The sequence below is a fragment of the Dipodomys merriami genome, unplaced genomic scaffold, assembly GCF_024711535.1.
Source record: "Dipodomys merriami isolate MVZ:Mamm:240054 unplaced genomic scaffold, mDipMer1.0.p SCAF_41, whole genome shotgun sequence".
NCBI lineage: Eukaryota > Metazoa > Chordata > Mammalia > Rodentia > Heteromyidae > Dipodomys > Dipodomys merriami.
Window position 1 is genome coordinate 3,393,074 of NW_027205715.1, and position 137,403 is coordinate 3,530,476.

The 137,403-nt window shown below is 51.6% G+C and overlaps 9 protein-coding genes across 21 annotated transcripts in view; 6 read left to right on the forward strand and 3 right to left on the reverse strand.

Moving 5' to 3' along the window:
* Window positions 1-1,318: 1,318 nt before the first annotated feature.
* Window positions 1,319-5,370, forward strand: Ccl22 (C-C motif chemokine ligand 22). The gene is made up of 3 exons (XM_069992664.1): window positions 1,319-1,401; window positions 2,706-2,829; window positions 3,779-5,370. The coding sequence occupies exons 1-3, from the start codon at window positions 1,329-1,331 to the stop codon at window positions 3,858-3,860; spliced, it is 279 nt and encodes a 92-aa protein (XP_069848765.1). The 5' UTR covers window positions 1,319-1,328; the 3' UTR covers window positions 3,861-5,370.
* A 5,427-nt stretch (window positions 5,371-10,797) lies between these two features.
* Cx3cl1 (C-X3-C motif chemokine ligand 1) lies at window positions 10,798-22,909 on the forward strand. The gene is made up of 3 exons (XM_069992367.1): window positions 10,798-10,969; window positions 17,415-17,535; window positions 19,884-22,909. Exons 1-3 carry the CDS (start codon window positions 10,900-10,902, stop codon window positions 20,890-20,892), a joined length of 1,200 nt encoding a protein of 399 aa, XP_069848468.1. The 5' UTR covers window positions 10,798-10,899; the 3' UTR covers window positions 20,893-22,909.
* A 17,080-nt stretch (window positions 22,910-39,989) lies between these two features.
* Window positions 39,990-41,463, forward strand: Ccl17 (C-C motif chemokine ligand 17). Its single transcript, XM_069992283.1, has 3 exons — window positions 39,990-40,065; window positions 40,712-40,829; window positions 41,349-41,463. The coding sequence occupies exons 1-3, from the start codon at window positions 39,996-39,998 to the stop codon at window positions 41,461-41,463; spliced, it is 303 nt and encodes a 100-aa protein (XP_069848384.1). The 5' UTR covers window positions 39,990-39,995.
* A 7,377-nt stretch (window positions 41,464-48,840) lies between these two features.
* Ciapin1 (cytokine induced apoptosis inhibitor 1) lies at window positions 48,841-62,908 on the reverse strand. Of its 2 annotated transcripts, none has more exons than XM_069992368.1 (9): window positions 62,825-62,908; window positions 58,529-58,711; window positions 57,785-57,937; window positions 56,021-56,097; window positions 53,936-54,101; window positions 53,329-53,402; window positions 52,671-52,786; window positions 49,989-50,067; window positions 48,841-49,396 (listed from the first exon to the last, which is right to left on the reverse strand). In XM_069992368.1, the coding sequence occupies exons 2-9, from the start codon at window positions 58,683-58,685 to the stop codon at window positions 49,286-49,288; spliced, it is 933 nt and encodes a 310-aa protein (XP_069848469.1). In that variant the 5' UTR covers window positions 58,686-58,711; window positions 62,825-62,908; the 3' UTR covers window positions 48,841-49,285. The 2 variants fall into 2 exon arrangements, with proteins under 2 accessions (XP_069848469.1, XP_069848470.1); XM_069992369.1 differs by lacking the exon at window positions 62,825-62,908 and adding an exon at window positions 62,641-62,792.
* A 70-nt stretch (window positions 62,909-62,978) lies between these two features.
* On the forward strand, window positions 62,979-74,844 carry Coq9 (coenzyme Q9). Its single transcript, XM_069992370.1, has 9 exons — window positions 62,979-63,063; window positions 66,346-66,511; window positions 67,378-67,513; window positions 70,407-70,549; window positions 70,807-70,891; window positions 71,798-71,902; window positions 73,406-73,561; window positions 73,879-73,932; window positions 74,245-74,844. Exons 1-9 carry the CDS (start codon window positions 62,994-62,996, stop codon window positions 74,278-74,280), a joined length of 951 nt encoding a protein of 316 aa, XP_069848471.1. The 5' UTR covers window positions 62,979-62,993; the 3' UTR covers window positions 74,281-74,844.
* Window positions 74,845-76,832: 1,988 nt separating this feature from the next.
* Window positions 76,833-85,302, forward strand: Polr2c (RNA polymerase II subunit C). Of its 2 annotated transcripts, none has more exons than XM_069992379.1 (9): window positions 76,833-76,962; window positions 77,195-77,244; window positions 78,817-78,885; window positions 79,005-79,057; window positions 81,593-81,721; window positions 82,015-82,066; window positions 82,619-82,787; window positions 82,898-82,972; window positions 83,415-84,476. In XM_069992379.1, the coding sequence occupies exons 1-9, from the start codon at window positions 76,877-76,879 to the stop codon at window positions 83,557-83,559; spliced, it is 828 nt and encodes a 275-aa protein (XP_069848480.1). In that variant the 5' UTR covers window positions 76,833-76,876; the 3' UTR covers window positions 83,560-84,476. The 2 variants fall into 2 exon arrangements, with proteins under 2 accessions (XP_069848480.1, XP_069848479.1); XM_069992378.1 differs by lacking the exon at window positions 83,415-84,476 and adding an exon at window positions 85,095-85,302 and having other exon boundaries at window positions 76,843-76,962.
* Window positions 85,303-85,504: 202 nt separating this feature from the next.
* On the reverse strand, window positions 85,505-96,632 carry Dok4 (docking protein 4). 6 transcript variants are annotated; one of them, XM_069992371.1, is made up of 8 exons: window positions 96,457-96,632; window positions 90,207-90,454; window positions 87,365-87,472; window positions 87,137-87,251; window positions 86,759-86,878; window positions 86,459-86,648; window positions 86,201-86,339; window positions 85,505-86,083 (listed from the first exon to the last, which is right to left on the reverse strand). In XM_069992371.1, the coding sequence occupies exons 2-8, from the start codon at window positions 90,270-90,272 to the stop codon at window positions 85,745-85,747; spliced, it is 1,077 nt and encodes a 358-aa protein (XP_069848472.1). In that variant the 5' UTR covers window positions 90,273-90,454; window positions 96,457-96,632; the 3' UTR covers window positions 85,505-85,744. The 6 variants fall into 6 exon arrangements, with proteins under 6 accessions (XP_069848472.1, XP_069848474.1, XP_069848477.1 ...); XM_069992373.1 differs by having other exon boundaries at window positions 90,207-90,457; XM_069992376.1 differs by lacking the exon at window positions 96,457-96,632 and adding an exon at window positions 95,708-95,771.
* A 17,758-nt stretch (window positions 96,633-114,390) lies between these two features.
* Window positions 114,391-132,336, reverse strand: Ccdc102a (coiled-coil domain containing 102A). The gene is made up of 9 exons (XM_069992380.1): window positions 132,261-132,336; window positions 125,330-126,063; window positions 123,494-123,720; window positions 121,711-121,819; window positions 120,117-120,233; window positions 119,647-119,856; window positions 118,084-118,254; window positions 117,634-117,737; window positions 114,391-115,245 (listed from the first exon to the last, which is right to left on the reverse strand). Exons 2-9 carry the CDS (start codon window positions 125,924-125,926, stop codon window positions 115,116-115,118), a joined length of 1,665 nt encoding a protein of 554 aa, XP_069848481.1. The 5' UTR covers window positions 125,927-126,063; window positions 132,261-132,336; the 3' UTR covers window positions 114,391-115,115.
* Window positions 132,337-136,862: 4,526 nt separating this feature from the next.
* Adgrg5 (adhesion G protein-coupled receptor G5) overlaps window positions 136,863-137,403 on the forward strand; it is a 21,029-nt gene continuing 20,488 nt past the window's right edge. For 3 of the 6 annotated variants that reach the window (XM_069992384.1, XM_069992388.1, XM_069992383.1), the window contains exons 1-2: window positions 136,863-136,929; window positions 137,020-137,068. The gene's annotated coding sequence lies outside the window, so the exon portion shown is untranslated. Of the gene's footprint in view, window positions 136,930-136,962; window positions 137,069-137,403 lie in introns of those variants that run through there. The other 3 variants (XM_069992385.1, XM_069992389.1, XM_069992381.1) reach the window with 1 other exon arrangement.

Here is a 137,403-nt window from a genome sequence, read left to right on the forward strand (position 1 = left end):
CCACTGATCACAACAGTATGAAGCCCAAACAAGTGACATTTGAAATGGGTCTTGACGCATGAGTAGGAGTTTCTTTGGTACAGAAGTGGAAAATGTCATTCATGACCAGAGTCAGGCCACAGATTCTTTAAGGAACTGTGAGTGATGTGGTCCGATCTCTCTGGGAGGGGAAATGTCTTGAAAGGAGGACCTCTAGGTCATAGCCAGGGGCCTGGGCTCTGCCCTCAGGGAAGCCACAGCAGGTGGGAGAGGGGTGCGTGCAGCTTGGAGCCTGGACTGTTCACTCGGGCAGCCACGGGGACCAAGACTCAGGCAGAGCTGGCGGGACTGGACAGAGCAGTGGAAATGGAGAGAAGGAGATGGATCTGGGAAGTAGTCAGTAGGACAGATGGAGAAGGGAGAACACAGGACAGAGGAATGAGTACAAGTTCTTTAAGACTTCTGGCTGCTGAGGGGCCAAGAGGTCAGCCCATGACTCTCCAGAACCTTAGAGAGGAGGCCCTGGTGCCAGCCCCCAAGCTCCAAACTAGGCCTCCCTCCCTCCCTCCCTCCCCCTCCCTCCCTCCCCCTCCCTCCCTCTCTTTCTTCCTCCCTTCCTTCCTCCCTCCCTCCCTCTCTCCCTCCCTTCCTTCCTTCCTTCTTCCCTTCCTTCCTTCCTTCCTTCCTTCCTTCCTTCCTTCCTTCCTTCCTTCCTTCCTTCCTTCCTCTCTCCTCTTCCTCCCTCTCTCATCTCATTTCTTCCTTCCCTCCATTCTTTGCTCCCTCCCTCCTTTCCTCCCTCCCCTTTCCTTCCCTTCTGTTCCTCCCTCCATTCCTCCCTTCCTCCTTTCTTTTTTCCCTTCCTCCTTTCCTCCCTCCCTTCCTCTCCTCCTCCCGCCATTCCTGCCTCCTTCTCTCCCTCCCTCTTTTTTTGCTTCCTTCTTTTCTTCCTTCCCTCCCTCCCTCCTTTCCTTCCTTCTTGGCAGGCACTGGCTCCTGTTCTGAGATGCACGAGTTGGCCTGTAAACCCAACTCTCCAACTCCATCTGGAGAAGGAAGTCCCTGGGGCCGCCAGGACATGCCTGGGGCCACACCACAAACAGAACACGGGGCGCTCAGGCCAGGGGATTTTACAAGTCTCTAGAGATGCAGGGTTAGCACGGGGTTGGGGGGTCCCCTCTAAGTGGTTCCCCACCAGTGGAGGAACTGAGAACTTCTCTTGCCAATGTCTTCGTCTCCCAGTGTGATGTGACTAAGACAGGAATTCAAGGCGGGTGGGTGGGGGCTGTGCTTAAATACCAGTCCTCCGCATCCTCTGGCCAGTAGACACCTGGCCTGGGCCTGTGAGCATGGCCGGCCTACAAGCCCCACTCCTGGCAGCCCTGCTCCTGCTTTTCATGGTGTTTCAAGCAAGTGATTCAGGTGAGCTTGGGCATGGGACGGCTTTCTGTGGAGGCCAGGGCTGAAACGAAGCCATCTTTTTCCTTTCCAGGAACGAGCACTAGACTAGGAGCACAAGAGCCCAATCTGCCACTGGTTCTGTAGCTTCGGATTCATTACGGTGCTTCTCTGGGCCTCTATGTTACTCTCACTCTTTCTCTCTCTCTAATGGGCAGTCTTTTTTGTGCTGGTACTAGGGCTTGAACTCAGGTCCTGGGAACTATCCCTTGCTCAAGGCTGATTCTCTACCACTTGGACTACAGCTTTCTGCTAGCTAGTTGGAGATAAGAGTCTCATGTCCTTTCTTGCCCAGGCTGGCTTCGAACCAGGATCCTCAGATCTTGGCCTCCCAAGTGCTTGGATTACAGACATGAGCCACCAGTGCCCAGCTTAAATGGGCAATATTGGAGGCTTGCTTCTAGAACCTGTTTCAGCTGACTTGGGGGAATCTCCTGCCCTAGACCTCTGGAACATAGGGTCTTAGGATGTGAGGCAGAGGGCCCTTGGGGTCAGGATCCTGAGAAGCTGGCCCTGACTTCCCATCACCTGGCTTTGCTCTGAAGCCTCTTCTCCACCTCATTGGAGCACCAAGCCAGACAGAAAAGCAAACACTGGAGTGGGTGGGAGTCAGGCAGTCATGACAAATCAAGGCTCATAGGTCTGGGGTTTCCAGAGAGACATCCCAGCACCACCCCCAGAAAGTCAGGATTGTTATTACTCCTTTGGTGAGAGGAGGAAATGAAACTCAAGGATGTTCAATGACTTGACCAAGGTGATCTGGCAATTCAGGGCAGAGCAGGACTTGAACCCAAAGCTGTGTGCCTATCCCCTGTGCGAGTCTTGGTCCTGGCTCTACCCCAGTTTTGCCATGTGGCCTTGGTCCCGTGCTTCTCCTTCTCTGGACTGTAATCATCTCCTTGGAGCTCTGGGAAAGGGGATGGAGGAGACAGAGTTGAAGCAACCTCTCAGTGCTATTTGCACACAGGTGGGGTTGGCAGGGAGGGGAGGGGCAGAGAGCATCTCCCAGGCTCCCAGGTGAGCCATGCTGCTGGTCCTTAGATCTCATTCTGAATAGGAAGCCTCAAAGGCTCCTTCCAGAAGCCTGGGGGTTCTTGGAACCTAATTCCTAGAGCTGACCCTACCAGAGTATATGGAGGCTTTGAGCCCAGTTGGCATTTCAGAGCCCCAAAGTATGGTTTCTGAGGCTGCAGAATAAAATTGAATGACCAGTGTAAGGGCTTTGGGGCCACAGCTGACCTCCGTGTCCTCTGCCTATCCCTCTGCAGCCCCTTATGGCACCAACGTGGAGGACAGTGTCTGCTGCCGTGACTACATCCGCCGTGCCCTGCCCCTGTCTGTGATAAGGCGTGTCTACTGGACCTCGGACTCCTGCCACAGGCCCGGTGTCGTGTGAGTGGGGGAGACTGGGGCCACAGGGTTTTAGAGGTAGCCCAGGGGTGAAGGAGAAGCAGCTAGGCTCTGAAGGGAGGCCAGGAGGCTTGGCTGGGAGCAATGGCCCAGTCCAGGCTTGGGTGTGCCAAGAATAAAGACAAATACATGTATCAGTCAATATCATGGGACACCTAGAATATCCCGGATAGCAGGCCAGGGCTAGATGCATGGGGCATGCTTTTCTGAGCATGTCAGTGTGTATTCATTCATCAACTCTTCAATCCATGGTGTCGAAACTGAGGCTTTGAGGAGCTCCGTGGCTTGCTAAGAAATGGCAGAGCTAGAATTTAACCCAGATGGACAGGCACCCAAGTCCCCAACTCCTGGTTGCAAGGCAATGTCAGTGACATCATGAGACCCTTGGAAATTTTATTTTATTTTATTTTATTTTTTGGTCGGTCGTGGGGCTTGAACTCTGGGCTTGGGCGCTGTCCCTCAGCTCTTCAGCTCAAGGCGAGCGCTCTACCACTTGAGCTACAGCGCCACTTCCGGTTTTCTGGTGGTTTATTGGAGATAGGAGTCTCACGGTCTCTCCTGCCCGGGCTGGCTTTGAACCGCGATCCTCAGATCTCAGCCTCCTGAGTAGCTAGGATTACAGGCGTGAGCCACCAGCGCCCGGCTGGAAATTTTATTTTGTGGCCTGAAATTTTATTTCGTGACTTGAAATTTTATTTTGTGGCCCAGGACTAGGCTGATAGTCTCAGGAGCTGAGGGTCCAGAAAAGACTTGCAGGGCTCCCTGCCCTTCTTCCCTTAGAGAAATGTGGTCTGCATACCACATTTCATCAATGGCTCGTCAATGCTGAGCCCCACCTACAGTACATGTCTCATAAAAGCTAAGCTGTCAGGGATGTGTGGCATCCTCACACCCACACTGAGATGTGCCTCTTGGCATTTCCTCCCTCTAGCTTGGAAACCATCAGGGGCCTGGAAATCTGTGCCAATCCCAGAATGCCTTGGGTGAAGAAGCTACTCCGGAAGTTGGGCTAAGGACCTCGGGCTCTGATGACCTTAGCCTTGGCTGTTCCAGGAAGGCTCACCGTGCCCTGCCTCTCTGCCATTCCAGCATCTACCAAGCTTCTTTGCATTCCTCCACTTCCATCCTTGCATCTGGCACCTCCAGGCCTCCCACCCACAACCTCTCCTTTCCAACCTCCTCATCCCTCTTCTGCCCCAGTGTAGCCAGAGGGGGACAGAGACCAGCCCATTTCTTCCCTGGCAAGGTCACAGCTCTGCCTGGTCCCCTGCTCCCCCCCCCCATCTCCCTCCCCTAACCACCCGGTCCCACTCTCCAAGCCCATGCCATTTTCCAGTGTGGATCTCTCCCGGGAGGTTGCTGGTACCCAGAATGCATCTCCCACTGCCTGCTGTGTCCAGATGCCCCGCCCTCCACGGCTCTGCTGGGCCCAAACAGGCACCAGCAAGTTTCACTTCCCAGACTTGCCTGGCCAGCTGGCCCTCTGCTTGCTCTTGACAGACCTGACCGCAGTCTGCTCATGATTCCTGGGGTGCAGGGCTTGTCTTCCAGCCTCACTGGGTGAATGGAAAACTTCCTGCCTCCCTTGTCCTCACTGCTCCTTGACTTCTGGACTCCAGCACTGATCCCGGCTTAGAATCCCGGCTCAGAAGGGGTCTTCAGACTGAATAGGTGAAAGTAACTTCTCCCCACCCTCCACAAACACCAATTACCTGGAACACAGAGAGCTCATCCTTCTAATTAGCTGGGTCATCATCTTATTTCAACCTCACATTGGGTCTTTTTGCTTGTTCTTCTATTAGACTTCCAGGTCCCAACACTTAGACCTGTCAAGCTTGCCCCCTTCCAATTCCCTTGTTTCCTTCCTTCAATAGCTGAAAAGCAAATTCTTTTTTATTTTTTAATTTTATTTATTAATTTTTTTTGAGAATATTGTACAGAGGAGTTACAATTACATGGGCAAGATAACGAGTACATTTCTTATCAAGCATTGTTGCCTCCTCTTTGTTTCCTCTTCCTATCCCTTCCCATACTCCCCCCACCCCCCCATCAAAGTTGTAAGGTTCGTTTTTGGACATAACGACTTGTACATCTCATTGTTGCAATGGGCCCACTTGTATCCCTAAACGATTTGTTTTTTCCCTTCCCCTCCACAAATTATACCAACATCAAATACAGTGAAAGCAAGGGTTATACCGTGGGGGAGGGTGAAAAGCAAATTCTTGATATAGTGTCAACGACTACCTTGGCTCAGTATTATACACTATGGTTATCTTTATATAGGAAAGGAGGGTAACTATGGGACCAAGTGGCTGAATGGGAGAATTTTAGATAGTAAAGGGGATGGATACATGAGGTGGCACTTTCCTGGCCCCCAGAGGCAGCTGGCTGTGGTGGGGTACACACCACAGCATGTCGGGGAAGGGTGCTGGCCATGAACAGAGCTCTCCGAGTCCCAGAATCCCTCCTATGTCATGCTGTTGCTGCTTAGACCTTCTGGAAAATAAATAGTTTCCAACGGTATCGGCTTGGTTGTGGTCCTTGTGAGCTACGGCAGGCATCACAGTCCCTGTCTCCCACAGTGGGGGATCTGACACTGAAACACCACATGGCTTCCTACGGTGAGTGGACACGGGCCAGACAGGCAATCAATCACATGGGTGTCAACTGGGAAGTGAAGGTGTGTGTTCCGGAGCTCTCAGCCACCTGGCCAGGCGGCCCAGGGACCAGGATCAGGAGGCCTTACAGACCCAGCCATTCCATCTGGACTTCCAGGCAGCTGTTCAATGCCCGCCCGGGTGACACTTTTTTGTTTTTGTTTTTCGGTTGTGGGGCTTGAACTCTGGGCCGAGGCGCTGTCCCTGTGCTCTTCAGCTCAAGGCTGGCACTCTACCACTTGAGCCACAGCACCACTTCCAGTTTTCTGGTGGTTTGTTGGAGATCAGAGTCTCACAGACTTTCCTGCCTGGGCTGGCTTTGAACCACGATCCTCAGATCTCAGTCTCCTGAGTAGCTAGGATTACAGGCGTGAGCCACCAGCACCCAGCCTGCATGACACACTCTAGCAGGTGTCCTCCAGCCCCTTCCTCTGCTTCTCATGGCTCCACCCTGCTCCATGAGAGAGGGGAAGAGAAGGAGGATTGTGGTGCCAGGATGCCATGAGCCAGGCCAGAGGTAGTGCCCACCACGCTGCCATGTGCTGTTGGTGGAGTCCCTACAACCACTCTGACCACAGTAGATGCTGAGAAGCAGAGCCAGGCTGTGTGAGGGGGTCATCTGGTGCTGGAATCCACTAAAGATCCTGCTTTCCCACTGGCTTAGCCCCCTTCTTCCAGGCACCCGACACTGCTGGCCCTGCCAAGATGGCAGCCTCTTCATCTGTCACATGCTGTCCCCTCCACGTCAGGCTCCCTGTGGGATTTCCCTGCCAGTCAGGGGACAAGAGAAGGCAAGTCTGTGCCCCCCCCACCCCCAGGGGACCGGCTCGACTTCCCTCCCTCCCCCAAGTCCTGCAAGAAGCCTCAGGTCCCCCCACCCTTATCTCCTCATCTTTGTTCTGCTTCCAAAGTGGGGGACCCCTCATGTCCTTCAAGCACAGCACAGGTTCTCTGCCCCCTGGGGCACCCAGCCCAGATCCTGGTCATTTGAGGCAGTTGTGGGCAGGGATACTCCCTGGATGTATTGGGAAACACACCCAGTGACCACACAGGAAACCTGCTTTCCCCTGGTCTACTTTTCTTTTATGGGGTGCAGTACTAAGGTTCAAATTCAGGACCTTATATTCGCTAGGCAAACACTCTGCCACCTGAGTCATGTTTCAAGACCTTAGCTTTATTTTTTAAAATAAGGTCTTACATTTGCCTAGGCCAACTTTAGATCATGATCCTCCTACTTAAGACTCCTACTTAAGCTGGGATTAAATGTATACATCACTAAATCTGGCTTTGTTAACTTTTTTCCTCCCGTTTGGCCTTGCATCATAATCCTGATCTCTACCTCCTGTGCCGTGAGCCACTGCACCTGGCTCATATACCCACTTTCCTTTTCCTTTTTCCTTTTAAAATACATTTTTCTTATCCCATTTAACAAAGCAGTTTTTGAATAAAACACAACTTGATCAATATCACACTTTCATCATTCTCTCCATCCCTCCCAACCCACCCCTTCCCTCAATTTTCTTAATTTTGCAGGATATGCATTGCATCTGTGCCTTCTTTCTTGCCTGCTTGCTATTATTTTTTTTTTCCTGTCCTGGGGCTTGAACTTAGGGCCTGGACACTATCCCCCAGCTTCTTTTGCTCATTTAGTGCTCTATCACCTGAACTACAGTTCCACTTCAGGTTTTTTAGTGACAGTTTATTGGACATAAGAGTCTCATGAGGGGCTGGGAAGGTGGCTCAGTGGTAGAGCTCTTGCCTTGCAAGCCTGAGGCCCTGGGTTCGATTCCTCAGCACCATATAAGCAAAAAAGAAAAAAGCCGGAAGTGGCGCTGTGGCTCATAGTGGTAGAGTGCTAGCCTTGAGCTGAAGAGCTGAGGGACAGCGCCCAGGCCCAGAGTTCAGACCCCACAACCGGACCCAAAAGAAAAAAAAAAAAAAAGAGTCTCATGAACTTTCCTGCCTGGGCTGGCTTTGAACTATGATCCTCAGATCTCAGCTTCCTGAGTAGCTAGGATTACATGTGAGCCATCAGTTTTTATTTTTTGTTTTTTGTTTTTTTGGGGGGGTCCAGTCTTGGGGCCTGAACTCTGGGCCTGGGTGCTGTCCCTCAGCTCTTCAGCTCAAGGCTAGTGCTCTACCACTTGAGCCACAACACCACTTCTGGCTTTTTTCTTTTTGCTTATGTGGTGCTGAGGAATCGAACCCAGGGCCTCATGCATGCAAGGCAAGCGCTCTACCACTGAGCCACCTTCCCAGCTCATGTGAGCCACCAGTACCTGGCCTGTGTCCACTTTTTAATTTTTCCCAATCCTGGGGCTTGAACTCAGGCACTGTCCCTGAGCTTTTTTGCTCAAGGCTAGCACTCTACTATTTGAGCCCAATACCACTTCTGGCTTTTTCTGTTTATGTGGTACTGAGGAATTGAACCCAGGGCTTCATGCATGCTAGGCATATTCCCAGCCCTTGGGTCCACTTTTATAACTGTCATTTCTAGTTATCCCTTGTCTCAAAGCCTTCCCATCTTTCCTTTGCTTTTGTTCTTTACTTGGCTTCAGAATCTTTCATACTATGGTCCAATCATAGCCTCTCTCATGACCCCATCCTCAGAGCCAAAGGCCTGGAGCCATGTCCTGAAGGGGGCAACTGAACCTTTCATCTTGACTAGTCTCTTCCCTCTATCTGAGTAGGTGTCAAAATCCTGCCTGGAGCCAGCCTTCCTGAGTTACAAGGGAAAACACTGCAGTGGAGAAATGGCTCATCCATCATCAGTCCATAGACCAATAGCTGTGACCGTGTTTGCCTGCTGTCACTGAAGGGTGAAATACCCAGAATTATTCCAGTGGACCCTTGCCAAGAGCATGTAACCCTGGTCTAAATGGGCCTGCAGAGCTCAATTCTGGTTTATAGGAAATAATATGAGATAAAGGAATACATTACATGAGTCACAAGGAAATACGTTGGTGAGTAGAGAATGAGAACTTTTTTTCCAAGACAATGCAAAGTCAATTCCAAAGTCAGTGTTATTCAAAAACAAAACAAAACAAAAACAATGAACATTTATGTCATCTAAAAAAGAAACAAAAAGAGGGGCTGGGAAGGTGGCTCAGTGATAGAGTACTTGTCTTGCATGCATGAGGCCCTGGGTTCGATTTCTCAGCATCATAAGCAGAAAAAGCTGGAAGTGGTGCTGTGGCTCAAGTAGTAGAGCACCAGCCTTGAGCTGAAGAGCTGGGGGACAGTGCTCAGGCCCAGAGTTCAGGCACCATGACTGGCAAACAAACAAACAAACAAACAAAAAGCCAAAAAGAAAGTAACCCTCGACCATATATAGACCTAGACTGGATCCTGGTTCAAAATTAAAAGCAAGTTGAACACTGTAATCCTAATTATGCAGGAGGCTGAGATTTGAGAATCGAGATTTGAAGCTAGCCTGGACAGGAATGGCCATGAGACTTTTATCTCTAATTAACCACCAGAAAGGTTGGAAGTGGAGCTGTGGCTCAAGTGGGAGAGCACTAGCCTTGTGCATGATAGATCAGGGACAGCTCCCAGCCCCTGAGTTCAAGCCTCAGAACCAGCATATCCTTACCTTTCTTACCTCCTCCCCCATCTCCTTTTCCTTTATCTTTCTCCTCCTTTCTCCTCCTTCTCCTTCTTCTACTCCTTCTTTTTGTTGGTTGTGGATCCTGAACTCTGGGCCTGGGTGCTGTCCCTCAGCTCTTCAGCTCAAGGCTAGCGCTCTACCACTTGAGCCACAGCACCACTTCTGGCTTTTTCTGCTTATGTGGTGCTGAAGAATAGAACCCAGGACCTCATGCATGCAAGGCAAGCACTGTACCACTGAGCCACCTTCCCAGCCCTCCTCCTTTCTTCTTTTCCCTCTCCTTTCCCACTTTCCTGTGCCCTGACCTCCACTTTTGCAGCATTCTACAAATAGTTGAGGACTTTGATTTGATCACTCCCTGTCCCTCTCTGTATCTAAGTCTCTCCAGCTATCAAATAAGACTTTGGAAATTCCAGACAGTCTAGCTTATCTGCTATCTGCTGGCAAGGTTCTCTGAACGCCTGTCACACTGACCTCTGCCAATGTGGCTCCCACACACAATAAGCATCCAGCCTTCCCACCGTGCCCGCAGGTGACCCAACTGCCCAGGATGGGGTGGGCAGGAGAGAATGAGGGGGTCCCAGCAGAACCTGGGACACAGGTTCCCAGACAAACTGGTCTTCTCTCTGGCTAGGGGCTCACCTGGCCAGCACAGTTCATTCCAAGGCTGAGACTGGACAAGGCTTATGCTCCACAGTTCTGAACTGCTGGATGATCACTCCTGCCTTTGGGGAAGGAAGGTTCCAGAAGGCAGCTGTGCTGCGCTCACCTAACCACTGCTGACTGGTCCTGCCTGGTCTCATGGAAGAAGTACCTGGAAGGTCAAGGCTGCTTTCCCTGTGGGTGAGCGGGCTCCCCTCTTCTGTACACAGAATTGCACCCCACGAGAAGGTGGCATTATGGCTTGATGGTAAGAAGGCCCCAGGGCTGTGCTGTGTGGTTAACATGGAGCCAGGGCTTGAGACGGGCGGGAGCCATGCAAAAGCAGAAAAGGAGGCTGGGGAGCTGGAGGCTGGAAGCTAGAGGCCAGGGCTGCATTCTGTGTCCCAGCCTGTCCTTGAACTCTCTTCACTGGGGTGGTGGAAGGAGGCTTCTCCACCCCAAAGTTCTGTCTGACCGAGAACGGCTCTGCCCCCACCCTGGCCCACCGGGCCTCAGTCTCCCCACCCGTCTGTAAGAAGAGGGATTTCATCATTGTCCCAGCACACACGTCCCTGCCTGGCGCTGGCTCAGAGTGCAGCCATGAGCAAGGTGCCCGGCAAGCTCAGTTTGGAGCTTGGGGGTGAAAGTTGGGGCTCCCTCATGGAGTAAAGGGGGCGGGAAGCTTGTCAGGCCTGGCTTGGGGAGGCGTGGGGGGCGCACCGGCCGGTCCTCCACGTAGGATGGGGGCAGGGCCAGCCGCCGGGGGGGGGGGGTGCACCCGGGAGGAGACTCGGCCCTTTGAACCCGGGCGTCGCAGGCTGGCAGGGCGGGGGCCGGGCCGGGCCGGGGCGGGTGCGAGGCCTGGCCGGGGCGGGCGCGGGCGCGGGCGCGGGAGCCGGGCCGAGCGGGCGCCGCCTCTGCAGCGGGCGGCGGCGGCGGCGGCGGAGCGCGGCGAACCGCCGGTTCCTTGGCAACGTCCCCGGGAATCCAGCGCCGCTGCGCCCCGCGCTCCCTCCCCGCGGGGGCCGGAGGCGGAGGCAGCCGAGCCCCATTATAAAAAGCGACGGAGCTGGGCGGCGGAGGGACAGCCCTGCGCTCCGACCCGCGCCCGCTCGCCTGCCCCGGCGCCCGCGCCCACCCTCCGCCATGGCTCCCAGCCCGCTGCCCTGGCTGCTGCGCCTGGCCGCGCTGTGCCATCTGACCGCGCTGCTGGCTGGTGAGTGAGGCCTGGGGCAGGGGCCAGGAGGGGAGCGGGCCCGGGCCCCGCGCCGGGGACCCCGGCCCCCATCCAGGGACCCCGGCCCCGACACACCCCCTCCGCCCGCCACCGCCACTCCCCACGCCCGACACCAGGGACCCCCAGGCCCGACATCGGGGACCCCCCCAGCCCCGACACCGCCACCCCCCACGCCCGACACCAGGGACCTCCCCCAGGCCCGACATCGGGGACCCCCCAGGCCCGACACCAGGGACCCCCCAGGCCTGACACCAGGGACCCCCCAGGCCAGACTTCGGGGACCCCCCCAGGCCTGACACCAGGGACCCCCCCCAGGCCCGACATCGCCACCCCCCACGCCCGACACCAGGGGTCCCCCAGGCCTGACACCAGGGGCCCCCCAGCCCCGATACTGCCACCCCCCACGCCAGACACCAGGAACCCCCAGGCCTGACACCAGGGACCCCCAGGCCCGACCTGGGGACCCCAGACCTCACACGGGGCTGGGGGAGGGCGCTGCTGGGGAAGGGGAAGGACTGCGTGGGGTGCAGCACCGCACACCTTGGGGAGATTTCCCCTCCAGCCGCAGCCCTGCGGCGGCCTGAGAGCCGGGTGGCTGCAGGCGGCCCGGGCCGGGGGCGGGGGGCGCGGGGCGCGGGGCGCGGGGCGCGGGGCTGCGGATGTGGAGAGGCTGGGAGGCCTGGGAGGCGCTCCGTGGGGAGGAGGTGGGTCTTCCCGCCAGGGTCGCCTTGGCTCCAGCCCCCGGGCGCTGAGGACTCTCTCCTGTCCTCGATGTCAAGGCTCCCCAGGAGAAGGGGAGTCAGGACTCGTGAAGGTCAAGGTCACTGCAGTTTGGGATGGGGCTTGTCATGGCTGCGCTGGTCTGCACTGGTCGGGTCTCTGCCATCTCCTCCTCCTCCTCCCCTGCCAGTGTAGGGAAGGCTTTCATCTATAATCACTTGCTTTCTGTAGGTGAGGACCTGGTAGAGCAAGGTGTAGCCATCTCTGGAAACCCAGAGAGGTTTAGACACAGGCCTGAAAAGGCACAGCTAACCGGTAGACCAGGAGAGGTCTTGAAGCAGGGGGAGAGCAAGGCTTCTCTGTTGTCACCATTTCTGTGGGCCCTCCCTCCACCCCCTACCACCACTGGGGCAGCTCATCCAGGAGGTGGATGCTCAGAGAAGGTGGCACTTTGCCTGAGCATGCACAGCTAGTCTAGGAGAATGAGAACAAGTCCCAGACTCCAGGATATCTCCATGGGAGCAGAACCACCAGAGCAAAAGGGAGTGGGAGGAGGTGAGGAGTGAGGGGTAGGGGTTGGAAGCAAACTGCTGCTTGGGCCCCAATACCTGAGCTTGAGCCCTGAGGCTTGAGGTGTTTGGGGACAGTGAGCACTGGGAAATGGGTGTGGGTGTCAAATTAAGAGTGCTTTGCCAGTACCTTACTGTGGTGTCCCTGAGCAGCTGTGTGTCCCTCTCTGGTCCCACATACTGTGTGGGACATATGTACAGTTACTGCCTGTCTGGTGAGGAGGCTACTGTCTGTGAGGGTAATTGGGGGACAGAGGAGGATTCTAGTCTAGGGTGTCTTCAAACCTGAGCCCCTCATATTCGTCGTGGTTTTGCTGAGAGACAGAGCATCATGCCAACCTTCCTGAGCCTCAGTTTCTTCTCCAGCAAAACCAGACATCTTGCCAGGTCCTGTCTGAGCTCCTCCCCGTGGGGGGCCCCAGCTTCAAGGCCGCTGCTGCGTCAGCCCCAAATGTGGGTCTGCAGGGCTGTGTCAGGCAGCCGCTCCGCGCTTTATATAACAAACCTGCGGATGCAAGTCAAAGCAGGGAATTTTTCTCCCCAGCACTGACGCATTCACTCCCACTCAAGTCCCGGCAAGAAAAAGAAAAGAAAAAAATCTGTTCTCAGCTGTTAGAGCCTTCGCCACTGCTCACGGTGGGGGAGGAGGGGGTAGGAGAGGAAAATTTAGATGTCAGATGCAGGCCCCCATCCAATGTCAATAAGCTGTCCTCTGTTCCTCAGTTGCTTAAGGTTTCTGTGTCACAACGCATTTCCATAATGCATTCTGCCCATCCATTTGGTGATGATGTGTTAGATGCCTGCTTATTGACAAGCACACCTAGGGGGGGCCAGGGCCACCCCCCCAGGGAACGAAGGGGACAAAGGTCCTGGCTCTTGAGATGCTGAAATTCCAGAAGAGAAGAGGGACACTGCAGTCAGTGAAGCCTTGGGTCCTTAGAAAAGAAGATCATCAAAAGAGTGAAGGGGGAGAGTGGGGAGGGGAGAGGGGATAGGGGAGAGGAAGGTGGAGAAGGCTAGAGCGGGTCCTCAGTGGGTAACTTTGACCCTCCTATTTGACAGTTTTTGGAGACATTTTTGGTTCTTCCAAAGCTCTCACTGTTTGCAGTTCGGAGGTACTCCTGCTATGTAGTGGGTAGAGCCAGACACTGCTAAACACGATGCAGAACCTCCAAACCCAGTGGCTCTCAGCCTCCTAGCTGTCCTGGGGCCAGCCTACAGAGCACACCAGCAAGCCTTGCCTTATCTCTTACATTGCCTCCTCTCTGGTCTCTCCATGACTCCTACCCCTACCCCTGGATGATTGTAGTATATTCAAGAATGTGCTGTTTCTGCCAGGTATCTGTGGCAATGCTGGTATCTCTAGGTCCTGGGTGGAAACAGTTCTGCCACTAGTAGCTGTGTGGCCTAGAACAAGTGGCTTAACTTCTCTGATTCTTAGCTTATGCACCTCCTCCCACAAATAAAAGAGATAACAATACTCCTTTTGCAGAGCCATTGGGAATTTATAAGAGCAGATGTGCATGTGATGAACACAGGGCTTGATGCAAGTAGGTGTACCTCCGCCCCCAAGCTCTAAGCCTTGCTTGGTGTGTTTTACCTGCCTGTAGGGCTGGGAGCCTACAGAGCACAGAGACAGGCCTTGTTCATGTCCCTGGGCCTCACAGCACCCAGCACAGGGCCAGGCCAGAAGCAGGAAGCAGCGTGTGGCTGACTGGATGAAGGGCAGTCCTGGCATTTATGGGGACTGAGGTGCTTGCTATCAACCTAGCCCCAGCACCTGCTCAGGAAGAGATCAGCGTTTAAGACAAGAGTCTGTGTGGACTGGGAAGTATTTCAGCATGTGCTTATGAGCCATGATAGATGGATGGATGGATGGATGGATGGATGGATGGATGGATGGATGGATGGATAGATGGATGAATGGGTGGGTGGGTGGGTGGGTGGGTGGATGGATGGATGGGTGGGTGGATGGATGGATGGATGGATGGATGGATGGATGGATAGATGGATGAATGGGTGGGTGGGTGGATGGATGGATGGGTGGGTGGATGGATGGATGGATGGATGGATGGATGGATGGATAGATGGATGAATGGGTGGGTGGGTGGGTGGGTGGATGGGTGGGTGGATGGATGGATGGATGGGTGGGTGGGTGGGTGGATGGATGGGTGGGTGGGTGGATGGATGGATGGATGGGTGGGTGGGTGGATGGATGATTGGTGGATGAGCTTGTGGGAGATGAATGGTAGGAGAAGATGGACAGATGCCAGGTGGGTGACTGGAGTGGGTAGGTGGATGGATGAGAATGAGTAGGCAATGAGAGGAGATAGTTATGTACACAGGGTGAGCAGGAGATTGACAGGAGAGGACAAATGGGTAGGTAGATTGGTGGATGGGATGGAGTGAAGAAGGGAGGAGTAAAGGGAAAAGGGGAGAAATGGATGAATGAATGATATATGGCCGATGGATGGCTGAAGAATAATGGAGAGAGAGAGTGGATGGATAAATAGATGATGGAGACATGGTACAGGGATGGATGATGGAGAGATGGTGGATGAATGGATGAGTGGATAGGGTGAAGGGAGGGAGGAACAAATGGAAAGAGGGAGGGGTAGGTGGAGAAATGAATGGGTGGATGGAGAAGCAAATAGGTAGAGAGATGATGGATGGATGGATGGAAGATGGAGAGATAGTAGATGGATGGATGATGGAGATATGGCAGGTAGCTAGATGGATGAGCAGCTAGGTGCATGGATGGATAGATGGATGGATGGGTAAATGGGTCAGAGTATAAAGGAGAGATGAGTGGACTGAGACATGGCTTTATTTTCTGAACATTTATTGAGTACATACTTTGTGCTTGATGTTAGAAAAAACTGACACCGAGACAGACAAGGTCCCTGCTGTTCTTCGGATGCTCATTTGAGAGCAGATGACTGGCGGGCTGGAGCCTCATCTCCCTTTATAGAAAAACAAACCTTGGCCCCAGGAAGGCAAAGGCCTCCCTGGGTTTGTACAAAGCCTCCCTAGTAGGACCAAGCCCTGAGCTCAGCCAAGAGCACTGGGGTAGAAGGTGGGGGGACTCAGGGCCCCAAGTGCCTTTGTGGCTGGCTCTTTACAGCCCTGCAGGTGGGCAGTGGCCTTTCAACTCTGGGGGCCTCCTCTCACCCACTACATAGCCTCCCTTCTCCTGTGTTTCAGCTTGCTCAGGGCTATTTGTCCTGGGGCTTCCCCCAGGGAGACCCTTGCCAGACCAGCAGTGGTGGCCACCCACCTGGCTCCATCCCCAGGACCCAGGAAGGCTGCAGCTGGGCCATTCTGAGAACCCAGAGGAAACAGGATCTGTGACTTCATATCAGGCTCCTCAGAAACAACCTTCCTTCTCTCCCAGGAATGACAGTTACAGCCCCTTGAGGACCCAGCCCAGACCTATAGCCCTAAAAACCCTTCCCACAAGATGAGGCGGGCAGTAACAACAGGGAGTTATGGGGAGAGGAGGTGGCAGATTCCTGGGAGCGAGAAAGATTGGGGGTGGGGATTGGCTCTTTGCCTAGTTTTATTGTTTTGTGGGTATTTAACTATTTGATGGTACTGGATTTTGAACTCAGGGTTTTTACTCAGGCAGATGCTATACCACTTGAGCCACACCCCCAGCCTTGTTTTACTTTAAGCTATTTTTCAGGTAAGGTCTGAGGCTGCTTAAATCTTCCTATGTCTTCCTCACAGGCCTGGATTCTGGATGTTTGCAAACCCTTCTAGAAACCTGACCAAACTCAAGATCGCTCTCTCTCTCTCTCTCTCTCTCTCTCTCTCTCTCTCTCTCTCTCTCTCTCTCTCTCTCTCTCTCTCTCGCTCGCTCGCTCTCTCGCTCTCTCGCTCTCTCTCACTCTCTTTTTTTGGACCCATCTTCCCTGAGCCTCCAGCGCACACACAGTGTGTACACAGCACACATGCAGTGTGCTGTCGGCCTGCTGGAGGAGTTTGAGTAGCGGGAGAGACAGAAATGGGATAGAAATAGAATGCAAACTACATCACATGTTTATGTGAAATAATTGGGTCCCTTCACCTTCATCTCTGTTCTATTTTGTCCTGTCCTGTGTTTCCCATTGGTTCACTTGGTTCTCAGCCATCTGCATGCCCTGCTCATCCCATTCTGCCATTCTTCCTCAAGAATCTCACATTCCTCCTCCCAAGTAGCTAGGATTGTAGGCATGAGCCATTCACTGTTGCCTGGCTTCCCTGGTTATTTTTGAGATAAGATGTCACTTCCTGTCTGGGAAGTGCCTGGATCCTGATCCTCCTATTTTAGACCTCCGGGAGTTGCTGGGAGAAAAAGTCTGATAGACCTTCCTGTCTATGATCCTCCCATTTTCAGTCTGCCATGTGGCTAGAATAGCACTCGAGAGAACCACTGGTGTCTGGCTTACAAGTACCACTTCTCCATTAGGCATGTATCTGGCAGAAGCCCCGCCCTCACATGGTGGCTGTACTTAACCTATTTAATGAAGCATATTGCTCGGCTGTGTGTGCACTCGTGCACTCGTGCTAGGTTGGGTGCATATATGTGCCAGCGTGTTTGTTGGTGTGTGCTAGCATCACATAGGCTGGGCATGGGAAATGTGTTGGGATGGATAAAGGTCTGGGAGTCATGAACATGAAGATGCCCAAGAAGGAGAGGTATAGTTCACACATGGGAAGGAGAGGGGTAGTTCACACACGGGGCTAAGGCTAAGCCGGTAACTTTACCCAGCTAAAGGCAGAGCAAGGGGGATGGGCAGGGCCATGGAGCAGCCTCGTAGGAGAGCCTGTCCCTCACTTGCTAGTTGTATGGCCAGCAATCACAGCCTCATTAAAAAAAATTAGACACGTCCTGTACACCAGATAAAATAAGTTTTATAAATAAGACTCCTCTTCACCAGTCCCTCAGCCTCCATGAGAGTGTATAGAGTAATTGCATGTCACAGGAACTAGAGGTCCAGCCCGCTTGAGAGGAGGAGGAGGAGGAGGAGGAGAAGGAGGAGGAGGAGGAGGAGTTGAAGGTATGCGGCTCTGTCTTGGGTGGTAATGGTGGGGACAATGGAAACCAAATGCCCCTGGACAACCCTGCTGACCAGAGACCTCTGTGGACACAGGACAGCACCAGGGTGTAACGAAATGCAGCATCATGTGCCACAGGATGACCTCCAAGATCCCAGTGAAATTACTCAACCGGTACTGGTGGAACCAGGAGTCATGCGGCAAGCGTGCTATCATGTAGGTACCCCGGCCTCCCCGGCCCCCAGCAGTCTCTTCACCCCTGCCTGCCTCACCCTGGGCTCCCCACCAAAGGCCCTTGCTCCCGGCCCCACGGCCACATCACTGTCCCCAGTCCCTGTGCCACAGACGGAGGTGATAGATGGCTTCCTAAATGTCCCAGTTTATTGGCCTGGAGCAGCTACTGACAGTGGTAATTCCTACTGGGTTGAGCCCCACCCCCACCCCACTAGATCCCTGAGGGATGGGGAAGCAAAGCATGGGTCTTACAGCACAGGTCCTGGCCCCTGATTACACTGCCTGCCTTCTACAGTTGATTTCCTTCTCCAGAACATGGGGAGCTGGGATTGGCAGGGCCAAGTGGCTGAGATCACCAGTGCCATGTGACAAGCCAGGACACAGAGCCTTAGGAGGCTTTGGGGCCAGATCAAGCTGAGCCATTTTTGTAGCTTGATGCAGGTGGCTCATGCCTATAATCTTAGCTACTCAGGAGGCTCAGATCTGAGGATTGCAGTTCAAAGCCAGCCCCAGGCAGGAAAGTCTATGAGACTCTTAGCTCCAATTAAACCAGAAGTGGAACTGTGCTCAAGTGGTAGAAAGCCAGCTTTGAGCAAAACAGCTAAGGGAAAGCACAAGACACTGAGTTCAAGCCTCAGCGCATGCGCACACGCGCGTGCACACACGTACACACGCATGCACACACACACGTGCACAAATTGCTTAGCCATTTTCTTTTGGCTGCTAGAGAATCCTGATCATCTTGGCCCCTTGTTCCTCTTGAAGTATCTTGGGATCACTGATCCCATCCCCTAGTCCTGAGATCCTTCACCAGGACTGACTCTGAGCCCTAGAGCAATCTGGGCCAGCCAAGTCTGGCAGCAGGAAGTGGCCTTTGGCCCTTTGCATCTAGCCCAGCATGTCCTCTCCTTACTCATGTAGTTTCTAACAGGTATGGAGCCTGCTCCTGCCTGATTTCTCTGCTCACCCACCAAGGATTGATTCTACCAGATGCCCCCAAATACTGGCTGTCTTCCAGGTGGTGGAGACCTGGGAAGTGGGGAAGGGGCAACATGGTTTCCCCGTCCCCCTCCAAAGGGATCTGCAGGGCCATCCTGGCTTCCTGGACTTCTCTGGCTTCCTAGTATCCTGGGGCCAGGCACATTCCACCTTGATTTGCCCACCTGTAAAATGGGGCCCAACTACCTTTCAGGCTGTGGCATGGACAGCGGGGCTCATCCAGCTCTCCACTATAGCCTCAGGGGTGAGCCAGCCACACATTCAAGATCCCAATGGGGCCACCAGATATGGGGCTTTAGCTCAGGGCACACACTGGGAGGGGAGGCTTGGGGGTCCAGAGGATGGTTGTAGCCCTGAATCAGGGAGGAGAGCTGGGCACAGGACTTAGTGATGTAAACTTCCAGAGTGAGGAGTTCCCACTGCGGAGCCCACTTGTCTATACCTGATGTCAGAGAACATCTGTGTCATCTGCTCCCAATTGGAAACTCCTGGCACAATGGCAACAATAGGGCCATTAATACTGATTATGATTATGATTAATTTTGTGCTGGCACTGGGGCTCGAACTCAGGGGCTGGGCACTTTTCTTGAGGCTAGTGATCTACCACTTGAGCAATAGCTCTACTTCTGGCTTTTGTGTGGGTAAGTGGAGATAAAAATCTCACAGACTGTCCTGCCCTGGGTGGGCAGGATCCCAGCCTCCCATATAACTAGCATTACAGGTGTAAGCCACCAGCAACCAGCTTGTATTATTACTATTTTTAACAACACAGAAGTAGGGTGACTGGCAGTCTCTATTTGTCTGGAACTTTCTTGGCCTTCAACAGGGTCCTAGCCATGTGCTGGTGGCCCACACCTGTAATCCTAGCTACTCAGGAGGCTGAGATCTGAGGATCTTGGTTCAAAGCCAGCCTGGGCAGGGAAGTCCACGAGACTTGTCCATGAGACAAGTGGCTCAAAGTGGTAAAGCTCTTGCCTTGAGCACAAGAGCTGAGGGACAGTGCCTAGGTGTTGAGTTCAAGCTCCATGGCCAACAAAAAGAAGAAGAAGAAGGAGGAGGAGGAGGAGGAGGAAGAGGAGGAGGAGGTGGTGGTGTGGCAGAGAGTTCTTCCTCCTGAGAATATCCTTGTCCTAGTTCTTCTGGGGTGACAGGTCTCCCAAGGTAGACAAGCCTGACTCCATGTTTCAGGTGAGGCCTCAGGCCTCAGAAGCTGAGTGGTCCAAGCTTTATCTCTAGTAAGTGGGGTTGAGATTCCAGCTAGGTCTGCTTATGTGCAGACCTAGGCTTTCTGGTTTCTGGGCATCATTGATCCCTGTCCTCTTCCCTTGTAGCTTGGAGACAATAGAACACAGACGCTTCTGTGCTAACCCAGAGGAGCCGTGGGTCCAAAAAGTGATGAAGCAACTGGATGAGAGAGCGGCTACACTGAGTCAGAATGGTGGTACATTTGAGAAGCAAATCGGTGTGGTGAAGCTGGGGACCAACCCCACCTCCAGGGGACCTCCCCAGCCTGCCATGGTAGAGGCTGCCGCCACAGGGGAGAGCAAGAGTTCCGAGCTGACTGCTTCTTCCCAGGAGGCCTGGAGGCCCACAGGGACATCCCCAGAGCTGCTGGTAGAAGTGTCTACATCCTTGAGGACCGGGCAGCCCCCAACGTCCAAGGCTTATGATGGAGAGCCTATAGGCAGGCCTGAGGGCACTGAGATTTCCAATGCAGGTTCCATGTCTACTACCATGGAGTGGCAGGGCTCCGGCCTCCGGGTTGAAACCCCTTCCTTGCCTGCCCTCTCCACCCAGGCCCCCTCCACTCAGGCCTCCTCCATCCAGACCCCCACCATTTCACAGCTAGCCCCAGAGGAGAATGTTGGGTCTGTAGGCCAACCAATATGGGTCCAGGAACAGAGCCCCAGCCCAGAGAACTCTCTGGAACCTGAAGAGATGGGTCCTGCTCCAGCTTACACCAGTGTTTTCCAGGACTGGGTGCCTGGTAGTATGGCTCATCCTTCTGTGAACTCCCTCTCCTCTGAAGGGGCCCCCAGCAGGGAACCAGTGGCTTCTGGTAGCTGGTCCCCCAAGGCTGAGGAGCCCATCCATGCCACAGCAGACCCCCAGAGGCTCAGTGTCCTGATGACTCCTGTCCCCGACTCGCAGGCAGCCACCCGGAGGCAGGCGGTGGGGCTGCTGGCCTTCCTTGGTCTCCTCTTCTGTTTGGGGGTGGCCATGTTTGCTTACCAGAGCCTTCAGGGTTGCCCCCGCAAGATGGCGGGGGAGATGGTGGAAGGTCTTCGTTACGTCCCCCGCAGCTGTGGCAGCAACTCATACGTCCTGGTGCCAGTGTGAGCAACCTACCTGTTGGCATCCTGTTGTTTGATTCAGAAGGTGCCTGGGGCCCCCCCCCACCTTCATTCCCACCCTCACCCCTGGGCCTGGCCTGAGCTGGAATGATAGGAATGGAGAGCCGGGGTCCTCCAGCTGCTCCAAGACCCCAGGGGTGGCCCAGGAGGCCACCCTTGACCTTTCTCCACCTACCAGGGGCAGAGGAGGTGGCCTCCGATGCTCCCAGACCTGCACACTCCTCTGCTGCTGGCTGGTTAGAGGCTCCCTGACACCATCCCAGCCCCAGTGAACAATTATTTATTGACTGCCCAGCTCCTGATCCTCTTCACCCTATGAGCACGTGGTCCTCCCATCTCCCAAAGAAGCAGCTGGCCCGGCCCCTCCTCCCGGACCCCTTTCTTCCCCGAGCCCTCCTGCATCTCCTGGTCCTGCTGCAGTCGCCAGCCACCCCTGGGCAGCTGCGGTGCTATCTCTCTCTCTTCCTGACCCTTGTACAGAACCCACCTCCCAACCCAGGTCCTGTCTTGTCTTGCATGAGGCCAGTGCTGTGTGTCCTGGGACTGCTGCCTGCAAAGCTTCTGGTGTCACAGAGAGCCAGATGAGAGTGTTTGGTGGCTTTGAGGTGGTGTTTTGTTTTTTGTTTATTTTTCCTGGTAGTAAAAGTTTGCTTTGTCTGAAGACTGGGCTTCCAGCCCCAGCTCCACCCTCCACCCAACAGGACAGCCATCTGTAAAGGAGAAGAGGGATGGCCGGCAGGTGGCAATAACTTGCACCCACTGACACTACTCATCCCTTGGCTCCAGCCCCTGGATGCAGCTCCCAGCCCTCAGCAGCAGAGCACGAAGGACAGCTGCAGATGTCCATTGGACTGGCACTTCTTTGGACCTTGTGGGCTGGGCAGCTGTAGGAGTTAGAAGGCAGCTCTGAAGGCCCCTCTGTGCCCTGGCCAGACTCCCTGTTCCACCTCCACAGCCCTTCCAGAAGGATGAGGAGTGGGGTGGGGCAGGAGGCAGCACCCCCCCGCCCCACCTCTAGGCCATGATGCTGTGTAAAAGGAGCTGCTGGAGGGGGCTGCACTTGGGGCATCTGTTTGGGGACTCATGCAGCAATGGCTTGCTGTGGTCCCACATAGCCAGGGGTTTTTCTGTGGTCCCAGTCCCCTTCCCCTTCTACTTTTGTTTTTTCCCCTCAGTTGTGGGGGCTTGAACTCTGGGCCTGGGCCTTGTCCTTGAGCTCTTCAGCTTGAGGCAAGCTTGAGCCACGGTGCCACTTCCGGTTTTCTGGCTTTGAACCACGATCCTCAGATCTCAGCCTCCTGAGTAGCTAGGATTACAGGCGTGAGCCACCAGCACCTGGCCTCCTTCTACCTTTTGTCCCCTGATAGCACGTTTTGAATCCTCTCACCTTCGCACCCACGGAAGGTGGATGGGAAATCCCTTCTCCTCTCACCTTTGCCCCCATAGAAGGTGAATGAGAAGTCGTGTGTGTATTTGTGGAAGAGACTTTGCCTTGTGGGGAGGAGTGGGGAGCAGTGGGCACAAAGTCCAGGGTTTGTTTGGTGGTGGCCGAAGATGGCCACGCCTGGAGGTGTATGGTCTGGCCAGCACCCCACAGCCAGAGTTGGACCTGCAGATCTGGCTCCTCAGCGCCCCTGGTGGCAGCTTATCATGTTTGTCCCCAAGACTGACCTTTGTCCTCCACCTGCAGAGCCTCTCCTGGGCTGGGCCAGTGACTCACACCTTGGCAGGTGGATGAAAACAGCTGTGGGCTATGGAGGAGAGGATGGGGAAGGGAGCAAATCCTCCCGCCCACCTCTGCCCTCCTGGCTGGGGCAACCTTCTAGGGCTGCTGGAGGTAGGGAGTCCCCCTTCCCTGGCTTTGGTTCCTCCCAGCAGCCAAGGACAAGCTGGGGAGGACTTTAGAAGGAGTCGATGGGTCCTTTTGCTTTTTCAGCCCTCATTATCAATGTCTGTGCCATTTTGTATTTTACTAATAAAATTTAAAAGTCTTGTGAGTCAAACACAGGGGCTTTTTCTGGAGCAGACTTGGGAATGGGAGGGAACACGGGAAGGGCAGAGGTACCCTGTCTCCACCCGACCTGGTAGGGGAGCCAGAGATATTTTGCAGTTATCCCAGGGGCTCTGGGTCTGGGCTCTGTTCTGCCCAGCTGTGTGAGGTTGGGCCAGGGCCTTCACCTCTCTGGGGTTGTAGCACTGTAGTGTAATGTCTGTTCCTCATGAAGACCCATTCTGTCAGTGATGAGTCAGTGACTCAGGGGAGCAAATGGGACCACTGCCTTGACGCACTCCTAGATCAGCTGAAAGACCAAAGAGGGCTTTCCCAAGGGACCTGGGAGGGCATGGATGTGACTGGTATGAGCCTCCTGGTGGCTTCCATGTGCCAACTTTTAGGTTGGGAGCATCACAAGTGCCCACATCTTCCCACTGTTGATGGACAGCCCTTCCTGAATTCTAGGAGGCACAGTCTCTACACCATGACATTATGAAATTGCTCTGGCATCAATGACTTCTCATACTTGAAGCTTTACTAACAGCTGATTGCAACCCATGCTGGTGGCTCACACCTTTAATTCTAGCTACTCATGAGGCTAAGATCTGAGGATTGTAATTCAAAGCCAACTCAAACACGATAGTCCACAATACTCTTATCTCTAATTCACTACTTAAAAAAAAAGCCAGAAGTAGAGCTGTGGCTTAAGCGGTAGAGAGCTAGCCTTGAGCTGAAGAGCTGAGGGACAGAGCCTAGACCCAGAGTTCAAGCCCCACAAAAACAAAAACAAAAAAACTCAGGGACAGTGATCAAGTCTTGAATTCAAGCTCCAAGGCCAGCCAAAACTAAAAGTTTATTGCATATCAGAACACCTTATCATCTTAGAACCTCTTGGCTTCTATGTTTATATGGTATTTTTAAAAATTAGAGGATTACGTTAGTGTCAGGAAACTACATACAAAATTTCACCTTCCTATGTTCTGTCAGGTGACTCAAAAGATCTGACCCATGACCCATGTCCTCTATCCTAGCCTGGCAGTGGTGCCCAGGCCCAAGCAGGATATTAGTTTCCTACTATTCCCTCTCCCAGATGCCTGGCCACATGCCCTATCCAATGCCATTGTCTTGGTCATTCTTAAGGATATTGTTCTTGGGGCCTCGAGTCTCCATCAAAAGCAGTTCAAGGGCAGGGCCGGGTGCCAGTGGCTCACGCCTGTAATCCTAGCTACTCAGGAGATTGAGAACTGAGGATCACAGTTCAAAGCCAACCCCAGTAGCAAAGTTTATGAGACTCTTATCTCCAACAAACTACTCAGCAAACTGGAAGTGGCACAGTGGCTCAAAGTGGTAGAGGGCTAGCCTTGAGCAAAAGAGCTCAGAGACAGTGCCCAGGCCCTGAGTTCAAGTCCCAAGACTGACAAAAAAAAAAAAAAGCCATTCACTGGCAGACCCTAGTGGATTTTATACAGGATTTTGCTTCTGCTCCCTGCTGGTCCCTGAAATGAGGCTGCCTGCTGAGCCCCTCCCAGCCTCACCACCTCCCAGGTTTGGGTTTGTGGTTTCTAGGAGAATCTGTGATTGATACCAAGCTGTCCCCTGGCAGTGGGGATCTCATTCTGCTTTGCCCAGACTCCTAGTTCATGCACCCTTCACTGGAAGAAGCAGGCCGCAGCCACCGTCCCACCTCCTCACCCACTCCACCCTACAGGAAACATCAGCGGGGGAGAGGGGTGGTGTGTGTGTGTGTGTGTGTGTGTGTGTGTGTGTGTGTGTGTGTGTGTGTGTGTGTGTGTGTGTGTGTGTGTGTGTGTGTGTGTGTGTGTGTGTGTGTGTATTCTGGTTTCTTTTTCAGTTGCAGATGCATTGAACTAGTTGAAGCAATTCCCACCACTAAGGTGATAATCCAGTAACAGGAAGGACAATAGCCATCATTTTTTTTTTTTTTTGTGGGTCGTGGGGCTTGAACTCTGGGCCTGGGCGCTGTCCCTTAAGCGCTCTACCACTTGAGCTACAGTGCCACTTCCGGTTTTCTGGTGGTTATTGGAGATAGGAGTCTCACAGTCTTTCCTGCCCGGGCTGGCTTTGAACTGTGATCCTCAGATCTCAGCCTCCTGAGTAGCTAGGATTACAGGTGTGAGCCACCAGCGCCCGGCTAGCCATCATTTTTTAACATCTCCCAGTGCCCAGCAGTTCTATCTGTGTTGTGACCTGCACCTCTCCTCTCACTCTTTCTCCGGAATGTGAATCGTAAGTGCCATTTCTGGTCATGTGAGCTGCCAGTTCTGGAAACTCACTTCATACTGCTCATCTGGGAGGTGGGGGAGAGGGGGCGTTGGGAACTTGTACCCTCAAGCTGCAGAAACCCCATCCCTCCCCTGCCTCCAGCTCCACCATGTCCTGCCTTCCAGGGTAGGGTGTCACAGCACTCTACACAAGTCTCTGCCCTCCCACCCACCTATAACCAGTGACCAACCCTTTGGCAGAAGCTGGCCAGGTCCTTCTTTCTCCCCTGGGCCTTTGGCTGTAATCCCCACTCACTCCTCTCTGCCCTCTGGACATTCCCAGAAGGGTGAGGCCAGACAGAAAAACACAGAAATGAATGGCTGGGAATTTCCAGCTTCAAGTTGAATAATAGATGCCTGGGGAAAGGGGGGACTGTGTGAATGTGTGTGTTTATTATGTGTGTACTTCACACACATACTTAGCTGCCCCTGTGTGTGTGTGTGTGTGTGTGTGTGTGTGTGTGTGTGTGTGTGTGTGTGTGTGTGTGTGTGTGTGTGTGTGTGTGTGTGTGTGTGAGTGAATGCTGGGAGGCCACAGCCCAGGTACTTCTGTTCACTCAGTCACATGCTTCCTCCACAAATAGGACTCAGCTGCAGGGACTTTAGAATGAGATCCAGGCCAGGCTGGCTTGTCCTGGGTCAGAGCCAAGATCAACAGATAGAACCCCCAGGGACCTTCCTAATCTTCTCAAATTAGAAAAGATTCTATCTCTGACCAGTAGGGACTGCATAGCTTGTGTGTTTTAGAAGATGTGCCTTTCATGAACTTTTTGGGTGTGTTCTGTTGCTTCCAGACAACAGAATGGAATTACTTGCAAAGAGCGTTTTGTTCCTCAGCAATACAGAGGCAGAACCTAATACGTGACTCTCTAACTGTGTGACCCCCAAGACAAGTTTCTTAACTTCTCTGGGCCTTTGGCTTTTTCCTTTGTACTATGGGAATGATAACTCATCTTAGAGACAAAGATGTTCTGAGATAATTCTTGCCAAGGAATAGAAATTGAATCTGGGACATACAATAGGTGTTTTAAAGGCCTTGAAATAGAAACTGAGGTTGAAGGATTGACTCCCACTCTGTTTTCCCAGGTACATACAGATAGATACCAGGCAACCCATCAAAGATAAGTGCAGACTGCCTGACTCCAGCAGGGCAATCTATCTAAGCCTGGCTATAAACATTCCATCATGGGCCCAACCAAAAAGCCCCCCCCCCACCTCCCTTGACCTAGTAGCCTTTTCATTAATGTCTGCCTCCTTGCTCAGACCTCATAAAACCCAGCTCCTACCCCAGTTCTGACACACGGTCTCCAAGCCTGCGGGACCGCCTGTGGAAGATTGATTCTGGCCGGTTTCCTTCCTCCTCCTCCATTTTCCCAACAGGAGTTGTTGTTGCTGTCATTGTTATGTTTGTTTTTCCAAGAGCATGTCTTGTTATATTGTCCAGGCTAGCCATGAGTACAAACAACAGACTTTAAAGATCCTATTTGATTTTGGTTTTGTTGCTGGGTCATCAAGCCAGAGTATAGAATTACGGGTTATTAATCCATATAGTCAGTCTTCTTGCTGTTCAGTAAAAATAGGGTAAAGAAATATTATGATATCATTAGGCAAAAAAAAAAAAAAAGAGAGCTGGGAAGGTGGCTCAGTGGTAGAGTGCTTGCCTTGCATGCATGAGGCCCTGGGTTCGATTCCACAACACCACATAAGCATAAAAAGCTGGAAGTGGTGCTGTGGCTCAAGTGGTAGAATGCTAGCCTTGAGCTGAAGAGCCGAGGGACAGCGTCCAGGCCCAGAGTTCCCACTACCGACGGAAAAAAAAAAAAAAAAAAAAAGATGCGTAACATGTTTTTCCCCTAAAATAAACCTTCTTTTCTTGATTACTTTTTTTTATGTACCAGTCCTGGGGCTTGAAATCAGGACCTGTGCATTGTCCCTAAACTTCTTTTGTTCAAGGCTGGTGCTCTACACTTGAGCTGCAATGCCACTTCTGGCTTTTTGGTGGTTAACTGATCTCATAGATTTTCCTGCCCAAGCTGGCTTTGTTTTTTGTTTTTTGTTTTTTTGGTCATGGGGCTTGAACTCCGGGCCTGGGCGCTGTACCTCAGCTCTTTAGCTCAAGGCTAGTGCTCGACCACTTGAGCCACAGTGCCACTTCCGGATTTTTCTGCTTATGTGGTGTTGAGGAATGGAACCCAGGGCCTCATGCATGCAAAGCAAGCACTCTACCACTGAGCCACCTTCCCAGGCCCCAAAGCTGGCTTTGAACAATGATCCTCAGATCTCAGCCTCATAAGTAGCTAGGATGACAGGTATGAGGTTTACAATTACTTTTCAACTGGGCAAAGTAAAAAAAAAAAAAATCATAATTCTTAAAGCCACAAACTCCTAAGTCATAACTAATGGAAAGTAGACTAGCAAGACAGTTGGGGCAGCTAGGGAAGTTTGTAAGTTTCCAGGTCCACAGAGACTGAAACGTTCTGTCGTGGATGACCTGGTTGGCCACCTCCCTGCACGTGACAGGGGACTCTTCCACAGCCTCCTGGTATGGGTGGGACCTCATGATCATCAGGCCAGAGAGCCCGGAAGGAAGCACAGTGTGTACTTCTCAGGGTTCGTGCATAAAATTGAGAGTAGACTGCAGAGAGTTCAGTGGGTCTGGCTTAGTATCTGGAACATTCCAGAAGTGACTGGGCCCCAGGCTGCAAGTGAATCTGAGCCTCTTCCACAGAAAGAAAGAGCCCTGACTGGTTGATGTGCTCTTGCAGGATAAGGAAGAATAAACTCCTGTGCTTTTCTTTCTTTCTTTCTTTCTTTCTTTCTTTCTTTCTTTCTTTCTTTCTTTCTTTCTTTCTTTCCTTTCTTTCTTTCCTTTCTTTCTTTCTTTCCTTTCTTTCTTTCTTTCTTTCTTTCTTTCTTTTCTTTCTTTCTTTCTTTCTTTTCTTTCTTTCCTTCTTTCTTTCTTTCCTTCTTTCTTTCTTTCCTTCTTTCTTTCTTTCTTTCTTTCTTTCTTTCTTTCTTTCTTTCTTTCTTTCTTTCTTTCTTTCTTTCTTTCTTTCTTGCTCATGGGGCTTGAACTCTGGGCCTGGGCACTGTCCCTGAGCTCTTCACCTCAAGGTGAGTGCTCTATCACTTGAGCCACAGTGCCACTTCCGATTTTCTGGTGGTTAATTGGAGATAAGTATTCACAGCCTTTCCTACCCTGGCTGGCTTTGAACTGCAATTCTCAGATCTCAGCCTCTTGAGTAGCTAGGATTACAGGCGTGAGCCACCAGTACCTGGCTTAAACATGTGTTTTTAACCTGGAAGAGTTCCAGATTATTTGTTATTACAGCATAACCCAGATTATGCTGATTCTATAACAACCAGGAAGGAAGTACATGTGTCTCAGATGAGGTTGGTTGAGTGGCTGGCAATCTGCATGAGTACCTGGTTATTCAACAGAGATAAGGTCACTCGTCCCCTCTCAGTCCTGGGGCAGGGTAGCAAGCATCAGTCAGTCATCTACAGGTTCACCGGGAATTCTCAGCGTATCTGCAAAGAAGGGTTGAGGTTCCTCTGAACATAGAGGTGATCTAAGAGTCTGGATGTACTTCACATAGCTGGGAAGAAGAATACGAACCACGTTGGGCAGGAATTCTGCCAGGCAACTGGGATCAGCTAGTGTTTCTAAATCTCCTAAGTCTGGAAGCAAAAGCTGGGCAACTTGGTTTGAGCTGGAGGTCATTAGAGTCAAGTAAGTAGTTTGCCATGGTTCTGGGACTGATGGTGGTGGGAGGGGGTGTCTGTGTTAATGTCTTCCAAGGATTCGCCTTGGCCGGCTGAACACCAGTCACATTTCCATCTGGGGATCTCCCATCTCCCTGATGCCTTTGGGTCACACATTTTGCCTCTTCCTCCAGGAAGTCTTCCCTGACTTCTTAGATTAATGGTGCTTTCAGTTTTTGTTTTGTTTTGTTTGTACCTGCAGCAGCCCTCAGGAGACCCTACTGTGCCTGAGTATGTATGGAGTCCCCACTCTGCCAGTGGTCACCTTGAGTCCTGGAGGAGTGAAGAGGGGTGGTCAGAGCCTCCTGTGTCCAGAATCAGCCACACCCATTTCTGAGTCATAGAAAAGGCCCGGTCCCTGGAGGAGATGCCCACCAAGGCACTTTCGGGGAGGAAGGAACATCTCACTGCTCAGAGACTGAAGGTGGCAGCCTGGGAATTGTGCCCCACTCTCCCCTGAACCCTAGTCAGGATGCTGCTCACCAGGCCTTGCTACAGCCTCCCCAGAGGAGTGGCAGGTGGAAAGGGAATCTACTAACTCCAACTCTGGGTGCCCGAGATCCTGCACCAATGAGTGTCTACCTAGACCACCTCTGGCTCTCACCTGGACCTGTGGGCCTATATGCCATTTCCAGGTGCTTGTATATCATCCCAATCACAAGAGAGATGGAGTCAGGGCACAGTCCAACCCCTGGGCCCTTGTTCCTGGGCACAGTGGCCAAGAGAGAGGGGAGGGGAGGAGCCAGAAACATTGGCCACCTGCTGAGGGTCACTGTCCTGAGCACATCCAGGTGAGTCTTTGGGGAGAGGGGACCAGGGATCTCAGCCAGGGCCTTATACATGCTGAGCATGTCCACTACCACTGAGCTTCTGTGACCCTTTGAATGAACTTCTCATGCAATCCTTGCCCCAGTTTTCAGTTCATACTCACAGGAGACCCATTTTTCAGCTTTGGAGTTCAAAGGCTCAGAGAGAGGTTAGGGAACTTACCCAAAGTCTCACAGTTAGGAAATGACTCGGCCAGAACTCAGGGTGCTTTCAGAGAACTCCTTTGGTTGGTTGGTTTGCTATTTGTGGTATTGCTCATGTAATGAAAAGGAAGAATGTGTACATTACCCACCAGTGCAATCACAGAGCTGGCAGATGTGGAAGAGCAGGTAAAACATGACACAAGAGCGTTACTATAATAATTAGTAAGCTTAAAATATACAGGAACAGTCCCAAGCAGTCAGATCTCCATCTCCAATTTCTTCCTCTGTAGAACCAATCAACTGCAGATCTAAAATATTTGGGGGGTAAAATTGTATCTGCACAGAACACATGCAAGCCCGCCTTTCCTGCCATTATTCCCTGATGTGTACCATGCAACAACTACTTGCCTAGCATTTCCATTGTATAGGGATTAGAAATAATCGAGAGATGATCTAAAGTATGTGGTAGGATGCATGTAGCTTATATGCAAATATTACATCCTTTTTTAGAAAGGCCTTGCGAATCCTTGGGCTTTGGTATTCTCAAGGGATCCTGACGCCATCTCCTTCTGGAGACAGAAGTAAATGTGAGGTGTTTAAGACACTCACATGCTGGTTAGCTGGTTAGCAAGCTATTCAGGAATATGGGGATGGATAGATGCCCAGTTCTGAGTTTGCTCTCTGTCCCTTATGGTTTTTTCTTTCGTTGTAAAGGTGATGTACAGAGGGGTTACAGTTTCATAAGTAAGGTAACGAGTACATTTCTCTTCAAACAGTCTTACTCCCACCCTCATTTTCAGTTCTGCCAATTTAGCCACAGATCTATTTCCAGCTCTTTAGTGGTTAATTGGAGACAAGAGTCTCACACTTTCCTGCCCCAGGCGGACTTTGAATCTCAATCCTGATCTCAACCTCCTGAGTAGCCAGAATTACAGGTATGAGCCACTGATGACCAGAGTCCAGTACATTCTTCATGATCCACCTAAGAGGAGGAAGGGGCTCAGGCACCTGCTCCCAGGCTTCAGTGTGTGGGAAGAAGAAGCAGGAGGTGCTGTCTAGGTTCAGGGCTGGCAGGAGGTTGCTGGCTATGAGGGTAGAGACTGATTCTCTGGGCAGAGGGGGTAAGTGGTATAGATGTCCGTTCTAAGTCTTCCACAAACTTGATGCAATTTCAATCAAAATGCTGCCTTATTTTTGGAGATGGATTAGATTGTTTTAGCTTCATTTAAAAATAGAAGCAGCGGCGGCAATGAGCTGGGGGAGCTGGCAGGAGCCCAGTGAGGCAGGAGGCTCCAGCAATCCAAGGAGGGTGATGGGGCGCCGCCGGTGCTACGCAAGTGCAGCAGGCTGTGGGTGCTGGCCTTCCCCCAGAAAGGCCTCTCTAGGGTCTTGTTTCCTGAGTCTGGGCCCTGCTCACCCCTTTGCCACACCTTGGCCCCCTGGGAAGAACCACAATCCAGGAAAGTCTGTGACACCTGTCCAATTGCCACATGCCAATGAGCCATGACCCTCTCCCTGCTGACTTCCTCAATGTGGCTGGGGTTAATTGAGAGGAGGAACACCCCTCCGTGCTCTCCTCTTTCCATCACTCTCCAGCCTTTCCAAGAAGACAGAAGCACATGACTCATTGGACCGAGTCCCAAGTGCTGCTGTTCAGTGGGGGAGGGGGCCGCCCAGAGGCTAGCGCTGGCCTTGGTGCTGAACACCCTTTCCCAAGGTGCATGGCAGGGTCAGTGAGGCAGAGGCAAGCCTCCAGCCCCTCAGGCAGACCGACAGGCTGCAGGCAGACTTCTCAGTGACTTCTGTCAGAGCACCAGGGCTGAGCCTCAGATTCTCCTGGAACCCTGGGGGGGGGAACCCAAGAACAAACTGGAAAGCAGAAACAGACATTCCTGAAAAGAGCCAAGCTCTAGCTGTGGGCAGCAGGGCTGATGTTCAGGGCTGCAGGCCAGAGGCCTGGAGATCTGAGAGGCAGGAGACAAGAACAGAGACAAGAGAGAGCTTCCAGAACCCCAGAACAACACCTGCCATTCACAAACTCACTCCCTTATTCATTCACAAACTTGCTCATTCACTCGCTCATTTACTCATGCCAGCACTCACTCATCCAGTCCTGCCTTCACTCATTCACTCAGCCAGCCTGCACTGACCTACGACGGGCAGAGGTCATTCACTAGGTATTACTCACAAAGGCTCTGTCCCGGGGGGATAACAGCCCATGGGACAGTGAGGGCTGGGGCCAGGGGGTGAGCCAGACAGCAGACCTGAGAAGCATAGAGATGGCAGAGTGCCTGAGGACAAGAAAGACAGCAAAAGAGAAGAGGGACCACAGTGAGAGTGAGGACGGGGTGCAGTTTTAAATAGGGGCCCTTGAAACAAAAGCCTAAGGGAGATAAGCAAGGGCCTGGTGCAGGTCTCTGGGGATAGAACATTCCAGTCATGAAGAGCAGACAGCCTAAGGAGGGAGTATGTCTGGTATGGAAGGCCAGGGTGGTGGCAGCAGAATTGGGGGGTGCTGGGAGGAGGTTGGGGGGGCAGAAGGAGGTCACAGAGAGGACAAGTTTCTGAGCTTGTCCTCTGAGTGAAGGCAGAGAGAGGAGAGCCATGGCCCCTTGGGCCACAGTGCTGGGTGGGTATGGGTGACTGCCTGTGGGGTGGGCGCAGGAATCCAGCTGGGAGGGGGTGACGGAGTCTGGACTGGAGGCAGTGCCAGGAGCTGCCCAGCAGATGGGACGTGGGTGTGAGAAGAAGAGGCGCTAAGAGAACTCCCAACTTTCTGGCCCAAGTCACCGGAAGGAAGAGGCTGACAGAATGGGGTGGTGCAGGTGTGGGGGTGAGGGAAAGAGGAACCCAGCCCCAGTCATGGAGCTTGGAGACGCCTCTGTGGTGGCTGAGTAGGCAGCTGGCTGCGGAGTTTGTGTGATTGGAGTGTCGCTGGCATCTAGGTGATATTTAAAGTCAGGAACATGTACTATTTGCCAGATATGGTATCAAGGCAGTATGCAAACCAAAGCCTTCTAATGTCATTGCTATTATTATTTTCATTTTGGAGACGTAGAAACTGAAGCTCAGAGAGAAGTGATTTTAAGTTTGAAGTGTTACCACCGGTTGATGTAAGAGCGGAAGTCAACCCTGGCCACCTGACCCAGCCTTCTTCCCAACCCTCTGCTTAGTGACCCCTGGCATGGCATGTTGGAAGGATGGGGAGACCTGGGGTCCAGGTGAGAAAAACAAATGGAGAGATGAAGAAGAGGGTAAAGTGGGAAGGAGGTAGGTACTCATGGCTCATGCCTAGAATCCTAGCTACTGAGGAGGCTGAAATCTGAGATTTTAGTTTGAAGCCAGCCTGGGCAGGAAAGTCTGTGAGATACTTTTTTTTTTGGGGGGGGGTCTGGTCATGGGGCCTGAACTCTGGGTCTGGTGCTGTCCCTCAGCTCTTCAGCTCAAGGCTAGCGCTCTACCACTTGAGCCACAGCGCCACTTCCGGCTTTTTTCCTTTTTTCTTATGTGGTGCTGAGGAATTGAACCCAGGGCCTCACGCATGCAAGGCAAGCGCTCTACCACTGAGCCACCTTCCCAGCCCCAGTCTGTGAGATTCTTATCTCCAATTAACCACCAGAAAGCTAAAAGTAGAGCTGTGGCTCAAGTGATAGGGCATCATCCTTGAGGAAAAAATAAAAATCTCAGGACAGTACCTAAGCCTTGAGTTCAAACCCCAGTACAGGCACAAAAGTAATTAATAAAGGAAGGATTAATTTTGGTTCACAATCTTAGTTCATGGTCACTTGGCTCTGTAGTTGGCTCAAAGTGAGTCAGATGTCAGAGCATCATGATAGAGGGCTTATGGTTCAAAGCTGCTTACCTTGATAAACAAGAAATGAGAGGGGCAAGGAGAGAGAGAGAGAGAGAGAGAGAGAGAGAGAGAGAGAGAGACAGAGACAGAGACAGAGACAGAGACAGAGACAGAGACAGAGACAGAGAGACAGAGAGACAGAGAGAGACAGAGACAGAGAGAGACAGAGAGACAGAGAGAGACAGAGAGACAGAGAGAGACAGAGAGAGAGAGTGTGTGTGTCAGAATCCAGGCATGATATGCAAGGTATGTTTTTCCAAAGCCCATCCACAATGACCTACTTCTTCCAACAAGGCCCCCCCCCTTATAGCCCATTGAACTATGAACTCATCAGTGGATTAACCCAACGATGAGTCAATCAATCACCTGTCAATTGCATCACCAGCAGACACCATTGATGGTTTCCAAGGAGAGCATCCCACAGCTGGAGCAGGCCTTCAGGCTGGACAGCATCCAGCCAGAGGAGTGTTGAAGCAGCCCAGCTGTTTGGCTGTCTGGGAGGGAAGGAAGAGAGTTGAGGAGGCGGGGAGGAAACTGAGCACCCTTAGTATTTCAGAGCCTTTCAACTGGAATGTGGAAGCTAGAGGTGAGGAATGAGTCAAGGGCAAAGTTCCAGACTGGGGAGGTGAGGATGACACTGGCTTGAGCAGAAGTGAAGCTGGCTGGAGAGGGAACTTGTGCGTGGGGCTTCATGAACCTGAACAGGACAGAGAGCTGTGGTTCCTAGGAACACGTGCAGGGTGAGGAATAGACCTGCCTAGAGCTGGAGGACTTGGTGACTGAGGGCTGAGATGACAAACCCAGGCAGTCTTGCTGCTAGGTGGATGTATCCAAATTGAGCCTTGTCTGTGCTGAAGACTGATGTTAAGGAATTGTCATCCAGCCAGGTGCTTGTGGCTCACACCTGTAATCCTAGTAATTCAGGAGGCTGAGATCTGAGGATCATGGTTCAAAGCAAGACCAGGCGGGAAAATCTGTGAGACTCTTTAATTAACCAGTAAAAACCTGGAAGTGGAGGTGCAGCTCAAGTGCTAGAACATTAGCCTTGAGCAGGAAAGCTAAGGCCCTCTGTTCAAGCCTTGTAGCAGCACACATACACGTGTGTATAGACGACATGAACACACATGTGCGCACATATGCACAGACAAAGGTCTGGAGAAGATGTCATGGTTGGAGTGGGGGAGCAAGAGTTGCTTGAAGCAAAACAAAGTCTAGAACAGAGGTCTGGGCACATTTCTGGGCACACTTTGAGGGCTCTGTGCCAAGGAACTGTTTTTCACTATTCACCAACATATCCATCTATCCACCCATCCATTCACCTACCCATCCATCTGTCCATTCACCCACCTATCCATCTCCATTCACTTATCCATCCATCCACCCATCTATCCACCCACCCACCCACCCATCCATCCATCCATTCATTTACCTACTCATCCATCCATCTATCCATTCACCCATCCATCCATCCATCCAACTTCCTCACCTGTTAACATCGAGACCATAGTGTATACCTCCTGTAACTGTCCTGAGGACAAATCGACCTATAGAGACAGCTGCTACAACCCACTCAGGCATGATGGAACACGGAGGTTTTCCTGAGAGAGGGTACCCCAGGAGGGAGGAGTCTCTTTCCAATGCCAGTACAAGGGGTGGGGTATCAGGAAGAACAAATGTTCCCAGATTTACTGAGCCCACTGGGGAGAGGAAGTCCATGTACGTCACCTCCCAGCTGTACCTTGAGAGAGCCGCTATCATCCTATTATGCAGATAGCACAACATTCTGGGCTGTTCACTGGGAGATGCTGCTTCTAGGCAGTCTGAGCTCACCTGTGAGGGGTTGGGGGTTCAGGAAGCAGCCACAGGGACTGACCCCCATAGACAGCAACCCCCATCCCAGCCAGCAGAGCCTTGAGCCCAAATCCATACACCTAAGGATGAATGAACTCACAAGTGAGCAGAGGGGAAATAGTGGTAGGAAGTGTAGAGCACATGGTGGGGAAGTTTGGTCATGAGCGAGAGGAGGAATAAGATGGCAGTGCAGGGAGGTGCCGGGGTCAAGGAGAGGTCATTATAAAGTGGGGGAGTCAGGACCCTGTATCAGCAAGATGGGAGGTTTGGATGGAAAATGGAAGGGCCAAGAGGTGAGGGAGGCATCCCTGGGATGAAGGAAGCCTGAGATTTAAATCACTGAAGCAATTGAAGTTTGGCAGGAAAAAAAAAAGCCACAATCCACAAGAAAGCTGTGAGGCATGTGGACACCATGCCTCAAGCCTGCAATGCTGCTACATGGGCCTCAGAGATGGGGAGTCACCGTTTGAAGTCAGCCTGGATTAAAAAAAAGTTCATGGGCTGGGAAGATGGCTCAGTGCTAGAGCGCTTGCCTTACATGCCTGAGACCCTGGGTTTGATTCCTCAGCACCACATAAGCAGAAAAAGCCAGAAGTGGCTCTCTGGCTCAAGTGGTAGAGCACTAGCCTTGAGCTGAAGAGCTGAGGGACAGCGCCCAGGCCCAGAGTTCAGGCCCCACGGCCGACAAAAAAAAAAAAAAAAAAAAAAAGCTCATGAGACTCCAAGTCTGGGTGAAGTGATAGCCACCTATCATCAGTGACATAGTGAAGCAAACAGGAGGACTAAAGTCCAGGCTATCCCAGATACACAGCCAGATCCTATCTTTTCACATTGGTTAGTACAAAAAGGGACTGGTGCAGTGGCTCAAGTGGTAGAGTGTCTGCTCAACAGCCCAAGCTCAAATCTTAGTCAGCCTACCCCTTCCCCAAAGAAAGTTGTAGACTTATGCTGCCTTATGTATGAGAGAAGAACTCCAGAGTGACTCAGTGAGACACACTGAATCCAGAATGTTCTGAGGTGAAGGCACAGAGAATGTAAGCTGGACCCATGCTGCAGTTCAGATGTTTGAAAGTGACCACCCTTCTGTCCATGCAACTTGCATCTGCCCACCATCCATCTACATATCCACCCATTCACTATTCACACACATATCCATCTATCCACCCACCCACCCATCCATCCACAAATCCACATATCTATTCATCCCTACTCATCCACTAATTTACTTACCACATATCCATCCACTACCTACTCATCCACTAATATATCTGCCCACCCATCATTCATCCATCCACCCATCCATCTATCCATCCATCCATCTCCATCCACTACCATCCATCCACCTACCCTCTCAGCCATCCATCCATTCATCCATCCATCTACCCATCCATCCATCTATCCATCCACTGCCACCCATCCATCCACTTATTTACTTATCCATCATCCACTCACCCATTCATCTATCCATCTACCCAGACATTTACTACCAACCTATTTACTGATTTGTTCATCCATCCTTCCATCATCATTTTACCCACCCATCCACACATCCAGTTACTGCCCATCTACCCATCAGCCATTCATCCATCCATTCATCCATCCACACACCCACCAAGCCACATACCTCTTCATCCATTCAACAAACATACTTTATTGAACACCTATTTAGCCCAATACATCTTGCTAAGTCCTGGAAGGTGGAACACAAAGGAGATGCTTGTTTTCAAGGATTTCAGCCTTTTGTGTGTGACACAACAAATAAAGGTAACCATACTGCAATGCAAAGAAAGCTGTGGTGGAGAAGTCAATGGCCTCTGGGGACAAGAGGTCATGGGAAGAAGGGGAGGTCCAAGCTGTGGTCTGAAGGAGGGAGGGAGGGGAGGAAGCGAATGTTCCAGACAAGAAGGACTATCTGGATATAAGGTTTGGGCCTCAGAGATTGCTGACATTTCAAGGAACCAGAAAAAAGTGGGTGGTAGGATGGAGAAGTTGGAGGTGGGGGTGGTGGCCTCATGGGAGGGCACTGGGGAGGGAGGGAAGGGGTGGGGAGTGGAGAGCCATGCTCAGATTGGGCTCTGGGAGCCATCACTGGACAAGAAGCTGGGGTGACACTTCTGGTCTGTGACAAGTGTCAAGTGCGATTGCGGGTGATGAAGAATCTCCCTCCCTGCCCCTCCGCAGCCACCTGGCCATACCCCATGCCCTAGAACACCCCTTCTTCTGCCCACGTCTCTCAGGGTGAAGACCTCTTCTCCTACAGTGGAGGGAGGGCATGTGATCATTCTGCTGAGTGTTGGCAGGTGCCTTGGCAGTATCTAGGTACCCAGATTAGTCATAGTTCAGAACAGGGGGCTGCCATTGGGCCTTCCTCCCACCAGATCCTCCTCTCCTTGTATACTCCTCTTCCCTTCCCTGCGGCCCTTCCACACCATGCCTGTCACTGCAGCCTGCCTCCTCCTCCATGCAGCATCCTAGATTGCCTCCTGGGACCTCCAGGTCCTGCAGCCTTCTCTCCCAGCACAGCCTAGGCCTAGAGTATTCTGGGTGGAATCCAGGTCCTCGCTGGGGAAATAGAAAGTGTGAAGTTAATCCCTGGCGGGATGATAGGACCCCTCACCGGGCTGTGTGGCTTCCCAAATCAGGCAAGGGACGCACTCAGCCCTGAGCTCACCCCACCGCTCACCCCTCCTCCCTCTACCCCTCTCTCAGCCCATGGAGCCCAGTGCACTTGGTGCTGGGGATGCTGGGGACAGAGAAAACAGCGCTGGGGCCTGGCAGGCTATGGCAGGCTATTTTCCCCACCTTCCTACCAGAATTCCATGCTGTTCCCCCAGTGTCTTCCTGCACATTTCCTCCTCTGTGATGCCCTTGTAGAAAATGGCCTTCCTGACTCTCTGGTCTACAAAGCCCAGCCCACTGCTGCTGCCTCCAGGCAGCCTTCCCAGGTTTCCTCTGCTCACCAGATCTCTACAAACATCCAGGCCCTGCTCCACCACCTCTCCCACTGTGAACCCCTTAAGGACAGGAGCTGCACAGAACTAGCCCAGCTCCAAGAAGCACCCCCAAACAGCTCCCTTAATTGCTTGCTCTGTACCCCCCTCTCTTCCCTTGCCAGGCAGGCTGTACCACCTCAGTAACCATCCAGAACCTTCCGCTCCTGCTGCTGCAACGTGTTCTCCAGAAGGACAGGGGAATTTGGGTCCTTCTGGAGAAAACTGAGTGTGCAGCAGAGCGAGGAAGGTTCCAAACCCACACGGGGAGTTTCCACAGCACCGGAGCCTGGGGTCAAGTCACTGACAATGGTGTTGCCAGTCCTAGCATGGCAGTCCCTTGGTGCCCAGGGCTGGGATGGACAGTTCAGAGGGCTCCACTGGCTTCTTTCTTGGGGCCTGGTCCTTTCCTGGTCCTTCCTGCCCCCTGGTCAGACTCTCCTGCTTGGAAGCCTTCCCGGCTGCCCAGCCCCTGCCCGGACTCTGCAGGCTGGGGCACAGAGGGTACCCCTGCTCTTCTATGGACAAGCTGCCCAAACAATGCACCCTGGAATTGTCTACCCCAGGTCATGAGCACATGGAATCCAGCTAGACAGGTTGGAGGCTAAGTCCACCCCAGCTGAGGCTTTGGGAGGGGCAGAATGTCGGTCATTGATTCCAAGAGAAGCAGATAAACACTGGTGTGAGGCCGCCAAAGGAGAGCCACCAAAGATCAATCAAAAGACATCTCCATCTTTCCTACTTCTGCTGTCTTTTTCTCCCCCCCACCCTTCCATTTTTGGGATAGCGTCTTTCTAGGTAGCCCAGGCTGGCTTCAGATGCATGACAGCTGGGATTACAGGTGTGCACCACAGTGTTTACCTAAATCTACCATCTTGTTTGGGCGCCTGGGGAACCATCTAGACTTACTTCCCTGTAATGAAACGGAGACCCAGAGGTGCGTGCTGGCCTCTTGGCACCTCAGTCTTTCCCAGGCCCAGGGAGGCGCCCTGTTTAGGTGTCAACCCATTGTCCCGGTCTGACTGATAGTCACCATCACCAGACAGTCGCAAAACAAGCCAGGGCCTCTCAGCTCTGCTAATAGAGGAACCAAGAAATGTCCCCTTAGAAAGGAGAAGCATGTCTGTGGAGGCCCCAGCTCCTGGACCCCACCTCTGCCTCCGTCCAGGGGCCATTCTGGAGAAAGCCACAAACATTCCAAGACTAGCTTTCCACAGAATCATCTCAAATTCCTTGAATTACCCGGATGGAGGAAGGGGGTGGGGGAGGGGACAGGAGGCGGGACATGACCCCCAGAGGTTAAATAGGTCACCTCCACCTTGGCCGGCACTTGCTTTCCCCAAGTCAAGAGACCTTCACAGAGACCTCCCTGACTTCTGGAACCATGATGCCTCTGAAGATGCTGCTCCTGACTGTCCTGCTTCTGGAAGCTTCTCTGCAGCACGTCCAGGCAGGTGAGAGAGAAGGACTCACCTTATTTCCACACAGACATCTGCCACTGACACCCCAACTATTCCCAAAGCTGCAGCTCTGAGCGGGAAGCAATCCAAGGAAATAATAAGACAATGGTGATGACCACTGAGCCTCAGATCTAGCCTCCTGAACAGCCAGGATTATAGGCATACCCGGCTGTAGCATTATTTATTTCATAGGGTTTGGGTACAATGTGCTAGAACCTAAAGACAGGAGAACTGGTTCCAGGAGCTCTTGAAATGATGTTTTCCATTTAGTTTGGAAAGATAAGTTGAAATAAGGTTGCTAAATAGAAAAGCAGATCTAAAGCAAATGTACCAACATGCACACCCATATAAGCCCCCCACCCAGCAGACAGAGACACACACACACACACAGACACCCCACCGAACACACACACACAAGAACCCACCCAGTAACAGACACACAGGCTCAGGGAGGCCTGGGTATACCATCTGCACACACACACACACACATACACACACACACACACACACACACACACACACACACACACACACACACACACACACACACACACACACACACACACACACACACACACACACACACACACACACACACACACACACACACACTGAAAGCCCAGCTCTGCTCTCTTTCCAGCTCGAGCCCCCAACGCAGGCCGGGAATGTTGCATGGAGTTCTTCAAGGGCGCCATTCCCATCAGAAGGCTGGTGGCATGGTACAGGACCTCTGCCGAGTGTCCTAAGGACGCTATCGTGTGAGTCTCTCCACACCACCTGACTTCTGGGACTGAAGGTGTAGAGTGGGTGGGCTCTGGGACTCCCAGATGGCTACTAGGGAAGGGCAGGAGGAACAGTCCATGTTCTCTGTGCCCCTAGTTCCAGTGGGACCAAAAAGGGCCACTGGCTGTGAGGCCCCAACTTTGCAATGGGACAATCAGGCCACAGCAATGTGGCCACTTCTGCCATCCTGGGCCTGGGCCGTAGCCAGGCAGAGGGCAGCCCCCTGCCCTGGCATTAGCCCTATTTGCCAGGCTCAGGGTGGTCTGGGCAGCCCTGGCCCCTAGGATGGCTGGAACCAGGCAGAGCAATGGAGGGAGGAGGTTGAGTCACTGAGCCATCAGAGCCTGGGGTTCAAGATCTGTGACAGATGGCTGTATAACCACATCAGATTCTTGCTTCTAGGGACCCCAGAGGCCTGGTTAGCAAAAGGCAGGGCTGCTTTTAGGGCTCTAGAAAGCTCTTCCCACCCTGACACCCCACATCCTTCCTCATAGGTTGGTGACCATCCAGGACAAATACATCTGTTCGGACCCCAAGGCCAGGCACACGATGAAGGCTGTGAGATACTTGGAAAGCCTCAGGAAGTCTCAGGCCTCTGAATCATCGTGACTTTCTCTCTGGGCCACATGGAGATGGCCAGCATCATGCTCTGCGTCCAGAGGCCTCCATGGACCTCCACTGGCCCCATGGCACAAAGGAGCCCCGATTAAAGCCTTTCTCCCTCAATCTGAATCAGCCTGTTCTGTCCCCAAGGCTCAGGACAGATATGCTTCCACTCTAGCCTGTCCTAGGTCAGAAAGGGAAACAGCCTGAGAGGGAACCATCTTGTGAAGGAAGGCCTGGATGAGAAAGGCCAGGGCGGTAGGGGACAGGGAAGTGTGGACAGGGGCTCAGCGGGGACCAGGCAGGCTGCCCTTTCCTCTCAGGGTTTGTGTGGGTCCTGGATCCCCTCCTGCCTCCTCTGTACTGAGGCCCCCGACCTCTATTCTCTTCCCATCCGGGGATGACCAAACGCTTCCATGTGCATTTGACTCCATTACGGAAGTACAGTCCCAGGGGGCTCCCAGGCTGAGTGGGGAGTGTGTGAGTGGGTCCTGTGGGACTCCCCTCAGTCACTTCTAGTCACATCTGTCCCTCCGTACTCCCTGCAGGCCAGTGGACCCCAGAAAACCTGCAGCTTATTTCTTCCTGTGCCCTGGTCCTGTCCAGCATGATCTGTCAGCCCAGTTCTAGGACTGAGCCCCTCATCTCCCCAAACCCATCCCATCCAGCCTCCCATGCCCTCAGCACCACGGTTCCTGATTGGTGAGGGGTGGGGGAAGGGAAGCTGTCCCCTCCCAACAGGCCGAAGGTCCTCCCACAGGGTCTTCCCCATTTCAGGGGTCGATTTCTGGGGTTGACATCCCTCCCCAGCTTCCCAGTGATGATAGTGCCTGCTCCTCCACCCACTGGGGGCTCCCTGAGCCACGCTGGGACCCTGTGCACAATGAAGAATGATATGGGAGTCTCCAGTCCCGTCTACCAAGAGGTGGCTCAGGGCTGGAGCTGCCTTGGTCAGGAAAATCGGGTCTTTGCACTGCAGGCCAAGCTTCTCGGTCTGGAGCAGTGTAGGTCAGAAGAGGCTTTGACCTCCTGCTGCTCCCTCGTGGCCAGACATTTCATTGCAGGCTAGTCCACTTCCCAGTTGGGGCAGGTTGGTTAAGAGGCTGATAGTGGTGGTGAACCAGCTTCTCTGTGACACCAGGGTCCACCCACCCCCCTGCCCTGAGGCTGAGTTTTCCTCCAACCATGGTCTCAGACTCACAGTCCTGGGTCAGTGGGAAAACAGTACATGGGGTAGGGGAAGAACTATCTAAAAGGGTGAGGAGAGGAGCCCCTAAGACAGTCGGGAGAGCAAGGGCTGGGTCCCTGTACCCTGGAAGCCAGAGCCAGAGGATCTGAGTATGTTTAGCTCTGGGCAAGATCTTTTTTCTCCAACCTCACCCCTCACCAATAACTGGGAAATCAGCCATGTGGTAAACTCAGCAGGGCCTGGGGGAGACCAGGGAAGAGGGGCAGTGGCTCCAGGAAGTGAGATCCAGGACTGCTTCAAAGTCACTGGGCAGGGAAGAGGTGGAGCCGGATAGGCTGCAAACCAGTGTCAGGGAGTGAGGAGGGTGGGGTAAGCACTACCCAGTCCCAGGGGCCCTGGGAGGAACTGTTTGGAGACACCTGCCTCTATTGGTGAACAGGGAGAGAGGAAGCAGACAGGGACTGGCGTGCTGAGGGAGGGGCTCCTTCACATCTGAAATCCAGTTCCCTATCAGAGCTCAGCCCAACGGCACCTCTTCCAGGAGGTCCTTCCGTCTGCTCCCACCTGCTCCCTCTCTGGCCTGTCTTATCTTGGCTCCATGCTGTGTCCTTGTCCTTGTAGTTGCTTTGCTGGGGAAACATCACCCAATAAGCTCCTTGGGACAGCTATTTGGATCAAGCAACTCAGTACATGACTCATTTGCAAGGTGTGTGTGGGGGGAGTGCTTAGTGCACAGTGGACATTTGATGGATACATTTTCATCAGCACAGTGGGGGTGAATTCCACAAGGGGTACCAGAGCAGAGAGGGAAATTGCCCCAGGAGCCCTAATTGCTGGAGTGGAAGCACCACCTATGGTCCAGCGTGGGAATTACAATCAGAATGTTCAAAGAATGCCCACTCGAGGACACTCGGGCCCAATGATAAAATCCTAAGGTTACTCTGGGAGGACAGTGGCTGCAGCGTGGCCTCGGGGACAGCGAGTGTACTGTACAAGGCCTCAGTATAGGTGTATCTGTGGCTAGATGGCTCCTGTCATGGGGTCCATGAGACAGGACACCAAGTGTGCTGCCTGGCCTGGAGGGATAGAGAGGAAAATTCAGGACTTGAGGGAGGGTCCTGGGCAGTGTCAGGAGCACCAGGCAGTGCTGCTCTGAGATTCTTACCATCTGTGTCTATTTGGCATCCATTCCTGGCAGGGAGATGAGCACTGAAGCTATTTACATTCCTATGCCCTACTCTTGTGGGTATTCAAGATCATTATCTCTTCTTCCTCCTCCTCCTCTCCCTCCTCCTTTCTCTTTTTGCACTATAGAGATTGAACTCAGCCTCACATTTGCTAGGCAAGTGCTCTCCCACTCCAAAAATCACAAGGCCAGGTACAGTGGCTCATACCGGTAGTTTCAGCTAACATCTAGGCTAAGACAGGCAAGAAGATCTCTAGAGCCTAAGAGTTTAAATCCAACCTGGCCACCATTAAAAAAAATGTGTGTGGGCTGCATGCATGAAGCCCTGGGTTCAATTCCTCAGCACCACATAAACAGAAAAAGCCAGAAGTGGTGCTCTGGCTCCAGTGGTAGATGCTAGCCTTGAGCTGAAGAGCTCAGGGATAGCATCCAGGCCCAGAGTTCAGGCCCCACGACTGACCAAAATAAAAAAGTGTGCATCAGCCAGGCGCCAGTGGCTATTGCCTGTAAGCCTACCTACTCAGGAGGCTAAAATCTGAGGATTTCAGTTTGATTTCAGCCCAGGCAGGAAAGTCTTTGAGACTCATCTCCAACTAACCAACCAGAAAACCACAAGCGGCTGAGTTCAAGCTGAAAAAAGTGTGTGTGATTATAAATCCTCCAAACAACCGTTTCCCCCAGGCTTCTCCTTTATGAACCCACATACCCAAGTCAGTATTTCCCCTGCCCCAAATGACCTAGGCCAGGTACCAGACAGCTGAGGACAGCCCAGGTCCTCTGATTCGTCCCTCCCACTGATACTAAGCCTACTTCTTCCCTATCCAGTATGACTCCTCTCTCCAGGCTCCTGCTTCTTGACTGGCTCTTGTGTGTTCTTTATGGACCTATGCAGTGTAGTATGCCTTTCCTCTCTTGTAAATTAATAAATTCTCCTTAGGCTGTTACTTGTCACCTCCATAAATTTAATGGGTCCATAATAATGTGAGGGCTCAGGGACTTGTTTTCAGTCTCTACTTAGCCAGGGATGCTCAGTGAATTTTTTCTTCCTTCCTTCTCTTTATCTTCTTTTGTTGGGGGTGGCGGTGGTGGTGGAGAGGTTTGATCTCAGGGCCTGAGCACTGTCCCCGAGCTCTTTTGCTCAAGGCTAACCCTCTACCACTTTTGAGTCACCTTCTGGTAGTAGTCTCACAGGCTTTCCTGCCCTGGTTGGCTTTGAACTGCAAACCTCAGATCTCAGCCTCCTGAGTAGCTAGGATTACAGGTATAAGCCATTGGCACCCAACAAATTTCACCTTTTTTTTGGGGGGGGGATCCGGTCGTGGGGCCTGAACTCTGGGCCTGGGCGCTGTCCCTCAGCTCTTCAGCTCAAGGCTAGCACTCTACCACTTGAGCCACAGCGCCACTTCCAGCTTTTTTCATTTTGCTTATATGGTGCTGAGGAATCGAACCCAGGACCTCAGGCATGCACGGCAAGCGCTCTACCACTGAGCCAACTTCCCAGCCCCCAAATTTCACCTTTTAAAAGAAGTGAAATCTACTCCCATTTCTGCAGATAGTACTGGAGTCCGGGGAGGTCAGGCTTAGGGAAGACTTCACTACAGCTAAGTTCCTCTTCTCTCTAGAAATGGGGACAACTTGGGGGCCCTTTGGTGCCTGGTTGAGCCTCAGTGTGGTTTCTGGATGTCATGGGGCTCTGAGGAGGTGAAAGGTGGCATGCTAGACGTGTCCTGGGGGTCATCGGGGGTCAGACTACAGAGATGATGGTGAGGACTGAGCGACTCGAAGCCCCTGGAGGTGTCTGTCTCTGAAGAGCACCCCACCCTCCTGTCATGCCTGTCTGCAGCAGGACTGCAGTGAAATCACAGACAGAGAGGACTGTCAGGATAAAGCCACAGGAAATGAACCAGAAACTTTTCAGGACTCATAAAAGTTTAGTTCATTCATGTTATTGGTAGTATCCTATTGTTTGGGGAGTTTGCTTGACTCGGGGTCTTACCTTGTAGTTGGCTGGCCTTGAACTCTCTCCATCCTCCTGTCTTCTGAGCACTGTGATTGCGGGCATGGACCCCCACACATGGCTCAACATATGTGATTTGGGTTAACTTGATTATGCTGTCTGCATTCAGCACTATCCATTCTTGCTAGCGGTTTCCATTTCCTCACTGCTAGCCGATGTTTTACTACATCTGTCTTTCTCTGTATTCCTACCATATTGCCTAAGACCTAGAACCATCAGGGGGCTGGGGCTGCAGCTCAGCGTGGGTTAGCACTAGGTGAGGGAGGCCCTGGGCCTGAACCCTGTCACTGAAATAAATCAAACCCCAAACCGGATTCATTCCCACTCCCACCTCCCCCCAGACTCCTCTAGCATTCTCATCTCCTTCAGCATCTTGGGTTTCCCATGTGTGCATAATTTATATGCATGCACGCATATCTGGTATTTTTTGAATATGTCCGGCTGAGTACTGGCAAGGTGGCAAAGCTAATCACCCCTCCCCCCACACACTTGGTCTACTTTTGAGGATGTGGTCTGAGGCCTCAAGTCCCAGTTCCGGTGGGCTGACCATCTGCATGCCCAACGCTCCACACTCTAGTGCAAGAAACTAACAGGGGCCTCAGCCTAAACTATGGGGTGGGGGCGGCTGTGTCCCTACCATTCCCAGAAAAGACACGAATTTCCCTCCCACCTGCTGGCCTACCCTCTTCCCATTTCTTTCACTGCTTCTCTAGGACCGCTTCAACTCCAGGCTGAGAAGTGGTGAGTGAGTCATCTCCTAGTTCTAGGCTTGACCAAGATCTTGCTATTGGTCCTGCAATTTTGTGTTTATATCCGTATGCACAGCCAGGGCTCCTCACAGCACGGCCCCCCAGATTGTTGCTGTGACTGCTTTTGCTAGTTTCTTGTGTTCCTCTAGAGCCAGGTGAAGAAGTTTCTCTTGGGCATGGTAGAATCACTTGGGAAAGCTTTGCAAAAATACTGCTATCTGAGGCTGGGCTCCAGAAGGTTCGAACTTGTCTTTGGAAAGGAAGCCCAAGTGTAGGTGGTTTTGAGAAATGATCCAGGTTATACAGCCAGACTGTAATGGTAGTGCACATCTTTAATTCTAGCACTCAGCAAGCTGAGACAGGAGGATTGATTTCCATGTCTGCATAGGCTATGTGGTAAGACCATGCCTGAAATTTTTTAAAAGAAACTACTCAGGTGATGCAGTGCTGACCTGCGCACAGCGATTCCAGTGTTCCCACTGGCCAAACCTTCCCCTTCCTGTCCCAATAGTGGCTGGGTGGTTGCCCACAAAACATGGCCTCTCTCCTCTAGCCCCCACAGCCCTGGGAAGCCAGGGTTACAAGCAGGGGGAACTGGGCAGCTGGAGCACCTCACCTGGAGCAGATTTGCCATTATCGAGTCCTAAGACTCCTGGTCTCAGCCCTTCCAAGTTCCAGTGGTTACCTGAGGCCAGTATGGTTTGCCTACTGCCCCCTCTCCATGCTGCTTCTGAGGGACTCCCAAAGGAGTCCCCTATGAACACTGAAGGATCCTAGGTGGAAGACTTTATAGTTAAGAAAACAAGGCTGGGAATGTGGCTTAGTGGTAGAGTGCTTGCCTAGCACTCATGAAGCCCTGGGTTCAGTTCCTCAGTACCACATACACAGAAAAAGCCAGAAGTGGCGCTGTGGCTCAAGTGGCAGAGTGCTAGCCTTGACTGGAGAGCTCAGGGACAGTACCAAGGTCGAGTTCAAGCCCCATGACCAAAAAAAAAAAAAAGACTCGCGCTTAAACTAGTGTCCTCCAAAGTCATGGACCCAAGGATCCTATCCTCTCCCTGTGGACTTGCAGCTGGCTGAGACCCTGTGTCTGCTCACTGGCCAGACCCCCTCCCACCTTCCGAAGGCCTTGACTATGCTGGCTGACTTCCGGCTGAACTCCCTGGAGAGGCTGCAGCTGCCTACGGCGCTCCACTGACCCCTGTAACTACAGTATCCCTTCTTTATCTCCAGCGGTGATGAGGGCGCGCAGGAAGGGAAGGCTGGCTCAGGTCAACCTCAGCTTAGAGGCCAAAGTGTCCTCCACCTAGGCAGTTGGAGCCTGAGCCCCTTCCTGTCTACACCATTTCTTTTTGCTGAGTAACAAACCACCTCAAATCTACCTAGCCACTCAACAAAGCCACTCATTACCGCCTTTCTCAATTAGTTGCTCTGGCATGGGACAAGAGCCATTTTCCCCGGTAGGCTTTACAAGCACAGGTGTTTTTTCTATGGTGCTGGGATTGATTCAAGTGCACCAGCCCTGTCTGAGCTGTACCCCTGCCCCAGCACTTCCATTTCTGTGGGGGCAGGAGGCACATCTCGTACTTGCAGTTTCTTGCCCACAAACCTCTCAGCGTGACAACTTCCTTTCTGCGTGGTTATCAAGAAAAGCTTTGTTCTCTAGTTCTAATGAAGGATCAACTGATTAGGTCAGGCTCATTTAGCATAATCTCTCTTCTAATGTAAGGCCACTGGGAACTTTAATTACATCTGCAAAAATCTCTTCCCTTCTGCCACAGAACCGCACCCAGTCCTGGGCGAGGAGAGCCTAGGGAGCTCACAGGACTTGCGCAACCTCAAGAGGTGCTCACTAAGCCCGTTGGAACTCTGCTCCCATTGGGGCTTCTGGCCCCAGCTGAACTTCAGCAGAGGGGATCAGCAGAAGCAGAGGATCAACAGAAGGACAGGTACCAATCAACACTTTTATATCTTAGTAAAACACAAAACCTGTCTAAAAGCCACATGATCTCCCCAAATATGTGGTAGGAGCCATGTGGCGGGCAGCAAGGGCAGCAGGGGTCTCCTACTTGGACTTTGTCCTACTTCTCCTCACATTCTGAGCCACCTGGCCTGGCCTACAGGAGATGGAGGCCCGTCCACAAGGCCGCTCCAGCCCCTGCACACTACACTCCTCAACCGAGAAGCCACAGTGGTCCAAACTGAGCGTGGAGGACTGACAGACACCACACACACACCCCTGTGACCACGGACACACAGTGTGCAAGTTTAGTACTTGTTGGTTAACAGAAATGATGACAGGACACAGATGTGACACTACAGGGACATGGGTGGGACCACAGGAACCAGTGAGTGATTCCTTCGGTGCTGAGGCCATGAGGTAGTTGGCTCATGGCTCCAAGAACTGCAATGAGTGACCTCGCTCCCTGGGAGGACGAGGCCGCATCACTGAGTCACCGTGGGGGCAGGGCCCCCACTGGAACACAAGAAGGACTTCTGCAGTTCACAGCCCCTCAGGCCTTGGTCAGTCACTCGTAGCAGCACTAAATACCACGCAGCTCCCCCAGCCGGCTACCCTCCCCCAAATGATTTCAACAGGGAGTGAGGAACTGGGCGGAAGGGGCCCACAGTGGTGGGAGGGATGTGGGGCAGGAGCTGAAGGAGGAGCTGAGTCCTGTAGGGTCCCCCTAGGCATCGTGAAGGTTGCTGTTACTCAGAAGCACCTGTTCCCCAGGTTTGAAGGCTGGCATCCCAAGGTAAGGGCAGCTGGCACAGCGGAAGGCATCGCCCAGGTAGCACTGTGAGAGAGAACAGAAAATGACAGCCAGGGAGCAGCAGGGTGCAGCTGGAAATCCATTTGGAACCCAAATGCTAGGTTTTCAACTTCTCAGATTTTATAAAAAAAAAAATACTACTAGAGCCAGGTAATGCGGGGCTTATGTCTTAGTCCTAGGTACTCAGGAAGCTGAGATCTGAGGACTGAGGTACAAAGCCAGCCCGGGCATTTCCAATTAAGCAAAAAAATGAGAAGTAGAGGTATGGTTCAAATGGTAGAGTGTCAGTCTTGAACAAAAAAAGCCAAGTGAAGAGCATGAGGCCCAGTTCAAGCACAAAAATTTAAAAATTGTTTAAAAAATAATAGTCAAGAAAAGCCCCTTTAAGGGGTGGTACACCTACATGGTAAGCAGTTTAAACCACAGCCAAGCTCAGCTCAATAGCCAAGTAGTATCAGGCCCCCACTGGGTAGACAGACAAAAGACAAGGCCAAAGATAACAGGTGAGGAGAGGCCACCCTGGGGAGCCCACCCTAGGGAAGCCCTCCCAAGCACCGCCCCCTCCCCCCACCCTGTCCCCAGGTGAGTGCAAATGCCAAGCTGGTCTGGCACTTACATTTCCACAGGCTGACTTGGGCTGCGAGCTCTGGCTCTTGGACTTCTCCTTTTCCAGCTCTTCTGCGAGACCGCAAGTGCTGCAAGAAGCAGTCACTGATGAATGAGACTGGCCATCCCCCAGAAATGCCACATCCCCAGTAGTGCCAGGTCTGTAAGACTTTTCTCCCTTTACCAGGTGTCAAGACAGAAGCTAAGGGATGAAGCTCCTGGGGAAGCTGTGAGAGGAATGGCCACCACTCCGCTTCCCTCAGGAGGAAAAACCCGGAGCTTTACCTGAACCCTCCTGGTCCCTGAGTATTGTCAACCCGCACACTTAATGAGGACCTGTCTCAAAAGGAAAGCAGCCTGCCTTGCATCCACTAGTAAAACAAATGTCAAACTCCAAGGCTTACAGGTTAAAAAGGAAGACACTAAACTTTATTTTCCTGCAATACCTCACGTTGGCTTCAGCAAAGATATAAGTCTGCACGGCCAGAACGAGTGGAAAGGAGGTAAGAAGAGTGTGTTTAGGGTTGGGACTGGTAGCATCCGGAAGGCCTGCCCTGCCAGCTCATGGGAAAGGAGCAGAGATCCCAAGCATGGAACCAATCCTCCTCCACCAAGGCCTGCCCAACTTCTAGCCCATCAAGCCGCCAACAATGACATCCACCCAGATGCTCAGGCACTCTGTCTGCCACTTTAAAAAAAAATGTGTATGTCAGTCCTGGGGCTTGAACACAAAGTCTGCGCACTGTCTCTGAGGGGTTTTTTTGCTCAAGGCTAGCACTCTACCACTTGAGCCACAGCTCCACTTCTGGCTTTTTGGTAGTTAATAACAGGTAAGAGTCTCATAGACTTTCCTGTCTAGACTGGCTTAGAAGGCTGATCCTCAGATCTCAGCTCCCTGAGTAGCTAAGATTACAGATGTAAGCCACCAGCACCTGGATGTCCTCCACTTTTAATTATGAACAAAACTGGGGCCATCTGAAAGAAAACTGCCTGAAATCAGGCCATGTTGCTGGGTGCTTGTGACCCAGCACTGAGGAGACAGAACACCAGGATCACAAGTCTGGGCTGCAAGACCTTGTCTCAAAAAACAACAACACTACCACCATCACCAACAAAATCCCAAAACAAAATAAATCAAGATCTAAAGACATAATAACATCAGAGATTTGGGAGGAGAAACAGACATCTCCCAGAAAGAGGCACAGAAGAAAACTGGAAAATGTTAGAGAAAAGAAAATTATAGAAGCAGTGAGAGCCGACACTGAGATACAGGTTATTCAGAACACATGACTCGTGAACAGGAATCTAAAGCTATTTCCCAGGACCATACACATTCACAACTACAGGGCTGGAGGTATGACCCCATGCTACAGCGATTACCCAGACTTCAAAACCCCCAGGACAGCTCCAAAACCAAACCAAACCAAACCAAACCAAAACACAATGGAATTACAAGTTGATTCCAGGAATAAAGAAGATTCCACAAGCTCTCAAAAAATTTTCATGAAAGGATCACAAAGGTCTTACAGAAACAATAAGCTATTTGGCCTCAAAGAAAACATCAGGACTATCTCCAAAACAAAAACTGACTTCCCATTATTCCACAATACTGTGAATTTCTGGAAATTAAGTAATCACTTAATCACAAAAAAAAAAAAAAAAAGAACCTTGGGGAAGGGAGGGAGAGAGGGGATGGTAGGGGGAAAACAATGGAGGGGGTAACAATGTTCAAGAGGAAGTGTACTCATTACCTCACTCATGTAACTGTAACCCTCTGTATAGTATCTTTACAATAAAAAAAAAATTAAAAAAAAAACAAAAACTGACTTCCAATCTAGATTTCTACATCCACATTATCAATCTTTTAGAATAGATACACCCCAGAATACACACACACACCAGAAAAAAAAAGCAAAAAGCAAAAAAGTAAAACTTATCTCACAAGAAACCTTTAAACACAGACACAGACAGACACACAGACACACAGACACAGACAGACACACAGACAGACAGACACACACACACACACACACACACACACACACACACACACACACACACACACACACACACACACACACACACACACACACACACACACACACACACACACACACACACACACACACACACACACACACACACACACACACACACACACACACCAGAAAGCTAGTAGAAAACCTGGCTTCAGCACACAAGCTGTAATACAGGGGACACAGCTAGCACGACAGAGGAAAGGGACCAACATGCCAGCACTTGAACACAGAGTCACACCTGAAAACTGTCACCATTGCAACCCCTTGGCATCACGCCAATGTTCCACCCCAGACCCAGGCGGCAGATCAGCCCTGTCTGTGTCCTTAGCTCACCTCAGCCACAGGGCTGCTCACATTCCCTCCACACTCGGTCACCCAGGTGGGCTGAGGACATTCATTTCTGCTCTGACCACACTTCCACTGGCCAGCGGTTACTCCCCACTCAGGATTCTGCCCCAGAGTTCCCTGGAAGGACTCTTGTAGAGTCTCCGGAGAAGGTGAGACCCGCCATGACCAAAGGTCTGGCTCTGCTCACATTCCTGGGGGCTTTCGTGCAATGTGGGAACATACAGTTCCCTACGGGGAAGGTCTCCTTCACAAGGCAATATCTGACTGGCTCACTTCCAGCAGCCCCAGCTCAAACCAGCACTTACCAGTTCTTACAGGCTTTTCTCTTCTTCCCTTCTCCACAGGAAGGAGCCCGCAGGGATGCTGGATCAGGCTTTTTCAAATCTTCTGGATCCAGCAGTTCATCAGAGTCAATGAGATCCTGGAGAAGGTTCAAAGCAATCAGTGACACAGTAGTGGTCTTTAAGAAAGAGCTGATGTAACCACAGGCTGTGAAAGCAAGGACCCACAGCCCCAGGGAAGAAGGCTCCCGCTCTCAAGTGCCCAGGGTCATTATCACCTTCCAGAGGCCATTGCTCAGGGAGGAAACTAGTAACTAATTTACATGGGAATAAGCTGTAGGACTTGGAGCAAGCATGTGTTTGCGGGAAGGTGGGAACTGGTGGGACAAAGAAGTGTGAAAATACTGCCTTCAATGAGCCTTCAGCGCCTTGCCCAGACCAAGGGCCAATAAACACATTGGAACTGACACTGCTTTCCGCTTCACACTTGTCCACAAGACATCAAGTGGGTAAAAGAGATGCTAAATTTATATCACTAGCAATATGGAGTGTCACCAGTGCCAGACACAGCCATACGCTGGGCTTTACACACACACACTCCTACAAGTTCAAAAGCCACTCCACACTGGCTGTTCACACTCATCATGGAGAACACGCAGTGACCTGTGGGGGGCCAACTCACCACGCTCCCATCCTCCATGTCATTGGCTGACAAGGTCCAGAGCTTGGCAGCAGCCGGGTCCACAGGAGGCTTCACTGAGTCCAACAACAGAAAAAAAAAAAAGGAACTTTGTAAAAAATAGTCTACGAGCATTCTCCAAGGCCTGTGATTACAGCACTAACACTGAAATTGAAAAGCTGCTCCACAGGTATAGGGAGAGCCTGGCTATAGGTACAGGGCATCTTACCTACCACCACCATGGCTGTGAAGTAGCTTGGGGCCTGAACAGACTTGTGAGCCAACTAAACATGTGATTCATGCCTCCAGAGTAAAAGCCCTTAGTGTACTAGACACCATCTTGTAGGGGCTGGGAAGGTGGCTCAGTGGTAGAGTGCTTGCCTTGCATGCATGAGGCCCTCAATTCCATTCCTCAGCACCACATAAGCAGAAAAAGCCAGAAGTGGGGCTGAGGCCCAAGTGGTAGAGCGCTAGACTACAGCTGAAGAGCTGAGGGACAGAGCCCAGGCCCAGAGTTCAGGCCCCACAACCAACACACATACACAAAAAAAGAAACTATCATGTATTATTTAGGCCTGGGGACTAACACCCAGGTTACAGCCGGCCTTACCTGAAGGAGACTTCTTGCCAATGGAAAGCTTAAGCTGACTGGAGGAACCCACTTCGAAGTTGGGCTTTTTGCCCGTGATCTGAACAGAGAGCAGACTGTCACCGCTGCACCCTAGGTGTTCCTGCACAGACTGCATCTCCTCAGGGCTCAGGGCCTCTCGCTGCAGCTGCAATTAAAGATGGCCAAGGGGTCAGTCCACATTCTTGCTCTGTCACTTCTCTATGTCCCACATCCCCCTGCAGTGCTAACCCTGATCTCTGTGTGTTAAGCTCCCAATAGAAGCTGGCATAAACCACTTCATGCCTCCCATCCCCCTTCTCACTGATCAGAGCCTTAGGGTCTACTTTGTCAGCCTGTGTGCTTTAAGTCTACCCTCTGCTGAGTTTTCAAGTACTTATAAAATATTAGCCATGATGTGCTAGTCCTTGTGGGGGTGTAATGACTCAGAGACAAGTCAGACCTGGTCCTGTTGGTTAATAAACAAGCCTGCTCACAATGAAGAGTAGAAGTTTTATCTTAAAGGAGAGAAAGGAAGGGAAATCCTTTCTTCAATCCTTGGGAATATCAGATAGTGAAGGTAGGGGAAAATGGTTAAGTATGCTAAATTTAAGTGCAATAATTGCTGAGTGTTACATAACTCATTGTCTATAACCTGGTATACTGCTAAATCATTAATAAAAATGAGAAAAAATATACTGAGATAGATAAGAGACTTATTTTCTGATGTAAGAGACAAGTAGGGCCAGGATTTGTGTGGGATTACCCCTGTAATCCCAACATTCAAGAAGTTGAGTCAGGAGAATCACAAGTCCAGGGCCAGCCTGGGCTAGAGTCAGACCCTGTCTCAACACTAGCAAGCAAAAATATGTGCATAGATATGCTGGCAAAAACGTAAGAAAAGGAGGGGTGCTGTGGCTCAAGTGGTAGAGCGCTCAGCTTGAGCTGAAGAGCTGAGAAATAGCACCCAGGCCCAGAGTTCAAGCCCACGACTGACCAAAAAAAAAAAAAAAACAAAAAAAAAAAACAAAAAAACCGTAAGAAAGGCCAGGCACCAGATTCTCACACCTGTAATCCTAGCTACTCAGGAGGATGAGATCTGGGATTCATGATTCAAAGCCAGCTCAGGCAGGAACGTCTGGAGACTCTTATCTCCAATTAAGTGATGCTGTGGCTCAAATGGTAGAGCACTTGTCTTGAGCTGAAGAGCTCAGGGACAGCACTCAAACCCAGAGTTTAAGCCCTACGACCAACCCCCCCCCCCAAAAAAAAAAGCCCACAAAAACACCTAAGAAAGAAGTCTGAACAGACATACAAAATGCACTGGTGGCTTACTGACGGTGACAAGGACTGGGGTGTCACTACTGCGTATTCCACATTTCTTTAGTATAAATTGAATTTCTATGAGTACTCCTTAGTAGAGTCAAGGATAAAAATTTTAAGACTTCAAGGGAAAATAAGGAACAGCAGGCACAAAGAATCTACATCTCACACCAGACACTGGAAACAGAGTGAGTGATGTCCACTTGGCTGCCAGAGCTATCATCCTCCATGCTCAGACTTGAGTGCATTTTGGAAGAGAGTGTTTCACTAATGACAAATGATGGTGTCCACATAAAATAAATGAAGGAAAGCCCCAGCTCATCTAAGAAGTTAGAGGCTATTCTCTATCACACCCGAGAAACTTTTTAACACTGGAGAAGTAGAAGCACTTGTTTTATTTGAGAGTGGGGAGTTGTTTAGACACTACTGTTTCACCCAGGCTTAGGATCTGTGTTGGCTGAGATGAACAGAAGCTGCAGAGTACTTGCTGTCACTGCCATACCATGGCTGCTACCATCAATAAACAAGTCACAAATACAGGACAGACCACGCCCACAGGCTGGGCTGTCTCTTCCAAGATCTTCTCTCAGAGGTTTGTATTGGGACCTACCACATACCTCACATTTGCAGCAAGAGCCCATCTGTTTCCTAGTTCTATGCTGGTCACTTATTTTCCCCCCACTGTTCTGACAGCTGAGAGACAGACCGTGGGTTTGGTCAGCTAAGGTTCAAATTCCCAGCAAACAAGGTGGTCTGCACACATACCTCTTTTACCTCCACAAGGCCAGAAAGAGTCAGGGCTGAACACAGTTTAGATGCTGTCCTCACTTTACTATTGTTAACTGCCAAGAAGAAAACCCCAGTTAATTGTTTCCCAGGTCAAAGCAGGAAAAATAAAGCGCTTCTCTCTGTGTGGGTGAGCAGGCATTCACACAGCAACAAGCTACCCTGTCCACTGTGTTTACATTAGTGAGAGCATTTTAGTTTCAACCATGCTTTCGGTACACAGTGCTGGTGAACGCTGTCACTCCATCATCACTGTTTCCCGGCCCTGGCCTTTTTGGAGACCCTTCAGGGGATGCTGATATGATCAGCTCAGGGTTCTCTGCAAAGTTCTGACAGGCATGATATTTTGATGAAACAAAGTTCCAATTTCTAGCAAAGAATGCTAATGTCTGTTGTATACATCAAAAGGTTATTGTTTCAAATAAATAAAAAAGCCTTTATTTTGAGATGCTTTCATTTCTTTTATTTGATGAAATATAGTCACCTAAGATCTCCTGCTTTTGATTCCCAGGCATTGGGAAATACAGGTGGTGCACGACCGTGCTAAGGTGTATAGGTACTTTTTGATCCAAAGTCAAGTGAAAAATGCTTAAAAAAAAATCTACCCCTATATCTATGTCTATATCTATCTTTCTCTCTCTATATCTCCAAGTAGGCCCTAGGTTCAAGCCCTAGGACAGGCAAAAAATAAAATAAAATAACCAAGAATTGAATGACAGCTATGTCACAGAACCAAAAAAAGGTATTTTTTTTTTATCCCTTGGATACTGTCATTAGCTACATGGGTTAATTATTACCTCTTCACAATCAAACTTCTGTTTATTTTTTTGTCAGTTGAGGGGCTTGAACTCAGGGCCTGGGCACTGTCGCTGATCTCTTTTGGTCAAGGCTAGTACTCTACCACTTTGAGTCATAGCTCCACTTCCAGTTTTTGAGTGATTAATTGGACATAAGAATCTCCCAGGAATTTTCTGCCTGTACTGGCTTCAAACCATGACCACCAGATCTCAGCCTCCTGAGTAGCTAGGATTATAGGCATGAGCTACCAATGCCTAGCCACTTCTGTTATACTTTTTAACTATTTTGAAATAACTATAAAATCACACAAAATTGGGGGGGGAAACCCAAAATTTAAAAACCTCCCAAATCCAGGAAGGCTGTGGCCCATTCCCCTCATCTTACCTCACAGACATGAAGACCAGGAACTGAGTACCATCCACGCCTTCAGAGCCCCTCACCCCTTACCACCAGCCCCTGGGAACTACTAATCTGAACTAGGTGCTAAAATGTTTTTTTTTCAAGATGAATAGTTATAGAGCATGGGACTTTGGGGACTTGCTTCTTCTCTTTCTGTATTTTTCTTAGAGATATTTCCCCCTCTTCTCCCCATCTGCCACCCTCTGCCCCATCTCCTGAGTACTAGGATTATAGGTGCGTGCTCCTTGCCTGATTATTGTTGCCTCTTTTTCCATGTTATGGATATCCCAAAGTCTAAGCTTTCACCTGCTGAATGATTCAGCCTCTTTTAGGTAGCAGTTACCTTCTATTTTATTCCCTAATGAGTCAAAGATCCCAGTTTTTTTAGATCTGTTGCCTCTGATTTTAGCAATAATTTATCCCTAAAGATAAGGTTTATACAGAAATACTGCTCTCCAAATGATATCCCTGGCTTAGGAAGATGGAGCAAATGGGTTCAAAGACTTGACCTTGTCAAGTTCTGTCTTTCAGCGAGCGTGTCCTTACCTACAGCAGTCTCTATGGGCTCTTTCAGGAAAAGGCATCCCCCAGGACGAAGGACCCGGGCCATTTCTGCCAGAATCTCAGCGCTGTGCAGACTGGCACTTCCTGGGATGACTCCTGACATAATAACATCAAAGCTGGATTCCTTGTGAGCAGCTGAAAAGGAAGATTCTCATCATTGACTTCCCAACCCTTCCCAGCCACAGGCTTTGAATGAGGATGAAGCCTGACCTGGTTGGTCAGCACTATTAAACCACCATTACTAGCAAAGGGCACAGTGAGGCTCTATCCTGTTCCCTGTCTTCCTCATTTCCTATCTTTTCCTAGTATGAGGGAAAAGAAGGAAAAAGAAAGCTAGATGAAGAGTAAGCTTCTAAAAAACAACATGGCAGGCTGGGAAGGTGGCTCAGTGGTACAGTGCTTGCCTTGCATGCATGAGGCTCTGGGTTCCATTCCTTAGCACCACATAAGCAAAAGCCAGAAGTGGTGCTGTGGCTCAAGTGATAGAGCACTAGCCTTGAGCTGAAGAGCTGAAGGACAGTGTCCAGGCCCAGAGTTCAGGCCCCATGACCAAAAAACAAAACAAAACAAACAAACAAAAAAACACACACACATACACACATGGAATAGTTACTAAGAAACAAGAACATAAAGAAACCACTAGCCTCTACTTTCATAAGCCAGCCAGGAAAAACCCTCAGATCAAGGCACTAGAGATCAGTAGCACTCCCTTGAATTTTCACTTACACTGCAGCAGCTGGTTGATGTTTTCCACGGACACCTGGCCTTCGCTGCCAGTCAGCACTTGAAGGTTATTCACCAGCTCTTTCAGGGCTTCCACAGGGGATGACTTATCCCAGACCACGGCCACATGCTGGCCAGCCGAGATCCCAAACTCTGCCATGTCTGCAGTGCTGAAGCACCTAATGGCTATGAGCAGAGGGGAATTAGGACTGAGAGGCTACAGTGCAACTTAATCCACGCGGTATCATACTGTACGATTGGGATCACAACTTACTCCCAACCTCCTGCCAGAGAATGCTCATGCTAGTGAATAAATGAAACACATCAGCACTTCACAATCCAACCTTCCCAGACAGAGCTGGGGCTGAGGAAGGGGATTAGAGCCAAGTAAGGAGGTTGGAGGCAGCAAGATTATTTCTTCTTTATTATCACTTGGCTGGAGAGTATTAATTAAAGTATGATTCAGCAAAGGTTAAGTAAGCTGGCAGACATAACCCAACCTCAACCTGATGGTTTTTGGTTTTGTTTGGTGGTACTGTGGTTTAAGTGCAAGGCCTTGCACTTGGCTAGGCAGGTGCTTATCACATAGGTAACTAACTCCTAGCCCTTTTTTCAGCTTACTTTTTGTTTGTGTGCTGGTCCTGGGGCTTGAACTCAGAACCTGGTTGCTATCCCTAAGCTTTTTCTGCTCAAGGGTAGCACTCTACCACTTTGAGCTACAATGGAACAGCTTTTTTGATAGTTAACTGGAAATAAGAGACTCCCCAGACTGGCTTCAAACTGAGATCCTCAGATTTCAGCCTCCTTAGTTGCTAGGATTACAGGTATGAGCCACTGGCACGCAACTTGCGCTTAATTTGTGTGTTCACGCGCCTGTGCCCACATGCATGCACCTGTACTGGCACTGGGGCTTGAACTCAGGGCCTGAGCACTGTCCCTTATCTTTTTCACTCCAGTCTGGCACTCCACTGCTTGAGCCACAGCTCCACTTCCCCAGTTTAAATATTTTTAAGAGACAACATATTTGAACTTTGCAAACTGAATACTGATATTTCCTCTTTCATTAAAATGTAAAACTTTAGGGGCTGGGAAGGTGGATCAGTGGTAGAGTACATGCCTTGCATGCCAGAGGCCCTGGGTTCGATTCCTCAGCACCACATAAGAAAAAAGAAAAAAAAGCTGGCAGTGGCACTGTGGCTCAAGTGGTAGAGCGCTAGCCTTGAGCTGAAGAGCTGAGGGACATCACTCAGGCAGGCCCAGAGTTCAGGCCCCATGACCGGACCAAAAAAAAAAAAAACAAAAAAAAATTGTAAAACTTTAATCCTAAATCAGCTGTGGCTGATAGTATTTACAGTCTTTATCACTAAATGTCAGCCATTTATTCAAAGCACCTTGCAAATATTTTCTCAATTGACCCACAGATCAGCCTTAAACTTGGGTTACTCCCAGTTTAGAGGTCAGGGTGTGAGGGCACTAATGCAGTGTGAGTTGAGCTGTGGGTAAGGTAAGGGCAGGGATCTGAATCCAAATCCACCAACAGTAAAGCCCTGGTTTAACCGTGGAAACTTCCCCACAGGGCCAGCTTCTTTTCCACTTGATAATGCAGTTGAGATCTAAGTGATCACCTTGAAATAAGGTCAACAGATAGCACTCGGTTCAGCTCTTCCTCCTCCAACCTTATAGTCACCAAGGCAAAGTGGTAGCCGAAGGGTGGGGCACTGATTAGTAAATACTTCTGACTTCTGCACAGGTAACACCATCCACCATCCACCCTGGGGCTGAATTTAAGCCGTGTACACAGCACTCTTCCGTCTATAAAATCACTTTTCATGACTGCCTGTCTCCTCTCTGCCTACAAATTCCAGGCCCAATCACTAGTCACCATTAATTATTACAGTGCTTTGATTATATACTCATTTCAGAAATGAGTTACTAACAGTTTCATTTCTAGAGAAAAGCAAAGCTCCTTAGCCTGCTGGATTCAGGGCCTTGGAAATTTGGCTCTACCCTTCCCCAGTGAATCCCTCCTAGTTTCATGAGAAACCTGGACAGCTCCACTGTTAGCCTTTTACCACCTTTCATTACCTCAGTTGAACTCTCAGCCCCAGTACAAGGATAACAAGCATTAGTGGGCAGTCAGGTTTCCTTAGTCATTTAATTTTGGGGTTTAAATGCTTAAAAAGTGCACCATCAAGAACTGACAACTTTTAAGCTTTTAATTGTCACGTGATGTTGAGGAAGAACCCTTGCAAATCTGTAAGGTAAACAACTGGGGAACAACTTCATATTTAAAATGAACCAGACAGAGATGCTGGCTGCCAGTGGCTCACATTTATAATCCTGGCTATTCAGGAGGCTTGTGTGCTGAGGATTTCAAGCCACTCGGAGCAAGAAAATCCAATAGACTCTTATCTCCACTTAACCACCAAAAAGCTGGAAGTGGGGGTGTGGCTCAAGTGGTAGAGCACCAGCCTTGAGTGAAAAAGATAAGGGATGGCATCTAGGCTAGGCCCAGCACACGTGCGCGCACATGCGCGCACACACACACGCACGCACACACGAGAATGTCAGCAAAATGTCCTGCCATCTAACTCCTAATCTTAGGTGAGAGAGCTCATAAAACACATTAAGCATAAACCTCTCTCCCCCAACATAGTTATAGCCTCTACTATTACTCAGCATTTCCTAAACAATGTTTTCTAACTATCTAGAAGCAAACGTGCCACACGTCTTCATCAGCTTTGTTTTTGTTGTGATTCAATTTTTTTTTAATCCACAAGAAAAAAATTTCCAGCATCCAAGCCAATACACGTAGGAACTATGTGACTCAGGGCCCAGTTTCACAACTAAAGAGAAGTAGAAGTCAATGTCAGGTCCTTGATCTTGCTTGCTAGATGCCACAGCAACTGTACTGCACACACATGCCTGTGCCACCTCTAAACTGGAAGCAAGTAAAAGTAGATGTCTGAAAATAATGTCTGGAAATGCTTATTTTTATAGCACCGAGTAAGCATCAAATCTTGAGCCATTGGTTCCCTTTAAGAATTAGGTGACCAAAAATAGTAACTAGGCACCAGTGGCTCATACCTGTAATCCTAGCTACTCAAGAACTGAGATCAAAGGATCATGGTTCAAAGCCTGCCCAGGCAAAAAAAGTTTATGATACTCTTATCTCCAATAAACCACCAAAAAGCTAGAAGTGGAGGTGTGGCTGAAGCCTTGAGTGAAAAAGATGAGGAACAGTGCCCAGGCTGAGTTCAACATGTACACGTACACACGTACACAAACCCCCCTCCTCTCCCCCCCCCACACAGTGGAAAGGCAGAACTTGCGTTGGACTTAGTGGTGTAGTGCCAGCTACTTGGGAGGTTGTGACAAGAAAGATCACGTGTGTTCAACAATTCTAAACCAACCTGGAAAGCACGGAGAAATCTCATCTCAAATACAAAGAGACAACAAGCCCCAGGAATACTTTACTTAAATCCAAAGACTAGGATCTACTTTTTATATTTAAAAAGTTTTGGCTTAGGAGGTCTTCCACACTCATGGGAGAGAGGGAAGGGGGAGATAAGAGGTTGGAGGTTTTGAAAAATTCACTGATTAGGGTGTGCCAAACACGACTTGAAAAGGATGAGGGCTAAATGCAAATGCGCAGAATTTACAGAATTACCAGCTTCCACATAAGCAGACTTGACTTCCAGTTATCACCAGCTCCCCACGAATGCTCAGGGGCAAGATTCCTGGACCATACCCAGACACCAAGTCACCCACCACCCCTCCCCCAGCCCCCCAGGACAAAGCCTTAGGTTTTATAGACTAGCATCCTAGATCATGCAGTCCTACCAGTCAACTTTGGGAAACATTCAACCCCAGACGGTGAGGGGTTCAAAATGACTATCTGTATGCTCAAGTATCTCCAACTTTTTCAGTGCTCGGTTGCTGGGTAACCCCCACCCCACCCCTCCCCGCGGCGAGACAGCAACTTTGGGGGAACTGAGATCCAAGGTCACAACAGCTGGCCACGGGGAGAACCCGATCGCAGACCCAGATGTCCCAGATGCCAGCTCGGGCCTTCTCCTCCGAATACGGAAAGCGCCCAAAGGGCAGACACCAACCAGGACCGGAGCCTGGAGCGAGCCCGGGGCAGCGGCGTCCCGCACATCGGCTTCCCGGGTCCTCAGCCCTCCGGGGCCTCCGCGGGTCCCCACAGAGGGACGGGACTGACGGGAAACGAGAAGATAGCCGGGAGAGGACGGTTGGGGAAGGTCGGGCGCTCAGAGAACCCGCGGGCACGCTCACCTGCTGCCCCGGTGAGCTCCGGGGTTCTCTCCGCAGTCGCCGGCTCCACGGCGTGTCCCGCCTCTCGCGAGAAGAGGCACCGCGGGACCCCACAGGGCGGAAGTGCCGCATGACGTTCCGACGCTGCCCGTCGCGTCGGGGAGCGTCAGCGTACGTGCCCGCTTCCAAGATGGCGGCAGCGGTGTCTGGCGTGCTGGGCCGGGCGGGCTGGAGGCTCCTGCCGCTGCGGTGCCTACCCGGTGAGGGGGCGGCCGAGCTTGGGAGCGGGGAGCGTATGCCGGGAGGGGCGCGAGGTCGACCGAGGCTGGGTGCGGGGCGGAAGAGGCCCCGGTGGCGGCGGCCCGCGGGCAAGGTGAAGTGAAGGGCATCGGTGTGGAACAGCTGGCATCGCTAGCCGTTCCTTCGGCCGGCTTTGCTGTCTGCCCGCGGGCAGTGCGGGGCGGGGGCACGGGCGAGGCCTGTTAACGGAGTCTCGGTGAGGAGCCGGACATCCAAGGTCACCGAGCCCCTGGGTCGTGGAACCCGCAGTCTTGGCCCCATTCTCTTGGTGCCCGGGCCGGGGTCACCCAGGGACCGTGGCAGCTCACGCCCGGGCGGCCAGTTCTATTGTTTTCCCAAAGCCAGGCGTTTTCCCGCAGCGTCACTCACTTAGCAACATTAGTGTGCCACTATTGGGGCCCTATGTCTAGTTTGTTGGTTTTTGACAGAACGGGGATTTGAACTCAGGCCCGCAGCTTCCAGCACTTGAGCCAAGTCCCCAACCCATTTCCACTTGAGTTATTTTTCAGATAGGGTCTCGCCGTCCTTTTGTTCCAGGAGGCCACGGACCGCAGTCGTCTTACTTTCCTTCCCACTTACACCTCTCGCCTACTAGGGGTCACAGGCCCCCGGCTTCTTTGTTAAGATGGGGTTTGGTCCCCATAGGCTGGCCTGGACCCCTGTCCTATAGGCATAAGCCACCGTGCTCTCTCCAGCCCTGCTGTGTTTTAATTTCTGCATCTGGCTATCCAGATTAAAGAGAGAACTGTATTATTATAAATTAAAAACACCATCTTCCGCAAATACACTGTAATAATATGTGGACTCCTATATGAATGTCATTCTCTTGCATTTCAACTCCGATTTTCTCATGAAATGCACGGGTTTTGTGGTCATACTTTGAGATATCTCCTCCACTTTTTCTTTACATATACCAAGATATACAGGTTGCTCTTATAATGCTGTTCTGTTTTATTGATTTGTGTATATATGTATTTTTTGTGGTCCTGGAGTTTGAACTCCAGATCTCTGCTTGTCTGGCAGGTGGTCTACTACTTAATCCATGCTCCGGGCTCTTACAAAAATCATTGTTCCTAGTCAGCACTAGTGGCTCAACCTGTAATCCTAGCTGAAATCTGCAGATCAAGGTTCAAAGCCAGCTTGGGCAGGAAAGTCTGAGACTTCTCTCCCATTAACCACTAAAAAACTGAAAGTGGATCTGTGACTCAAAGTTAGAGCACTAGCCTTGAGCAAAAAAACCTGCTCAGGGATAGTGCCTAGGTCCTGAGTTCAAGCCCCATCACACACACACACACACACACACACACACACACACACACACACACACACACACACACACACACACACACACACACACACACACACACACACACACACACACACACACACACACACACACTCTCTCTCTCTCTCTCTCTCTCTCTCTCTCTCTCTCTCTCTCTCTCTCTCTCTCTCTCTCTCTCTCTTCCTGAGTTATTCTATATACTTTGTGTGTTGTCTTGTGTTTGTTCTTTGAGGCAGTGTCTCACTATATGTCACCCATGCTAGCCTAAAACTGACTATGTAGCCAGAGTTGGCCACATATTCATGAATCTCCTAATTGTGGAGTTACCACACGAGGGTCTATTTATTTTTTAATGGAGTACCTTTTTTTGTTGTGTTTACAAAGAATTCCAGAATAAATATATTTAGTAGAAGTAGACCTAGTAGATCCACTCTTAAGTATTTACCCAAAAGCAATGAAAGCATATGTCTACAAAAACATGTACAAGGATGGGAATGTGGCTTAGTGGTAGAATGCTTGCCTAGCATGCATAAAGCCCTGGGTTCGATTCCTCAGTACCACACAAACAGAAAAAGCCGAAAGTGGCGCTGTGGCTCAAGTGGTAGAGTACTAGCTAGCCTTGAGGAAAAAGAAGTTCAGGAACCGTGCCCAGGCCCTGAGTCAAGCCCCAGGACTGGCAAAAAAAAAAAAAAGTACAAATACAATCATAGCATCTTATTTATCATGGCTAAACATTGAACAGCAAGTACTGTCAACAAAAATAGTAATGTTTTTTAATGGAATACTACAGGGCAACAAAAACTAAAGCTGTGACAGATCAAGACAGACAATAGTTAAAATGGTAAGGATGGATTTCATTCACTGTTGCAGTAAGGTGTCCACTTGAAGAAGGAACTGGTTAGGTAGCCAGGTACCAGTGGCTTATAACTGTAATCCTAGCTACTCAGGAGGCTGAGATCTGAAGATCCAGGTTTGAAGCCAGCCAGGGCAGAAAACTCCCTGTGAGACTCTTATCTCTAATTAACCACGCAAAAGCCAGAAGTAGAGCTGTGGCTCAGTATTAGAGCACTAGCCTTGAGCAGAAGAGCTCAGGGATAGCTGAATTCAAGCCCTGCAACTGACCAACAACAATAAAAAGCCAGCTTTGGTAGGGCATAACTGTAATCTGGCTAAGGCATGAGAATCCTGAGTTTAAGGCCAGCCTAAGGGGCATAATGAGACCCTGTCTCAAAATAATAACCATCCCAAATGATGGAAAGGATAATGTTGATCAAGATGCATTTCACTTGTAAACTGACATGTTGAATTCAACTCCTCCTTATACCTCTGTTCTTATAAGTATGTGACATTTTCTACTCCTTGGGCTTCACATTCTCCTTGAGCAAGTGCAGATTATTATCCTAAATTGGTGGATTTCCAAATCTGCACGTTGAGAGAATGGTTTGCCCAATTCCACATAGTTGGCAATCACGAGACAAAATGGACCAAGAGGCTAGATTGTTCTTTTATTCTTTGGTTCACTACCCTTGCTGCCATATCTGACTTAAGGTTTCTGTGTAGGGCCCAACACTTGGCTGAGTGTTCCAGAGGAGCCTCTGTCTTCTTTCCCATTGGTCTTTAAATTAGTTAATTAACTTAAAATGGGGTTGGTTGTGGGGCTTGAACTCAGGGCCTGGGCACTGCCCCTGAGCTTTTTCGCTCAAGGCTAGCACTCTACCACTTTGAGTCACAGCACTAGTTCCAATTTTCTGGTTGTTAATTGGAGATAAGAGCCTCATGGACTTTCCTGCCTTCTCTGGCTTTGAACCATGATCCTCAGATCTCAGCCTCCTGAGCAACTAGGATTATAGCCATGAGCCACCAGTTCCCAGGATACCCTCCCCATTGTAATGCCATCCTCTGGGTCTCAAAGGGTCTCCTCTGGTGTCTCTGACTGACAACATAGTTTATGTTTCAGTGTCCCGCTGCCGACAACCTCTGGTGCCACGGGCCTTCCATGCTTCTGTGGCGCTCAAGTCTTCAGAAGAGCAGAAGCAGCAGCCTTCCTCCTCCTATTCTCAGCAGCATTCTGAGACACAGGGGGCAGGAAGACCTGATTCAGAGTCTCCTCATCCACCCCCCAGGTAGGCACCTGGACTCCAGAGCAACCATTTCTGCCACTTTGCATGCTCGGGTGTGTCTGTTTCCCAACAGTTCTCTCTTCACCCCTCATTTTTCTTCCTTCCTAAGGCTGTTGGAAAGGTACCTTTGTTTTTAATATTCTGAACTATCCCAGCAATATACCCAAGTTCACAAAAATAAAGCAGAATTATCTAAAATCACACTCGCAGAAAACTTGGCTAACATTTTTGCCTCTTTGATGTTTCTGTAAACATATTTCATACTTATCTGTGTATATAATAAATGCTTAATGACACTCAACACTGTTCCAGAACCTGTTTTTTCACTCAGTAGTACATATGAGAAAGATTTGCACATTTAAATTGGTGTTACACAGGTGGGGTCAACTTAACCTTTCAGAAAGGTATTAATTCAGATTTCCATTAGGTTTAGTTTTTTTTTTTTTTTTTTTATTAATCTTGCCACTGGAAATTGAATGCTGATGTGTGTAAGTAGAATATTCATTTTTCTGGTTTCCTAATTAAAGTTTTTTATTTCAACAAATATTTTCTTAGTTCAAACCCTAGTACTTTCAGAAAAAAATTAACAAGTATATTTTGAGGATCTGCTCTGTGCCCTGGTAGGCAGTTACAATTTGGGACAGCCCAGGTAAAGCCTCTGAGCTGAGCTGTAAACTACAGCCCAGGTGTGTGGCCCATTGTCTTCACATCATAAGTGCTCAGCCACAGCATGCCTTCCCTGATGCCAGAGGGGGAGGTAACTAGACTTCCACCTCCTGCCATTACCACATCACATTGGCATAGAAGAGAGGCAGGGCTCTGGCCTCTGGTGAGCACACCAGAAGTGAGGTGGCTGTCTGATGTCCCAGGTACACAGAGCAGAGCGGAGAGGAGGAGGAGGACTATGAGAGTGAGGACCAGCTGCAGCACCGCATCCTGACAGCAGCCCTGGAGTTCGTACCCATCCATGGCTGGACGGCAGAGGCCATTGCCGAAGGAGCCAAGGTGTGTATTGATGAGGGAAGGGCTGCCTGGAGTCGTAGGAAGCTAAAGGCCTTATGCATTCTTATAGCCTAGTCAAAGCCCCACATAGCTACAGGATTGTCCAGGATTTTTTTTTTCTTTCTCCCCATTATAATGGAATAGATCTTTTTTGGAGGAGGAGGGGTATTGAGACAGGTTCTTACTATGTAGCCCATGAATGGGCAGTACAGGTATGTACCACCTGCCCAGCCTGTTTCTAAATTATTGTGCTGTGGAGTTGGTTCTTGAGAGTCATGTTCTAAGAACACCTATTAGGCAAGAATTGTCTGTGATCAAAATTGACATATTTTGATTCTGAAATGCCTTTTTTTTTTTTGTCGGTCGTGGGGCTTGAACTCTGGGCCTGGGCGCTGTCCCTCAGCTCTTCAGCTCAAGGCTAGCACTCTACCACTTGAGCTACAGCGCCACTTCCTGAAATGCCATTGTTTATAAGAGGCTCTGTATTAAAAAAAAAAAAAAAAAAAAAAAAACTTTTGGCTGGGCACCAGTAGCTCATACCTGTAATCCTAGCTACTCAGGAGGCCGAGATCTGAGGATCACAGTTCAAAGCCAGCCCGGGCAGGAAAGTCCATGAGACTCTTATCTCCAATTAACCACCAGAAAACCAGAAGTGGCACTGTGGCTTAAGTAGTAGAGTGCTCGCCTTCAGCTAAAGAGCTCAGGCCCAGAGTTCAAGCCTCATAACCAACAACAACAGCAAAATAAGAACTTTAGTCATTTAAAACAGGGTCTCAGTATTAGCTCAGGCTAGCCTTGTGTTTGAAGTTTTCCTGCCTCAGCCTCTCAAATACTGTGATTAGAAGTATGCACCACATGTCTAGCTGGAGCCACTTTTTTTTTTTTTTTTTTTTGCCAGTCCTGGGGCTTGAACTCAGGGCCTGGGCACTGTCCCCGAGCTTTTGCTCAAGGCTAGCACACTACCACTTGAGCCATAAGCACCACTTCCAGCCTTTTCTGTTTATGTGGTACTGAGGAATTGAACCCAGGGCTTCATGCGTGCTAGGCAAGCACTCTACCATTAAGCTACATTCCTAGTCCCTGGAGCAACTATTTTTTAATTGTTAATTATTTTTGTCAGTCATGGGGCTTGAACTCAGGGACTAGGTACTGTCCCTGGGCTCTTTTTACTCAAAACTAGCTAGTACTCTACCACTTTGAGCCATAGCACTGCTTCCAGTTTTCTGATTTAATCAGAGATAACAGTCTCACAGGCTTTGTTGCTCAGGCTGGCTTTGAACCTCAGTCCTCAGAAACTAAGCCTCCTAAGTGGCTAGGATTACAGATGTGAGACACTGGTGCCCAGCTTGAGCCACTATTTTAATGCATCAATAAAAAAGAAAAATGCTGCCCATTAAGGTATGAGGTATGATGAATTTTCTGAATCTTACTGGTCTGTGTATGTGTGTTTGTGTGTGCTTGCTTGTGCTGCGACTGGGGCTTGAACTCAAGATCGCAAGCTCTCAGCTCAGATTTATGCTCAGGTTAACTCAGGTTAACTTCAAACCACCATCCTCAAATCTCAGCCTCCTGAGTTGCTAGGAGCCACCAGCTCCTAGTTCATACTGGGAAATATATATATATGTATGTCTTAAAATTAATAAGATGATGTTTGAAACACCCTCAAGAATTTTGGATTTATTTCTCTCAGCAAGTTACTGTTATTCTGTTTTAGAAGAGATTGCTGTTATAGAGTAAGCATTCAGCTCCCCTGTAGGCCACAGTGTGGAGTTGCCCTGTAAGAAGTTCTCAAGGATAGACAGGAAATTACAGTCTTGTCTCCCATCCCAACCTGCTGCTGGCACTTTAGACCATGGGCCAGCTTGTGCTTCACTTCAATTTCACAGTCGCTTGTCTTTTCACTACCCCACAAGGGAAGTCATGTGAGTGGGATGTGTAAACTTTCACACCAATGCTCACTGCAAATTGAAAGGATGGGTTTGATCCTCAGTACCACCAAAAGAAAAAAAAATCTATGATACACCAAAGATACTACCATCAGCTTTTTTTTGTTATTGTTGGTTGTAGGGCTTGAACTCAGGGCCTGGGCACTGTCTCTGAGCCTCTTTGTGCTCAAAGATAGTGCTCTACCACTTGAACCAAACTTCAAGTTTTTGAGTGTTAATTGGAGATGAGAGTCTCATGGGGACTTTTCTGCTCAGGCTGGCTTCAAACCATGATTCTCAGATCTCAGCCTCCTAAGTAGCTAGGATCAGGTGTGAGCCACCAGTGCCCGGCTCCATCAGCTTTTTGATGTTTTAAAATTTTGCTCATTATTTATTGAGCAAATAATATACATGCACTGTTCCAGGTCCACCAAAAAAGAGAGAGAGAAAGAGAAAGGCAGAGATGGGCAGGCCTCATTTCCAAGAGATCAGGTAGAGAGAACGGTTCAGGAAAGGGCTTGCGGGTGCTTCCCCTAGCCCTGTCATATTAGTTGGGGATCTAGGTGCAAGTGCCACACCTTAACTCTTAACTGATCTGTGCAAGAAAAGGAGTGTTTTAACTCATTCAGTGACAAGTGTCTTAACAGCTCTGGTAGTGTTCCAAGGCTGTGCTTCCAGAACCATCTCCCCACAATGCTCTGCTTCCTTGTCCCGGCTTCCTTTTCAGAGAGGTTTTTATGCAAAACTAAAACTACAGGACACTGGAAAGAAAGCATTAGGTCCTGTCCTATGCCCATTCTGAGCCAGTGGTTAACTCACCCTCTATGTACCAAAGGCTGGACGGGATATGAGAGACTGGTGGTCTGAAGAGTGAGGGTGCACTGTAGAGCAGTCCCCTGTGATGGACAAGGCCAGACAGGAAGCAGCTGCTTTACCAGGCCCCACTGCCCTGTGTCCTCTGCCTTTTGTAGTCCCTGGGACTCTCCAGTGCAGCAGCCAGCATGTTCGGGAAGGATGGCAGTGAGCTGATTCTGCACTTTGTGACCCAGTGCAATGCCCGGCTTACCCGAGTGCTAGAAGAGGAGCAGAAGCTGGTACAACTGGGCCAGGCAGAGTAAGTCCTGTGGTATTATCTCTTAGGGGGCAGCAAGGACTAACTAGGGTCCCTGAATCTAGCAGCTGTCCCCAGGAGCCAAATCAAGCAGAGCCAAAAGAGTGATTACCAACTTTGCTTCTCAGATGGTTCTGAAGCCCAACAGCCAGTCCTGACAGATTTCTTTAGGATGACCTTTTCCCTGGGCTGATATGCAGTGTAGCCCCAAGTCCCTGCCTTTGATCTAGAGACACACTGTTTTCTTTTCCCTCTTCCAGGAAGAGGAAGACAGACCAGTTCCTGAGGGATGCAGTGGAAACCAGACTGAGAATGCTGATCCCGTACATTGAGCACTGGCCCCGGGTAGAGACCACTTCCAGGCCCCAAAGCAACAGAAATAGTAGCGTTTCTCATTCTCAGCACCTGCCACTCAGAGGACCTTATGCTGCTGGGAAGTTAGCTCGTACTCCATAGACCCAGGAAAGCTCTGTACACTCAGGAGGTTGGGAGCCCCAGAGAGAGCAACACTGAACCCTCTGGGTCTCAGTGCTTTGATGTGAGTGGCCTGGGGGTGACCCCAGGCCTTCCACAGGAAGAATGAAGGAGGTTAGTATAGTAAGAGGATTCAATTGGCCACCCTTACCTCAATAATAGCCCTATTGTGTTCCAGATCTCGGGAACTGGGACTGCTTGTCATATTGCCGGCACAGTACTTGGAGAAGGCATGCTCATTCCAAGGACTGCAGCCCTTTTTCTGAAGCTTCTTTTTTCCTCTCTCAAAGCCTGTCAGTGTGGGCCATTCTCCAAGTTGTAAAGTACAGAGTCAAAAAGCACATCAGAAATGATGTGTCATCGGTCCAGCTGGAAGACTACTGAGTGTGTAATGTCAGGTGGCCACCATTCCAGCCCCATGGCCTGCCTAGCCCAGGCCTGGGTATGAAGCCAGGACAGTTGTGTACCTGGGTTTAATCCCTAGCAGCACATTATTGGGCCCTTGCTGTTGTCCTGATTCAGCACAGCCTTCTGGGCAGCTTCCAGGCCAGACCAGGGCCCTCTGAACAGCTCTGTGAGTCACAGCAGTGGATTCAAGAGTTAAAATGGCAAGGCCTTGTCCAGGCAGAGCAGGAGGGCCTCTGACTGATGCTATCACTAGTGTGAGCTGAAGGAAACAAATCAACTACAGCTGTCTCCATGCACTTTGCAAGCCTACTGTGTGCTTGTTACCTGTTACCTGTGTGCAGTACCTGTCCCTCTATCCTCTCTCCACAGGCCCTCAGCATCCTCCTGCTCCCTCACAACATCCCGCCCAGCCTGAATCTGCTCACCAGCATGGTGGATGACATGTGGCACTACGCTGGGGACCAGTCTACAGATGTGAGTGTTGCCTGCAGGCCCACAGGACCCCCAGGACGGCTTGGGTGAAACATTTTTCCAGAAAGCCATTGTGAAATGGCTTTTATCAGAAACCTTTGCAGGAGTCTGCGGTGTCATTCCCATCCAAGCTGTGAGGAAGGCCCCTCCTTGGCCAGAGTAGGATCTAGGTACTTAGAGACCAGCACTGAGCATCAACTTGTGGTTGCTTTTTTTTGGGGGGGGGGTCCGGTTGTGGGGCCTGAACTCTGGGCCTGGGACTGTCCCTCAGCTCTTCAGCTCAAGGCTAGCACTCTACCACTTGAGCCACAGCGCCACTTCTGGCTTTTTTCTTTTTGCTTATGTGGTGCTGAGGAATCGAACCCAGGGCCTCATGCATGCAAGGCAAGTGCTCTACCACTGAGCCACCTTCCCAGCCCTTGGATTGCTTTTTATAACCATTTTTCCCCTCAATCTTCTAAGATGGAGATTCTGCAGAATTCCTCGGTGTCTGTCTTTGCTGAAACTGATTTTTTGGGGGTTACAGGGAGATGCCATGAAGGTACCCATTGCTTCTCCCACTCATCTTGGCCTGCTTTGCTGAAGATCAGTAAGCTCCTTCAAACAGGCACCAGGAAAGATATGACTTGTTAATGTTACCATATTACTGGTGGGAAATTAAAAAACCAAGTATACTTTCCTAAAGGAAATTAAAAGGTAGTTCTTTGTGGGATTAGGAGAGGAGGCACACTGATAGTCCCAGCACACTTAGAACAAAGTGCTTTAATAAACTTCCTCAGTGTGAGATCTTAAGGAAACAAAATTAGAAAGCAGAGAAATGAAAGGAATAAAACAAGCAGACAAGCCACTCCTCTGAAGAGTAGTTTGCCAGGACTGGCAGAAGTCACCAGGGACTTGAACTCTCAGCTCTGCCCAGGTGTTATGCCCTGCTTCTAACCCTGCCTCAGGCCCCACTCTACTGGCAAGCACACTAAGGCTTGGTCATAACTGGATTCAGGTATCCAAAGACAGTTCTTCACTAACAGTTCCTGAGTGGAGTGACCGCTTCCTGGCACATAATTCAGGCCCACTAACACAACTAGAAAGGGTTACACACAGCAGTTCACTTTTTTTTTTTTTTTTTTTGGTGCTAGTAGGACTTGAAATCAGGTTCTCATACTTGCTGGTTAAGTGCTCTAGCATTTAAGTCATGCTTCCAGCCATTTGTTTATTTCTTTATTTTTATTTTAGACAGGGTCTTTCAGTGTAGCATAGGCTGGCCTTGAGCCAGCCTATTATAGGCATACATCATTCAGCCGAGTTTTAGTTTTAAACTTCATAGGCAATGCTGATGCCTAGACAAGTTGAGGACAGTAATGTTACCCAGAGGGCCATATGGATCTGTGACGGAAAGAAAACATCAGAAGGGATCCTCAGAGTCCCCAAAGTGTTGGGTGGGAATTACCCAGAATTCTCCAGACCCACCGAGCAGTAGTCAGCCCTCATCCTTGGTGGGTGTCTCTACAGTTTAACTGGTATACTCGTCGTGCTGTGCTGGCTGGCATCTACAACACAACAGAGCTGGTGATGATGCAGGACTCATCCCCAGACTTCGAGGACACTTGGCGCTTCCTGGAAAACCGGATTAATGATGCCATGAACGTGGGCCACACTGCCAAGCAGGTAGTTGGGGGCCAGCAGTTTGGGAACTCTCTTCAATCAGCTCCCCTGTCTCTCAGGTACACAACTGGTCACCTAGTTGTTCCTGTGCTCCCTGTTGGCCTTAGCCTACAGTCTAGGGGCCTTCCCGAGAAGGCTGGCTGTTGTTTTCTGAAGGGTCATGCTTTGCCCAGGTGTGACTATTGTCCTAGGCTCCTCCCCCATCCGTTGGGTCATCTAGATTCCACTTGTCTGGACTCATGGGCTTTCTCACTGTCCATCTGCGCCACCTTTGGTTTCATCATGGGGACTCAGGGAAACCTCACTCACATTCCTTCTAGGTAAAGTCCACTGGAGAGGCACTGGTTCAAGGACTCATGGGTGCAGCAGTGACGGTGAGTACTGCCCACCCATCTACCACCCCACTCAGGCCCGGTGCCATTTCTAGCATGCATCACTGACTCCACAGAGTTTGTAACCTTCAACTGAAAGCTGATAATAAGACAGACACCGATTTAGCTGCAGTCTTGATCCCAAATGCCTACTTCTTTTCATTACTGGTGTCAGGGAACAACATTGACTCCAGGCCCCTGGTGTGTCCAGAACCTCTCTTAGCCATGCCTGCCTCCATGAGAACCCCAGTCTTACCCTCTGAAGACCCTGAGGTGAGGCCTCACACGCTCTCTCTGTTACCATTCTTGTACCAGCTCAAGAACCTAACAGGTCTGAACCAGCGCCGGTGAAAGGATAGATGTCAGCCTGAGTTCCTGGAAGAAAATAAGCAGCTAGATTTAAAGAGCTTTGATAAGTAAGTATCGTCCATGGAACCAGATGTTCATGAAAACACACTGAAGGACTCTGGAGTCACTCCACAGCCACTAGGAAACCATCAGGCACCTGACACAACTCTGGCCTGGAACTGGGCCACTTCTTCAGTTCCTGCTACCCATCTGGTCTTGTGAAGCCTGAGGGATGCTCTCATCTGAGCACTCAAGCCACAGAAACAGCACCTCCCTCACGGTCTTACCTTGATCATGTCTTAGTCTTACAAGTAGTTGGTGGGGCAACCAGGCACCAGGTCCAATGCCACCACAAGGTGGCAGCCCATCCCCAGCAGAACATAGGCTTGGGTGCACACAAGTTCCTTGCTATTGTCCTGAGATGCTACACCTGCACATCCCCTTAGAAAGCTGCCTCGCCTGAGGTGGGTGCCTGCTGGGTGGACAGTGATGCGTTGTGGGAGTGTTACTGTATTTAGAATATGTACAATGAATGAATCTGTAAAAATAATAAATATATTTGAAGCAGTTTCCTGTTGTAGTTTCTCAGAGGTGAGGAATATCTAGCCTCTGAGCTGTATAAGGCCCACAAATCATACATGACAGAACAGACACATATGCTTCTCATTATCTGGCCTTGGCCATCTGCCTTGAGCTCTAGTCCTGGTGCTGCCAAAACCTACAGGAAAAAAGGCAACAAGATTTTCCAGCCAACCAAGTGATGGTAGCAGGGTCTTTCCCAGTCTGTTAGCTCGTGTGTGTGTGTGTGTGTGTGTGTGTGTGTGTGTGTGTGTGTGTGTGTGTGTGTGTGTGTGTGTGTGTGTGTGTGTGTGTGTGTGTGTGTGTGTGTGTGTGTGTGTGTGTGTGTGTGTGTGTGCATGCGTGCTAGTATCATACTCTTGAACTCTGGGCCATGTGCTCTCACTTGGCTTTTTCTTTCAAAGCTGATGCTCTATTACTTGCATCACACCTCCACTTCCATCATGATTCTTTCTTCAGCTTTAATGATTTTTGTCAGCCTTTACCCTACCTGGCCCCACTCTGGACCTCTGCATCTCTGTCTTCTGCATTGCTGTCTGCCTAAGTCAGCAAAATCACCCTGGGCAAATCAGGAGTTAATCAGAGCTCAGGTTTCTTCATGTGGGCTTTCCACTGACATGTGCCTCTAAGCCCTGTGAAGTTCTTGCAGTAGTTAGTCCATTCCATTGCCATCTCCTTTGTCCTTCATAGCACCCATCTTACAGTCAGCAGAGTAATTTGTTAGTACTGAGAGGCATGGGTGGAGCAAGGGCCCCTCTGAGCACTTACTCTAGTCAGGAAGAGATGTCATTCCTTGCTCCAGCAAACTCTTCATTCTCTGGTGACCTTTCTGCCCCCCAAAAGTAGTTTCTGCTATGTTCTACGTAAAGGCTGCTTTCCTGTGGGTAAACAGCTACCACTTTTTGAAGTCCATTTAAGCCTGTCTAGTCTATGTAAGGGACTGGGGTAATTCTTAAAAATGTTCATGTTTAACGTATGTGACAGCACACATTGTCAGGCACTAGGAATGGAGACATGAGCTCCCACCCTCCACAACTCCATAGCACTGTAAATGAAGCCTCAAAGAGCACTTTGATCTTTTCCTGTGGTGTATAGAAGTACATCGTCCAGATGAGGGTGAAGTGGAAAAGGGATGTGTGTCTTATCGAAGCATACTTTGCCAAAATGGACATGAATTCCATAGATGAACTTTTTTGTGGTATTAGGATTTGATTTCAGAGCCTCAATGAGCTTGCTAGACTGGCTGGCTGCTCTATCAGTTAAGCCATGCCTCCTGTGTGGCTTTTTGCTAGGTATTGTGGAGATGGAGTCTAGAAAACTTTTCTGCCTAAGCCGGCTTGGAATGGTGCTCTGGATCTCCTGAATAGTTAGGATTATTACAGACATGACTGTCTGCCATGTTTACTTCATTTAAAGAAACAGAAAAGCAAGGTTCCTGGGGCTCCCACCTGGAATCCTAACAACTCAGGACATTGAGATCTAAGGATCTCAGTTTGAAGCCAGCCTGGGCAGGAAAGTCAGACTCTCTCTCCAACAAACAACTCAAAAGCCAAAAGTGGAGCTCTGCCTCAATCCGTAGAGCACCAGCAAAAAAGCTCAGGGATAGTGTCCAGGCAGAGTTCCAACCCAAGACCAGCACCAAAAAAAAAAAAAGTTCATTATATTCCTTCGTGTGTATTAAGCGGGTCTATATTTAAAACCAATGTAATTAGTTTTACCTTTTGCTATTACAAACAGTACCGGCATGAACATGCATCTATATGTATCTTTGCTTACAACTGTAAGCGCTTCAGCCAGTGGAGTACGATTTACCACTTTACCTTCCAACATGGTGGAACCAGATACATTTTGAAGCCTATGGGATTAGAAAACTCTGGGGCTGTACCGGCCTCCGGGCAGCAGGTGGCGCTGCGGCGTGCTTCTTGGCGGAAGGGGTGGTGCCATACGGACTGACTTCCGGGGCCTGTAGACGCGCAGGCGCAGTGGTGCTGACGCGGGAAGTCGGTGGCCGTGGGGCGCGATGCCGTACGCCAACCAGCCCACCGTGCGCATCACGGAGCTCACGGACGAGAACGTCAAGTTCATCATCGAGAACACGGACCTGGCGTAAGGGCTCTGGAGCTGGGGGTGGGGCTGGTGTGCCTCCTGAGCGAGCTGGGGCGCGGGGAGCGGGGCGGCCTGTGGGGGCCGCCGTGGGGCGCAGGGCACTGTGGGGGCCGCGGGGCGGGGCGGGGGCGGTCGCGGGGAGCCGGGCAGCCGGGGGAGGGGAGCGGAGGGAGGGGGCGGCCTGCGGAGGCCGCGGAGCCCCTCACGCTCAGGCTAGGCTGTTCTCCTCCAGGGTGGCCAATTCTATTCGAAGAGTCTTCATCGCCGAGGTACCCATAATAGGTACGCGACCCCCGTTCCTGCCGTCCTTGCTGAGGGTGAGGGTACTGAGAAAACGGGAGTGCTGACATTTTCATACGCGTGTGCAATGTACTTAGGTGTCTTCCTGAGAGTGTCTGATTCGATTTAACAGGATTATCTTCAGTTCCATCCATGTCCCTGCAAAATGACAATTTCATTCTTCTTTATGGCCGAATTGTACTCCATTGTGTATACGCCCCACATCTTGTTTGTCTGTTTCTTTAGCTGTTTTATGAGTCTGTTGTTTCAGCCACGTGTGTAAGTACGTAATTGCCAGTCTGGAGGTAAAGTCGTACACGGATGTGACACTAGACAAAGCACAATAGGGGTCTTAAGGAGAATCTGGACAGAAATTTATGAGCGCTGAGGAGTTCACAGGCAGGGTGTGGTGACTTCTGTAGCATAGAGGACAGTCTGGGCTTGGCTTTCAGAGGGTGAGCGTTTTCACCTGCGGGAAGCAAGGTGGGAGGGGAGGGGAAGTGGTGGTAGTACATGCCAGGGAGAAGAGATCAGGGGACCTGCTTATAGTCCTTGCTTGGTTTGGGAAGCATTGCAGACAAAGCACATCAAGGTCTGGCCATGTCTGGGCCTCTGTGACCTCTATTCCTAGTACCTCTGCCCCTTTGGCCTTTAATCTCTTGGATCGTGCGTGCGTGCGTGTGTGTGTGTGTGTGTGTGTGTGTGTGTGTTTTGTGTTAGTACTGGGCTTGAACTCAGGGCCTGAATACTGTTCCCTAGCTTTTTCACTCAAGAATGGCACTCTTTATCACTTGAGCCACAGCTCTATGTTCAGCTTTTTGGTGGTTAATTGGAGATAAAGGTCTACCCAGGCTGGCTTTGAAACTTGATCCTCAGATTTCAGCCTCCTGAGTAGATAGGATTACAGGCTTGAGCCACCAGTGCCCAGCTGTAGTGGCAGTTGGTTTCAGACTACATGTTGTATAGATATTTGTTTATGAATTGTGAGCGAGATTAGGTTTTCTAACAAGTATGTTTTGCCCACTGAAGGATAGAATGATTGAAGAACTATTGGTGTGGCCCATAAATAAGTCTGTTTCTTCTGTAAGGCATTCTGTAATAGTTAGGTACCCAAATAATTTTTGTTTTTAGATTCGGTATTGGCATGGGTAACAGATTTAAGTGCTTCTCAGGAAAACCTCCAGCTCAAAGTTAATGTTCCCTCTTATGTGGTATACTCTTAAGTGTTTCTCTGTGTGGTACCAGAAACTCCTGCATTAAATTCCCCTGGACACAAAAGTGAAGCATTTGATTCTTGTTTAATGCAATTTCTGGGACCCAACTCTAGTACTGCAAAATCAGAAACTCTGGAAGCCTGACCCAGGCCTCTACAATTTAGTTAGCAATGGTAAGAACACTGCTGTAAGTCTGAGGGTGGATTTGGTGGCAAAACTTCACACACGTGTGGGCCCCCCCCACACACCTTGGTGTGTGGTGCTGGGGATGGAAACTAAGGTCTTTGGCATGCTGGACAGGTGCTCTACCATTGCAGTAGCCCCAGTCCCTCTCACTGTGTTCTGCTTCTTCATTGCTTAGCCATCGACTGGGTTCAGATTGATGCCAATTCTTCTGTCCTTCATGATGAGTTCATTGCTCACAGGCTTGGTAAGTGCTGGTATTCAATTAGGGGGAGGGAACTGTGTGTGGAGTCAGAGGAAGAGGCCTCTCCAGCTTTAGGAGGTGGCTGTTGACTCTTGTTTACAGTGCTTTTCTGTGTCTTCCAGGACTAATTCCACTCACCAGTGATGACATCGTGGACAAGCTGCAATACTCTCGGGTATGTGTGGTGGCTGTACTGTGGGCTTGGGGAAAGGCCTTGGGTCTCTTTGGAATCTTTGTGGACATATTCTCTTCTCTCTTGGCCTGAACCATAGTCTAGAAAGTCAATGTAGACATGGTATAAAGCCCACGGTAGGGCTTCATTCTAATGAGACCAAGACAGGAAAGGCTCAGGGCCTCAGGATGCTTACTAGCCAGCCATACAAGAGAACACCCATTCACTCTGAGCATCTTTATGGTGGGAAGTGTTAAAGAAGAGACCTGGCAGACTGAAGGGAGTTAACAGCAGGCTGTGGTGAGTGCAGACAGGAGTAGAGGGAATGGTAAGTACCTGGGAGATCTGCCTGTGGGGTCCAGTCCCTCCTATAGGTGATGCCAGTTAAGAGTGGACCTGGGTGGGAGCAGGCTGGGTTACTCCCTCCTTTGTTTGGGCTGCATTTTAGACTATGCCCTTTTGGTGGCTTTGGCTGATCCTGAATCAGCGTTATATGCCCAAGGATTATAGCATTTTTGTGGTGGCTAGTTTGATATGTCTAGTAAATATATAGGATTAGGAGAAATATTGAAAAGTGTGGAGCTAATACAATTTAGCTTAGTATGTTGCATTTAACATATTGCAGTATTTGCTTCAAATTATGAGTTTGTTTTATTGGGCTTTTTTTGGGAGGGGGAGCGGTGCAGGGGGTTACTGGGATGGAATCCATGGTCTTGTATGCTAGCTAGCTGATCCACTTCTGAGCTACATCCCTCAGCCCAAGATTTTTTTTTTTGGTCAGTCATGGGGCCTGAACTGTAGGCCTGGACACTATCCCTCAGCCCTTCAGCTCAAGGCAAGCGCTCTACCACTTGAGCCATAGCGCCACTTCTGGCTTTTTCTACTTATGTGGTGCTGAGGAATCGAACCCAGGGCCTCATGCATGCAAGACAAGCACTCTACCACTGAGCCACCTTCCTAGCCCCTTAGCCCAAGATTTTAAAAAGATGTAACAAGGCTAGGATGTAGCTCAGTGGCAAAGTGGTTGCCTAGCAAATGTAACAACGTCCTAGGTTCAGTCCCAGTACAAAAGACAAAAAGAAAAAGAAAAACGTTGTCAGGTACCAGTGGCTCATGCCTGTAATCATAGCTAATCAAGAGGCTGAGATCTGAGGATCATGGTTCAAAGCCAGCCCAGCAAGGAAAGTCTGTGAGACTCTCATGTCTAGTTAACCACCAGAAAACCAGAAGTGGTGCTGTGGCTCATAGTGGTAGAGCACTAGCCTTGAAAAAGTTCAGAGACAGTGCCCAAGCTCTGACTTAAGCCCCAAGCCCAGCACCACCACCCCCCCCCAAAAAAAAAAATGCTGTCCCACCCATGTATGACTATAGACTACTCAAGTTACAGCCTTTAATTGCTTCTTCCTCCTCATCCTGCAGATGTCAGAGTATGCCAGGTTTTCCTCACTGGTATCAGAGAGAGAACAGTTTATTATTTTTTTGTGTTTTTTTAATTTTTTTGTTACCATAAAGGTGATATACATAGGGGTTACAGTTACGTAAGTCAGATAAAGAGTATATTTTTTCCCCACCAGTTCTGGTACTTGAACTCAGGGCGAGGGCACACTCCCTGAACTTTTGCTCAAGGCTAACACTCTACCACTTGAGCTACAGTGCCATTTCGAGTTTTTTCTGTTTATGTGTTACCGAGGAATTGAACCCAGGGCTTCATGCATGCTAGGCAAGCACTCTACTACTAAGCCACATTCCCATCCCAGTACATCTCTTTTTGGACAGTGTCACCCTTTTCTAGCTCTCTCCCAGTTTTTCCCTCCTGTCCCCACCCACAGTGGTATAGTTCATTTTCAACAGTGTCCAGTAAGTACCATTGCTATATTTGTTTACCCTTTGTCTCTTCATTTCTGTGGGAGAAAAATGTTGTGATTATTCTCAGAACGCTCATCTTGGCTTAAGTTGATTCATGTGGTCCCTAAGGTAGGAATAGATTGTTTCAAGAGCCCTAGTTGGGACACAGGCCTGTAATACCAGCATTCATGAGGCCAGGAAGAAAAAGGAAAAAAAAAGAAAAGAATGGCAGATGGTGGTAATTGTGAAGTAGTACATTATACTTTTCTCCAGTTTGTGTATGGATGAAATATTTCATAAGAAGATAAAGGTAGTGTTTCAAGACTTGAAAGCTACTTTATTCTGTTCTTCCTAGCTTATTAGGTCTGTCTAGTCCATGGCCAGCTGAGCTGCAGCATGTGAAGCATTCTGCCCTTCATAGCCTGGGTCCTCTGAGGGTGGTGAAGAGTTAGCCTCGGGCTCTTGTGCAGCCTCATGGCAGTGGGTGTGGGAGGCCAGTGGGTGTATAGGTTGTCTCTGAGTTCATGCTGTCCTTGGGGATGGTGTACCAGATTGTTGCTGCCACAGGAGCCTGGGGACTGTGGTCAGCTAACTTTGCAGATAAAGAAACTTAAAGGAGCTGGGTGCTGAAGCAGGGGGTCCAAATGGGCTATGTTTTTCTGTCATAAATTTGGTGCTTCATCTCTGCCTCAGGACTGTACATGTGAGGAGTTCTGCCCCGAGTGCTCAGTGGAGTTCACTCTGGATGTGCGGTGTAATGAAGACCAGACACGTCATGTCACATCCCGAGACCTCATCTCCAACAGCCCCCGGGTCATTCCGGTCAGTGTCAGTGCAGTCTGCCTATCCAGGGCCCTTGTGCATTGCTTTCTGGCCCCTTGTGGGCCAGGTTGGAGAGTAGGTCCTTCTGAGACAAGTGCTGGTTCTGGATTCCTGAGCAGAGGGGCATGCATGGTGCTGTTTTGCCCAGGCACCCTGCCCTAGGCCATGGGATTGCTGAGGGCTGAGAAGGCTGCACTTTGTGGGTGGAGACCCCCTTTCCATGACTTGACACATACAGGCCAGAGGGTGCCAGGGACTTGAGTGGCTTATGGACGCATGTTTGCGTTGTACAGGTGACATCCCGGAACCGCGATAATGACCCCAATGACTACGTGGAGCAGGATGGTAAGGTGCTGGGGCCCGCAGGCACCTGGACCCGGCACTGTGTGGCCAGGCGCAGCCTCAGCTCATGTTGCCTGGCTCCAGACCATTTTGTTTGCTTGCTTGTTTGTTTTGGCATCTTGTGGTTTGAGCTCAAGACCTTGCACTTGCTAGACAAGTGCTCTGCCATGTGAGTCTCACCTCTAGCCCTTTTGCTTTAGGTTGTTTTTTAGAGTCTTGTTTTGCCCTTGGATGGCCTCACACCTTAATCCTCCTAGCTATGGCTTCCGTAGTAACTGAGTTTATGGTCCCACCACCAAACCTAGCTTATTTACTGAGATGGTATGGTATATGTGTGGAGGGGAGTGGTTCACTAATTCTTTGCCTGTCTTGTCCTTAAGCTGAGATCCTCCCCATCTCTGTTTCCCAAGTAGTTGAGATTACAGGCATGAACCACTGTGTCCAGCTCTAGACCCATTCTGGCAGGTCTGGGGGGTTTTCCAGCAGCTCTCCAGGTTAGAAGTTGGAGAACTATGCCACTCTTGGCCCATTCCTAACTCATGCCTCTCCCCACAGACATCCTCATTGTCAAGCTGAGGAAGGGCCAGGAGCTGAGACTTCGAGCCTATGCCAAAAAAGGCTTCGGCAAGGAACATGCCAAGTGGAACCCCACGGCAGGGGTGGCTTTTGAATATGATCCAGACAATGCCCTGAGGCACACAGTTTACCCCAAACCTGAGGAATGGTAGGCTCCTGTTGGAGGGAAGGTGGGAATTTGGGGTGAGGGGACAAGACCTCTGCTGAAATGCCCTAAAAGCAGTAGCTGCCCTTGCTGACCTTACATTATGACCTCAGGCCAAAGAGTGAGTACTCAGAGCTGGATGAGGATGAGTCACAGGCTCCCTATGACCCCAACGGCAAGCCTGAGAGGTAAGACCTGGTCTCACAAGACAGTACGCATAAGAGTTGTTGGGGGTCCCCTTCGCCAGCATTCCAGGAAGGCCACCAGCTGCCAAACTATAATGATACATGCAAATCTCGGCTGGGCTTCATACTGTTTGGCTGTGGGGAAGAGCCCTCCCGTGAGCCCAGTTCTCAGTGTTCTGCTTTCTAAGGAGGCCATTTAGGTCCAAACCCAGGGGCTGCAGCCTGGGGCACTGTTTGTTTGGTTTCCCTCCCTTTCCAGTGTGGAACATAGCTGTGGCTCCCTGAGTATCTGCAGGGCGGGCATGAACCACTGCCTAGGTTTTCTGTGTGCCAAGGCCACGTTTCCCTTAGGTGTGAAGTCACATGAGGGGGAAGAGGTGGTTTAGGGCCGGTGGCTCATCTGTGTCTACCTCCTAGGATTTCTCACTGCACTCCTGCCTCTTAGGTTTTACTACAACGTGGAGTCCTGTGGCTCTCTGCGCCCTGAAACCATTGTCCTCTCAGCCCTCTCTGGATTGAAGAAGAAGCTGAGTGATTTACAGACTCAATTAAGCCATGAGATCCAGAGTGATGTACTTACTATAAACTAGCAGCAGCTCACCTGTGTCAGCAAAGGCAGAGTTTGAGGCAGACCACGGCTGGATTTCAGGTCTCTCCTGAGCCCCTGTAGTTTCTGGGCTCTGGACTGATTGCTACTGCTCAAACTCTGGGCAGTCATCAGTACCAGCAAGAATCAGGTTACAGGTAGAATACCAGGATACTTTTTTTGGTGGTTGTTTTGGTTCTTTGTTTTTTGAGGCAGGTTCTTACCCCGTAGGCTATATTGGTCTCAAACACATGACCACAGGTTTGCACCACCACACCTGGCTAGGCAGACAGCTTTCTACTTTTGCATTTGCCTAGCCCTGCTAAGGATTGCCAGTAGAGCTCTTCATAACCCAGCACATCCCTCGCATCCATCCCTTCCATCCAGTTTCCTAGTAACACCACTAGGGGGACATGCTGCTTCTCTGTGGAGACCACTGAGCTGGACTTCTCTCATGATCATTCCAGCTCTTTGATTCCAAATGAAGGAATTTTCACAGCTGTACCCTAGTTTCCTGGTGTTAGGATCAGAGCCAGTGCCAGCATATTCACTCAGTCCTTTCCCCAAGGGACTTTAGATTCCTGGGTGTCTGTAATTTGAGAAGTAACCCTTTGGGAATAGCATTAGACATCCCCTCTTCCCCCAAATAGGTATGCTGGGTTTTTTGTGTTTTTTTTTTTTTTTTTCCTGCCAGCAGTCTGACCACTTGGCTTGGGGTGTTTGATCGGGGGAAGCAAGAGCGAAGGCCGCCCCCCACATATCCCATCAGCAAAGGCTCCAGGAAGAGCACATGGGTAGCAATACACTGGGCAGCCTGGAGAAACCTATGAGTCTGGTGCAGAGGAAGGGATACGTATTGATTAGCAATAGTTTCTTTTTCAAAGTTTTTATTTTTGGCAATAAAGAGCACAACATAATCTCCTTCATGCGTCATTGTGCCACTAGCTGAGCCAGCCGCTCTGCCGCCCTCCCCGGGTCCTCTGCAGCCTGGCTTTCTTCTGGGTGGCCGTTCCCTGGGTCACATTCAGAGCTGGGCTGGCTTTGCCACCTCCCTGGCTCTGGGACACCTCTGGGAGGGGACCTCTCTATCACCACCACCCCCCCTGCCACAAACATGAATAGTGGTTATTTACAAGGTCTGTTTCCACAAATCAGAAACCATAGTATTAAAAAAACAATATAAACAAAAGAACCACGCAACCTAAGTTTTGATGTGGGTAGAAAGATAGCCCTTCTGCACGGTAGTCAATAAATACCAGCACTAGAAAATCAATTGCTTTAATTGCATTTCAGCAGGGAGCCTCAGCACCATGTAGGGAGGAGATGGCAGAGTCTCTGGATTCTGAGCTTTCCAGCACAGGATGACCAAGCCCAGGGCAAGGGACTCTGCTTGGGGTGCTGTCCACCTCTGCCCGTGAGGGGCAGCAGGACTGCTCACCATAGCAGTCTTGCTGTGGCCTTCCTGCCTGGCCCAGCCCGGGCAGGAACAAGCCCCAGTCATCCTCCACCTCTGAGGTAATTGGTACCCCCTTCCCCCAGGGCATCTTGGCCTACTGAGCAGGAAGGAGCCTGTGCAGAAATAACGAGGCCCAACCAGATGTCACCTCTGCTTAAAACTCCAAGTGCAAAGCTGCTAAGTGGCACAACGGAAGTCAAAGCCTTCCTGTGCCACTCGAGGCCAGAGGAACAGAAGGAACAGAAGCCACCTGCTGTATTGGTCCCTGGGCTGCTTAGGAAAAGCCAGTAGGCAGTGCCAGCTTTGAGTTCTGATTGTCGCCACCCTGGTCCCAGCAGCTCAATCAGGTCCTGGGCGGCAGTGATAGGTACCGTGGAGAACAGACACAGCTGCCCTCAAAAACAGCTTTGACCATGGTCTGGTCATGGGCTTAAAGAATGTGTGTTGGTGGGGAAGGATAGAGGGGGAAATCTCATTAATATAGAATGTCATAAGCCATATATATTAAAATCCTTAAAAGTATCTAGTCTCATGGTAGCTCCAGCCCCTCACATGCTCAAGTGGTATGGCCAGCCCTTTTCCTTGGTCCGGCCTCACCCTGGGGGTGAGGTGGGAGCTCCTGGCTCCCCTTCTCGGGCTCTTGGCCAACAACCTCGGGAGGCTCTCCACAGGGGGCTGCAGCCAGCCCTGTAATCAGTGGCCTAGCAGTCATCGCTGCCCACCAGCCCTGCTGTCACTGTGAGGGGGTCTTGGCATCGCTGCTGTCCCCTTGACTGGACTTTGGCTTTAGCAGGATGAATCTGTTGAGGAGGTCTGTTTCTGAGCTGGCCTGGGCCGCCCCATACCCCTCACCTGTGGGCACAGAAGCAGGCTCAGAACTCCATACCAGGGCAGAAGAGCCGCCCAGGAGGCCTTGCCCTCCACCAGTGTTGGGTACAAGAGACTCACCTGCATAGCTTGAGGCTTCGGCAATGTTCTGGGAACCCGTAATGTGGTGCCAGTAAGCACTGCGGGGCAGCATGGTGGTGGGTGTGCAGGGGTACGAGTAGTGTTCAGTGCCCTTGTTTAGCAGCTGCAAGGAGGAGTGTCTCTCGTTAGCTGTGGGACAGGGCCCAGGCCACCTCCACTGCACACGAGCTGGCAGGAGACCCCGCCACTGGCCTGCCCACCCTGTTGTCCCCCGCCTCACCCTCACATTCTTCTCCATTTCCAGCAGGACACGCTTGTGTTGCTCGGCGATGGCCAGGGTGGCACTGTGAACCCGCTGGTAGATTTGCTCCCCCTCCTGTGTCTGGAAGGTGTAGAGCCCTTCTCCCGCATCACACATCCTGGGGACACAGGCGGCAAGGGGGAGTGAGTCACTATCATGGTCCTGGAGAGATGGTGGACAGTGCAAGGCAGTCACCATCGTGATCTGGGGGGACAGTGGGAGGTGAGAAGCGCCTACCGGCCAGCCTCGAAGGTAAAGCGTGTGGCATCCCGGCCATAGCGGCGCAGGGAGCACAGGGGCCACGAGACCAGCTTCAGGCGGGGGTTGTGCGTGTCCCAGAGGTAGATGTTTTCGTGGGTGATCTGCAGCTTGCACTCGCCGTACACGTCCAGGTTGGGGCAGGGCAGCAGGAAGACGTTGAAACGATCTGGAGCCCGAGCAGACAAGTGGGTGGAGGTGCTCAGGGTCTTCTGGCGCTCCCTCCCCCTGCTCCCCCCTACCACTCTTCCCTGCCCCACACCCGGGCCTAGGCCTCACCTGTCTGCTCACTCTGCACCCCTGCAGCCAGAAGATCAGGTTCTCCCAGACTGATGTCATTGAGCCGTGACCCCAGACACTCCACAGACAGGGTCTTGTACCACTCCTCTGCCTCCAGCTCTGGAGAAAATGGTGTCTTATCGTGGGGCTGGCCCAGGGTCCCCGGCAGCCCACCCATCTTCCTGGGCTTGAGTTTCCTACCTATCAGGCATGGCAGGGACAGCAGGGCCTTGGCTAACTGCAGTCTGCACTCTCCACAGTCCCCTCTCCCCCCAAATCACAGCTCTGCTCTGCCTTCTGCTGGACCATGCAGGCCGCCATGATGGGCAGGGGCGGGGGTGGGGGTGGCGGGCTGGTGTTGAAGCCCCAGGGCCTCACCTGAGTCACAGGTGAAGGTCCGCGCTGAGTCATCAGTAAATATGATGGCCACTGCCTGCCGCTTGGTCTCCTTGGGGAGCCGGGTGACACACTTGACGTTGCTGATCTCAGTCACCTGGGACAGTACCCACAAAGCACTTAGTAGAGCTGGGGTACCTCCCTCTGCCCACCCCCAGGAGGGAGCTCTTTGCTTGCAGGTAGGGGGAGCTAGGGCCCAGGACCCCTAACCTTGGGACAGCCTCGGAGGCACACCGACTTCTCATCTGGATACTTCTCCAGCCGCTGGGGCCCTTTACTGGAGGACTTCCGGAACACCAGCCAGCACCTCCGGTAGATCTGAGGGACAAGACAGGATCAGCCTCCCAGGACCACTCCCACCCAACTCACAGCGCTGCCGATACCCCGGTCTGCCACAGGGGGCGGTGCTGCACAGCCCTTCCAGGAGCTCTGCCTGGAGGAAACCTAGGGCTAGAAGTCCACAGTGACACCACCTCCCCAAGTAGCAACAGCAATCACGAGTGGTTCCCAATTTCAGGGTGCTTTCTGCCTGCACATTTCCTATCAGCACCCTCCAGGCTTGGGTTCTATTGTTACCCTCACTTGAGAGCTGGCACCCACAAGGGAAATTGCAGTAACAAATGGCAGGTTGTCCATTTGTCTCGCCACACAGTCCGCTCTAACCAGGGCTCCTGCAGCACCACCTGCCGCATGTGGATGGCGGGACCCTTGTTCAGGGCCTGCACAGCACCACAGCCCTGTTCTCCAGGCTGGCCTAGGCACGTGGTGGGACTCACATTCCTCTTGTCCCTCACAGCTTTCCCTCACCCCCTCTTTCATCCTCTTGCCAATCCTGCAGCAAAGGGATGGGGATCATTCCTTGTTTCCATGGGCAAAGCACAGCCTCCCAGGGCTGGAGCAGGGCTAAGAACCACGGCTGCCTGCCTCCCCCTCCCCCTCCAGCACAGTGCCTGGGAAGACGGGATTCTGTGTCCACTGCCACCAAAACTCTCCAGAGCTTCGTGACCTCTTGGGGTTGAGAACTGGCCAGTCTGGGGGTTATCAGACACCCTGAGGGAAGGTCCTAGTCCTGGCCTTGCACCCCTGACCCCGGCTCAGCCCGGGCCTGGCCTGGCCACCTGGGCCATAGCAGCTCTGGGCTCTCGGCAGAGCTTCTTAGCAGTCTGCTGTGTTCTCGGATCCCAGCACCAAGGCAGTCTCAGTTCCAGATCTCCGTTGAACAAGGGATGATAATATGAAGAAGGGCAGTGGGTAAGTGGACAGATGGATGGATGGATGGATGAAGACATGCTGCCAAGCTGAGCCATAGACTGCCAACAGCATGGATGGGGGGGGGCAGAGGCTGGGGGCTCAAGCACCCTGGTTGCCTGGTTACAGGAGACACAGCCCCAGGGAGCCATACCCAAGAGCCGTCCTTCCCACTTCTGTGGGTCTTTGATCGGTGCTTGGGAAGCTTGCTGTCACTGGCTCTCTGTGCAGGCATGGGAGGGAGGCCTTGGCAGGTGGGAGGGGGGGCTCGGGTCCTTCAAAGCCCCTCCTTACCTCTGGGGACTGAGGCAAAGCAGCTGCCTGAGGTAACTGCAGCCTCCCACACTGGGACAAGGGAGGCTCAGTCTTCAGAGGGCAGCTGAATTCCAGGACAGAAGCAGGCTCTGCTTACGCCAGGCCGCACCCCACCTCCCAGGCTTTTCCCTTGCTTGCACACCTGCCACTTTGGTTCCCAGGACTCCTGAGAGAACACGTCTGAGAACAATCCCAAGTAGCTGTCCCTGTGGCCAGCACCTTCCTGGCAAGCTGTGGCCAGGCCAGGGCCTCAGTCCTGCAGACTCCTGAGGACTCATATCTGGGTCCACACACAGGGAGGAGCAATGGGTTTCCAGCTCCCTGAGCTTCCCTGCCTGGCCTCAGCCTTGCTCTTTGTTCTGTGCTCTGAGATAGAACGTGAGGAAGAGCGAACTCTACCAGTCTAGGGGCCACAGATTCAAATCCAACAAGACTCCAGATGCACACACTGCCCTGCCACCTTGTGCTTTGAGGCTACTGCCCTGCCCCCTGGACCTAAGGAACCCCAAAGGAGCCACCCCTCTGCAAGGCCAGGTGGAGAACCAAGTGATTCCATCCCCATCCTTCACCTCACGGAGGCAGAGTGGAGAAGCTCCAACACTGCCCCCCACCCCGGAGGAAGAGGACACGGAGACCAAGGATAAAACAGAGACTTGGGCCACCAACATGAGGGCTCCCCTTCCTGCTGGGGGTGGAGGTGGGAAGAGGCAGCTCTGGGACACCCTGTAAGATCATGAAGTAGGTTCCGGGTCCCCTATTATGCCCCCGGGGGACCCTCCCCAATTTGGGGCCTACAAGGGGTAGGAAAGGTGGACCTGCTCTCTAAGACCTCATCTCCATTCTCCCTCCCAGCCCCCAGTTTGAGGGCAAACATCTCTGAGCAAGCACAGGGCCACCACAAACTCAAAGGAAAGTAGCCATCCCAGAACACTAAGTCCCCTTTGGGCCCCAGGTTCTCATTCAGCAGACCCTTCTATCCTGGCCCCCACCCCCAACCCTAGCCAGGCTCCGTCCAAACACTTGTTTAACGTACCAACATCTGAGAAGATGATGGGTCTCTAGGCTTGGGAAGCAGCAGGAAGTGGGGAAATAGGCAGTTTAAAGAAAAGAAGGTACACAGGGTGGGAAGCAGGGTGGGAAGCCAGGGGTGTGAGGAGGCTGGCAACTGGAGGCTGGTGGCTGGAGGCTGGCGACACTGACAGCAGCTCTCAGTGCAGCTCAGACACAGCTGCTGGCTGCTGCCACTCCACAACTTCAACAATAGCGGGGCAGCCGCCTGCCCAGTGGCTGAGATGCCAGCCCGCCCTGCTGGGGCCGAGGAAGGGGCGGGGGGGGGGGGAGACAGGCAGAGTCCCGCACATGCCAGGCAGCCTATGGCTAGAAACCTCGAACCACAAATGCATGGTGCCCAGTGCTGGCAGACAGCACACACCCTGCACGCCAAGCCTCCAGCCCCATCCTCAGCAGGGGCCCCATGAGGGTCGCTCACCCCCAGCTTCCTGCTCTTCATCTTCACGTAGCCTTGCTTGACGATGTCGTTGAAATTGGTCGCCATGGTTGCCCGGCCGTGTTTGGGATGTGGGGCTGGGCCCAGGAGGCTGGGAGGGGCGCCCAGGTGGCCTGGCCTTTGGCTCCTCCGATCACCTGTTCCAGACGCTCTGCTCAGTCGGGTTGGGTCTGTCCGGGCTCTCCTCACCTGGCCTACCTCAGCATTGTTCTAGCTCTTTCCGCTCACCACTGCTGGGAACACAAATGACGGGGAGATTAGAGACAGTGACATCTTTCTCTTCCCCTCGCTGTCTCCCGGTCTCCCGGCTCGGCTTCTTTTTTCTTCCTCTTCCCACACTCCTCCCTCCCTCCCTCCACCCAGCCTTCCTCCTGTGCTCCCCACCCCGGCGCGGCAGAACCATTCAGGAAAACCGAGGTGGAAGCTGGGCGAGGAAAATGGTCCAGCCCAGTCCCCTCCCTCACGCTGGGGCTGGCAGTTAACCCCTTCCTGGGAGGGCTGGCTCCGCTCCTGCTGTGGAGGTTGGCCAAGGAAGGGAGCAAGCTGGGCCCTGGGCCTGCCCTCCGTCCTGTTACAACTTTGGGGTAGACGCGGGGTACCCACCAGGCACGACCCCACCCCTGCTTGCAAGACTTCAGGGGACGCTTCCCGGAGAGAGGGAGGACCCAGCTCCTGGAGGCTGAAGGTGAGCTGTTGAAGTGGCCTCAGCAGCCCCCCAGTCCCGCGCCCACCCTGTCCTGTACCTGGCTCCTCTAGCCGTGGGTGAGAGGCTGGGGCTCACCAGCTCAGGCCCTGCCCTCCTGCCCCAGGCCCGGCTCTCAGCAGCTTCTCTGGGCGCTGCTTCCTCGGTGGGAGGGCAGAGTCCAGGGGGGCGGGTCCCCAGATAAGTCTGAGGAATGTGCTGGGCTGGCCAGAGGTGGCCACTGTGGAAGCAGACACAAGGCCCTGGCCCTGGGCAGAGGGGGCCAGTCTGAGGGTAGGGCCAAGGCCCCCACTGACACTGGGTCTGGTGTGCCCAGCAGTACCTGTGTTCAGAGCATGGACAAGAGTTCATTACAGTGAGAACTAGCCAAGGCCTGGGTACAGGACACAGCCCCCAGGTGGCAGAACTGAATGCCAGCAGGAAATGGGAACACTGACAGGTCTACAGACAACATAGACACAGACTCAGAGAGATCTCAGCAATGACCCTGACTTAACATCCTCATTTTATAGATGAGAAAAAAAAGTTGCTTAGAGAGGGTAAGCTATCAGACTAAGGACACACAGCAAGCCCAGGGCACCCAGCCAGGGATGAATGAGAAGTTCTGGAAGGGTGATAGAAATTAGCCTGGGGATGGAATGTCATCCTGTGGCCACCTCTGGCTGCTTCCTGCCATCGAGCCTCAGGGGCAGGCCATTAACACAGCTTCCATGACTCCTGGTCCTCGGGTGGGAATGTAGGAGTATTTCTGAGGTGAGCTGGGTACTCTGCTGCCAAGTGGGGTCCCCAGGGCAAGCACGCTGGGTCCACCCCCAGCTTGTACTGATTCACCGCCTAGAGGCTGTTAACAAGGGCGGATGCCACAAGGGGAGGAGCTAAGAGAAATACTCTCCTTCCCCTTCTACATCCCCCGCCCCCAGCTCCTCAGGGCCCCTCTGCACCCACTTCCTCAACCACACTCCTGGGGCCCAAGATCCCCACCACCACCACTGTCACACGTCTTCCTCCTGGCAAGTCTTCACCAATACTGCCACACCTGGGTCCCAGCAGTCCGAGGGGCCAGTTCCCCAGCTCTGCCTGTTCTGCTTGCTTCAGTGGCTGCCTCGTCTCCAGACAAGGACCAGCTCTAAGGAGGGGCTCCCCTCTAGGGTGATCCAAAAGGCTGGCTGCTGGCTGGGGTCCACGGACAGAAGAAGCCACCAGGCTTATCAAGGTAGGCTGGACACAGCACAGCCAGAGTATGAGTCCAGTAGGCTGTGTGTGTATGGTCCTGAGCATGCCATGTAATAATAATTCTATGCCTCGCTTTCCCCACTGGTTCCAAATTGAAGACTAAATCTGTGTACTTCAAGGAGGAAGTAAAGCCACTCTCAACCCAGAATCTCTGCCTTGAAAACACCAAGGTCTCTGTTTGATGGCTCTTTTGTGGTTCGATTTCTTTTATTTGTTGCTTTTTCAAAAGCTGCTGCCCGGTCGGAGCTGTGAGACCACCACACAGTAGATGCCGACCCGCCCAACAGAAGCCCACTCCTTCCTGGCTCCATCAGCCACTCTCTCCACACCACAGTAGCCACTGGGACAGGCTGCCCAGCTCCCAGAGCACCCCTGCTGCATCCGTCACAGGCTACAGCCCCAGAACCAAGGCCTGATCAGGGACATTGGACTTTTGTGGGGAGCCTGAGGGGAGGGGAGGTGAAGTCCTGGCGGCACCCAGTCCCTAGAGAGGTCTGCAGGAGCCAAGAGCCAGCCTGGGACCAAAAAAGTGTGGCAAAGCAGAGCTGGGAAGGTAAGGAAGAGGCCCAGAGGCTGACCTGTGCCTATCTGACCTCCAGAGGGGAATAAACCAAGTTAAACAGGAGAGGTGGTCCTCAAGCTGCCCCCTGAGGGCCCAAGAAGAATCAAAAAGTAGGGGACAAGCCAGGGTCCAATGGCTCATGCCTGTAATCCTAGCTACTCAGGAGGCTGAAATCTTAGGATCACAGCTTGAAGCTAACCCTGGCAGGAAAGTCTGGGAAACTCTTTATCTCCAATACTACTCCTAAACTACTCAGAAAGGGCAGGAAGTGGTACTATGACTCAAGTGGTAGAGTGCTAGCCTTGAGCACAAAGAAGCTCAGGGACAGAGCCCAGGCCCCAAGTTCAAGCCCCAAGACCAGCAAAATGCTGAAACAAGGATCCAGGTTGACCATTGTAACAGTGAGATGAGACATACAAGACACTATATTGGAGATGAACTTTACAACTTGGAGGTGGGGAGAGAAGGGATAGTAGGAGAAAAACAAAGGAAGGGGTAACAATGGCTAGGAAATGCACTCATTACCTTCCTCATGTAAATGTAACCCCTCTGTACAGTATCTTTACAATAAATTTTTTTTAAGTAGGGGGCAGATAATGCATCAGATGCATTGTACAGATAAACTGCTTTGTTAAAAGGCAAAAAAAAAAAAAATTCAATACATAAGCTGGGTGCTGGTGGCTCAGGCCTGCAATCCTAGTTACTCGGGAAGCTCAGATCTGAGGATCCTGTTCAAAGCCAGCAGGCAGGAAAGTCTTATCTCCAATTAATCACCAGAAAACTGGAAGTAGAGCTGTGGCTCCAGGTGGTAGATCCTATCCTTGAGCAAAATAGCTTAGGACAGCACCCAGGCCCCGAGTTCATGATTGATATATGTGTGTGTGTGTGTGTGTGTGTGTGTGTGTGTGTGTGTGTGTGTGTGTGTGTGTGTGTGTGTGTGTGTGTGTGTGTGTGTGTGTGTGTGTGTGTGTGTGTGTGTGTGTGTGTGTGTGTGTGTATAAAACCATGAAAATACATAATCTAAAATTATGTAAGGAAGGGGTGGGTTGGAGGAATGGGTGAGAATGCTTAACAGGGTTACATTGTTCACGATGCTTCGTATTCATAAACTGCTTTGGTGGATGGCAACTCCTTTGTACATCTACTTCAATTGGGCTGGGAAGTTGGCTCAGTGGTAGAGCACTTGCCTTGCATGCCTGAGGCCCTGGGTTCGATTCCTTAGCACCACATAAGCAAAAAGAAAAAAGCCGGACGTGGTGCTGTGGCTCAGGTGGTAGGGCACTAGCCTTGAGCTGAAGAGCTGAGGGACAGCGCCCAGGCCCAGAGTTCAGGCCCCACAACCGGACCAAAAAAAAAAAAAAAAAAAATATATATATATATATATATATATATATATATATATACAAAAAATATATATAACTGGGGCAGTCCTTTCCCTGCCCACTGGGGGCCACTGTCCCTATTGCTCCTAAGCTACCACCAACACCCACCAATGAGAGGCTGTGAAGTCTCAGCTTCCCCCAGCCCTGGGCGTGGGACCTGTGAACCCTGCATGGCCAGAACTAGTTGACTGTCCACCAAACCAGCTTGTGGTTCTGGAGGGGGAACAAGGGCCTTCCATCCTTCCCCCCAGCCTTATGCAGCTGCTAGACAGGGACAGTAACTGTCCCAGAGGCTGGGCCACCACCGACTCCTTCACAGAGGCAGCTCTGGCCCAGCTGGGAGGGGTTCTTTTCCCCTGGAAGGGCAGGTGGGGAGGGCTCAGCAAAGGGGCAGGGCCCTCTCGGTCTGTCTGCCCCGTTGGGCACGCACTTGGAGCTCCCTCCCTGGATTCTGCCTGGAGGCTTTGGCTCCAGAACAAAGCTACTTGCTGAGGCTGGAGCCAATGGCAGAGCAGAAGCGGCTGCCTGGCTGGGCCTCTCTTTCCCCCCCCTGCCAATGAGATCGGATCTTATCAAGGCTTGGGGAACAACCCTACCTGGACTCGGCTCCACCCATAGGAAGATGCTATCTGCAGGGTGGGTTCTCCCAACCTGGGCCACTTGCCCTGCCTACCCTTCTGGCCCTGATTTTTATCAGGGGCCAGCAGGGAGTATCTGCCACTTTCAAGATCCACATCCAAGGAGCCACTATCCAAAACATAGCAGGTCCTATCCGAAGTAGGTGGCAGACAGATCAAATACCCAGGTGGGCAGAGGCACAACATCCAAACAGCCAAGGAAAGTGGTGCTGTGCCCTACGTCACTGCCTCTGTCCTCTGGACATCCTCCGCCATCACTCCACAGGCCAGCCTCTTCCCACAAAGGTCAACTTCATTTCCTGTCCCTCCTTTAACGCCAGTCTCTCACACAGCCCAGTTCACTCCAAAGCTGCCTTCATATCTCTGCTCAAAGGCTGCCTCCTCTGAGAAGCCTTCCCTGACTGCCCTGGTCCAAGAAGCCCTGCTGGGTAGCTCCCTTGAGACGCCCTGGTGTACTGTCCTGTCACTCATGTCACTTTGGGGTTTTCTAGTTCCTTCATCTGTGTCACAGGCCTGGAGAGACAGCGTCCCTCTGTCCAGGTATCTCTGTCAGTTTCGACTCCATCCCAGCTCCCAGAACGCTGACTAGGGCAGCCAGAGCTCAATCTGGAGGCCAAATAATGCCTCTCCCCAGAAGTGCCCCCATCCTTGCTCCCTCCTCCACCAACACCCACCTGGACCAACACAGGCTCCCCCTCTCCCTTCTCAGGGCCAGCAGAACCAGCTGGGCCTCCGTGAACAGCCTGCTGCTGTGTCCGGTCCTGAGGACGGGGCTAGGTGGCCCCCCCCCCATGGCTGGATTTGTGGGTGGGGTCCTGTCCAGCCTGCTGCCTTCCGGGGAGCCCAGGTAGAAAGAGATGATTGACAAGGTGACCCATCCCAGAAAAGGAGCAGAAACAGCCCGAGCCAGAACCAAGTCCCTCTGAAAGGGACCAAGAAACACTCCATAAGGCCCAGCCCCTAACCTCTGCTGGCCGGTGTGCTGGAACGGACTCTGGGGACTCAGACTGTCTTCATCAGACTCCTGCACTCCTAGGACTTCATCCAAGTGCCTGGAAAGTGTCCTGCCCCTGGAGTTCTAGGCCAGCTCCACAGAGCTGGGCTCTGCCCGTGTCACCTGAGTGCTCAGCCCATGTCCCCTCTGCGGTGGACCAAAAGCACTTGGCTGGAACCAGGGCTCTGCTGGGGGGTGGGGGTGGACAGGACCTGGGGTCAGGGAAGAAAGGTTCAAGGGCAGGAGGCAGCTGGCCGTGGGGCAGAGCTAGGGGTGGGAGCCCCGTTTGCAGGTGGGGTGCCCACTGGGGGTAAAGAAGCGTTTTCTGGAATGTGGAGTAGAGGGAGCAGGTGGCCAAAGGCAGAGAAGGTGGGGGGGGGGCTGCCAGGCGCTGGGCTGGGCCCCTCCAGGAACCAGGGGTCCTGACCCGGACCCCCAAGAGGACAGCGGGAGTGGGGACAGCTCAGCGGGAGTTTCGGGGCGCACGTGGTGACTGGGGGGGGGCGCGACGCCCTGTCCCCTCGGGGAGCACGTCTCCAGGGCCGCGAAGCCCGCGCGTCCAGCGTGGGGTGGGGGGCTGGGGGTGCCGGGGTCGGGGCGGCCGCGGGCTCGCGCGCCCAGCGGGGGGGGGTGCTGGGGGTGCCGGGGTCGGGGCGGCCGCGGGCTCGCGCGCCCGGCGCGGCCTACGCTCCCCGCCCCGCTTCGCACCCCCCCATTTACCTGCGCTCCGAGGCCCGAGCCGGCGGGGCAAGTTGGTCGGCGGGGCCGCGGGACAAACTCATGCCCGCGTCAGCTGGCGGCCGGCGGGGGCGGCTGGGCGGTGGCGGCGCCGGGCTCCGGGCGGAGACGCGAGGGAGGCGCGGCGGCGGCGGCGGCTGGGGCTCGGCTCCGGCTGCGGCTCGGCGGCGCGGCCACCTCCACGGGCTCCTTCGCCCCGCCCTCGGCGCCCGCCCATCTCCACGCCCCGCCCCCCGCCCGGTCTGACCACGCCCACTTCGTCCTCCCGGACACGCCCCCGCCGTATTCCTCCGAGCCGCAGGGCCCGCTCTTCTTCCAGGTGCCCCACCACTTCGGGGAAGGCTGGATGCCTCGCCCCACCTGGATCTATTCCTGGACCCTAACGCTCGGAACAGAGAGACCATGGCGGCTTCTACCTCCAAATCTCGCCTCCATATCAATTCCCAGCCTCAAATCTCACCTTAACTGTGCACCCTGAAACAAACACATGCTTCCAGGCCTCGTCACAGTCCAAGTTTCTCAGAGGAACCAGCGTGTGGATTCTTACCCATTGTTGTCCATCCCCCTGGCACCATTCCTGATGCTTCAGCCTGGCCCAGGGAACTAATAAGGGGCCACCGCCTTCCCTCTAAAATGGGCCACTGAAGCCCCATCCAGCAGCCTCCAGTCCTGAGCTGCAGCTAACCAGTCCCAGACTGCTGGACAAGGTGGGAGCTTTGCCATTCCTAAGCAGCCTAGCTGGTCTGAACCTCGACCTCCTGACCTCCCCCAGGCAGCTGCCAAACCTGACCCCACCTGCTCTGCTTCAAACCACAGCCCGTAAAGGCCCCAGCACTTGATTCATCAAGGAAACTGCTTTCACCCCAGCCACCTCTGGAGGAGTTCAATCCACAACAAAGGACCAGGCTTCACAAGACAAAGGCATCTACCATCTCCAGACAGTTTCCCAAAACTTCTTCTCCGCCTCAGAGGCTTTGCTGAAAACATTCTCTATTTTCTGAACTATTGCCACCTCAATTTTCTTCATCTAAATTAAAAAAAAAAATTACAATGGTGCTAGTGCCCAGCTACCCAAGACTTAGAAATCTGAGGATCCAAGTTCAAAGCCAGCCCTGGCAAAAAAAAAGTCTGTAAGCCTTTTATCCCCAGTTAACCATCAAAAAGCCAGAACTGAGCAGGTCACCAATAGCTCACAACTATAATCCTAGCTACTCAAGAGGCTGAGATCTGAGGATCTAGGTTCAAATTTAACCTGGGAAGAAAAGTCTGTGAGACTCTTATCCCCAAGAAACCACCAGAAAACCAGAAGTGGAGCTAAGGGCTCAAAGTGGTAGAATACTATCCTTGAGCAAAAGAGGTCAGGGACAGTGCCCAGGCCCTGAGTTCACCCACAATTGACCGACAAAAAAAAAAAAAGCCAAAGTGATAGAATGTTAGCCTTGAGCAAAAAAGCCAAGTGAGAGCACAAGGCCATGAGTTCAAGCGCCAGTATCTACACAAAAATTAATTAAGCCTTTTTTGGAGGGGGGGGGGCTTTCATTGGAGATAAGAGTCTTATGGAGTTTTCTGCTTGGGCTGGCCTCCAACCATAATCCTCAGGTTTCAGACTCCTGATTAGCTAGGATTACAGGTGTGAACCACTAACACTCAGCTTTTCTTCTTTTTCTTTCCTTCCTTTAAAAAAAGTTGTTTTTAGAGAGCCTTGCTATGTACTGCAGGCTGACCTAGGACTCTCCAACCTCCTTCCTCTACCTCCCAATTGCTGCAGTGACCCCACCTTAAACTTACTTGGAGATGTCTGTAGATCGCCATAATCATGTATTACATCATGCATTCATTGAGATGTGATGCATGGAGAGTTGGTTGGTAATGTCTTTCAGAGAAGTACCATACAACTTCCCACCCAAATACTGATTTGGGATGGTGATAGGGAAGATTTCCAGCACCACACAGACCCTTCCTATGCCTCTTGCATTGTTAATCCCCATTCTTTCGGTTGCAGTCATAAATACGGAATCTTGTAGTTGCTTTTGTCACCCAGTAATCTGGCAATTTATCCAAATCCAAATCTACAGGTGAATGGGTAGTTTGTTCTTGGGCAGGAGGCTATGGTGTGGACTAACCACTGTGTGCGTAGTGATGCTTTCCTTCTGGGACAGCTGGGCTCTTTCCAGTTCAGGCTGACTGTGAAGAAAGCTGCAATGAACATCACATGTTGCTTCTCCTGTGAACATATGTCTTCTCTTTGGGAGGGAAGCCTGAGGCCTAATTGCTGTTGGACAATGTCTGCATACTACAGGGACTTTTTGCTTTTTTTTTTTTTTGTCAGTCGTGGGGCTTGAATTCTGGGCCTGGGTGCTGTCCCTCAGCTCTTCAGCTCAAGGCGAGCGCTCTACCACTTGAGCCATAGCACCACTTCCGGTTTTCTGGTGGTTTATTGGAGATAGGAGTTTCACCGTCTCTCCTGCCCGGGCTGGCTTTGAACCACGATCCTCAGATCTCAGCCTCCTGAGTAGCTAGCTAGGATTACAGGCGTGAGCCACCACCGCCCGGCTTACAGGGGCTTTTTGCTTGGTTGGTTGGGTATGAGTGTCTTTTTTTTTTTTTTTTTTTTTTTGTCAGTTGTGGGGCTTGAACTCTGGGCTTGGTCTCTATCCCTCAGCTCTTCAGCTCAAGGCAAGCGCTCTACCGCTTGAGCCACAGCACCACTTCCGGTTTTCTAATGGTTTTTATTGGAGATAAGAGTCTCACGGACTTTCCTGCCAGGGCTGGCTTTGAACCATGATCCTCAGATCTTAGCCTCCTGAGTAGCTAGGATTACAGGTGTGAGCCACCAGCGCCCAGCGCTTTGGCTTTATTTTATTCTTGTTTTGCTGAAGGTGGCAGCTTGGATTATAGGCTTGGGACTTTTTCCTCTTTCACTGTATGTTCATTTAGTACAAGAACTTTCCCTTTGAACATGGATTTGTGTGTATCTTACAAATATTGATATTTTATTTTTGTTTTTTATTCAATTAACAGCATTCTAAATTTCTGGATTTTGTTTTTGTATTTTGTGTTTTTTTTTTTTTAGTGCTGGTTCTGTGGCTTGAATTCAAGGCCTGGGCATTGTCCTTGTGATTCTTTTTGCTCAAGGCTAACACTTTACCACTTGAGCCACAGTGCCACTTCCAGCTTTTTCTGAGTAGTTTATTAGAGATAAGAATCTCATGCACTTTTCTGTCTGGGCTGGATTTAAGTTGCAATCCTCAGATCTTAGCCTTCAGAGTATCTAGGATTATAGACCTGAGCCACCAGCACCTGGCTTCTAACTTTCTTTTGATTCTTCCTCAGCTCTTCAGCTCAAGGCTAGTGCTCAATAACTTGAACCACACCGCGACCTCCAGCTTTTTCTGCTTATGTGGTTCTGAGGAATCAAACCCAGAGCCTCATGCATGCAAGACAAGCACTCTACCACTGAGCTACTTCCCAGCCCCAGATTGTTAAATTTCTAAGCAACTGAAAAATTGTTTCCACTATCTCTGTGTCACTGATAGAGTTTTTTTTTTTTTTTCTTTTTGGTGCAGGTTCTAGGACTTGAACTCTAGTTCTGGGCCCTCTTCCTGAGCTCTTCTGTTCAAGGCTAGTGCTCTACCACCTGAGCCACAGCTCCATTTCCAGCTTTTTGGTAGTTAATTGAAGACAAGAATCTTATGGGCTTTTCTATGCCAACTGACTGCCATCCTCAGATCCCAGACTCCTTAGTAGCTAGAATTAGAGGCATGAGCCACAGTCACTGGCTTTCAATCTTTTTTAATTTGCTGAAGTTTGTTTAGTGCCCAAGTTATTATGGTCCATCTTGGTGTAAGTTCAAGGCAATTGGAATCAATGGATCTTCTGCTGTTTCAGAGTGGAATGGTCTATAAATATCCCTTTGATCCTGTAGTCTGGTAGTTCTTCTATCTCCTTCCTGAATTTCTAAGTGTCCTCTGAGTAGTTGAGAGGGAGAATTTATATCCAGCTACACTTGTGGATTTCTTCATTTCTCCTTTCAATTACACCAGTTTTGTTCCACAAATCTTTTTTTTTTTTTTTTTTTTGTGGGTGTGGGGCTTGAACTCTGGGCCTGGGCTCTGTCTCTCAGCTCTGCAGTTCAAGGCGAGCACTCTACCACTTGAGCCACAGTGCCACTTCCTGTTTTTCTGGTGGTTTCTTGGAGATAAGAGACTGATGGTCTTTCCTGCCCAGGCTGGCTTTCAACTGCAATCTTCAGATCTCAGCCTCCTGAGTAGCTAGGATTACAGGCATGAGCCACCGGCACCCGACTTGTTCCACAAATCTTGATGTTTGGTATTTGTATATTTAGGATTGTTATGTGTTCTTGGTACGTTGACTTTTTTATTATTATATATTCTATTTCTGAAATTTTTCTTTAGTCTGGAATCTACTTTTACTGATATTAATGTTATTGCTATTGTTTTCACTGATTAGTGATTTCATGATGTATCTTTTCTTTAATTCAAAGCTTCTATATGTCATTATATTTGAAATAAGTAGGCATTATATTTTAAAACCAAACCTTCCAATCTCTCTAATTGCTGCATTTAGGTCATTTTTTTTTGGGGGGGGGTCGGGTTGTGGGGCCTGAACTCTGGGCCTGGGTGCTGTCCCTCAGCTCTTTAGCTCAAAGCTAGCGCTCTACCACTTGATCGACAGTGCCACTTCCGGCTTTTTTCTTTTTGCTTATGTGGTGCTGAGGAATTGAACCCAGGGCCTCATGCATGCAAGGCAAGCGCTCTACCACTAAGCCACCTTTCCAGCCCTAGGTCATTTGTATTTAATGGACTTACCTGAGCTGCTAGGGCTTCAGTTGGTTGTTTTGTTTATTTTTTCTTTTGTTGTGTTTTTTATTGTGTGGTTCTTTTCCTGTCTTCCTGTGGGAAAATTCCATTTTAATTTACCTATTCTATTTTTGCATGTATGGGTTAGTGTCTTTACAGTTGCTCTAGGTACTGCCTACAGGTATGGTCACTTTTCCAATCTGAGTGAAGTCTAGAAACGTTACTTCTCTTGGGGAGTATAACATTTACACTCTCCAATTTAAATTCCCTCTACAAACATTTAGATTTGATAAGATGGTGCATTATCATTATTACTACTACTACTAGTATTGCCAGACCTGGGGACTTGATTTTAGGGCCTGGGCACTGTCCCTGAGCTTCTTTTTTTTGCTCTCTACCATTTAGCATTTTTTTAGCACTCTACCATTTGAGCCACAGCACCACTTCTGGCTTGCTCTGTTTATGTGGTACTGAGGAATTGAACCCAGGGCTTCATGCATGCTAGACAAGCACTCTGCCACTAAGCCACATTCCTATCCCTGGTGCATTAATTTTTATCTTAGCTGTAAAAACACAATTTAGAAAATTCAAAGGAAGAAGGGTCTTCCTTCTTCCTTTGAATTTTCTAAAAAAAAAAAACATGTTTGAGCACCATGTTTTTTCAGTCCACATGTTTTAAAGTTCCTGGGTTGGCTTTGAACACAATCCTCAGATCTCAGCTTCCTGAGCATCTAGGCTTACAGGTGTAAGCCACTGGCGCCAACTCTTAAGATTCCTTTCTGTTTGGAGAATTCCATTAGCTATTTTTCTTTTCTTTTTTTTTTCCATTAGCTATTTTTCAAGGTAGGTATAAACTCCCATAATTTACCTTTATATTAAAAACAAACAAACAAAAAAACACAACAGAGTCTTCCTATGTAGCTCAGGCTTGTCTTGAACTTGCAATCTTCCTGTTTCTGTCTCTTGAGTGATGGGCTTACAAAGTATAGGCCATCATACCCAGTAAGCAGTTAGCTTGCCCATTATTCTGGAAGAACATTTTCACTGGATATATAGAGTTTGGGGTTGACAGTTATTTTCTTTCCACATTTGAATGATATTGTTCCATTTCCACCTGGCCATCATGGTTTTAGATGAAAAATCTGCTGTCATTTGAGTTGTGTTTCCCACAGTAAGGTATCACATTTTCTGGCTGCATCAAGATGTTTACCTTTACCTTTACCTGTTTTCTTCCCTCCCTCCCTCCCTCCCTCCCTCCCTCCTTCCCTCCTTCCTTCCTTCCTTCCTTCCTTTTCTTTTCTTTTTTTTTTTTTTTTTTTTGGTTGGTCATGGGTCTTGAACTCTGGGCTTGGGCCCTATCCCTGAGCTCTTAGCCTCCTGAGGAGGATTACAGGCGTGAGCCACTGGCACCTGGGTTCCTTCCTTCCTTCCTTCCTTCCTTCCTTCCTTCCTTCCTTCCTTCCTTCCTTCCTTTCCTTCTGTCAGTTGTGGGGCTTGAACTCAGGCTTGGGTACTATCCCTGAGCTTTTTTGCTCAAGGCTGGCACTCAACCACATTGAGCTACAGCTCCACCTCTGGTTTTCTGGTGGTTACCTGGAGATGACTTTCTTATCTGGGCTGGCTTTGAACTGCAGTCCTCAGACATCAGCTTTCTGAGTAGCTTGGATTGCAAGCATGAGCCACTGGCACCTGTCTCTTCACTTTTTTCTTTGTCTTCCAGAAATGTGAATATGGTGTCTGAGAGTGCATTTCTTTGGGTTGTCCTCTACTCGCTCAACTTCTTGAAAATGGAGCTTTACTTCCTTTATAAAATTTGGGGATTTTTTTTTTTTTTTTTTGGTCAGTTGTGTGTCTTGAACTCTAGCCCTGGGTGCTGTCCTTGAGCTCTTTAGCTCAAGGCAAGAACACTACCACTTGAACCATAGTACCATTTCCAGTTTTCTGGTGGTTAATTGGAGATGAGTCTCACCAACTTTCCTGCCCAGGCTGGCTTTGAACCACAATCCTCAAATCTCAGCCTCCTGAATAGCTAGGATTACAGGTGTGAGCCACTGGCGCCCAGCTAAATTTGGGGATTTTTCAACACTTAATCTTGGAGCACTTTTTAAATCATTTCCTCTTTCTTTCTCCTTTCAGACACTCTAATGACACAAATATTAGGTCTTTGTTATCTGCAGATCCCTGAGGAACTGCATGTTTTTATTTTTCTTTCTGTTGCTCAGATTGGGCAATTCCTGTTGTTCTGTCTTTTTTAATCTGCTGGTGAGCCCATCCCACCTACTGAGCTTTTAATTCTAGATACTGTGTTTTCCAGTTCTAAAATGTCCATTTGAGCCCTTTATATCTTTTGTTTCTTTGCTGAGACATTCTACTCTTCTCTGTGTTTCAAACATATTTGTAATCAATCATCAGGGCATTTTTTAATGGCCACTTAAAATCCTTGTCAGATCATTTTAACATCTGTGTCAACTCAGTATTGGAATGTATTTCATTTTGAGATGTTCCTGATTCCTGGGTATAAGTGCTTTTGGAAAACCTTGGCATTTCTATGCAATGATCTAGACTCTGGATGGCTCTTACGACTGTTTTAACTAGTGCCCTGCCGCGCTCCAGCAGGGGAAGATGGAAGCACACGTCTCAGCTCTTTGATTGCCTCTGCACGTACCTTGGAGGGATGGAGGGGACTTGGTCACTTATTACTGTTGGGGTGGGAGTTCTGCCTTTGAATTAAACAACTAAGTGATCTATTAAAGCATAAATATGATGGAAGTTGTGTGTGTTTGGTTATTGAAGTATAAGTAATATGTAATCTACTTCACATATTTAAGGTTTACAATTGAATGAGTTTTGACCTAAGTCCATGCTCATAAAACCATCAGCACATCAAGGCAGTAAGAATATCATGTCGTGAAGTGGGGTAGAGTTGGTAATAATGGTGATGGTTATGATGGTGATGGTGGTGATTGTGATGGTGGTATGATGATGGTGATAATGGTGACTGTGGTGGTGATGTTGATGGTGATCATGGAAGTGGTAGTGATGCTTTTGATGATGGTAATGGTAGTGATGGTGAGGATGACAATGGTGGTAATAATGGCTCTTTGCAAGGTAGTTCCATTGGGATGGGGGACGACCAATACAGAGAGAGAATGAGGATGAATATGATGAATGTGATGAATATGAATAGTTTATTTTCATGTATGAAAATAGAAGAATGAGAGCTTGGCCCTGGAGGCTCACGCCTATAATCCTAGCTACAAAGGAGCCAGAGATCTGAGAATCGCAGTTCAAAGCCAGTCCGGGCAGGAAAGTCTGTGAGACTCTTATCTCCAATAAACCACCAGAAATCCAGAAGTGGTGCTGTGGCTCAAGTAATAGAGCACTAGCCTTGAGCTGAAGAGCGCAGGGACAGCACCCAAGCCCAGAGTTCAAGCCCCATAGCCGACAAAAGAAAGAAAGAAAGGAAGGAAGGAAGGAAGGAAGGAAGGAAGGAAGGAAGGAAGGAAGGAAGGAAGGAAGGAAGGAAGGAAGGAAGGAAGGAAGAAAGAAAGAAAGAAAGAAAGAAAGAAAGAAAACAGAACAATGAAACTTGAAGAAATAGTTTTAGCAGGGGGAGGTAAGGAAGAGGGACAGAGGGGAGAGTTTGATTGGTTCCACTGTACATATCCCAGGGACAGCAGTCCCCTCCTGCCCACTCGTTTCGACCTCTCCACACCTCTCAAGAATTCTCACCCTGCTCACAGCCAGTTCCCCAGGCTCCAGCCTTTCAGCACATGCACAGCTTTTGGCCACATTCAATTTCCCATTATTTGTTCAACACTTTTCTTGAAATGACTTCAAGTTTTTCTATCAGCTTCAGGAAGAAGTTGAATAAATAAAATGCCTTGAACATAAAATAGGGATGTTAAATTTGTCCTGGGTAAAATCCCCCTAAGGCTGACCTTCATTTCCTTCCTTCCTTCCTTCCTTCCTTCCTTCCTTCCTTCCTTCCTTCCTTCCTTCCTTCTTTCCCTCCCTCCTTCCTTTCTTCTTTATACCAAGGTTTGGACTCTGGACCTTGTGCTTGCTAGGCAGGTAATCTACTGCTTGAGCCACTTTCTCAATATTTTATTACTTTAGATTTTTTCCTTTTTGTAGAATCTTGCATTTTTGCCCAGATCAGAACTTGGATCATGACCCTCCTACCTGTGCCACACCTCCGAGGCAGCTGGGATTATAGATGTGCTCACCATATCTGCCTTATGATTGAGATGAGGACTTGGTCATTGCCCAGGCTGGCCTCAAAACACAGTCCACAGCTGTTGCTCCATCTCGAGCACAGCTGTGATTACTATTCCTGATCATTCCCAGGCTTTTACTAAAAAGGTGTTAGCAATGCTGAGCGCTGGTGGCTCACGCCTGTAATCCAAGCTACTCAGGAGGCTGAGCTCTCTGGATCCGTGGTTCAAAGCCAGCCTGGACAGGAAAGTCTGTGAGACTTACGTCTAATCAACTACCAGAAAACCGAAAGTGGTGCTGTGGCTCAAATGGTAGAGTGCTAGACTTGAGCTGAAGAGCTCAGGGACAGTGTCCAGGCCCAGAGTTCAAGTCCCATGATCGACAATAAACACACACACACACACACACACACACACACACACACACACACACACACACACACACACACACACACACACACACACACACACACACACACACACACACACACACACACACACACACACACACACACCAAACAACAAATTAGCAAGTGGCTTGTGAGGTGGGAAACCAGAGCCACCTGCCCCACCTGCCCCAGACACTTCCTCCTCGATAACAGTGAGAAGATGAAGGGAGGAAGGGAGAATCCCTTTCAGGTAGTTGCCCCCAGTGTTGGATGGGGGCTTCCAAAGCAATCCCCACTTCACAGGGAGAGAAACTGAGGCCTTGTAAGCAGCAGGCTCTACTCAAGTTGATGCAGCTGTAACAGAACTTGAACGTGTTGGCTGGGTACAGTGACTCACACCTATAACCCTAGCTTCTCAGGAGGCTAAAACTGGAAGATTACAGTTCAAAGCCAGCCCAGGCAGGAAAGTCATGAGACTCTTACTTCCACCAAAACGCAGGATGGGAAGCTTGTGGCTTGAGTGGTAGAGCACTAGCTTTGAGCTGAAGAGCTCAGGGACAGCGCTCAAGCCTAGAATTCCAGCCCCACAACTGACAAAAATAAAAATAAAAATAAAAAATAAGGAAGGAAGGAAGGAGGTAGGGAAGGAGGGAAAAAGGAAGGAAGGAAGGAGAGAAAGAAAGAGGAAAGGAAGAAAGAAAAAAGAAGGCAGGCAGGCAGGCAGGCCCAAACCCCAGAAAGATGACAAGGGCCATTGTGGTTTCCAGGGCTCATTTCAATCAATGCACATCTCATCTGTTCTGGACACTGAGGGCTCAAAGTGTCCTGCTGACGAACGTTTGGATTTGAAGTTCCCCTGAGAGCTCTTTGAGCTCCTACCCAGGGTCTGGGGTTTATAGATACTTGTAGAAGTCTTCCTCCTTGCCCCCTTCCCATTAGTCATTCACTCCACGAGGGAAAAGGGGAGAGAAGGGACAAAGTCACTCCCTGGAGGACGGGCCATGGTCAGAGAGGGGATGAGCCTATGCCTACTTCCTTCTTCCTTAGCAGTGTGTAATTTGCAAGGCCTGGTGGGAAATGAAAATATAGGACCCTGTCCCCCCCTTCCATTTTACAAATTGTTGCCAATTCCAAGACAACATTCGGGCATTAAGGCAGGTGCTGGTGAGCTCCATCTGTCAAGATTGCCTGTGCCAGGGTCTCCCCTCCCAAGACAGCTGTGGGAGCGTCCTCTAAGAAAGGATCACAAAGCCAGGGCAGCTGGTGGCTCAAACCTGTAATCCTAGCTACTCAGGAGGCTGAGATCTGAGGATCATGGTTTAAAGCTAGCCTAGGCAGAAAACTCCATGAGACTCTTATCTCCAATAAACCACCAGAAAACTGGAAGTGGTGCTATGGCTCAAAGTGGTAGCGTGCTAGCCTTGAGCAAACAAAAAGGCTCAGAGACAGCATCCAGACCCTGAGTTCAAGCCTTATAACTGACCAAAAAAAAAAGGGGGGGGGTGTCACCAGCTCCACTCAGTCTTGGCACACTGTCACCACAGCCCAGAACCCTCTGTGGCCTCCTTTCTCTAGGCTGATGAAGGAGATTGGCGGGGGAGGGGAGGGGAGGGAAGAATCCAATGGGGCCAGACACTTGTGATTTGTGTGTGTGTGTGTGTGTGTGTGTACATGTGTGTACACGAGCATGCACTGAGCCTGTGCTCCTCCAGACCTGTGAGGAAATGGAGACCGAGAGGGGACAGGGCAGAACCAGACATCCTGCCCGCTTGCCACTCATCTGCTCTTCCTCCTCCCCCTTGGACCTCTCAGTTGGGAGTCAGATACCTGGAGTGGGTGAGGTCCAGAGGTCCCCACTTCCCCAGGTAGCTCTTACCTTCAGCTCCTGCTCACCTGTGGGGCATCTGGAGCCAAGCCCAGGTTGGGGGGGGGGGCGGGGAGAGGAGCTGTTCATCCCGGCGCCCTGATTTCTATCTCTGAAGCTGTGTGGCAGCCCTTCCTATCTCCAGCGTGTGCGTCCATAAAAAAATTAATGGGTCCTGCAAAGAAAGAAGCCCAACGACGTAGGAAGGCTTTTTAGACAATCAATTAAAAGCCTAGGAGAGGGATTATCTCATTGAAATATCAATTTTTAATAGCACTGCATCTTTGAGTTTCCTCTCAAAATAAAACTTTGCCCAGTCCATTTGCCTCCCTAGCTTTCTACCCCAGCTCTTGCTGACTTTGGCTGACCTGAGCTCTGGGCTGGCCTTGGGCACTGCTCAGAGCAGGGACCTAAGAAGGTAGAGGGAGAGGACTCATTTATTAAACTCATTTGCTCATTCATTCATTCATTCATCCACCCAGTGCTCTGTGACCACGAGCTACGTGGCAGGCAAAGGTGCTAGGTTCCTAGGTGAGCTAAGAGGAGGAAATTACAGGTGATCTGGGAACAGGAAGGCAACACAAGCCAGCTGATACAGTCAATAATTTCAGAAGGTGAAGCCACTTGGAAAAATAAATGCCGAGGGGCTGAGCAGGGGGATCCTGGGGTACAGGAGAGGGAATAGTCTCTTTCTTCTGGCAAGTGACATTTAGAGTAAGAATGGGGCCTGATAGCTGGGCACTGGTGGCTCACGCCTGTAATCCTTGCTACTCAGAAGGCTGAGATCTGAGGATAAAACCCAGCCCAGGTAGAAGAGTCTGTGAGACTCTTGTCTCCAATAAACTACACAGAAAAAGCCGGAAGTGGTGCTGTGGCTCAAGTGGTAGAGCGCTAGCCTTAAGCATAGAGAGGCTCAGGGACAAAGCCCAGGTCCTGAGTTCAAGCCACAGGACCGGCGCGCGTGCGCGCGCGCACACACACACACACACACACACACACACACACACAGAATGAAATCTGGTGAGGTGACTTATGCCTATATACCCAGCTACTTGGGAGGCAGAGAAAGGAGCATTATAGTTTGAGGTCAGCCTGGACAAAAAAGGAGACCACAGTTTCAAAGAACAAGCCAGACACAGTGGTTAGTCCCTGTAATGCCAGCTCACTCTCAACACAGAGAGAGGATCTTGATCAAAGATTCCAGGCCTCTGACCTTTGGTAGAGCACAAGTGATTTATGCCTATAATCCCATCTACACAGTGCACTGAGATCTGAGGACCAAGAGCCAAGGGCAGACATTCTCAAATCCTTGAGACTTTCATCTCCAATTAACCAGCAAAAAGCCGGAAGTGGCAGTGTAACTCAAACAGGCAAGCGGAGCCACAATGCTAGTCCTTACATTCAGCCACACACACACACACACACACACACACACACACACACACACACACACACACACACACACACACACACACACACACACACACACACACACACACACACACACACACACACGACTGGCTTGGGCAAAAAAAGCCTCTTTGAAAAATAAAACAAAAGGGGATGAGGATGTGGCTCAAGTGGTAGAGCATCTGCCTAGGAAATGTGAAGCCCTGAGTTCTGAACCACACACACACAAAAAAAGACTGCCTGTTTGTAGGCAGAAGGAACAGCCATGTCTGGTTGCCCTGGGGCAGGAAAGGCTTGGGGTGTTGAAGGAGTAACAAGGAGGCCAGCAGCTGGACAGGGATGGGGACAGGGACAGGGACCATGGTAGTGAGGATTGCAGTGCAGGAGGGAGGGACACCGTCCAGATCTCAGCCCCTCAGGGCCAGGCCAGGGTGTGTGTGCTGCATACAGGATATTCTCTGAGTCTACACTCTGGGGAGTGGCCTGGGCTCAAGTCCTGCTTCTGGGTCACCAGGAGACCTCAGAGGGGCTGTGAAGGTCTCAGCCTTGGCTGGCGCACCTGTGTGACGGGTTCTGACTGCTCGCCTCACGGGCTCAGGAGTATCACAGAAATGACACAGCAGCGCCCCACCTGCCCCTGCTCCTCCCTCTGCCCCTACCCCTCTCGGCTTGGCTGTGTTTTCAGTTACGCCTCAGGGACTGGGGATTGGAGGGAACTTCCCACCAGCCATGTTCCCAAGGAGGCTGGCACATGCCGTATTCCCATTTGCCAGCCCAGAGGGGGTCGAGGGACGGGCAAATCCTTGTCTGCTCCTCTGCTTATCTATGATTTCTTATCTTTGCGGTGCTGGTGGCTTGGGAGCCGGGGCCTCATGCACTTCAGGCAAGCGCTGCCTCTTAAACTGCATCTTCTGGGAGCTGTGTGAATGGAAGGCCAGAGGAGCAGAGGATTTCAGTGAGGTTCACAGGCCAGAGTGGCCGGATACCCCGAATTAAGCCACTTGGCTCCCTGGACCCCTTCATTCCTAGATAACAAGGACCCCCAGCTCTGATCTGTCTTAGAGGACCTAGGGAGGCTCTAGATGGGAAGGGGGAGGGCAAGGTGATACATATCAATAGCTGAGACCTCCTTCCCCTCCCCCTTCTCTCCCTCCTCTCCTCTTTTCTGCCCTTTCTCCTTTCCTTCCTCTTTCCCTCCCTCCTCCTCTTTTTTTCTGTCTACTCCCACCATTTTCCAGCAGCTGCCCTGAGCCAGGCACAGAGGCCAAGGGCTGCAGCCCAGCAGGCCAGACTTTAGAATCCTCCCAATCTGAATCCTGATCCTGTCACCAGTGGTCCCATCCCTTTTGAGGCCTCAGTTTCCTCATCCTCATCTTGCGGTGGCCCACCTCTCACTTGATGCTTTTCTGGGGAGACTAGGATTCTGCACACAACTTGAATGGGGGGGGCATCTCCAAGCCCCTGTGGCGCTGTCACCAGTGCCCGGGTGCAGGGCAGGTGCAGAGATGAGGGCGGGGCAGGGCAGGGGGTGGAGGGAGGGCATAGCAGCCAGCCTGTCAGGATGGATCCCAGAGCATCAGGGTGTCGACTGCACTTGGAGAATGAGGAGGGAGCGGGTCCTGAGTGGAGACCACAGCTGGGCTTGGGTGGGGGAAGGGCCTGGCTTCCTGCTCACCTCTTGGGGGGGGGCCCCTCCAGGGAGGGGACTGAGTGCCATGGAGAGCATGTCAGCACAGTTGGGTCTGTGGGCTTCCCAGGGTCCCCTGCTCTCCACCGGGGGCCTGGGAGGCAGCTGGCATCATACAAACCTGCAATTAGTAGATAAAGTCGGCAGGGGAGCTGGCTGGTGGTGGTGATGGTGTGTGTTTGTGGGGACAGGGTTTAGCTACAGCTGGTTCCGGGGTGCTGCCTCAGCTTCCAGCCCGCGCCCACTGCCCCAGAAGGGATGGCTGGAGTGGCTGGGGGGGTCCCCAGATGGACAAGGCACGGGGATCTTGGGAGGGAGTGCAGAACATAGGGAGAGCTAGAAAAAGAAGGAAAGTCCTGTTTTCGGATGTGGGTTTGGTCAATCTATTCACCGTGCTTCCCATTTTACAGAGAGGGAAACTGAGGGCCAGAGAGGGGCAGGACTTTACCAGAAGGCATACCGCAAGCCAGGTGTGTCTGGAGTGTTAGATTGGGGTGTCTCACTCCTGGGTGTGGAGGGACTGTGTGGTAGTCAACCTGGGCGAATCTACTTTGTCTGGGAGCAAGGGCAGTGCCAGGGCCCCCACCCCTCACTCTCACTGCAGGGGGAGGAGGGGCTCGCTGCTGTGGCTGGTCCAGCCGGTTCTCCAGCCTGTCTGGGCACCCCAGGCCTGGGAGGAATGCCCGGGCCCAGCACCCCATTCAGCCCCTGGGCTGCTCAGCAGACACCCATCTAGGACTGGTTTGCAGTCAGTGCAGGGGGCTGCGTGGGCTGCTTCTGGCTTTAGCCTTTTGACATTGAAGTCCTCCACCCCTCACTCTTTCCCTCCTTCCCTCCCTCCCTCTCTTCCTCCCTCTGCATGTTCACCAGGCCCAGCGGCTTGTGATGGCTGCTAGGATGATTCTCTAGTGAAACAAGTAAACACACTAATGCTTTTATTTTTTTGGTTGTAGGGCTTGAACTCAGGGTCTGGGTGCTGTCCGCATCCTTAAGCTTTTTTGCTTTGAGCCCCAACTCTACTTCCACTTTGTTGTTTGTTGTTTTTGTTTTTGACAGTCCTGGAGCTTGAACTCAGGGCCTGGGCACTGTCCCTGAGCTTCTTTTGCTCAAGGCTAGCACTCTACCATTTGAGCCACACAGCCACTTCTGACTTTTTGTTTATGTGGTACTGAGGAATGGAACCAGGGCTTCATGCATGCATAGGCAAGCACTCTACTCCTAAGCCACATTCCCAGATCTACTTCCAGGTTTTTTGGTGATTCATTGGAGATTAGAAGCTCATGGATGCCAGGCACTGGTGGCTCACTCCTGTAATCCTAGCAACTCAGGAGGCTAAGATCTGAGGATCATGGTTCAAAGCCAGCCCGAGCAGGAAACTCCGTGAGACTCTTATCTCCAATAAACCACTAGAAAACAGGAAGTGGCACTGTGACTCAAGTGGTAGAGTGCTCGCCTTGAGCTGAAGAACTGAGGGACAGTGCCCAAGCCCAGAGTTCAAGCCCCATGACCGACAAAAAACAACAAAAAAGAATCTCATGGACTTCCTGCCTGGGCTGGTTTGAAATCTGAGATCCTCAGATCTCAGCCTAGAAGTACAGTAGCTAGGAGTATAGGTGTGCACCACGAGTGCCTAGCTCCACTTGGATTGCTCTTAAGACCTAATCCAGGGACTAGGAAGGTGGCTCAGTGGTAGAGTGCTTGCCTTGCATGCAGGAGGCCCTGGGTTTGATTCTTCAGCACCACATAAGCAGAAAAAGCCAGACGTGGTACTGTGGCTCAAGTGGTAGAGCACTAGCCTTGAGCTGAAGAGCTGAGGGACAGTGCCCAGTTTCGGAGTTCAGGCACCACGACCAAAAAAAAAAAAAAAAAAGACCTAATCCAAGAGGCCTGGTTTTGCAGGGCTCTGCTGGGGGAGGACCATCTTGGCTGGCTGGGTGGGTGGGTGGGGATCTGGCCTGGCTGAGATGATGGGGCCTGGGAAGGTAGGCTGGGGATGGGGCTTCAGAGGGTGGGGCCATAAAGGGGGCCCTGGACAGCTCTGGACTCAGATCACCTGACAAAGCAGCTGGGTGGCCTTGGGATAGTTACTTGCTCTCTCCAAGCTTCCGGATCTCAGCATAAATGGAAGGATAATGTGCAATAAACATTAACTGCTCTGGCAGTCAAGTCCTCAACCCCCATAGAGCTGAGCCTGGGAGAGTGGACTTGGCCTGGTTATTTATTCAGTGTTGGGGGGGGGCGTTGGTGTGGCATATCCCCTCTTCCCTGTTCAAAGGGAAACTGGATGAGGCCAGAGGAAACAGCATCCTCAAATGCCTCCCATGGTAAGGCAGTGGTGTGCAGGAAGGAGATGGGTGAAGAGCAAGGCTAGAAGGGCTGGTAGGGACTGTGGTACAGGTGCACAGGTGCTGAGGGGCAGCCTCGCTCTGCTGGGCAACTGTGGCCACCTTTGAGCAGGACCCACCCAGGGCAGCCAGAGGTGCTGACATGGGAGGAGAGGGAAACCCACATTTTGATGTGAAAACTTCCCATGACTAATATTAGCAATGCATTAAAGATTTCTCTAGAGCATCACGTGAGCCAGAGCTAATGCTTCTGTTGGCAGAAGCTGCAGCAGATCATGGGTGATTTTGGCTGAAGGTGAAGGGAGCTATGGGGGGGGAGGGCAGAATACATTCCAGGCCCCCAGGGGTCACCAAGTGCAGCCTTTGAGCTGTCCCTCCCCTCCCAAGGCCCCTCTATTTTGTGCACATAGAGATGGGTGGCTCTCTGCGTGCAGACTTAGCACTATCTCAGTGGAGGTGCCGGGGAGTCTGGGGGCCTGGAGGGCCTGCTCTGTGTCTGGGGTTGGCAGGTCTTAAGAGGTGTCTCTCTGGGCTGCTGTCATGGGAGCCTGGCTCCTAGATCCCCAGGGTTAAAGGGCAACACTTTTGGCCTTTTCCTAGCTAACTTCCTGTTTGGGAGAGAAAACAGAAAGCCCGTGGCAGGAAATGGTCTCTGCGGAGGACACAGGCACTGGCTCCTGGGGAGAGCGCCCTCCAGGGGGATCCCCAGGGCTGTCTGGCTCCCTCCCGCACCCAGGAGGGGGCCATGGCAGCAAACACCATCCACTGACATAGGGACCTGCTTACTGGCTCCCAGCTGGGCTCCGCAGAGAACTGTCACCCGCCCTCTTATCAGCAGACTCTGTCCTGGGTGCCAGGCTGAGACCCAGCCTTTCCTTGTATACCCTGGGCTCAGGGAACTCACTATTGCTGCCTGTGAATAATTCTCACAATGCCTGCTCCTGCAGGACGGGGCTGAGTTCAAATTCAACCCACAGGCCTCACCAGGAGGGCAGCTGCCCCTAATGCCACCTCAATAGTAAAAGACTCAAGTGCCAGCTCCTGTTTCTTATTGAGACTCCTTCCCTTCCACCTCAACTCAGTATAAAGCTGCTGGGGGCAGCTGGCTTAGAAATTAAACATTAAAGGTAAATCCACTACCTATACCTTACTACCCAGAGCAAGACCAAGGGAAAGCAGAGAGGATTTATTTAGTATTTATTACCCACTCTACTAGGAAACATCTTAGATGGAGAAACTGAGGGTCAGAGAAGGCAAGTAACCTCCTTGAGGTTGCATAGCCAGTAAGAGGCTAAGGAAAGATTTGAGTCCATCAGACGCTCGACCAGAAGTATTCTCTTGTCCGCATTAGATGCATACCACACCTCCTCCTTCTTGGACAGGGGCTCGATGCCAGACCCCCCAAGCTCTGATGGTAGTCCATTCCCTCATTCCCTCACTCATTCAATGACACTTGATCCTGTCTCAGGCTGATGCTGGCTCCTCACCCTCACTCCATACCTGCCACACTTTCAGGTCTGCTCTGAGAAAGTGAACTCCATTTATTATAAAACACTGGGTTTATCACATCGTATTATGAACAACTGCCGCTGGACCACCAAGACCTAAAGAGGCAGCAGCCTGGCTTGGGGCCCCGCGACGCTCCTTTGGCCTGCCCCACCTCTGCATGAGGTGCTGGTCGAGGCCCCCTGTACTGGGAGCCAGGCCGTCCTATGTCCACAGGACCAAATGGGTGTGAGTCCTGGGTACACATATATATGATCAAACAGGCCTCCCTGCCAGGCCCGGCTGTCATCCTCCTGGGCGAAGCAAGAGGCCTGTGGCTGGGGCAGGGTCTGGACAGCCGTCCTGCCCAGGCAGCTCTGTCAGTTGGAGTGGCTTCAGGCCAATCCACCCAGCCCTGGAGGTTCTAGGCCACCTGGATCTGCAGGTCCTCGTCCTCATCCAGGTCACTGGCTCCGTCCCCGGCCTCCTCGGTGCCAAAGCGGGCACTGCGCATCTTCCCAAAGAGGGGGGCATTCTGCTGCTGCCTGCGGAGCCTGGGGGGTGGGAGTGATGAGAGGTCAGGGCAGGAGTTTGGCCCTGCTGCTTCCTGACAATGTGGCTGCAGCTGCGCTGACAGCGGTTGCACCCTCCCTCGTGGATGCCCGTGCCAGGTACCATGAGGTACCTCCATTTGCAGCTGGGGGCTTAGAGAGGGGATCCAGCTGGCTCAATGTCAGAGGGAGCAGATTTGGGTCATCTAGAGCCCTTCTATCCTGAATAAAATTCCTAAGGTCAAAATGTACTAGGCCAACTCAGCCCCTGGCAGAAGAGCTGGTGCAGGAAATGACCCCCCACTCCCACCCCGGCAAAGCGGCCGCCTGGCTGGCCAGCCAGCGTATCTTACTGGAAGGCATGAATTATTAACACAGTACAGAGGAGGCTCCATTACGGCGAGGTGATTTAGTGAGTCGTCCCAGACATTAAAACAGGAAAAGTGGCGAACTGAACACAGACAGCGGTGCTCGGGGATCCCGCTGACCCGGCCGCCCCACACATGCAGGCCTGCAGCCGAACGGGACGCTGTGGCTCATTTCCAAAGTTTCGGTCTCTGAGGACTGTGACCTAGGCTGAGTGGCCTTGCAAGGGGTGGGTGCCGCTGGACTTGGAATCCCAAGTCAGGTGCCACCTAACTTGGAATCGCTCCAGGCAACTGGGGAAACTGAGGCTCAGTACCTGTCCTTTAAGACACAAGGCCTTAGCACACAGCAGCACTGAGTGAGTTTGGGTTCCACCTGGCCCCCATCTGGGAGCAGCATTTCCTCCCTGCTAGTCCCCTAGATCCCTCTTTCCTTTCCTTTTGTCTTTCCAGACAGGCCCACTGCTTCTGGCAGGACACAGAACCCATGCCTAAGCCCCTCCCCTGGGCGGCAATGAGGCTAGCAAGAGTAGTGACTCAGTACTTACCTGCGGGTGCTTTTAGGAGCATGAATCAGCTGGTTTAATTCTCATAGGAGATAAGAACCACCATCAAGCCAATCAAGCTGGGTAGTGGTGGCTCCCACCTAGAAATCCTAGCTACTCAGGAGTTTAAGGCTAACCCAGATAAGACAGAAAAAGTCCTTGGATCTATCTCCAAACTAACTAGCAAAAAGCTGGGATGGGGGTGTGGCTCACATGGTAGAGTACCAGCTGAGAATGCAGACTATCCAAGAAATTTTTTTTTTTTTTTTTTTTTTTTGTCAGTCATGGGGCTTGAACTCTGGGCCTGGGCGCAGTCCCTCAGCTCTTCAGCTCAAGGCGAGCGCTCTACCACTTGAGCTACAGCGCCACTTCCGGTTTTCTGGTGGTTTATTGGAGATAGGAGTCTCACGGTCTCTTCTGCCCGGGCTGGCTTTGAACCGCGATCCTCAGATCTCAGCCTTCTGAGTAGCTAGGATTACAGGCGTGAGCCACCAGCGCCCGGCTATCCAAGAAATTTAAAAAAGAAAATAAAATACAGGGCTGGGAATGTCACTTAGTGGTAGAGTGCTTGCCTAGCATGCATGAAGCCCTGGGTTCAATTCCTCAGTACCACATAAACAGAATAAGCCAGAAGTGACGCTGTGGCTCAAGCTCAGGGACAGTGCTCAGGCCCTGAGTTCAAGCCCCAGGACTGGCAAAAAATAAAATAAAATACAGAACCACATCAATCCCATTTTCCAGATGGGAAAACAAGCAGATCCAGTGATACAAAGCATTCCAAGACTACCCAGCCGCCCTGCTCTCCCAGCCTGAACTCAGGTCCCTCATCTGAGGGTAAGAACACAGTGCTGTGGCCACCTCCTCTGCTCCCCCAGGCTTCTAGGCTGAAGAGGACACTTGGATCTGAATGTCTCTGACATTTCCTGGCTCAGGAGAAGTGCAGGGTCCAGGCTAATTCATAAAGGAGGGGGCAATGGGGCAGGATGGGAAGAGGAAGGGAGTGGTGAAGTGGGCTGATTATTCACCCTCAGACCTCCAGGGATGATCATCCTTCAAAGCAGGAGCCCTCTGCCTCTCCCTGATCTCCCCCCAACCCTTCACATCCCTGCTGTTCTGGGGGATCTGAGGCCCTGTGGCCCTGGGGCTGCCTATTCTTGTTGGTGACTCCCAGCCCTGCTGGCCCCGCCTCCGGCAGTCTTGGCCTTGGCAGAAACCTCCTTGGCAGCCCTTCCTGACCTCACTCCACCCAGGGTCCCCAGCTGGGCTCGCTTCCTGCATGCAGCCCCTCCTGGTTTCCTGGCTGTGACCCTTCCTGCCTAGAGGGGGACAGGATTCTGGCTCCCCAGATCTCTTCCTTCTGGACCATCCCCTCTGGCCCTCTTGGGGGCTCCAGCCCTGACCATGTTTTCCGCCCAGGGTCTGGGCTTGCCCTGGGCCCTGTGGGGGTCCCCTCTCCTGCTGGCTAGCCTGCCACGGCTTACCTGGACTGTAGGTGCTCCAGCTGCACCTGCAGGTTCTCGCTCTGCTCCGTCTGCTCATCTAAGGATCGCTGCAGCTTCCGGGCCTGGTTGTGAGCTTCATCCAGCTGTGGGTGAGTAAGGGTCAAGTTCATGACAGTCACCAAGGTCCAGTCATCCACTGGGTCTGGTCCATCCCTGCTGCCCTCCCCTCCTCCCTCTCCTGACATCCACCTGCCTTCCCCACCTGGCAGCCCAGGGGGACAACTACCCAGCCCTCAGCACATACCAAGCTACTACAAACCCTCACTACATATCCATTTGCACATCCACCGTCCAGCCACCACTTCTGGCAGTCCTCCCTCCCTCCCTGGCCCATCCAGGAGTCCTCACTCACCCTCACCCACTCATTCACCTTGTACCTTTCCTTCCCACCCACCTGCCGCCCACCTGCTCTCTGCCCTGGGTACTCACCTCATCCTCGGCCTGGGCCAGTTCTTTCTTGAGCTCCTCCACGCGCAGACGCAGCTTCTTCACCTCAGCCTCGTGCTGCTCCACACGCCGATTGGCATGGGTCAGCTCTGCCACCTTTTCCTGGACCTGCTTCTTCAGCTTGCCATGTACGTGCTTCAGGTCGGCCAGTTCCTACGGAGAGGTGAGGGGAGAAGGGTTCAGGCTCATGGAGAGGGGAGTGGTAGGGTGGGGAGGGGAGGGGGGAGGGAGAACGGGGGCGCCCTGGGCAGTGCTGGGACCTGGAGTACCAGCATTCAGGACTGAGGGTAGTGAAGGAGTGGGTGGTGGATGGGTGAGTGCAAGAGGTATGGAGATGGGCTGAGGAATTCCAAGTAGGGAGGAGTTGGTGTCAAAGGGAGAGCTCCATCATCAGAAGTAGAAAGGCACTGTAATCCTAACCACTCAAGAGGCTGAGATCCGAGGGTCTTCGTTTGAAGCCAGCCTAGGCAGGAAAAAGTCTGTGACTCTTATGTCTATTTAACCAGCAAAAAAATGGAAGTGTTCTGGAAGTGTGGATCAAATGGTAGAGCGCCAGCCTCTACCAGTAAAAGCTAAGGCCCCATGGGCTTGCCCTCTCCCTCTGCCTTGACCCAGCCTGCTCACACCACTTCTGCCTGAAGTTCTCCCCAAATGCCCATGGCTCCAGCCTCGTCCATCCTGACCCCAGTGCCACAGGGTCCTCATTCCTCCACTGTTCCTGTCCTTCCCACCTTGGGACATATAGTCACACTATTCTCCCAACCAGGGCAGTTCATCTCCAGTGACCTGCCCCTTTCCCTGGAGATCCAAGCTCAAATGCTGCCACTTCCAGGAAGCCTTCCCAGAACCTGGGGCCTATGCCAGATCCCCGGTGTCTCTTCCTGCCCTATCAAGGGAACTGTGGGAGGGGTTCTGGCATCTGTGACCCAAAGACTTATGCCCACTCATGAGCCATGTGTTCTGGGATGAGGGTACTCCTCTATTCACTGTGATGTCCTTAACACACTGTAGGCACTAACACATGCAGCTACTGTTTAATCCAGACCCACAATAGGTGCTCAATAATGTGGCTAGAAGTACCAACAGGTCTAGCATACAGTGGGTGCTAAATAACTGCAGCCACAAGCTGAGAATCTCTCACCCAAAAAGCTTAGGATCAGAAGTATTTGGCCCTGCAGATTTTTTTTTTTTTAGGACACTGGAATCTTTGCACATGCATAATGGGACCCGAGTCTGATTCATTTACATCCATATACGCCTGGCTTTTCTTCAATGATCCAGAGCCTGAGAGACTATTATACAGCATTGCCAGTGTGCCAGTGTTCTGGAGGTTCTGGGCTGGCAGTGGCTAGGTGGGCATTCTTCCTGTTTGAGCCACACAGCGCCAGCATTTTGATAGGAACCCACAGCTGTCAGGTATGGAATTTTCTACCTGGCTATCATTCAGATTTTGGATTTCAGATGTTTGGCCCAGTTAGGCAGAAGCTGTAGTGTAATTATCAACACAGCAGGCACAGTGCCGGCATACTCCACTCCCTGCCCCACCTTGTTCTTCTCGAACAGGGCGGCCTGGCTGGCCCGCAGGTCGCAGTCCAGGGCGCTGGCCGTCTGCCGCCGCCGCCGGGCCAGGGCCTCCTCCAGGTCCCCGACCTGTGCCCGCAGCTTCTTGTTCTCTCGCTCCAGGCCCAGCTTCTCTGTCTCCAGCCGCTCACGGCGGCCCCACTCTGCTGCGTTCTCTGCCTGCAGCCGCTCCATCTGCAATAGGACAACAGGACAGGACGGCTTGAGTCTCCTGGGGAACAGGCGTGAAGGGCGGGGCAGGACACCCCGCCTCCTCCCGCAGCCATTTTTGGCTCCAGGAAGCAGATCCAGCTGCAGCGGATATAATTATACTGAGTTTCTTTCATGGTGGGCAGGATGTGGGGTGCTTCTGGTCTCTGTGTAGGAGGGCACCCTGGGGTGAGCGGCCTTGCCTTGTCCCTCTAGTCCTGGGGCCCCAGATCCTGGCCCCTTACCTCTCCCCTCAGCTCGGCTATTTTCCGGTCCATGCTGGAACGCGCGCCCAGCTCGTCCTCCAGGTCTTCAGACATGCGGCCCAGCTCATCCTGGTGTGCCTCCTTCAGGATGCTGAGCTGCAAGGACCACACAAAACTGGTGACGGAGAACCACCAGGATTTAAACTCGGATGGGGGGCGGGGGGAGCAGGGCGCAGGGTGATGTATTGGTCAGGAGGGTTCCAGGAGCCTGAGGCCACACCCAAATGGAGCAGAGCAGGCCCACTGCGGGGCCTTTGCACATCTTCTGCCTGGAACAGTGTGAGGTGTTTTGCAGGATTGGTCTCTCCTGTCCACCTGGCCTATAAGAGGGGCCCCCCTGTCCTCCTCCCCACTGCAAGCCAGAGGAAAGGGGCTTGTCTGCCTCCTCCTTTGTATCCCTGCAGGGGACTTGGCAGACAAATCTCAAAGACACACCTACTAAGCCTTCCACCAGTCTGAGCATGGGGTTCAGACCTGGTTGGAATGCTTTCTATAAATAACTATTATATATTATGTATAATATATACAACATGTATTATCTATTGCCATAATAATCTAATACCCTGTTGCTCAGCAGAAAATCCCAATGAATTGTGGCTCCATGCCACCCCCCTGGGCGAGTCTTCAACATGCAATGCTGGGGGCAAGACCAGATGCACAAGGCAGAACTTCCTGTTCTTCACTTTCCTGTAAATGTTTATAGTTCATGATCTGAACAGCTGAGCTAGGTTGCTCCGCCCATACCCTCAGTTGAAGATAAACAGATGGAGGAGAGATAGAGCTGGGGTCTGGGATTCTGCGTCAGGAGTTGCTCAAGAGATCCTGGAAGACCAGCCTCCATCTCTTCCAGGCCCAAGTTTCAGGTTTTGAGATCTGTGGAAACCCAATGGCTCCAGCCCAGCTTTCCCAGGGCCGACCTCGCCCCCTGGTGGCCATGCTGGGCCTGCACAGGAGGCAGAAGTGGCAGCCCAGCCTGTCCCCACCAGCCCTCTTACCCCCCCCCCCCCCACGCCCGTTACTGCCACAGGGGAGTCCTCTGTGCTTCCTCATTTGTAAGCTGGGGACAGGGGGACTCAACCTCCTTCAGTACCACAGGAGTTCAAGGCCACCCAGCACATGCTTGGCATCAGATGAGTCAGTGTCCCATCTGACTCCATTGTGGTCACAAGCGCTGTGAGATCCTGCTCCTGCATTTGCTGTGAATACTCTGCTCCCACATTTTCTCAAAAATGCCTTCTACTAGCCCCATTAGGGCTGGCGTCAAATGTGACTTTCATATAGAAGCCTTTCCTGGCCCCACCTCAGCTCTCTCATGCTGTTTATATTCCTTTGTGACTCAAGTATTTCCCTGCCTGGTCACCATATATTCCCAGTGCCTTGTTGCTGGGTAGCTTCGTCTGTCTGCTCTGTCCTCCACAGAGGGAGGACCCCTGAAGAACAGCTAGGGTCAGCCCCAGGTCTCAGAACAACATCTGAATGAATGAATGGATTCCAGCTTTTGCTGTCCCCACTGCTGGAATTCAACAGTGATCTACTGCCACCTCCAGGACGCCCTCCACGTCTCCAGACTCACTTGCTTGAGCATCTCCTGCTTGGTCTTGTTCAGCTCCTCATACTTGATCTTCCACTGGCTGAGCTCCACCTCCAGCTTCTCAATGTTTCTGCTCAGTGCCAGTTTGTCCCTGGGGCAGGGGGATAATTATAAAGTAATCTGAAATGAGACATTTGGTTTCTGGAGGCTAGAAATCCAAAGCTGAGTGTTGGTAAGATGGTTCCACCTTGGGCTGGGACAAAGAACCTGTCCTCACTGACTCCCCTCACCCCATCCTCCACCAGCTTCTGGGAATTGCCTGGTGCCTCTGATGACAGCAGCAATGACATCTTGAGGACAGACACCTCACCTGACCTTCGCCTTCACAGGGCCCTCCGTGTCTGCACCCTGGTCAGTGCTCAGTCCTTTACAGGCCCAGCTGACAGTCCTCTGTTCCTCCTTAGTTCCTCTGCCTCTTCCTTTTCCTCTAGCTATCCTTTGAACTTGGCCTTCCAGCTCCATCCTCTGACCCCACAGGCTTCTGGCTTCAGACACCACCAGTTTGCTGAGGACTTGCACTTCCGCCTGCCATCCAGTCTCATTCACAAACTCACCCACCTCCAGGCCAAGTTACTCCCACATCCCTGAACCAAACTCCCAACCAACTTCCTCCCTCCTCCTGCTTCACCTGAACCACAGCACTCTCCTACTCTACCAAGCCCACCAGACCAAGCTCTTGGGGATTCTATCACCTTTCTTTTCTTCCTTCTTCCCTCCTTCTCCTCCGTCCCTTCTTCCTCCCCTCCCCTTTTCTTTTTTTCCTTTTGGCATTGCTGGAGTTCGAACTCAGTGTCTTCCTAGACAGACACCTTACCACCAAGCCACAAGTTGTGGGACTTGAACTCTGGGCCTGGGCGCTGTCCCTCAGCAATTCAGCTCAAGGTAAGCGCTCTACTACTTGAGCCACAGCACCACTTCTGGTTTTCTGGTGGTTTATTGGAGATGAGTGTCACGGACTTTCCTGCCCAGGCCAGCTTTGATCCTCCATCTACAGATCTCAACCCCCTGAGTAGCTAGGATTACAGGTGTGAGCCACCAGTGCCTGGCCAGCCCTTTTTTGAATTGGTTGCTTTCCCAGACTTGTATCTGAACCGTAATCCTCCTATTTAAGACTTTGCACCTTAGCTGACATAATACGGACATGCCACAATGCCCAGCTTCTTCTACTGAGATGGACTTTTCTGCCCAGGATGACCTGGAACCATGATCCTCCAATCTCAGTCTCCCAAGTAGCTAGGATTACAGGCATGAACCCCTGGCACCTGGGCAGATTTGGCCTTCTTTATGAATGTCTTAAGAGCTGAACACAGTGCTTGGCCCAGGACAGATGAATATTATTTTAGAAGGAATGAGTAAAAACTAGCCCTGAGCTGGGCGCCGGTGGCTATTCAGGAGGCTGAGATCTGAGGATCATGGTTAAAAGCCAGTCTGAGCAGGAAAGTCCATGAGACTCTTATCTCCAATTAATCACCAGAAAACACCAGAAGTGGTGCTGTGGTTCAAGTGGTAAAGTGCTCACCTTGAGCTGAAGAGGTGAGGGACAGCGCCCAGGCCCAGAGTTCAAGCCCTATGACGGACAAAAAGCAATACAAAACAAAACAACAACAAAAGTATCCCTGGTCCATTGGGTGCTCTAAAATCCAGGCCTCCTGACTCAAGAGTACCTGTACCTTGCTGATGGCACATTCTGAGACACACATATTCATTCTGAGGTGCTGGGGGGTATCCCAGCCTGCACCTGCCTCCCATTTCTCCCCAGACTTACTCTCGCTCCTTGAGCAGCACCTTCTGGGACTCATCCAGCCGCAGCCGCAGGGCAGTCAATTTGGAGGTGTCATCCTCCGTGGCCACAGGGTCCTCCCAAGGCATCCGGCTGCGCTCCGGGCGGCCTGAGCTGCCCCGTGAACCTCCGGCTGCCACGCCTCGGGACTCCCAGCCTCCCTCGGGCTCCTCAGGCCTGCTCTTCAGCAAGCTTTCCACCAGGTCCAGCTCCTGTGGGGATGGAGGTGGAGGCTGCCCCTGGCTGCTGGGCTCTCTCCTGGCAGTCTTCCTTGTGGCCTCTCTCAGGCTTTTGGTCTGCTCAGCTTGGTGGGGGTATTGGAGCACATCACAAAATGCCTGTGGGCCCTAGCTTCCTCCGTCCTGCTGCTTTGCCTGGGGAGGCGGCCTCTCCTTCTCTGGGGTATGTGGCAGACTGACCTCCAGATTGTCTTGCCCTTTATCTTTTGGAACTGCAAAGTTAGGCACTGGGGTTTCCAGCAAAGGTAGTTAAGATCCCCTTCACTGCAAGTATGCAAGCGTTTGGTGGGACTGGTCAGAATAGAAGCTGCAGTGAAATGTGGCCTACAGCTTAAGACCTGATTCCCTCAAAAGGAACTTGGGGCTGGGAATGTGGCTTAGTGGTAGAGTGCTTGCCTAGCATGCATGAAAACCTGGGTTCAATTCCTCAACACCATATAAACAGAAAAAGCCAGAAGTGGTGCTGAGGCTCAAATGATAGAATGCTAGCTTGAGTAAAAGAAGCTCAGGGACAGTGCCCAGACTCTGAGTTCAAGCCCAGGACTGGCAAAAAAAAAAAAAAAAAAAAAAAGGAATTTAATCCTTCCAAGGAGATGGGTGGCTCTGAGGACTTGGGGAACAATGACTTTCCTCCTCAGGTGCCCTCCCCCTGGAGCATCCGAGATGCCATTGGGCATAAAGCCCCATTTCACAAATCAGGAAGACAAGGAACTCATTTCTGGTCACCAAATGCAGAGCAGCATGGCTGGTGTGCCAATTCATCAGGCAGGCCTGGGGATCCTCAATGTACCCAGCATCAGCCCTCTTACTGTGATGACAACCATATCAAGAGAACAGGCAGAGTGCAGTGCAGCCCCGACCAGGGCAGGAACAGGCAGATCTTGCACAGAGGGCTTCAGCTGCCAACAGGAAGCAGTGCCCACCTGAGTCCTAGGAGAGTGGCTGGCCTGCCTGGGGACAGAGGTGGGGAGCTGAAGAGGACCCCATCCCAGGGACCTTCTGGCACTAGGCCTACTGGATCAGAAGACTGCCCAGACTCCCACCATGGATGCCCCGCCATACTGTTACCACATACTGGATGCCTGGATTCAAATTCCAGCACCTGTAGGACCTTGGATCTAAGCCCCTTCCACCCCAGAGGCTTCTGTGGGGATAACTGGAGAGATGCAGCGGGACTTCCTCTGGCATTCTGCAGCTAACTCCTCCACATCCCCCCAGCCTAGCTCCAACGTGACCCCCCAAAAGCTACCCATGTGCTCCCACCCCTTAGCTCTGATCCATCCTTCTCCCCAAGTTCAAGTTCAAGTAGCTCTGCTACTAATTGATAACTTCCAGGCAAGTCTCTGGGCCCCTCTTGTGGCAAGGGGACAATTGATGGGTTCTGTTGAGTTCTCAGGGCCGCTAGAACCTGGGATTTCCATCCCAGAAGTTGGTGCAGAAAGGAATGGACTGGAGTGTCCTGGAGGCAGACCGGGAGGTCCTCCCTAACTCCATCAGGAAGGAGCCCGGAAGTCCTGACTTCCTCCTTGGTGCACCCACTTTCAGACCCAAGTGCAAGGTGGAGCCCCCGCCCCCTGCGCACCTGGCTGCCCGGCGGCCTCTCGGCCCCGACGTCGCGCACCGGCTCGCGCTCAGGGTCAGGGTCCTCGCCGCCATCGTCCTGCGTCCTGCCCGCCGCGCCCCGCAGCCGCGCCAGCTCGCGGCCCCGCGCCTCGCACTCGCCCTGCGCCTCCTGGCGCTCGCGTCGCGCTCCCGCCAGCTCCTTGGTGAGCGCGTCCAGGCGCTGGCGCAGCTGGCGCACCTCCTCGCGCGCGCGGTTGCGCTCGGCGCGCACCTTGCTCCACTTCTCGCGCCAGTTCGCCGTGCAGTCTGACCACCAGCGCATGGTCTTCTCCATCTGCGCCGCCCGCGCGCGCGCCTCCTCCAGCTCCCGCAGCCGCAGCTCCTCGCGGCTCTCCCAGTCCCCATCGGCCAGCAGCGCGGGTGGGGGCGCGGGCAGGGCGGGCGGCAGGGCCAGCGCGGGCGGGGGTCCTGGCGAGGGCGTGCCGCTGGACGGCGTGGGGGGCAGCGAGTCGGCCGGTCCCGTGCGCTCCGGCGAAGGGCCGCCCAGGATGGTCAGGAGGCTGCCCTTGACCAGCTGCGGGGATTCGGCCAGCCGGGGGCTCGGCCCGTGGCTCATGGTGCGGCCGAGCAGGCTCTAGACTCGAACTCTTGTGGGTCAGGATCAGGGACCGAGCAGGAGACGCCGGGTAGGCGCGACAGCACTGTACATGGTGACTGTCAGGACTCGCTGCTCTCAGACCTGCCTCCTGGGATCTGCGGGAGAACAGGACCCCGGTTAAGCTGTGACGACCCTCAGTCTCCTAGATCAGCCATGAGGGTACAGCAGTGCCCAGTACGAGGGGGGTGCTCCAGGGTGGAACACCTCCAGCCCCCTAGTCCCCATCCCTTAGCAATGCGGCTGATCTAAACTTTGCCTTGCTGGCCCACTGCTCTACCACCCGTTGGAGGGCCGCAGACTCCACATTCACACCAAACCACGAAGGACCATGACAAATTTGCTTACAACCACCTTCTGTCCTGCTGCTGTGACCTCTCCCTTCGCAAGTCTAACTTCTCATCCTTAGAACTCCTCTGAAGTCCCCCTAGAAGCCCTCCCGAACCCCAAGACAGGTTCAGAAGCTCCTGTTTCCCCCCTGTCTGCAGGAACCAACCCTGACGTGTATCCATGCACACTCCCCACCCCATCCCAGGCTGTGAGTGCTGAGAGCAGGGGCTGTTGGCTCTGGCCACTGCTGTAGTCCTGGTGTGGGATGACAATTTGGTGGAGATCTGACTGCAGGCCAGGGCTTTATGCAAATCACATCCTTTATTTATTCTTCTCAGATGCTAGCTGAGAAAAATTATCACCAGCATTTACAAGGTTCATGAGTCCAAATGCAAACACTGGTGAGGGTGGGTTGATTAAACGCATATGGGCAGAAACAGATGGGTCTGAGGTGGTGGTGAGCTGGGGTTGTAGGAAGCTCTGCCACAGCACCCCGCCCCCCATCATGCACACCTTGCAGATATCTCCTCTGGCTGGTCTGTCTGTCTATCTGTTTCTTTTTGGCAGTGCAAGGGGTTGAATTCAGGGCCTCTTCTTTGTCAGGCAAGCACTCTATTACTTGAGCCAGGCCCTCAGCCCTTTTTGCTTTATTTTGTCCTACTTATGCTTCCTGTGTAGCTGAATACCTGCCATTTCCGAGTGACCAGTGCATGATTAGTGGTGCTCTCAGCAAAGCTGAGGGGACATGGACACTGGCTGTTCCCAAGGCTGCCTGGTCACGCTCATGTTCCCCTCCATCTCCCTCAGTCTCAAACCCTCCCAGGATCTGCAGGTGATCTAATGTGAAGGAAGCTGTCAAGCTTGCTTTCCTTTCTGCCAGAGACAGCACCTACTTGAGTACAGGCTTTCCTCCTACCCATCCAGCCCTGTGATGATGTCCTTTCCACCATCCTTACCCAGCCCCTCCTGGCACTTTCCCCTCCCCTCCCCTCCCTCCACATCTTTTCATGGCCCACCAAGAATGGTCCAAACTCATCCCCCTCCCCATATTAATGCCACTGCCATGCTGTGCCCTCTTCAACTCTGGAAACAACTGCGCCTGCTGCCTTAGGTCATTTTCTTCCAGATTCTGTTCTCTTGTGTTTCCCTCCTCTCCCCATCTCCTCCCCTCTGCCCATACCTGAGTCACTGTCCACCACCTTTGACCTCCTTCAGATCCATTCTCACAGTAATAGCCAGAATGAAATGTTTTTTAACAGTACTTTGTCTTGAACTCAGGGCCCAGGTGCTGTCCCAGGAGCTTCTTTAGCTTAAGACTAGCACTACCACTGGAGCCACAGGGCCACTTCCGGCCTTTTCTGAGTAAGTAGTTTTGATTGGAGATAATAGTCTCATGGACTTTCCTTCCCCAGGCTGACTTTGAACCATGATCCTCAGATCTCAGCCTCTTGAATAGCAAGGATTACAGGCATGAGCCACCGGCACCCCCAGTACCCAGCACAGAGTGAGTTTTTAAAATGTGAATCTGACTGGCTCTTTGTCTCTGTATAAATGGGACTCCTACTCCTTCTAGAACTCTAACTCCAATCTTTCTTCTTCAATCTAAAGAAGCCATGGCCCACTGCTGTAGCTCCCAGGCTGTGGTCCTAACCTAACCCGGGTCCCCAAAGGGCCCAGTCTCTCTCCTGTTCTTGTGTCCAGGCTGACACTAGCCCTGGTTACCCCCGAGCTGCACCTGCTCCTACCTTCACCTGGGTGGCCAGGCACCACAGGCCTCCCAGCCCTGTTTTAGATCTGTGACCAGAGTGGTGTGAGCTCCCCTGGCCTTGGTGACCTTGTGCTGCTGATGACTGCACATCTGCCTTCACTTGACAGGTACCCTCGGCTCAGCTCTGCCACCAAGAAACAAGGCCCTTTGGGGCCTCAGGTTCTGGCACCTGTGGAATGGGTGGAGGCGAGGGGTATGCTTCAACTTCACCTACACACTTGCTGAAATGCAGTATCTTGGGACAGGCCCCCAGAGGGGGTGCAACTGAGTATGCGCTGTAGGGTCCAAGCCTGGGTCACATGAGTATTCAAGCTGCCTTCTAACCAACCAGAGTTCCCCACAGACATGTGTCCTGAGCCCAGGACTACCCAGGATCCAGGATCCAGGACTATCCAGGATCCAGGTCCACAGACATTTCTGACAGCACCAGGAATCCCTGGCAGGCTGAGTGCACACTGTCACACCTGCACATGGCAGATGGGTCAAAGATGAGCAAAGATAGCCCTTTGAGAAGTGGTTCTCCCACGTATACATGCACTCCTGTGTGTGTGTGTGTGTGTGTGTGTGTGCGTGCATGCACACACAATCACTCACTCTTGCTCTCCTCTTTCTCCACTTTCCTGGCCCAGCGCCACAGAGAAGCTCTTGGAAAAGAGAAACAATGTGAGCCAGTGCCTGTGGAGGAGGGGAGGGGAAGGAGGCAGGAAACCCGAGTGCCAGCCAGCAGCAGCCCCTTGTCTGGACACTGCACAGCAGGGCTGGCCTGGCACCCAGGGGCTTTCAGCAGCCCCTAAAATAGGAGTGTGCCTGGTGTGGGGCTTGGCCAGAGGGGCACAAGCCCCTTCCAAGAATCCCAAGCTTATGGTACAGGAGCAGGGCAGGCGTCATCGGGGCCCTAATGGCTTCCAGGCACCCACGCTGAAGGCAAGGATAGAGATGGAGAGTCAGCCCTCAGTCTGGGCTCCTTCTGGGGGTGGGGGCAGGGAAGAGAAGGGAATTGAGAGGGAAGGGGTACAGAGAAAGTGTTTAGGCTGGTTTTCTGGAAATGCACATCACTAACCCACCACAAATCCTGCACGCTTGTGCAGCACCAACGTCTAGTAACTCCTACCTAGCAACTCGCCCACTTCTGCCCCACTCACACAGTTCATAGGCAGCCCTGGCAACCTGAACCCCGAGGCCAGCTCCTGTAGAGAGCCAGGCTCCTTCCCCTGGTACCAGGCTCAGTGGCTTCTTCCCAGGGTGTGTGTGTGTGTGTGTGTGTGTGTGTGTGTCCCTGATTCCTTGTGTGTGTGTGTGTGTGTGTGTGTTTCCCTGATTCATCAAGGAGCAGGTCAGGGTGGAATTAACCTTCATGGGCCCTAGGGAGCTTTTCCTCACTCTATTTCCCTCTCCTGTTTCTCCAAAGTCAACCAGACCTCTCTTAAAAATCAATTATTTAGGTGGTGCTGGTGGCTCACACTTGAAATTCTAGCTACTCAGGAAGCTGAGAACTGAGGATCATGATTTGAAGCCAGCCCAAGCAGAAAAGTATGTGAGATTCTTTATCTCCAATGAATTACTCAGAAAAAGCCAGAAGCCATGGGTGGGGGGGCAGGGGTAGGAGTGAAGTGGGGCACAGGGGGGGGGGAAGAGGAGAAGAAAAGGAAAAACAAAAGAAAACAGAAACAGCCCAAAGTGGCACTATGGCTCAAGTGGTAGAACGCCAGCCTTGAGCACAAAGAGGCTCAGGGACGGTGTCCAGGCCCTGAGTTCAAGCCCTAGGACTGGCAAAAAAAAAAATCTATTATTTATTATTATGAGGATCTTAAGTTCAAAGACATCCAGAAAGGACACTTGTGCTACCTGCAGCTTCTAGGACAGGCCCTGCATACACTCGTTGCTTAAAGCTGACTAGTGGGATGGAGAGAGGAAAGATGAACTCTGACCTTGCATCCCTCGGATAGGCAGGGGAGCAGAGTGGGATTCAGACCTCACCAGCCCCCGCCCAACGAACTGCTTGCTGTCTGGCACAGGACAGTAACAAATGCCTGCCCTGATCTGACACTTGACACTTGTTGCAGGCTTCAGCCTAGTAGCCCCGCCCTCTGGTCGAAGACCAGAAGCTCCTTTTGTTCATGGACTAGTCTGGAATGTCTTTCCCTCCATTCTTCATCTGCAAACTCCTACACCTCCTTCAAGATCCACCAGCAGCATTCCCTTCCCTAGCTTCCCTGTAAAGCGTGGTAGTTCTCTCAAAGCATCACTGTATAGTCTAGCAGGGCACCTGGGTCTTGCTGGCTGACAGCACAGAGCCCTGCCATAAGCATGCGGCTGCCATTGTGTGGATGCTTCCTTGACTGGTTGACAGAAGATGGACAGATGTTTCGGTTACAAAGGAGAGTTTGGGAGGCTTGAGCCATCTTAAGGATCTTTTTTTCCCTTTCCCTAAAACAGGTAGGTGCCTGCACCTATCTGTGGCCAGGGTCAGCTGGGGATCTGGCTTCTTTTCAGAGAAAGCCTAATTGACCCAAAGGGGACATGGCTGTGTTTTGTCTTTAATGTGTTTGAATATGTAATTGTTTACCCAGAGGAGTGCAATGCGAAGGCCTGGATGGGGGCCAGCTGAGGGGATGGGGGACTCAGACGCCCCAGCACTACCCTCCAGCTCAGAATCTGCCCCCCTCCCCTCTCCATCCTCCTTGCAGAACCTTCCAGGTAGGGCTTGGGGCAAGCCCATGGCCACAGGCCTAGCTGCGGGCAGGGAGCAGGGCCCAGCAGGAAACCACAGAGGACAGCCTGATTGGATAAGTGCAGGGCTCAAGGCTGGTCAGCCACAGACTGTGGGCACCTGTCCCTCTGACCTGCCACCCAGGCTCCAGCAGCTGGACCTCCAGGGGAGAACTGGAGGGAGCGCAATGAGGCCTCCAGGCTGGACCTGGCCCGTTCCCATTTACCCCCATCCCAGGTTGAGGAGCACAATCCTGTCATGGGTTCCAACGATTTTCAGGGCTGAGGATGGAACTCAGAGCTTTGCACAGGCTAGGCGAAAGCTCTACTCCTGGCCTACATCCCCAGCTCCTCTAACTTCTTTACAGTTGGGCCAACTGAGGCCAGGAGGGGCAGCTACTTGTCTGGCTCACACTGCGCCTCAGCAGTAAAGGTGGGTGGGAGCTGGAATAATAGGACTGGTGGCCTTCCTTCCAGAGTCCTTATTACCCTGGGAGCACCTGGCTGGACAAGCATCGCTGGGCTGGGGGAAGCCTTCAGGAGTGACTCTCCGCAGCTCCTGCAAGGCCTCACCCCTGCACAGCAGACCTCCCACGAATCCCAGCCCTGCGGTGGACAAGCCCGGTGACACGTGCAGGTCCCTGGCCTAAGGACATTCCTAGAAACTCTGTCCAACAGGTGGGCAAGTCCTGTGCCAACCAGAATCAACACAGCCCTCCACAACTCTCCAGGAAGTGGGGGTGTAAGATCCTACGCCCACTAAGGAGAAACCCAATCTGTGCCCAGGGAAGGGACTGGTCCACATCACCGGCCCCACCTCGGGACACTCCCTTCCTCCTCGTGTCCTGCCGTCCCTCTACCTGCCCCAGCTTTTTCCAGAGGTTACTTTTCTGCTTCCCAGGACACTGAGCCGCCGCCGTCCTCACCTAGTCGCCCCCTCCCTGGACACCCCAACCCCACGAACCGTCCCGCTCCCCCTAGTGGTAGGCAGCGGGAGCTCCCGGGTCCGTTCGGTACGGTCCCGCCCACCCCACCACGCAGCTCCCATTGGCAGACACCGCGGGCCTGCGGGAGGCGCCGTCCTCTGATTGGCCAGTGCCGCCCATCCATCCCGCGCTCGCCATGGTGACCACGTTGGGTCCCCCGGGAGAGTTCCACATTCCGCCCCCGCCCGCCGCCCCCTCCCGCCCGGCCCCGGCCCGGGCCCCGGCCCCGGCCCGCGGTTTTCCGCCGGCGGCCCCTCCCCCATCGCCCCGCAGCCCCTGACCGGGGTGGGGGGGGGGGGGAACGAGGCGCCGGGATGTGAGGGGGAGCCCGGAGTGGAGACCAGAAAGTTCTGCCCCGAGTTTGGGGCTGCCGCGGACCCTCGCGCCGCTCCCCGCGCCTCGGCACCCCCCTGCCTTAACCCCTTCCCACCCGAGGGCCGATCGCGGCCCGAGCGCACCCCGGGGGCGCGGCGGCCTCCCGCCCCGCCGCCCCTGCGCTCACCGCGGGCCGGGCTCTTCGCGGGACTCCGGACGTCCGAGCCGCCGAGGCAGGGTGGAGCGGGCACCGGGCTGCAGCGGCGGCCGCCGGGAGGGCCGGGGGAGGGCCGCCGAGTCTCCTCCTCCCGCCGGGGGAGGGGGCCGGGGGAGCCGCGGGCGGGAGCGCGCGGCCCGGGCGGGAGCCGGGGCGGCCCCGCGGCGACCCCGGCCCCCCGGGCTCGGGGCTGTGCGACCCCGGCCGGGCCTCACCCTCGAGGGGGCCGCGGGCAGGACTCTGGAGGAGCGGGGGAGGGCTCCGGGCTCTGATCTCCGAGCGCCCACCGCGTGCCGGGTGCCCCGTGGCGGGAGTGGGCACCCTGGAGCCTCGCTTAGTACGGGAAGCTGCTTCCCAGGTCTCAACTTCGGTGAAGTGTTCTTGCTACTGCCCGCGCCGCCACCGGGTGGACGTGGGCCAACGAGTGTGTTCCCGCCCCGGGTCTCAGTTTCCCGTTTTGTACAACCAAAGGAGTCGAAAAAGAAGTGTTTCGGATGTGCAGTGGTACTTGGTGCACCGTCCGTCGGAGGCCTCTTCTCTTGGGGTGGGAGGAGGCAGGGTGCTTGCGGTCTTGGCAGTAAAAAGGGCGTGGGGAGGACCTGCCCACCACATCCTGTATCCTGGCGCGGCTGTCTTCCAATAAAAACCCCCAATTCTAAGCTGTGTGGGGGAACCGCTACCTAGAAATACTAAGAATGATGAAGATAAACTAGGCTTACCCTGTGATTAGCAATATTTAGATTATAGCTGCAACCATGCACATATGAGAGTGAAAGAAGAATGAATCAAATAGTAATATTTTGAAGACTTTTTGTTTCTTTTTCCTGACAAAGTTCAGTGTAGAGCATCCTTCCCTTCTGAGCTGGGAAGTGTTTCAGGAAGAAGTGGTGTATTATAAGAATATCTGAGGGCTTCCTCAAAACCAAGGATCACTGTGAATCTTTAGCCCAAATACCACTAATTTTGTGCCGTGCACTGGGGCTTGAACTCTGGCTTAAGCACTGTCCTTTAGCTATTTTGCTCAAGGCTGGTGCTCTACTCCTTGAGACTCATCTCCACTTCCTGCTTTGTGATGGTTAATTGGAGATAGAGTCTCCTGATATTCCTGCCTGGGCTGGCTTCAAACCACAATCTTCAGATTTCAGCGTCCTGAGTAGCTAGGATTACAAGCGTGAGCCACTGATGCCCCACAATGGATAGTGGAACTTTTAACTGAGTTTGGTGTCAGTACATACTTGCCTCTAGCCGTTCCCTTTCTGTACCCTTGACACTGCTTTTGGTCACTGGCCCATTGTCCTTGTCCCTTTTAGTTGGTGTTTGTCTTTGACTCATTTCACTTTTTAGAAATAGTGTCTTTTAAGTACTATTTCATAGTGCAAAATATTAGTTGGAAAAAGAGGAGATCATAAAACTAAGCTGCAGGCCTGGGCACTGTCCCTGACCTTTTGCTCAAGACTAGTACTCTACCACCAGCCTCTGCACCACTTCCAGCTTATTCTTTTTTTTTTTTTTTGTCCAGTCGTGGGGCCTGAATTCTGGGCCTGGGCGCTGTCCTTCAGCTCTTCAGCTCAAGGCTAACGCTCTACCACTTGAGCCACAGCGCCACTTCCGGCTTTTTTCTTTTTTCTTATGTGGTACTGAGGAATCGAACCCAGGGCCTCAGGCATGCAAGGCAAGCACTCTACCACTAAGCCACCTTCCCAGCCCCCAGCTTATTCTTTTTATGTGGTGCTGAGGAATCGAACCCAGGGCTTCATGCGTGCTAGGCAAGCACTCTACCACTAAGCCACATTCCCAGCCCCCATAAAACTAAACATTATGTAAGTAAAATAATTATTACAAATCTGGATGGAAACATTGTTTTTAAAAATAGCATCATTTGGAGCTGGGCCCTGGTTGCTCACATCTGTAATACTAATTACTTGAGAGGTTGAGATCTGAGGTCATGGTTCAAAGCCAGCCCAGGCAGGGGAAGTCTCTGAGACTCATCTCCAGTTAACCATCAAAAAGCCAGAAGTGAAGCAGTGGTTCAAGTGTTAGAGCACCAGTCTTGAGCAAAAAGCTTAGGGACAGTATTCAGGCCCTAAGTTCAAGCCTCAGGACTGTCACCAAAAAGAAAAGGAAAGCATTATTTGGCTACACACAGTATTTGGCTAACACAGCAGAGTGTTCAAAACAGCCAAATGTCCAGCAACAAAGGAATGGATAAACCTGTGGTATATACACAGTAGAATCTTACTCAACCTTTAAAAGGGATTTTTTTTTTCCCTTTTTGCTGGTGCTGGTGCTGGAGTTGAACTCTGGGCTTGGGCTCTGTCCCTGAGCTTCTTTTGCTCAAGGCTAATAGTCTAGAGCCATAGTTCCACTTCTGGCTTTCTCAGAGTAGTTTATTAGAGATAAAAGTCTTATGGATTTTCCTGCCCAAAGGGCTGGCTTTGAATTGTGATCTTCAGATCTCAGCCTGAGCTACCAGTGCCAGCAGGATTTTTTTTTTTTAAAGAGATTTACTATGTAGCCCAGGTTGACCTTCAAGTCATAATTTTTCTCTGCCTCCTAAATTCTTGGATTATAGGTGGTGCCACCATGCCTAGTTCAGATATCTTGTTTTTTATGTCAAGCAAAAGACTTAAGAATGGGATAAAACATACATGTCATACCGTGGGGGGAGGGATATACAAAGCAACAAAGAAATCATCTTATAAATATGTTAGAAACAATCACAAGAAAGAAAAAAACATTTGAATACTTATCTTGGGGTTCATTTCACCTAACATTATGTTGAAAAAACGAACTTTACAACTATGGCCGGGCAGGAGTGGGGAGTAGGGGGTGGATGGGAAGGGATGGGAAGGGGAAACAAAGGAGGAGGCAACAATGCTTGATAAGAAATGTACTCATTGCCTTGCCCATATAACTGTAACCCCTCTGTAAGGTATTTTCACAATAAAAAATTTAAAAAAATACATGTCAGTGTTAGAAAGCAGCTAAAGATGCTAGATATTGGCTAAAGATGCCTGTAATCCTTACTTACTTGGGCTACCGAGATCAAGAGGACTATGGTTCATGGCCAACCTCAAGCATGAATGTTTGGGTGGGCAAGGCAGGAGAATGAGGGCAAGAAACAGAACTTCCTCCTGGGTCCTGAGAACAGTGGCTTGGGCTTGGGTGTCTGGGTAGCGTGAGGAAAGCCACTGGGAGAACTCAGACAGGAAGAGTCTGGAGGTTAAGGCCTGGGTCATGGTCAGAGAAAACAAAAGTCCAGGAGCTCCCAGCTCAGTTGAGCACTTGCTCTGTGCTTGCTCAAAGCCCTGGGTTCCATCTCTAGTACAGCAATAAACAATAAGTAGGAAAATAAAACTGGGCACCAGTGGCTCATGTCTGTGATCCTAGCTACTCAGGAGGTTCAGATCTGAGGATTACCATTCAAAGGCAGCCCAAGCAGAAAAGTTCCCATGAGACTCTTATCTCCAATTAACCACCCAGAAAGCTGGCAGTGGAGCTGTGGCTCAAAGTGGTAGAGCACTAGCCTTCAACACAAAAGCCCAGGGACAGTTCCCAGGCCCTGAGTTCAAGCCTCACAACTGACCAAAAAAAAGAAGGAAAACAAAAGCACAAAGAACCAACACCAAGGCACCTGTAGGGAACCTGGCCAAGGACACAGGTGCACCAGGGTCTGGAGTTCCTGAAAAGCCTCTGACTGCTTGGGTGCAGGCTTGGCAACTCTTCTCCCCTGTCCCACAGGCTGGGCCAGGGATTGCTGAAGGGCAAGCTGGGGGGAGGGAGGTAGAGGAGGGAAACCATGCTGGGGCCTGTCTGCTTTCTTTCTATCTTCTCTCACCCAGAGATGGAAGGGCACATTCCTGAGTCGTGACTTCCCCAGGGAATCTGGATGGGGAACTGTGCGCACGCACGCACGCGCACATACACACGCACGCACACACATGCACCATGCCTCTGCCCTCCTCTGAGATTCTGCAGCGGGACCAGACTGTCCTTTGCTGGGCTTCAGGATCTGAAATTTGTGACCCATGGTGATTTTATGAGACACCTTCCTTACTGATGAGGCCCTACTGGAGGTGGTACTGCCATCTCTGTCTCACAAAGAAAATCAAAAGGCAGAGAGTTAAGTAGCTGACCCCCAAGTCACCCAGCCCATGAATGGGAACCAGGGGACCTGAGCCCCCGCAGCCTGTCCCCAGCCCTTGCCTGAAGTCCATGCCTTCATCAGTCCCATGGATTGTCAAGTAACACAGGGAGCTCTCTCTCTCTCTTTCTCTTTTGTTTTGTTGGTTGTGGGACTTGAACTTGGGGCCTGGGTGCTGTCCTGAGCTCTTTTGCTCAAGGCTAGTGCTCTACCATTTCGAACCACAGTGCCATTTCCTCTCTTTTCTTTAGGTGGGGAAACTGAGGCACAGATAAGTGGTGGTACTTGCCCACAGACCCGGAGCCAAGGCAGCTCTTGGCGGTACCCTAGCACCAGGGCTTGTCACTCACGTCCCAGAGGTGCTGTGGCCTCCCCCCACCCTCGGAAGTGCTGCAGGATGAGATCAAGAGGAGCTTGATGTGGCTTGGCTTTGAGGAAGAGAGGCTGCTGAAGAGAAAGAAGAAGTGAGAAGGGGAAGTGTGGTGGTGAAGAGAGGTGAGAGAAGCAAAGGGGGCAACAGGGAGTGGGGACAGCAGAGAGGCTGTTGAAGCCCCTGCCTCCAACTTCTTCTTCTTCTTCCTGCAGAAGCCAGGGGACAGCAAGGAGACCACAGCAGAGACATCCAGCTGCACAGGTTTGCACCCCCTCTGTCCTTGGGCCTCTCGTCCCATACTGCCCAACCCTTTGTCCTAACTACAACTGCCCATGGGCCCTAGATGTGCCCTTTTCCATGTGGGCACGGGCCTGGTGACATTCTGAGAGCAGCAAGCTAGGGACACATCCTCATGACAACTCTGGACCCCAGGAATGTAGAGATCTGGTATTTCAAGTAAGGCCATTTAAACCAAGGGGCAATTTGGGGATGAGGCTTTGAGCTCAATGTGGCTCTCTTGTAGCTTGGGGCTAGGAAGGACCAATCTTTTCTGGACCCCAGTTTCCTCATCTGTAAAATGGGTCTAGTATCCTACC

Bases quoted from the DNA above. Each gene is read 5' to 3' on its own strand.
- Ccl22 (XM_069992664.1), top strand. From the start codon at position 1,329: ATGGCCGGCCTACAAGCCCCACTCCTGGCAGCCCTGCTCCTGCTTTTC. The intron at 1,402-2,705 runs GTGAGCTTGGGC...ATCCCTCTGCAG, and splicing joins GTTTCAAGCAAGTGATTCAG to CCCCTTATGGCACCAACGTG. The intron at 2,830-3,778 runs GTGAGTGGGGGA...TCCTCCCTCTAG, and splicing joins TGCCACAGGCCCGGTGTCGT to CTTGGAAACCATCAGGGGCC.
- Cx3cl1 (XM_069992367.1), top strand. From the start codon at position 10,900: ATGGCTCCCAGCCCGCTGCCCTGGCTGCTGCGCCTGGCCGCGCTGTGC. The intron at 10,970-17,414 runs GTGAGTGAGGCC...CTGTGGACACAG, and splicing joins TCTGACCGCGCTGCTGGCTG to GACAGCACCAGGGTGTAACG. The intron at 17,536-19,883 runs GTAGGTACCCCG...CTTCCCTTGTAG, and splicing joins TGCGGCAAGCGTGCTATCAT to CTTGGAGACAATAGAACACA.
- Ccl17 (XM_069992283.1), top strand. From the start codon at position 39,996: ATGATGCCTCTGAAGATGCTGCTCCTGACTGTCCTGCTTCTGGAAGCT. The intron at 40,066-40,711 runs GTGAGAGAGAAG...CTCTCTTTCCAG, and splicing joins TCTGCAGCACGTCCAGGCAG to CTCGAGCCCCCAACGCAGGC. The intron at 40,830-41,348 runs GTGAGTCTCTCC...CCTTCCTCATAG, and splicing joins TGTCCTAAGGACGCTATCGT to GTTGGTGACCATCCAGGACA.
- Ciapin1 (XM_069992368.1), bottom strand. From the start codon at position 58,685: ATGGCAGAGTTTGGGATCTCGGCTGGCCAGCATGTGGCCGTGGTCTGG. The intron at 56,098-57,784 runs GTAAGGACACGC...TCTTCTTGGCAG, and splicing joins GCCCATAGAGACTGCTGTAG to TTAACAATAGTAAAGTGAGG. The intron at 54,102-56,020 runs GTATGTGTGCAG...CTTTAATTGCAG, and splicing joins GCCTTGTGGAGGTAAAAGAG to CTGCAGCGAGAGGCCCTGAG.
- Coq9 (XM_069992370.1), top strand. From the start codon at position 62,994: ATGGCGGCAGCGGTGTCTGGCGTGCTGGGCCGGGCGGGCTGGAGGCTC. The intron at 70,550-70,806 runs GTAAGTCCTGTG...TCCCTCTTCCAG, and splicing joins GTACAACTGGGCCAGGCAGA to GAAGAGGAAGACAGACCAGT. The intron at 71,903-73,405 runs GTGAGTGTTGCC...GTGTCTCTACAG, and splicing joins CTGGGGACCAGTCTACAGAT to TTTAACTGGTATACTCGTCG.
- Polr2c (XM_069992378.1), top strand. From the start codon at position 76,877: ATGCCGTACGCCAACCAGCCCACCGTGCGCATCACGGAGCTCACGGAC. The intron at 82,067-82,618 runs GTAAGGTGCTGG...CTCTCCCCACAG, and splicing joins TGACTACGTGGAGCAGGATG to ACATCCTCATTGTCAAGCTG. The intron at 82,973-85,094 runs GTAAGACCTGGT...CCCTTCCCCCAG, and splicing joins CCCAACGGCAAGCCTGAGAG to GGCATCTTGGCCTACTGAGC.
- Dok4 (XM_069992371.1), bottom strand. From the start codon at position 90,272: ATGGCGACCAATTTCAACGACATCGTCAAGCAAGGCTACGTGAAGATG. The intron at 87,473-90,206 runs GTGAGCGACCCT...CTTGTCCCTCAG, and splicing joins TGAAGAGCAGGAAGCTGGGG to ATCTACCGGAGGTGCTGGCT. The intron at 86,879-87,136 runs GTGAGGCCCTGG...CATTTTCTCCAG, and splicing joins GACCTTCACCTGTGACTCAG to AGCTGGAGGCAGAGGAGTGG.
- Ccdc102a (XM_069992380.1), bottom strand. From the start codon at position 125,926: ATGAGCCACGGGCCGAGCCCCCGGCTGGCCGAATCCCCGCAGCTGGTC. The intron at 120,234-121,710 runs GTGAGTCTGGAG...TGGTCCTTGCAG, and splicing joins AGCAGGAGATGCTCAAGCAA to CTCAGCATCCTGAAGGAGGC. The intron at 117,738-118,083 runs GTGAGTACCCAG...ACTCACCCACAG, and splicing joins TGGCCCAGGCCGAGGATGAG to CTGGATGAAGCTCACAACCA.